Genomic DNA, 144,179 nt, shown 5'->3' on the forward strand with positions numbered 1-144,179 from the left:
TGGAATAAGAAAGGGAGCAAGGAAGGATGCCAGAAGGTCAGCATAGAGAGCGGCAGTCCAGCCAAGACCGAGACGGGGAGAGAAGTACTGTCTCTCCTGGTGGCGGGACCATGATGCAGCTGTGATGGGTCTGGGCCCATAAAATGACGCAGAAACCAGGGTCACATGGAGGAACAGATCCTCTGCTCTGAATACAAGTTAGGAGACTGCCAAGATATACAGAGTCCAAAGAGCACAAGCTGGCATACTGGAGAAGCCGGAGAGGAGGACAAATGAAAATCACCACCCTGAGACCCTATCCCTCAGGAGCAGACATGACGATATTGGAGGAACCAGGGTTGCCCAGGGCACAGGGCTGCAAAGTGGAAAAAGAGAGCAGGATGCCCGAACAGTTTACGGGAGCCTTAGAAATCTGAGTCCTGAACATTGGCCATGGCCAAGGCGATCACCCAAGCTAGAGAATCAGAAGGGTCAGGAGAACCCTATTGAAACAGGTGACATTGTACATTATCCGAGGAGAAGCGAACCTAGAGGGTTTAAACTAGAAAAACAAAAGCCAAGAGGGGAACAACCAAACTGGGGAAAAAGGGACAAAGGAAACATCCCTCTGGCAAAAGGATATTAGAGTTTGGATTCATATCAATACTTGCACCTTATCCTAAGGAAGTTAAAGGGGGAGTTGAAGAGTCTTCTTTGGTGAGCTGACTTTGTACATTTTATTTGGAACTGAGAATAATATCCAGAGAGATATAGCCGAAACCTGGGATGGACAAAGCCTGAGCCAGAAGCATAGTGCACTGGTTAAATGTATGTTGTTTTTCCACAGTGTTAGGGCCAGATAGCTATTAGGTTTTCATAGAGGGCGGTATACCAGGCCTCATTTTGTTGGACCTGTCAGCCGCTTTTGACATGATTGATCATGACATTCTGATAGTGAGGTTAGAGGAGGCCGGGTTCTCCGGCGCAGTACTGGACTGGTTCTGTGCCTTTCTGGTTTCACGTTCCCATAAAGTCTCTCTTTACCCGTATCATGATCATTGCCGGTGGTGGTTAGCTGCAGGGTTCCACAGGTCTCAGCTTTTTCCCCTTTGCTTTTTAACTTGCATATTCACCCTTTGATGGCTCTTATTCACTTGTATGGTTTTAGGGTCTTCTCCTATATGGACGACACCCAAATTCTGTTTCGACTGGATCTGAGGCAGGTAGAGGTGAGCGGAAGATCAGAGAAGTGTTTGGAATCTGACCGGGCCTGGATGGAGGCAAATTGGCTCAAGTTGAATGGCGGGAAGACGGCGGTCCTGATCACTGGCCTGCCAGTAGCAGCCAGGGGATGGACTGATGACTTCTGGCAAACGTCACTTGGTCCCTTGCCAGAACCAGCCAAAACAGTCCGAAATGTGGGCATCAAGATACCGGAATCTGTCTATGGAGACCCAGGTGAACACAGTAGGTGGATAAGGGTTTGTAAAACTTAAACAGCTGAAGAAAGTTCTCCCTTTTGTCCCTGATAAATTCCATCCCCAGATAGTGGCAGCATGTGTAAATGGAAGCCTTGATTACTGCAACACCATATATCTGGCACAACCATCCTTCCTTATCCAGCACTTGTAGGTGCTGCAAAATGCAGCAGTGCCTCTGGTTACACATATCTCGGCAGGAGCCGGAGTAACGAGGGCTCGACAATCCCTCCATCGGCTGCCGATCGAAGACAGGGTCAAATTTAAAGCTTTGTGCATTATGCACTGAGCCCTGAATGGCAAAGGTTGTTTGGCCATTCAGGAAACACTTCACAGATATACTCCAACTCGGTCCCTGAGATCCTCGAACGCAGCACTTTTGCAGATACCTAAATACAGGTGGGAGCGTCTAGGCGGGTGTTATGTAGTCAGTCTCTGACATTATAACAACAGAATGTGTACATGTAGAATGTGTAGAATGTAAGCACGTACTAGATTCCAATGATGTAGTTGTGGAATATTGAGAAGAGTATCTCCCGCCGGTGTTGTGCTTCGGGGGCCTATGAATAAAGCTCTTCTACAAAGCTTTATAGAGTCCAGCAGTTTACTACAAATTGGCGACAAGAGTAACTAAAGGTTAACGTAGGCCCCCGGAGCTCCCTTGACAATTGCAGGACAAAGGAAGCCTCACGTTACAAGCTCCACAGCGGTCATCTTTACAAAGAAATATTGGGCTGTCTGCTACTGATTTCGAGCCCGGCGTCACTAAAAGAGACTTTGCCATGGGCGTTTCAAGTTATACGAGGTAGGACAGAGGAACATTTTTCGGTGAAAACGCTTATCGTTGTGAGCGCCTCATTTGAACTGCAGAGTAACGGCAGTCACTGCATGTTCGAGGAAGGATCCTTAGGACATAACGTTGCGTGCGGCCATTTTGTGAAAGTGCATTCAGTTACTATAGCGACTATACTACGCTGATCGCTTGAGATGCAACAGTACTGAACACAACGTTACGCTGCCTGTGGCCATCGCATGAAGCTGCATCCTATTACCTTGGCAACTAGTCCATGCTAATCATACAGGCCGGGATATATATATAAACTGTGATGCTGTGTTAGTATCGAACTGGAAATTTACTTCAAAGTGACAGCCAATAAAGTGTGTGACCGTTGAAGTGGGGAAACCTATGTCGCATACAGTATAAATCCAAACCGGGTCAATACATAGCAGGCAGTAGAGAGTGGAGCAGGAATAGAATCTGTATCAGGGCAATGTACGGAGAAGCCACATGATACAGCCCAAATAAAATATATTGACAATACAGACCACAAAATTACAAGTGAAAACATCCCTTATACTACAGATTGAAGGAAAAGAAACATCTAAATAGGAACACAAAAAAAAATGTTTTTTTTGTATGTTTTAAAAGAGAAAAATAAACTGGAAGTACATCAGCATGTCACACCTCCATTACAATTTCTTCTGTGTCCTGGGAACCCCACGTGTCCTTGGGAACAATGGATTGATGGCTTCCAGGTGTATTTAAGGGCTATTAGTGGGAACAAATTTAATGATAATCTCAAGGAGGCTACATTACTTAACTGTGTTGGGGCAGAGGCTCTAAGAATTTTCAGATCGCTCCCTGAATTGGATGATACAGAAGGTTGTTCTGGTGATGGTAACCGCAAGTTTGAGAAGGCGCTGGGGAAACTTGCCAAACACTTTGGCAACAAGCCTAATGTTGTACTGGAGAGGTACAGGTTCTTCTCTAGGAAACAATTGAAATCTGAATCTATTCACAACTATATGGCGTCTCTTAGAGGACTCATGTCGACATGCAATTTCACTGGTGTTGGGGATGAATATTTAAGAGATCAGCTAGTGTTGAATGTAGCTGATTCGCGGATACAACAGAGATTGTGGCAAACTAAGAACCCATCATTGGAAAAGGCTATGGAGATAGAGAGGAGCATGGAACTGGGAGATTGCTGGAAAGGTTTGACAGAATCCTTGGTGGCAATGATGAGGAGAATGTCAGCCAACAGTGGTAGAGCCAGCTCTAGGAGAGGTAGAGTTACTGGGTATGGTAATCAAAACCAGGGACGCTGCCAAAAATGTGGCTGGTACAAACATAATGGCACTGACAAAGAATGCCCCGCGGCAGCTATCGAGTGTTACAGATGTGGTCATGTAGGACATTTTGCAAAAGTATGTAGGAATGTACGTGGCAGAATGGGCAGATTCAACAAACAGACCTACAACAGAATGCTGGGAGGCACCATAAGAAGTGTTGAAGAAAACCAAGGTCATGAGGTTATGATGACTGTCAACCAAAGGAATGCACAAATACAAATACTTATGGTCTCATCATTACAGCAATCTAAGGGACCATGGGTTGACATGCAAATAAATGACATATCTTTGCCCATCGTGGTGGACACTGGATCCCCATACACCATGGTGGATGTCAAGACTTTCATTGGAGAATTGTCTGGCAAAATGCAGGACATACAGAGTACTGGAGTGAGAGCAACAGGATATGGGAAGACCCCCATAGATATCATTGGATGTGTTTGGGTGAAACTTAGATTCCGTGATAGAGAGACATACTGTAAACTCTACATAGCAAGGAATGGCTCATCTGTAGTAGGTTGGGAGGAACAAGCCATTCTCTGGGTCAGAATTCACCCGGGAGAAGAAATTCCCATACTGAGCGTAATCAAGGATAACAGTGATATTAAAGCTGCGCTGGCGAAACAATTCCCCAAAGTGTTTAGTGAAAAGATTGGACTTTTGGAGGGTTTTCAACATAGGATCGTTTTGAAGAAAGGTGCCGTACCCATAGCGCACAGAGTTTGAGGAATTCCAATTGGTACAAAAGAGGCATTGAGGAAAGAGTTTACGCGCCTATGTGAACAAGACATCATAGAGCCCATAGAATGCTTGGAGTGGCTTGCCCCAATAGTGCTGGTAAAGACACCTGACAACTCTATAAGAATGTGTGTAGACTTAAGGGACCTCAATAAGAACATTTGGGTTGACAGGCATCCCCTTCTGAACATAAGTGAATTGTTAACAACTATGAAGCCGGCAAAGTTCTTCAGTACCTTAGATTTATCCTCGGCTTATCATCAAATTCCCTTAGAAGAAAGTTCGAGAAATCTCACATCTTTTGTCACTCCCTTGGGTGCATTTATGTTCAAAAGAATGCCGTTTGGACTTGCATTGGCTGCTGCAGTGTTTCAAAGGTTGATGTCACACTTGTTTGGGGGTTTGGATGGCGTACACTGCTTCCAAGACGACGTCCTGATTTCTGCTGTCACAGAAGAAGAGCATGATGCAAAGTTGATGGGGGTTTTGCAGTGTTTCATAAGAGTGGTCTTACTCTAAAATTGGACAAATGCAAGATCAAATGTGACGGAGTATCATACCTTGCTCACTCAATAGATGATAAGAGGATTAGTCCAAAGAAAGAGTTAATGGACACTATATTGAGTATAGCTGAGCCAGAAAATAAGGATCAATTGAGGAGTTTCCTTGGTATGACCGAATGTTACTCTATGTTTATTGATGACTATGCTAATAGAACCAAGAACATGAGAAGTCTCATGAAAAAAGCAGTTAAATATGTATGGTCTAAAGAATGCCATCAACCAAGCGCCACATTGGGAAGGTTTGACTGCAAAGCCAGAACAATTATTTCAGTGGATGCCAGTAAAACTGGTTTGGGAGGAGTACTAGAACAACTACAGAACAAAAGCTTGGTGACAATTGCTTTCGCGTCAAGAGTCTTGAAAGGAGCAGAATTAAAATACTCCACTATAGAAAGGGAAGCTTTAGGAGTGAAGTGGATCCTAGAACATTTTAGAAACCTGATATGGGGTTTACCTGTCCTGCTTAAAACAGACCACCAACCGCTGCTGCATGTTCTCCAGTCTAAAATCCCTCATCTCATTTCGCCAAGGATCAGACGGTGGATGCTAGACATTATGCAGTATGATCTTCATGTGAGTTATACGCCAGGTGCGCAGAATCAAGGGGCTGATTGTTTTTCCAGGTTATCAACCAGCCAAGGTACCGAGATTGAATCCATGGAGGGAGACATCATTGCCACTGTGAACACGGCCATTGCTAAAGATCAATGGAAAAATATGACGGATTCTGACCCAGAACAGCAGGGTATTAGAAAAGCTGTGGCTAGTGACTGGAAGGAATGTGGACAGGACCTTGCAGATTTTTTTCAAATCAAGGAAGAAATATCCATGGATCAGGAACATATTTATAGAGGTGATCGTGTAATTCCTCCAGTGCAAGTTAGGAAGAAATTACTCAACTTGGCGCATGAGGTACGCCTTGGAAGGAGTTTAACGAAAAACAGAATAAGAAGTAATTATTGGTGGCCAAACATGTGGAGGGAGGCAGAAAAAATTGTCAAGAATTGCACCGCTTGTGCCGCTAGTGACAAATCCAAAGTTTTGAGGAAAACACCATTGCCACCAATAGAACCTCCAAAGAATGTGTGTTCCAAGTTGGCGATTGATGTCATGGGACCATTTAAGAATCTTGAAATGGTCAGGATATACATTATAGTACTTGTGGACTACACTTCGAAATGGGCGGAGTGGGGAGTATCAGAAGCTAATATCACCACTGAAAAAATTACAAACTTTTTAACAGAAGTTGTCAATAGAGAAGGTGACCCCAAGGAGTTAGTGTCAGATAATGGGTCTCAATTCACATCACTAGAATTCCAAAGATTCCTTAGAGATAGAGCAATTGAACATGTAACAACTTCGGTGTACCATCCTATTTCAAACAGACTTGTAGAGAGAATGAATAGGTTTGTGAAGAGTGTGATTCAATTGGCTACTGTCAAGGCCCTTCCATGGAGAGAGACACTTAAGGAAGCGCTCTGTGCATATAGGTCAACTCCACACTCCACCACCAATGTTGAACCTTTCACCATGATGCGTGGCAGAGTTGTATCCAATCGATTGAGACCTGCATGGATTTTCATGGACAAGGGTGAAGCAAAATTGGATGTGGATCAGATATTAAGAAATGTAAAAGAGAAACAAGTCAGATACAAAGATTTTTTTTGACTCCAGGAATGAAGTGAAGGAAATGATGATCAAGGAAGGAGAGTGGGTGTGCATTACAGAACCAAAAAAGACACTCAGAGGTGAATCCAGGTTCAGATCGCCACAAAGGGTCAAGAGCTGTCATGGCAAGTCTGTAGTATTGGAAGATGGGAGAAGAGAAGATGGGTGATGATCTTGTGAGAATAAAGAAAGACTGCAATAGTCCAAGCATGAGTAAGGACAAGGACATTAATCCAAGTATACCTAGAGAGGTGTACAAAGACAATTTAATGAATATGGGTACCAGAGTGGATGATGATCCAGGAGTGGCAGGAGTACCTGACCAGATGAACAAAGAGTCTGACAACAGTCCCTGTAATGCTAGTGGTGGAGTTTTAAGTGGGGGACTATCCAAGAGGAACCAGAGGATTATTTGGAATTTCAATAATGACTACTTTTATTGTTAGCAGTTTGAACCAACACATGTATCCTTTTCAGTTATTCACTGCTCAATAGAAATGCCTGTTTTCACATATTAGTTGAGATGTTGATGCATCATTTTATCACCTTTCTTTCTTCCTTTTCCTCTATATTTCCCTTTCCTTTTCCCTTTCCTATTCTGTTTTCCCACTTTCCTATTGTTATGTAGTCAGTCTCTGACATTATAACACCAGAATGTATACATGTAGAATGTGTAGAATGTAAGCACGTACTACATTCCAATGATGTAGTTGTGTAATATTGAGAACAGTATCTCCCGGCTGTGTTGTGCTTCGGGGGCCTATGAATAAAGCTCTTCTACAAAGCTTTATAGAGTCTAGCAGTTTACTACAGCGGGCAAGCCTTCTCAGTGGCAGGGCCTAAACTTTGGAATTCTTTGCCTGTCCATTTAAGAACTGCTGTGGACTTTCTCCCTTTTAAACAAAACCTCAAAACGTTTCTCTTCCGGTAAGGATTGGTGTTTCACTTTCGGTCATCCTTTCTCGCCTTTCGGGGTTGTCCTGCCATGATGCCTTTGGTGAAAGTGCGCTATATAAGTAGGTGATTGATTGATTGATTGATTGATTGACTCAGGACTACGTTTTATTTTGACAATAGACAAGCACCCTTAACTTAGTTTTCTAGGGAGGGAAATCCCTCTTATTAGTAAGGATAGTTAGGCATTTTTCTTTTTAGTTTAATAAGCACACTTGAAATGTCCTCCTTGAGTATGACTCCTGCTTCTGGATTCCCACAATAGGTTCAATAAAACATGATTAAGTAATTGGTAAAATGACAGTAAATATATATATATAGCGCAGTCAAATTGTAATCAATGTTGTCCCATTTGAGCCGCCGCCTGCTGTTAATGTTCAGGACATCTACTAATCTCGACACATTCCTTGTGGTTTTTCTGAATGGGTTCTGTCCCTTAAGTGCTAAACAGACATGATCACTCTTAATCCTGTTAAAAACTGAGAGGGATTCAAAAATATTCCAACTCTCAATCCCACCCAGAATGTAATCAATTTGACTTGAGGACTTATCCCTTTTGTATGTAGGGGTGGCAGGCCTATCACTTGCTAAGCATCCATTGCTTCCTCTAACACCCAAGCTATGCAGCAGTGCTGCCAATTTGTGAAACACAGAGGAAGATCTCTTAGGCTTTGGACAGACGAGGTCTCGGATGCCCCAGTGGCAACCCTCTTTTAACAGGGGATCAAACTCTACCAGCGACTCAAATTGGTTATTTAAATCCCTCACCACCAACAGAAGAGGATGCTTCAAGTTACTAGAGGAATCTGTAAGTGAACCAATCATCAAGGGTGAATAAAATTGAAGACTCTTCCTTAATTAAAGAGATCCTTAGTTAGATATTAAATGGTAAAGTATTTAGACCAGTAAGTAATAAAATATACAAGCACATAAGATCAAGATGATTAGTCGGTATCATTCTGATAGATGCATTGAGGTTAACACTTAGTAAAATCAATAAACCCCCACTTGAGCAACCCTTATGACTGCAAACTGCAGGGATGGAGAAATGCTTATACCCAGCTATATGCGGGCCAAATTTCGTGTAAGCACATAATCTCAAAACCTTCTATGAAGGAATGCCAGTTTTGGCCATCTAGCCTGCTCCCAAGACTGGCAATGTTCCAACACAGAATTTTCAGGTGTGTGTCTGGTCACGCGGAAGGAATGCTTTGCTTTGTAAGGGTCTAATGGATATTGCCGGGGGGGGGGAAGTCATGTCAGTCAGCATCAGATGTTTTCCCAGAGGAGTTATAAGCCTGTTAGTGACATAAGTTATACGTCTGTGGGTAACACAAGGCTGAATCACGCATACAAACTCGGGGGGTTGGAATGGTATCCTTGGATATCTTTAATGGGAATTGAGGGTCATAAACTGGATCAAGGTATTTTCTGACAGCTATATTAGAACCAACAGGGTGATATGCCTAGAACATATGACAAGGAGACCTTCCACTTGGTGGGCGTTTTTAAGCCTGGCATGGATCACGTCACAAGTTGGGTCACGAGTTGGGTCAGAATAATCATATTGGGTTGCATCCACAACATTGTCATGGATTATAGACAGGCAGCCGATAGTATGCTGAATGTAGCGTATAACCTTATTTACCAGTGAATTTCACTCTTCATGCTGCTTAAAGCCTAATTTTGGGACTCTTGTGAGCAGACAAGAGGTAGGAGAGATGTGTAAAGGTAGCTGTAAAATAGGTCCGTCGTGAGCTTAGGAGGGACCTCAGTATTGTTCTCCTTAGGCAGTTGTTTGTTATGGTCCGGCCTAATCATAGGAATAACCTGGGTACAACTCCTGGTGTTAGGCAAATTACTCTTGATAAAGGCGCAAAAGTCACCTCTGAATTCATATTTTGGTTTGAAAGGGGCACATTTGAGATAGTCACAATCCTTGCTAGAGAATGGGTGGGTCGGTTAACCAGGGGAAAGCTCTCTGGTTAGGCTATATCAATCATATTTCTGTGTTTAAGAGATGTATCAGATTTGCTTTAACAAAGTCCTAAGGTCTACACCTGAGAAACTGTCAGGTCAATAATTGCAGAGTCAGAATAAGGCCTCGGGATAAAACAAAACTGAAACAGATTACTTGGTTTACAGGGCATATGGATCTTTTTATGTGTATCATTTATACCTGCCATTAAAAGATGAATCACATCAAAAACCTCTAGGCATCTGTAGGGGAAACTAGTCTTATTGATGAACAATGGACTCACACTGAAACCCCAAGTCAACGCAACAGTCAAAAGGTGCTTGTACAATCTCTGCTCTATCCAACGAAATGCGTCCTACCTCTCCCTAAAACACAGAGTGCTGGCCAACATCTCCCTGATTCTGTCAAAAATCGACTATGCAGATAGCGTTTACCTAGGTTTGCAGGACTACCTTACAAAAAAACTTACACTGATCCAAAACACAGAAGCCAGACTCTTACCCAGATTCAAAAGTAGGGAACATATAATGTTGACTCTCAGACAATCCACGCACTACCAGTCAAAAAAGTGGTCCAGTTTAAGGCCCTCTGCATAGCCCACAGAGCACTTGAAAGTCAAGGAGCAGAATCCCCCCCAACATAAAATCTCACTCTTCCAACCAACCAGGGACCTTAGATCGAGAAGCGACATACTTTTAGAAACCAGAAGATTTTGCAGAGAAGATTTGGCGGCCCCACCTTTTCCAGTATTTATTTATTTATTTATTTATTTATTTAAATGTATATAGCGCGCAAGTAACCCATGGACATTGAGGTGCTGTTACTTGCAAGAGCTTAGTTACAGGCATAGAGTCATTCAGTGGTACATTATGCATTCGACAAAGCATAGAGCTGACATTTTGGTTGGTACAGTTGGTCATTACAGTACAGTTTTTGCATTAGGAACAAATGAGATGTATTGGACTGGTGCGAGGCATGTTATGGTGGCCAAACACTGGAATGTGCTACCAAGATAAACATGCAACATGCACAGGACCACTTGAAATTCAAGTAAAGTCTAAAAACCTATCTCTTTAAACCTGTTTTAACTTCCAACCTTCAAGCAGCGAAAAACAACACTTCTCAATAGTTTGAATTTCATGCTCAGACACAACTTCAGGGAATGTTATACAGGCCCCTGACCTTCTGCCTAGAACACATTTCACGGCACTCAGGAAGTGAAAACGATTGCAAGACATCACATCCAGGGACTTTAGAAATCCTAAGCGAATGCCTTCCCTGTCTCCCAGCATATCTAAACAGGGACATGGGACAACTGCATGCAAGAACTACTATCGCCAAATACCTGTGATAATAGAACAACCAAGAGCACATCCAATATTTCAAAGTTCTATGTGAACACAAAGTACACTCCCCACCTTTTGAATGACCCTCAAGTTCACTCCATTTTACTCACCACACACAAACGCAAAGCAGCCACTTGCACGCAGATATATATATATATATATATTTAATCTCTATCGTCAGACTTCTAACATTACATGCTTACACCTCTAACTACAACTAACATTCTCAGGCTTTGGTCAAGAAATGCCCACAGTATGGCCACGAGGCTGCCCCCTCTTGACACAAAGGGGGTCATTATAAGTTTCCTGGTGCAGTAAAAATGCCAGGAAAAGTGCTGGTAAATCCGTCACTACCTGTTTGCTGGTGGGGGATACCTGATTTCCCCCCAGCCAAGGTCTGGAGGTAAATCAGGTCCCCACTGGCAAAATACTGCTGTAATATGGGTACTTCCTCCCATGGAATGGGGAACTATCGGCATTCGCGCCGCCTGTAATAACCGGGCGGGACATACCGGGGTATCAGGTGGTTGGAATGCTAATTCCATTTGGTGATATTCCATCTGTATTATCGGCGGGATGCCACCAAACTTGTAATGACCCCCAAAGCCTTACATGCCTCACACACTTCACACCTAGAAAGCCTGCAAGCACTTAGAACTCAAGGTAGTTTCGGTCACTGCAATCTTGCCTTTCTCACTCCTCCCAACTAACCAAACCCTCCCACTCTCTTCCAAAACTAACAAAGAGCTTGGAGTCCATGCAAGCAGCAGAGGTGTGCAGTGCACATCCTAATAACATAACATACTATTTCTCAAAGGGGTTTTGTAAGATTTTACAGTATTCTTTTAAGATCCTAGTCGGAATGTCAATTGGAAATATTTGAATAAGTGGTGTCCATAATTTGTTGCTCCTGCATTTGAACTCTAGTATCGGTTATCACCTATGACCTTGTTGTGCCACAAAACGCATTGTTTAATCGAACATGAATTCATTTGTTTTATGTTTCCTAAAGAACTTTGCAGAAATATGTTATTGAACAAAGAATGGTGCTCGCCGTCTATTTGCAAACAGCTCAATAACAAAAATAGGCAATACAACTAGATGATTACCCAACATATAGATTCTACTGAAAAGTATCTAATTCTGCGTTTGTCAGGGAATCCCCGAACAGCATCGGTCACATCTGTGCTGGCTGTTAAAGCACGACATGCATCATTCCCTACCAAACAGCAGACTCTGTATAGATCTACTCACTGCAACATTGTATTTACTTTGGTGTCTTGTAACAAGAAATATTAATATTTCATTGATCTTTTCTTTCGTATTAGTGCCACAGAGTAAATATCGGAATCACTTCAACATATCACTTCTTACATATGTACATATCAAGCAGTCAATTGTCTGCTGGTAGGGGCTGAACTTCCGGCAGGTCAGGCCTGCCGGAAGTTCCCAGCCCCTACCAGAAATTGCTAGTACTGACCCCCCTTGCCTAGTAAAGTGATATGCCCATCTATTGGAAATGCAAGGAAAACATGCATTACTAGTTGTTGAAATATGCAATTCTGCTATATTCGGACTCATCTCAATTCACATTAGCATTAGTCTGTGCTCAGTGATTATTTCCAAGATGAACAGCTCGTGGGTGATTTGTTGTCCATGTAATGAACTGATGTACCCAACCTAACAACATTAGTGGAGTTCCTTTCTCTCATTTCCGAGATGAATACAGATGCATTTAAAAGGTTCTCTTGCACAACATTTGACGCGCTCTATCACACCCACAGTTGAACTACATTAGTTATTGCCTTAGTAATAAACGTGGTTACCTATGGCAGAAATCCCTACCATAATGCGTGCCTGCATCTTTAACAGGTGCTACTAGGATGAGAAGGTTCCCCTCCTCTGTATTTACTTGGGAATCAAGTGGTTAATCGAATATTTAGTCTTCCTTCCTATGAAAGATCTTTGTTTGGACGGATAGATCTGCCATCATTGAGTGCAACTCAGCAGTAATCATGCAAGCCTACATCGCTGACCCATTCCATGGATTTCCACCTGGCTCTGACCTATCCTCCAGCTCATCAACACCTTGCCCATGAGACTTGATGGGACAATCCAGCTCACTGTCTTAATATCTAGCCCCAATGAATCTACTTGTAAGCCGCAGGTGACAATATGCTATCCCGCCCGTGTAATGCAACTTCAATTATCACAAATAGGCACATCTTCTCCTCCCCTGTTTTCCCGCTGGGCCCTATGAAGCATTCTTGCCAGCTGCGTCTTGCAAAACTACAGTAAAGAAAAAAAAACGTTTATAAAATCTCACTTTGCCCACTTCTCTCATCTAGCGCAGACTCTGGGGGCACTGCTGACACACGTGGCTTTTTTTAAGTCTGACTCAGGGTTTATGGTCATTCCATCAAATTTTTACCATCGAGGCACTATTCTATCGAAACAAATGCATCGAAAAAATTACCATCAAATGTTTATTTTTTCTTTTTTTTTTAAATGGTGGTCTACCCCAAACCCCTGTATTTTATCCTTTAAAACCCATTAAAATTAAACTAAACCCTTTACCTTGAAAAAACACGCATTCGATGCATATTTTTTCAATGCATTTTTGTCGATGGAACGGAATTCGATGGTAAGGGTTTAGATGAAATGACCAGATACCCTGCCTCAGTTATGCCGCAAGTGATGGAAACTCAGGACTTCCGCTCATTACTTTCTTCAGAGGTTCCTTGTCATGTTATGTTGTCTTTGTAATTTTGGCGTGTTTTAGTGTTCATGGCCTGGGCATCCACTAATGTGGAAGGGTGAGAGCATGTCATGATTCCTGCCCCTCATGTCCCTAGCCCTCCAAGATGTCAGGCTGGAGCCAGGCCATGGTCACCTACATAGCCCTCAAGAGCCTCTCCATCCCTCCAAAGACCGACTTGGAGTCAGACTTGGCGCTTGTGGCACCAGACTCACTCACTCCCATAGGATAACATAGGGGATTGAACTTGTAGTGCATTGATGGGGACAAGATGGATGCCCCCACATATTTCGGTTCCCAGAACTACATGTGTAGTCTAGTCTTTTGGGTGTGGTTCAGCCCAGAGACACCTGGGATACCCAGAGACTATTTAAGCCACGCCCAGGCTGAGAAACATGCTTTGAGTTTTCTGCACTTGCAGCGTGACACTCACCGTGTTCGGATCGGTCTCCAGTAGGCCTGCATCTTTCTTCTGCGCTCAGCTCCTGCAAGAACAAGAACAATAGCCTTACCTTGCGGCACTCCAGCCCATCATTCATCGCTTCTTCTGTTCTGCGTGCATCTTCGGCGGTGTCATTCCCATCCTGGCACGCCGCTTCCTAAGGAAAAGGGAAAAGAACAGAAAAAAGGCATTAGTAAGCATTCAGCAAATCTTCGCTTATTTTTAAAGACTGTACGAGCTTCAAACGCTTACCTGAATCCCAGCCGCTCTGGTGGAACTCTGTCTCCGGAACTTCTCATCCATCTGCAAGAGGGAAAAGACACTCCAGGTTAGCATGGAAACATCTAGAGGCGCCGCATACCGCGCTTACTCACCGCATTTCTTCTTCATAACCGGCATCCACGCTGAAAATGTCACGGCACCTAAAAGACACTGGGCCTCATTACGACCCTGGCGGAAATCGAAAAACGATGGCGGAAATGCAATACCGCCATCGAATAGCGCTCCGTGCGATCATGACCCGTCACCGCAAAGTACGATGCCATTAGCGACACCGTAGTGAACGCCAACGCTAACTGCACCAAGTACGCGCGCGCGCGCCATGCCAAACCGTAATTAGCACCATGGCGCAACGGTACGCGAATTCCGACCCTAGCGGACATGCACCTAACGCCATCAAGCACGGCGGAAAGTACCATTCCGCCATGGTGAGAAGTACGGCATCGCGAACCAACCGTAAACGGCCCTACTGAGTGCTTGTACACCGCTCCCTGGCCACATTGTACAACCCCCCGTAGGTGCAATGAAGTCACACAATGCAACCAGTGAAATGTACTAGTCATCCATGCCTGGCAACGAACAAATGAATCTCAAGAGGGCCCAATGGGAGCTGCAGGGCACAGATGGCACGAATACAGAAGCCATACAAATGGACATGACCTCAGTCTCCCACCAAGAAACGCACGCAAACACAGGCACCTGTGACCAGCAATATTCCGATAATCACATCATTCCACCTATCCAACTGGCTGACCGGCATCTGTTACACAAAAGCTAATCCCCCGCCCCTGAGCATGACATCATCAAAACAGTCATAATGGCAGCCCTCATCCCTGACCTCACTGGGCTTCGTAGGCAAACGCGCCCAGCACAGTACCACGCAACTATACCCCGAAGCTGGAACCCAATGCAGATCTCCTCACAATACATCGCTCCCCAAATAGTAATATGCCACATCACTTGCAAAGAAGAACGCTACACGGTTCATATCAGAATAGAAATTTAATGCACAACAAATTCAGCAAGCCCATACAGCCATTAGGCCATGAACTCCAAAATATATTTCATTATTGTGGGCTGCAACCGCAATAAATGACCAGCTACTTCTAGTGTGACGCCCTGTTCCTTCATGGTACACAGGGGCTACATTCCCGTACGAAAAGGCGACATGGAAGCGCCTAGAACCGCAGGGCCGTCCCAATAGGGAGGCACTAGTCCAGCTGAAAGGCCGAAATGTTGCTCCTAGCCACTAGTACTGCGTAAGGGCATGTGGCCCATTGGCGATCGTCCCATAAGATCGTAATGCTGCTCCACTGATTAACACGAAGCAGCAGGTGTCGGGAGTAAAATCCATCTGCAGGAGTGGCATACAGATGGCAGTGGCAAAAGGGGAGGAGATACCTGTCAACCAAATGAAATGAAAAAGAATAGTATGGCCATCAGAACTACATTTGAATTACTCACTTCAATGATCACACCAAATCCACAGCCATATGCATGCTAGCCCACTCCAAAGGATCATCACCACCCAAAAACCACTTGCGAATCATAACTATCTATATCGAGGTGAAAACACTATCACAAACGAGTGTACCTGTGCATGCGTCTGTTAAAACAGAATCCATCTGATGGGATTGGTAACGTGCATAGACACAAGTGTCTGAAGGCGCGTCGAGACAGGGAGGGCTCAACAAGGCCAGATAGACGATGGTCCCACTATGGCAGCCCTGCATCACATAGCGCAGGGGAGGCGGATAGATTCCAAGAAGCCCTGTACATGGCAAACTCTGTATCAAATCATCTGTCCATGCATCCATACATCATTCCCTCATCCCGTAATGAAAACGCCTGTTTCCATACTCACATAACATGTGAAATTTCCATTGAGTCTGTGCGTTATGCAGCCTGCAAAATCCACTGTGCCCCAGCCCGTAATTCCAGTGTTGTGAAGTAACATGTATTTGGGAACGTCCGGCCTCATCGCCCACGTCGCTATTGCGCATCCCAAACTATTCATATCAATCATTGCATCCTCGCCATGGCCCCTGTCCCAAGGACATTGAACAATAGAACGTTATATTTGCAGTCAGACCTGTGGGCATCTCCTCGCCGCTAGCTGAAACCCGAAAGCGCCGCCCTTCGAATTCCTCATTTGCAACATCACGTCGAAAAGGCATCTGTGGCCGCTTGAAATCACAAATTAATCCATCTAGTGCGGCTGTGTGTGAAAATGGCAACTGCCTTCACTCACAAATGGGACGCCCCGCCCGTCGGTGAAGCTCGGTACAGTGTTGCATGAGGGTCCACCGTTACTCGAGTACTACGTTCCACTGACCCTTCACAAGTCTGTTCGCGACTGCAAAGATAGTATGTGAAACAATGGGACCATAGCCGAATGAACATATCAACCAATGTTACACTGCCATCGGGTACAAATACATGATTGCAATAGCAAGATGCCATTCGTCGAATTGCAGCGTTGTGTGCGGGACGTGCTCGCCCAAAGGGGAGTGCAGCTTGCACAGGTGGAATGAATCACCACAGGTGGACGCCATACAGCCTGAAAACACATAAATTGCACACCCAGTCTCCTCCCACAACCACACCCACTCCGAAATGCTACCGGCAGGACTAGCTATGTTGGCCCTGGGGGACCTGATAGCACTGCAAGTACTCCAACTTCAAGAAGAAGACAAACACCAACTACAACCGGCCGCACGGCGGAGACGCAGGAGGAGGAGGAGGGCAAGGCAGGGCCAGCAAGGGCCGCCAGCACAGCCACTACCACCACGCAGGCAGCCCACAATCCCACGCCTCCGAGCACATCCGTTCAACCTCACTGATGAGCAGATCCACACCCTCTACCGTTTGGACCGGGACACCATAACCGCCATTGTGGACATGACACAGGCTGACCTTGTCAGCATGATAGATAGCCCAACCGACATCCCACCCCTACTGAAGGTGGTGTCTGTACTCCACTTCCTGGCCACAGGCACCTACCAGCACACAGTCGGACAGTTGCATGGCATATCACAGCCACTGTTCTCACGGACACTATTGCAAGTGCTCGATGCCCTCCTGAAGCACGCAGACGACTACATCTCTCTACCACGCTCGGAGCAGGAAATTACCAACACTAAAGTGGGATTCCATGCACTTGCCGGCATACCGGGTTGCATTGGTGCCATCGACTGCACCCATGTGGAATTGGTCGTCCCACATGCCATGGAGGCCCAGTACCGCAACCGAAAACAATTTCATTCTCTGAATGTACAAATGGTGTGTGACTCCAACAGGATCATTACACATTGTTGTGCCCGATTTCCTGGATCAACCCATGATTCTATGGTCTTGAGGAACTCTACTATACCACGCTACATGGAGCGACACGCAGGGAACAGATCCTGGCTACTCGGTGAGTCTCATTTCATGCATGATGATGTGGGGTATGTGATGCGGCAATGACCTGGCAGGAAGGGGGGGGGGTGCGTACGTAGCAATGGCATTCCTCAAAATTCCTTACTTGTCCACATACAGGTGATGCCGGGTATCCACTGAAGAGATGGCTCCTCACACCAGTCCGGAACCCACGGGACCAGCATGAGGAGGACTACAACCATGCCCACTCACGTGCCCGTGTAGTCATAGAACAGGCATTCGGCCTACTGAAGACTCGTTTCCGCTGCCTCAGCAGGTCTGGCGGGGCACTCCTGTACCGCCATGTGAAGGTTGCAAAGATGGTCATGGCATGTGTCATGCTCCACAACATGTGCGTACGTAGAAATGTGCCCATGCCCCCTGACGCAGAACTGCAAGCACCTGATGATGGTCATGATGAGGGTGGGGATGTGGCAGCACCTCAAGGAGTCTGCGAGGCACAGGAGGGCCGTGACATTCGTCAGCATCTCATAGATGCATGCTTCTAGCACTCACGCCTGGTGGCTGATACATGGACACGGGACTCGTGGCACTGTGTGTGTCTGGAACATGCACAATATGGACTGTACGCCTATAATGGCCTCGTACACAGAGATCAATGTCCACACATCTCATTGCATGATCGTTCATTGTTTATGGCATATGTGATATCATGTTAAACACCCTATCGACCCGCCACCCAAGTGAGCCCAACACACCCCCTCCACCCTCCTACCTCCCCCCCGAACACCAGTGTCCAAAGATGCTCATTGTCAGTGGGCTGTCGCTATTGCAAGCCCCCTCTGCGGGTATCAGGGGCACCCCTGCCTGTGGAGCGCAGGTTCCTCCCAGATCTACGTTGGGGGCTGCCCTGGACGGAACTTGCAACGGATGATGTCTCTGCCTGCTCACGTCCATGCATGTCCCTAAGGGTTTGTGAGAGCTCAGTGAGCACACGGCGCACTGCGGCAAGTTCGGCACATACGTCTTTGGACGTCGCATGCAGTTCCCCCCTCAAGCTCTCGGTGCTTCTCTCCATTTGTACTCTCAGGCTCTCGGTGCTTCACTCCATTTGTACTCTCAGGCTCTCGGTGCTACTCTCCATTTGTGCCCTAAATGTCTCAGTTGATGTTTCTATGTCTGCCTTAGTGCCCCCACATTCATCGGCATGGTCCTTGAGGAGCGTGGCCAGTTGCTGCTGTTGCACGATTACCTGGTCGAGGGACTGTTGCCTCTGCTGGGCCATGGCCATTTGCGGTGGTGTCACAGAGGGGCTGATCACCTCATGTTGCCTTGCCACAGGGCTTGTGGGGGATGGCCAGTCGTCGTCTTGTGGGTGCCCCTGCGTGGTATCCTCATGGTGTACGGGATGGAACAGACAGGGGGATTGAGACAGGTCATGGATGGATCTAACTTCGACATCCCCGTTTTCTGTGTCGGAGCATGCTGCCATTAATGCAGTATCACCTATGGTGCTGCTGCCACCAGAAGCAGTGCCTACTGTGGCATCCATTGGGGGGACCTGTGGTGGTGGTGTTGTGGGCATGCTGGCTGCTGGGGTGCCTGTTGGAGTTCCCTCCTGTGTGCTGTCACTTGATTTGTGCTGCTGCCGTGTCTTGATGCGTGCAGCTGAGGTGGAGGGTCTTTGGCCGTTGGTCTTGGCCCTCTTTGCAGGTGTGCTGGTAGGGGTGTCCTGGAGCTCGTCGTTTGGATCGGACCCTGTGGTGGAGTAAAGGAGGGCGAGCGTTATTAATGGGTCTGTGGGAATTGGAATGGCAATGTATCACATGCATTGGGGTGGTACCTGAGGGTGATTTGGGTCGGGGCCTTGGAGGTGGTTTCATTTGTGTGTGGAGTGAGGGTGCAGTTGTTTGGCAGCCTGCAGTTAGGGTGTGCCTGCTGCACGTGTAGAGGGTGTTTTTAGGATTTTTAATTATTTATGTATTTGATGTGAGTTTTAAAGTGTGCTATCAGGCCTATGTATGTGGACGTTCTCCTGGACATGTGTTCCTGTTGCACTATGTGGGCACGTGGTACTTCACATGATTGGACGTTGTGGTTTTGGCATTGTTTTATTTGGGACACCTACCTGAATCTTCGGATGTCTGCACTCCTTTCTCCATCCCTCCGACTCCCTCTATGCTCTCCATTCCAATGGTGGAGGCACAGATTTCTTCCCAGGGGGTCAACTTGATGGGTGATTCCGATCCTCCCCCGGTAGCTGTGGCAATGTTGCGGTTGGCAGAAAGTATGCTACGGACGCGTATCCGCAGGTCGTCCCATCGCTTTCTGCATTGCTGTGGGTTGCGGGGTGCGGTTCCCACCGCACTTACCCGCTGTGCCACCAGGGCCCATATGGCCTTCTTGTTCGCAAGTGCCGTCCTGGTCATTTGCGTGGAGAAGACGGCGGCAGCATTCTCCTGGAGGGTCTCCGTGAGCACGGTGAGTTCCTCACGGGAGAAGTGGACCTGCCGCTTGCGGTCGCACGCTTTCTTCGCTACTTTTCCCATTTTTCTTGGTTTCACTAGGGTGGATGACGGGTTGGGATGTGTCTCAGGGTAGTATTTTTAATGGTTGTGTGGAATTTGTGGTTTTATAGGTGTACGGCGGGATGTTTCCCGTTCCGGGACCATGCTTTTACTTCCGTTTCCGTATATTTACGGTCACCGTACTTTCCGGTTGGCGCTCACTGCGGTGTCCGCTGAGATGGGTGGCGGTATTGCACCTAGGGCGCCGTACGGCGGCGGTGTGGGCCGTTTTGGGGTCATTTCCGCCATCGCGGACTTTGCACTTCCGCCATGGCGTGGTGCTCGTGCCCGATGGGTCGGAATGAGCCGCACTTTGCTCTATCGTACAATGGCGGAAACGCTATTTACGCTATGGCGGTCCGGTCGGTTGATTTCCGCCAGGGTCGTAATGAGGGCCACTGAAAAATAACTCAGTTCAATACAAATACGAAAGGGTCGCATCGCGCATCACGCTCTCACTCACCTTCAGCGCTACTCATCTCAGCAGCACGTCGCCATCTCCGGACGCCAGCCATCATCTAAGGAAGGAAGGGGAACGAAGTTAGAGAACTGTTTAAAAGACTCATTATACTTAACTGTCGGACTCTTGCCAGTGAAGTAACTAGGCAGCAACGAGCCCGCATCAATCAACGCGCCCATGCGCTGAAAGCAGGACGGAGAGCACACTTTCCAAGAAAACAAGGCCCAGTCTCCAGTCGAGTAGACTCCAGGGAAGGGTTCAAGATCCTAAGGTCAGAACAGGCTGAGTGAAGTCCCCGTGGATACCAGGTGAGCGTTACAGAGCACTACAGCTTTTGGAATTTCTGCAAACTAACAGACCAGAATCCACATGTTCCAGGTGCTCCAAATTGCAGATGCTTCTTTGGGAATGGGGCTAGCCGGCTCCTTTACTCTGGGATCCCTGAGTAAGCACACTGCAGGTTTCAGCTTTTGAAGCCCCCTCTATTTTCACTTGGGATATGAGATGGTGGATACCTATGCCCTAGCTTTATTTAGCAGAGCTCCATAGAAGTTGTCCACCAGATACCATTCTTACGCTGGCTTCCCCCATACAACTGCCTATTAACTAATGAGTGATTGGTCAATTCACCTTCCTTATTGCCACAAAGGGATACCATTTTGATGTCAAGAGTAACCCAATGAGTCAATTTAAAGAGCGAACTACCCTGTGCATGGAAGTCCAAATTCCTACAACGCAATCTCTTTCCTTTCTCTTCTCTGCTTTTCAATCTCTGTCACCCTCCTCTGCCCTCACTCTTTCCTTCTCCCTGCCTACCTCTCTCCGTGTGATGCATGTATGGTGTTAAATTCCACTGACGTGCCACTTTTCTCTGGCAGCTGCCAGCTGCAGCCAGACCTTGCAGCTTGTCTAACGAGTTGGGGACTTGTGCACTGCCTTAAATTGGCTTCGTATTTGTTTTTTAACTTCTACTAATTGGATTATGCAGTAAGACTGGAAGTGAAACTGCTGCCAAGCATCAGAGGAGGACATGCCAGAAAGCACAATAAAAGGTGCATTTGACATTAATGTGTTGACCGTGGAATATATTGTGCAATTGAAAGGACTGCATTAGAGCACAAGTCCAGCTTTATCTGCAGGCCATTCTGTTATCTTGGTGTGGGAGGTTTGGCATTCCAAAGGGATATTTATGCTGTGATATCAGAGGTTGCACTGATCACTCCCATTCAAACTAGACACCGGCTTTGGTGATGTGCTCCTTTTTCGCCACATGGTCCATGTGATACCTTCTGCCAGTAACAGTTTTGCACTTTGCCAAGATTGGAATTAAGATTTGATGAGCAGGAGCTAAAAGCAGCTCCTCTGTATCAGTCATCACAGAGTGCGAAGGAGCTACCTCTGGGAAGCTGGTAGATAGTACCTAGCATGCCATAAAAATAACTTCCACATAAGATACAAAGCAGAATTGTGTCCATTTTTATATAGTCCATAATGCTCTAAATGTCGTCAACATATGCCTCAATGCTCCATTATGTACATTCCCAAATACAGACTTAATGTCACATAAGTAGGTTTGTATGGTACCAGATGACTTAGCTGTTGGGGTCGAACCAACCAGGCACTTCTACGTTCTAACGAGGAGCTAAATAGCTCTCATCACCTAGCATTTTCGAACGCTGCATTGCATTGTGGAACTTGTAGTATCATTTTCCCATTGGAAATATGAATCAACAAGCGCCAGAATGATATGTGTATCAACATGCTGGGGGAAATTCCACTCTAGGAGTTCTAGCAAATTGTTTCTTTACCATCAGAATGGGTTTCCTTGACTATTATTCCAAATGTTTTGATGCATGTATTTACGAAGAGATTACCACAAAGCTGGCAACAAAAGTCTTCTAACAGGAAATAAATAGCATACAGTTGAACCAGTACAATGTATCATGGGATAATATTACAGGATAAAACAAGTTATTACATCCGGAAACAGAGGGCATGGAGTCTTGAGTTCCTGCTTACCCAGGGACAGCGCCTTTGGTTGGCCTTCCCCTTGCTTGATGGCTCCTGCTTTCAAGAGTTGCTTATCTGGCCATGGGTGTATGTTTTCTTTTCTGTGGTCCATTGTGGAGTCTGTGCTGCCTTGTGAGCTGTGCTTGCCTGTTTGAATGCAAACTCATAACATGCACATGCTAAGTGGGCACAACATGGGGGAACAAACAGCAAGCAACAGGGAGAAGGAATGCATGGCCGGTATATCTTGCCCCAAGCAGAGTCTTCACACATTGGACTTGCAAGGTGAACCCCCAATTCTGAACACATTTTGTTTTTAGATTCCTCATAACTTGGGAGGCTATCTGTGTGAAAACCCTAGATTTTTATTAATAAAATGGTGCAGGTAATTCATCTTACAAAAGGTGGCCTGCTAAACAGACCCCTGTTTCATTAAATTCCATGCCAAAAGCACAGTGTACACCTGTGCCCTACTGCATCAGTCTCCTGAGCTGTAGTTCTTGCTCTCCAGCGTCACAGAACAGGTGCAAAGGTCAGTGGTGTACTATTTGACAGCTGCTGTGACAGCAGAGTCACTGCAGACATAAAATGCATTTAAAGCTGCACCTCTGGCCCAAAACCATAATAAGTATGATAAACTATCACCTGGTGTCAGGATAATCTGGAAATATAAGCCCTACATGAGGTTGGGTATGGCGGCTGGTATTTCACATAATTATTAAAAGCCAGATCTGATTTGTAACATACATTTGTCAACACTGTAAGACCAGGCCAGTCAGAGAAAGGTTCTGTGTATTCTAGTCAGAATGCCTGGCTCCGCTCACCAGCAGAACAGTAAAAAGGAAGGCTGTGCCTCTGTTTTGATCCTTTGTGAGCTTGGGTAACACCTCTCTCCAGCAGAGCAGCTCCCAGCAGGAACGCCACTGGGAACAGGATTCAAAGGGCACACCCGAAATAGAAGGGCCAGGCTTACACCAGGGTGTTGCATACCAAAAGACCTTTGAAGTGCAGACATAGTTAAGGAGGTGGGTTTAGGTAGACAAGCAGGGCAAAAAAAAGGAGACAAATTCTTCCATCTTTGTTTTCTGTGGGCTTGTCTTTCTCTCCTGTTTCCCACGCTTCCTTCACAAGCAAAGCACTTTAGGTATGTGCCACCTTGCACCAGAAGTCATAGAACTTTGTTTTAAAATTGTAAACACTGGAAACAGTAAGACATATAAATCACTACCGAATAAGAAACATAGTAGTGCCCCTCTACGTATAACTAGGTTGCTCCTTTCTCAATCTCTGCTCCCAACCCATCCTCAGGCCACATTGGTGATGAACTGCTGCTGGGGCAAGACCTGCTTCTCTCTGCCAGTTGCAGAAGTCTTCAAACCGCCACGCCTCGGAAAGTGCCTCTAACAACCAGTATCTTTGCCATCGATCTAAGCTCAAATGTCGAACCAACCCCGATGGCCTCATTGACCCCTATCCTTGGAACACTGCAGCGAACCGCATCAAAACGTCAGCTCGATCCCGACTAGATGCCAGCTCCCTGTCTGGATCACCACCACTTACTGCATTGGAACCTGGTTCGACCCACTCGCACAACATTAAGAAGCCTGGTTTGATGCTGTTGAACCACCAAGAACTGGGAACAGTACTAATGCATGGCCCATCCCCTTTGGTTCGCTTTTGGGACCTTAGAGACTGATAAGCCACCCATTTGAACCTTTTCTCAACCAAGACATATCCATTTACTGTCAATGTTGGGATTTATTTGCCTTTAAACCCTGCTAAATCACCCAGAGTGCGTGCATCTACGTACTGCATTTTCTGTGCTATTTCTACATTGTGTTGATTTAAAATCGTTTTTATAGACTAAAGAAACTATTTTATAACAACACGAAAATGAAAAGAGCACAGAAAATAGTACACTTATTTCGTATGGTATGTTTAATTAAAGTATATATATTTGTATAGAACCTTCTTTGGATATTCCTTTATTTTAGACTGCCGTACTGTTGCTGTTTGTGGGATGTTTTTACCCATGCATACAAGCCCTACCATAAAACTGTGCAGTACTGGCATGGAAAACATCACGATGGCCAGAACTCCCCAGAGAGTGCACAGGGAAAACATGAAGAATAGGCTGCCACCCATTTTTGCCTATGTTGTGAGCACAGGAGGGCACTGCCTAAAACCACCATTGGGCTACACACACAGGAGCCTGAAACCATTGGGAATGGCAATGCTGATTGCCAAAAGCAACCCAGAACTGTGGGGAATTCATTTTCTTAATCCCAAAAATGGTTGCATTACCAGTACTCACCACTATCAGAAAGCCGGCATTTTAAAACCACCAGACATTTGTGTAAAACTGAACAAATGAAACAAAACCAGACCAAGGAAAGACTTGCTAAGAGGTGGATACAATGTAAAACTATGTTCTGAAATGACTTGAAGGGAGTAATTATTTAATGTATAGGTAAAAATTGTCAGTTTGATTTGAATGTAGAAAACTGGGAACAAAATGTGACATTTAGCTGAAACCTGGCTTAGTGAAACTGGATTCTGCCTGACAACTACCCCCGACAGGAGAAACCTGTTCAGCCACTCTTCCCAGGCCTAGCTGCATCCTGCTGCCCCTTGCCAAAAGGAGTTGTCACCTCTCTGATTAGATTAGGGGTGGAGCACCTGGGAACTGGAAGGAACAGAACAATGCAACTCCCTTGACTCAGGCAAATGTTATATTGGGGGCGTCGTAAAGTGGCTTCCTCTTAGGGGAAACTGGGAGGGGCAGTGCCTCTGCTAGCAGCTGAGCTTGGGGGAAGTGGATAAACCAGTTATTCCACCCTGTGATGTGGGAAGCCACACCCCCTTTTGACCAGGGCATCATTTTAAAAAGATAGATAACCCATAGTGCGGACTTGTCAGAATTTTATAAGTAATATCATTATTTTTGTGATTTTTCTGTGAACATTTTGAGAGGCGTTAGGACCCTGTGGTGTATTCTGGGGGGTTGCTAGTGGAAAATAGGGTCTCACTCCAAATGTCTGCATGTTAAAAATCTGACACTTCATCAATTAATGTCCATACTCCTTGTGCACATGTGTGTAATTTTGGGTAAATGTCCGATATTGCAAAACCAGTTTAAAAGCGCAAAATGTTGTCCTTTTTTAATGCAAGCCCCCAGGAAGATCAGAGGCGGACAAGCATGGACCATAAGGAATATATAATGTGCACATGTAATTTCAACAAATTGTATATCTGGGAAAGATGTATTTGAATCAAATATAGATTTGTGGGCAAACTGACCAGGGGAGGATCCTCTGACCCATAAACAGACCTCATCATGATGACAATCCATTTCCTTCCCCCAATCATGGGAGAGGGGAGAATTGGGCCAATGATAAGTAAAGAGGGGCAGGCTTAGCTAGGCCCAGGCACACACCCATTTTCAAAACACATAAAAAGAGACTGCTGGGACAGGTAGAGACATTCAATTCCATTTGCTGCGGAGCATGCTGACCGACGACTTCACATCCAGAGATCCAGACTTCAAATCCATCAATCTCCAAAGACCAGAACTTTACTTCAGAATTTAAAGCAAGGGCCTAAACCCACCAGCTGAGAACTCTTCTCAGCAGGCCTCAGCATCCTTAAAATCATTTGCAAACTATTCCACAGCCGGGTGAGCTGTTTGAATTCTTTTGCCAAGAACAATTGCCAGAGACCAGACCAGAGATCCAGAGTGACCCAGACCGCTGTGAGCAGAACCAAAGAGCTGACCCAGATCACTGTGAAGTGCCGAGACCAGAACCGGAGTCCAGTCCAAAACCTGACCAGATCCGTGGCAAGGCCTATTTCAAATTTATATTGTGAGTACCGAGCAGAACTGTGAAGAACCAATCTCTTAGTTAAAATAATCTAATCCAAACTATTTTAACCTAAGTAGAACTGCCTCCTAGAAATCGTGTCATCTGTCATTTGTAAAGCTGCACAACTGTCACCTGTCAATTCTGAAGCTGCAAGCTGTCACCTGTCATTTTGAGTTTTACTTTAAATCCGAAAATCTACCTTTATTAAATCGTCCGTATCTCTGGAACCTAGTCCTTATACTTTTACAGCAATCGCGAGACACGCACTCGCAAAATTGACCGCGATTTGCGATTTTGGCTCAATTTCTCCACTTGTCAAAATAGCAGCTCCATTCTTTCTTTTGTTAAAATCCGTTTGCAACCTGGTAATAACTCATAGAGCATTGATAAAGTGAGCCTGAACTAATACCAACACGCATCTCCCACTCACCCTGAATCTCTAGAGGGAATTAAAATCAGTTGTCACGTTCTCCCATCCATTGCCATCACATTTAAAAAGCATTTTGGGCCTGTGTTTCAAACTCCTACCTGTTTCCTCTAAGCTTGCTGGGGGGGAACTGAATTTCGTATTGTATTTGATTGCAATCCGGAGAACTGTGTGCTCCTCTTTCCATCTCCTTCCATTTATTACATTGCATAGGGCAGGGGGGTGAATTGCCAGAGAAAAAGTGATTATTTTATCTTTTGCTAAAATCATATCAAGTATTTCTGTACTGCATTTTATTCCTCATTGCTTTTCCCTTGAAATCATAAAAGTATTTTTGCTACTTTATCCATCCTATACTAACTCCTCATTGATTGTCAAGAAGTGTGCTAGTGCCAGATTACCCATTGTTGATCAACATCATATGTCTAAGTGTACTATCAGATATTAATTTATTATAAAGTGTGATATATATATATATTGTTTAAATTCTCAAATAAACCTTTTCATTTGCAAAACAAACCTACTTCTTGGCTCAGTGGGGTCAGGGGGATTCTAAGAGGGGGGTGTTATACAAGGGTGGTCATCCAGAGTACTGAACTAGACATAAAAATACATTAATAAGGGTTTTCCTCAGCATCCCAGACTAGGCATTGACTTGGCTGTAGTGTTGATTGAATATCGCTTACATGTTTGAACTGCTACTTTTGTCACATTTATACTTCTTGTACCAGTATTGCCTGCCCTCAGCTCACGTTACCACAAAAGGCGAAGGAGGTATATTTTTTATCGGCGGCAAAAGGCGCAGGAGGTATGTTTTTTATTGGCGGCTGTTTCACCTTCATGATTGGGATCACTGTTGGTTTGTAGTAGTGTGAGAGTTGAGGTTAGCCACTACTCATCCTTTTACTCCTGCAGGGCATTAGTCATTTCGTAACACTTCCGGAGACTAATACACAGCCACATGAAAAAGGGGACTCTCACACCTTGCCTAATACGCTCTTAAAGAAGAAGTGGATTCCCAGGTGAGTCACCGTCTCATGCAGATACGTAGGCATCCGGCCGGGCTAATGAGGTAAGACTTGGCAGCAACCCCGACATGTGTTCTTTTGGTTTTCCAGCAGTGACCTTGGCTGTAGTGTTGATTGAATATCGCTTACAAAAGTGGGGGCTCGTCCGGGATACTCTGGGTTAGATTTATCACTTGTGCAGATTAATACAGCGTGCTAACTGACAGGAGACATACATCCGGTCGGATCACCATGCTGTGTTACACTGTAAAGCACTCCTCAAAGGAACGCTCTAAGGAAACAGTCTGTTTTGCAAAAATAAAATACAAACTTCTGTAAGTCAGGAAGGAACTCAAATTCCAGAATGACGACACTGGTAGACATCAAAATAGCCAGAGAGCACTTCTTACATAAGCTATTTGTGAGAGGTGAGTGGACTCATCAGGACCAAACGGTCTTCGCGCAACAGGTCACTGAATCAGGGTCAGATACATGGAGAGATCAGGGTCCATTACATGTGGCCCTGAGTGAATTATACATGGCTCCCAAAGTTAAAGATGAACACGACAAGATGGTTAGGATAGCGGCATATTTGTATCAATATATGGGAGCCATGCAGGACAAATGTGCTGAAAGCCAAGATCTGGCAAGTAGGCAACAGCTGGCGTTAGAAAAGGCCCAATCTGACCTGGTCTCTTCTGAGCAGAGGCTGCAGAGGAGCCAGGAGTCAGAAAATGATAGTAGGCAGTATATCATTAAAATAAAAGAGGACATGGATAGACTGCAACAGGAGAAGGCTGACCAGGATACCAGATTTCTGGCCTTGCAGAAGGAGTACCAAGAAGGTTTGGACTCCCTTCTGCAGAGACAGAAAAAGCTGGAGCAACAACTGGACTTCAACAGGGCATGCACAGAGCAGGTAGCCACCCTGCAAATTCGATTAGACAGAGAGAAAGAGGAAAGCAATAAATTGATTCTGAAAGACCTGGATACCCAGGCAGAGTTTGATCAGGAGCGCCAGAAAGCTGGTGCCTTCAAAAGGCAAAGGGACGAACTGGCGGCACAGATGCAGGCTCTTAGTCAGGAAAGGGATACCTTAGGCCAGGAAGTCTGCCACTTAAAAAGGAAAATGGAAGAAAATCACCTGGCCCTGCAGGGACTGGGTGACCTCCAAAAAGAACACCAGAACTTGTTAGAGCACACCAGGAGGGTGGAGGATGCTCTGGCAAGAAAGGAGCAGGCCAATAGGGACACAGCTCAGGAGGTAACCCTCCTGCAGCAGAGCCTGGCCCAGTACTCCAGGACCAATCAGGAGGCACAGAGAGAAAATGAGGCTCTCTGTCAGCACAATGATAGGCTCCAGCAACAGGTAGTGATGCAGGAGAGACTGATAGAGTCTAGTAAGGCCTTAACTGAGGAACTGAAAGCGCAGGCTCTTGCATTGCAGCAGGAAGCCGGGGCGGATAGAGATGAGGTTCGCTGGGAAAGAGAAACTCCTGAGCATAACCTCAGGAGCCCTAGTACCAGAGGCCTTCCCCTCTCCCAGTCCCTGGACTCTGCCACCCCCATGTCCCCTCGCGCACATGAGCCCAGGGCCAAGGGGATGGCAGATTACTATCCAGCTAGAAGTATGGGGCTCATAGGCCAGTACCTCCCAGGAATGGATGGGCGAGTATCCGGGTATGGGCACCCAAGCACAGTGCAATTTAGTGGGGAACCCCAGGAGAGTAGGCCCATTAAGGGCATCCTGAAAACCTCTGCCCAGTTAGGTCAGTGGGGGGATACCCAGCAAATCCTGGTAGCAAGGAGGGATCTGAAGACTCCTCTGAGTGTCACAGGACACAGGAGACCAGGTCCCCACATTCTGCCAGCCATTCCCAGGCCCGCAGAATCCGGGAAAACCTGGAAGATCAGACGGGCACCTCTGGGAGCAGCGCTTCTGAGTCGGAGGATGAATGGACCAGGGTTACCCGAACCAAAAAGGCCAATAAGGCAAAAAGGGCCTTGCTTAAGGACCCATTGAAACAAATAAAGGCAATAAGGAGTGTCATCATGCCTTATCATAAGAACGCCAAGTATTCTGTTTGGGAACACTTGGAGCTCTATGTGCAAATGATGGAGACTTTCCATTTGAAGGACAGCCAAAGCTGTATTCAATATGTAAAGTGGACCTTCTCACCAGAATACTCCAGTTTCTTTGCGGGGCTGGAGGATCAAAACCATTCAAGGTGGTCCACATACAGGGCGGCCATCTTGAAACATTTTCCTGTGCACAGAAATCCTCAAGAGACTCGCAAGGCAGCCTACAATTTGCAATGTGGGGAGGATCAGGCCCCACAAGAGTTTGTGCAAGAATTAAAGCGTGCTTTTGCGCAGACCACCAGAAGGTGCGCACGGATAGCAGAGAATTTATCAATACGTTTTTCCATGCCTTACCCAAATACATAATGACCCAGCTCGTGAGAGATTTTCATGAGAAAAGATCTTTAGACTGGGTCATTGAACAGGCTACCCGGATTTATGAGGTGCAGAAGCCCATCGAAAATAAAAATAATGCGCCAAAAAACCCCAAAACCAACAGCACCCCTGCTGCTGCCAAGGTGGCAGAGGTAAAGGTTGCCCCCGTTTTAGATTTGGAGATGGGGGGGCCTAAAAACCTGCCTGCACCAAATAATTCACAGCCCAGAAGGCCCTCGGGCCAGTCACAGACAGGGAGTCGAGGAGGTAGTCCCACAAATGGGGTCCCCCGCTCGCCTGACTATGTAAGTCCGCGCTACAAGGGAAACCGACCAATCCTGGGTTATGTGGGTTATGTGTGGACTCCTCCAGCCCAAGGGGGGATCCAGCCAAGCACCTGACCCGGGGAACTTCCCTCCTAACTTCCCCCAGGAGGGCAGAAATTCTCCAAATCCTGGGCAGAACTTTTTCCCCAGGTATCTGCCCAATTTCCAGCCCCAAAATCATCCATCCTTCTTTCCCCAATTCCCTGAGCCCAGACAACCTAATCCGGGAGAGGGGAGGCCAAGGGTGGAGGGGTACCAAAATCTTCCCAACCAGGGGTACTACCAGAGAAGGGATAGCTACCCTTCCCGGGATCATCCCAGGGGAGAAAATAGAGCCCCGTATCAGCCTGAGCGGGTTTCACAACTTGAGTGCCAGGTCCAAAATATGGCACGGGATCTGGGACACATACTTAGGGCTCAACAGAACCCTCAGATGAGCATGCCACCGCAGAATGCCCCAAACTCTGGACCTGGTGCTCCAGAACAATGACGGGGGCAGCACCCCGATAACCCACCGGTTCCCAGGGAGGAGGCACAAGGGGAAGGGGGGTGTAAAGCCTTGGAGGAAGCTTCCTTCCCAACTTGTAAACAGCCCCTGGAAAACCATGAACCGGAAACAAAATCTCCTGCCCCTGAAAGCCTGCCTCCCAAGGAGCAGAGGGTGGGGTAGGAGAAACAAAGGACCCAAACAGACCCACATTGTGGAGGAGGTACAGGTCTTCCAATTTGAGGGAGAGGGATCCTCAGAAGATCCTGGGAAAAGGATCTTCTCCTTCAGAGATGGGGGAACTCCTCCCAAGGAAAAATGGGTCCCAAGAGATGTCAATTCAGACTGGGGAGATGTGGAGACTGAGCTACCGCCTCCAAATAGGGGGGGGTGGCCCAGAACCGGAACCAGGGGAACCCACAATGGCTCTGATCTCCAGTTGCCAACTTTTTCTTTCAGATTCCCAAGGCTCTCCACAGAATTCTGCCCAAATCTCTTCGCTAGCAATGTCCAAAACCAGAAAGTTAGCCCACCAGTTGTCCAAAAATGTGCATTATCTGTGCCCCCTTGTGGAGAAGGAGGGAAGATACTATGCCCCGGTACAAGTACAGGGGCAGGGTACAATTTTGGCACTGGTGGACACTGGATCCCAAGCTACCCTTCTGTCCAAAAGGGCCTTTGAGGAACTAAATGCAGGAAGGGGGGAGAATTACCGAATTCCTCTCACCTCTCTTCCTGGACAACTGCAGAACTTTGACGGGAAGGAAATTCCCGTTGAGGGGACTGCAGACATGGACATTAAAATTGGGCGACACAAGGTGAAACACCCGGTCATAGTAGTGACTCCAGAGGGCACCCCTTGTTTACTAGGGAATGACCTCCTGAGAAGGTTGTCACCCCTAATAGATTGCGTAAACAAGGTCCTCTGGACCCAGACTAGCCGACCAATAAAATTAAAACAGAGTGTCAACCATGTTAGTTTAAACGGCACCTGCCACATGGTTGAACAAAAATCTGACCAAGTAGAATTTCACTTCCAGAACAACCAAACTCCAGACGTGACAGTAACAGCAGTAGGACAACAGACTGGTGATGGGGGGTCCTCTCTATTTCTGAAAATCAACCTTCCTTCCAGTTTAAGGTGGTATTCCACACTGGAAGGAAACACTGTGAAATTCTTCACCAATCCACAATCAGACACTCCCACTCTTATAGTCCAGAAAGATGTGAAATCAGCTCAGAGCCTGGCTGATATTCAGCAAATTGGAGAGCAGTTGTTCATCCCTGTTCAGTTAAATAATGGGAAGGACTCTGTTCTCGCTCGAGTGTGTGTGAACAACGGTAAGAGCTTCATCAGCGAAGCCATGTTCCGCCAACTCTCAAAAGATCCAGCCATTCCCACATTCAAACTGATAGACAAATGGGAAATGGACCTGGAAGCACCCAATTCCAAACATCTCCTGCCAAGCAGGTGTATGCTCAAAATCTCCATTGGCAACAAGAGCATAGTCCATAATTGTTGGGTCATGCGAGACATCACTGCCGCCTTTTACTTAGGCAGTGACATTCTCAATCGCTTTGCCATTAGTTTGGACCTAATAAACTTCAAAGCTTGGTCCCGATTAGCGGATAATCCCATGGGATTTGATGATCCCGAAAAAGCATTTAGGTCAGCTCAATTGCTACCTTATGCAGTTGAAATTCAGCTCAAAGAGGAAGTCACCATCCCAGAAAGGACCCGACAATTCTCCCTGGAAGTGAAAGTTAAAAGAGGACAAAAACTGCAAAACCCTGATGCTTATATTCATCTAAATGCTTCTCTCCAACAGCAAGGGTTAGGGGTAAACCCAACACCATTAGTCAACATAGAACTTGACACCATTCCAATAGAGGTGGATAACAGTGACTTAAAGAGTATTACTCTAGCCGCAGGCACCATTATTGGAATGGCGGTTGATGACCGACATTTCTCCATTGATTTAGGAAATGAACTGTTAGGACCAATCCCCAAGGACTGTTTTGACAGTGACAGTGATGACGACACACCAGACAGGATTTTCACCCGGCATGGGGGGAACTTCCTGGTGTACACTTCTTGCCCTTATGGTAAGGAAGATGTGACTTGTGACTTCAGGAGGGATGAGGGGATTTTCCAGGTCCATGAGGGCTGCCTTTCCCACCTCAAGCCTCCAGTCCAAATCAGCACTCTGACCAGGAACTTCTCCACCCAGCTGGAGGAGGCCGCTGAGATAGCCAAACCAGAAGTCTTTCCAGGCTTCAGGCAGATGGTGGAAGAGAGAGTCAACCTAGCTGATGCCTGTGTGACTCTGGAACAGAAGCAAAAGTTGAAACAAGTTTTCTTGGATTTCCAAGATCTCTTTGCGGTAGACTCATATGACTGTGGTCGCACCGACATCCACACAACAACAATTCCCACGGACCCTGGAATGACTCCAGTGTTTGTGAAGCAATATCGTTTGCCTCTCGCATCCATGGAGTCCCTTACTGAAATAATCAAGAACCTTGAGTCCTGGGGAATAATCCGTCCAGTCCACAGCACTTTCAATAATCCGGTATTGGGAATATTGAAGCCAAACGTCCAGTGGAGACTCTGTGCCGACTTTAGGGAGCTCAACAAACGGGTCCATACTTCCCTATGGCCTCTGCCCTACATTGACCAAGGGCTGGCCCAGATCCAGGGGTCACAGGTATTCACAGCAATAGACATGACCAATGGATACTGGACCGTGCCTGTCAGTAGGGAGGACCAATAAAAACTGGCTTTTACCTTTGGGGGCCAGCATTACACATGGACCCGGACTCCCTTCGGATACCTCAACTCCAACAATGAATTCAACATTTTCTTACATAAGGCCATGCCCAACCTGGGTGCGAGGGGTAACCTGGCTTATGTAGATGATGTCCTCATCAAAAGTTCATCTGTGGAGGAACACATAGCAGAGATCCGTTATGTTCTGACACAGTTGAGGGCCGCCGGAGCAAAACCTTCCTTTCAGAAAGCACAGTGGTGTAGAACCCGTGTTAATTTCTTGGGGCATGAGATTACTCCTCAGGGTCTCTGTCCCCAAGAAAAGAAAGTGGAAGCACTCCAGAAACTGAAAGACCCCACAACTCTGCGGGAACTAAGGAGCCTCCTTGGACTGACTAATTACAGCAGAAAGTTCATTGAAGGCTACGCAGAGATCACTAGACCCCTGATTCATCTCTTGAAGGGGGGGGTCAAGTGGGAATGGGGTCCAGAACAATCCGAGGCGGTAAGACAACTCAAAAGAAGCCTCTCACAAGCGCCTTGCCTAGCTTACCCTGTCAGAAACAAGGAGTTCTTCCTGGAGATGGGGTTCTCTAATACGTGCTTGACGGCAGTATTATACCAAAAGCATGACAAGGTCAATAAAGTAATCTCCTATGCGAGCAAAACTTTATCCTCTGTGGAGGAAAAATTCAACGATTGTGAGAAGGCACTCCTGGCAACGGTGTGGGCATTGAAGAATTACTGCCCGTTTATCCAGGGGGAACACATCATAGTGGAGACTCCACACCAGCCTCTGCAATATCTCCAAAGTGAAAGAATCCGGGCCGGAAATGTGAGTAATTCCCGAATTACTTCCTGGATTCTGTCAATGCAAGGCTTTCCTGTGGTGGTCAGATATGGCCAAAACAAGAAGAGTCCCCTCGCGCAAGGTCTGGCTGACTTGCATGATTGTGCCAGAGAAAACTGTCTCGAGGACGAAAGTCTAAAAATCAAGGACAACATGGAGGCATACCTTAATTCCCCACACAAAGTCTTTGAAGAAGACAAGTGTGAGGGAATGCCCACTGTCTATGTGGATGGATGCTCTTACCATGTTAACAACGACGGGGAGAAAGAACTGGTGGCCGGCGTAGGGAATGCATGGGTGAAGGAGTTTTCAGAACCCTCCGCTGCATACAAAATTGGTCCCCGAAGTAGTCAGGTGGCAGAATTGATGGCTGTGCATCAGGCCATCCTCACTGCTGTCCAGCATCAACTCCACGAACTGGTCATAATCACAGATTCGGATTATGTACGGAACGGGTTCGTGGAGCACCTGGTCAACTGGAAAACCAGAGGCATGTTATGCGCTAATAACAAACCCCTGAAACATGGGAAGTTAATCCAAAATATTGATGATCTGGTCACCTCGAATGGGATGACCATCTATTGGAAAAAGATCAAGGGTCATTCCAAAGTAGAGGCATCAGACAAAACTGGAAATGACTTAGCTGATCAGCTGGCCAAAACCGGGGCCATCCAAGGGGATCTAATAGAAATAGAGTCCCTATTGGGGGAAATCCAGGTCACTGCTATCACTAGGTCCCAGACAAATGCTCACAATGATCTTTCAACTGCACAATGGAGTAAGGAGACCCCTGATGCTGATTTAATTACAGCTCAGAAGGGGGATCCAATTATTGGTAAGTTTTACCAACACCTTGAGGACCCTGAGAACTTTCCCCTGACGGATACCGATTACATTGGGAAAGAGGACCGAAGAGTGTTGATGAAATGTCCAAAAATGTTCCGAATCCAAGACGGTTTGCTGGTAAGGAAATCCAAAGCTGGCCACGATCAGTGGGTGGTTCCTACCTCATTCCGAAGCCTGATGTTAAGTCACGCCCATGATGCAGCCACTGCCGGTCATAGGGGGTTTCACACAACACTGGAAATCTTAAGAGAGGTTGCATACTGGCCACACATGGGGCAGGACCTCAACCAATACTTGAAGGGGTGTCTTGTGTGTGCACAATTTCAGCCATCATCCCTCACACACCGTGCGCCTCTCCAAAAGAGGGGGATGACACTGCCATGGTCAGATTTGCAAATCGACTTTGTAGGCCCTGTGATTCGCTCGTCTAGAGGAAACAAGTACATGTTGACCGTTACATGCTTGTTTACCAAGTGGGTGGAATGTCTCCCAGCCCCAAACTGCAAGGCAGAAACAGCAGCTGCCCTGATGATTAACCACATCTTTTCCCGTTTTGGTCTACCTCAAAGGATTGAGTCAGACAGGGGTAGCCACTTCACCAGTGAAGTAATGACAAAAATGTGGGAGATACTGGGGGTTAAAAGGAAGCTACACATTTCTTACAGGCCAGCTTCTTCTGGAGCAGTGGAGAGATATAACCGAACCATTGTGAGCATCTTAAAAAAGTTTGTGGCAGATTCTGGGCCAAGTTGGGATATCCGATTACCTCTGGTCCTAATGGCCATCAGATCTACCCCTTCATCTGCAACCAAAATGTCACCATTTGAGTTGATGACTGGACGCAAGATGGTGCTTCCCCAGCATTTGCTCTACAGAACCCAAGAGCAAACGTTGATAAATGCCTCCACAACTCATGAGTATGTGGAGAATTTAAGGAAACACCTTCAGCATGCTTTTGCCTATGCTCAGCGGAATCTAGAAAGATCAGCCGAGAGCATGAAGACCCACTATGATTTAAAAACTACCCGAAAGGAATATAAGGTGGGTGATCGGGTCTATCTATACAATTTCCAAAGGAACCAGGCCAAACAGCGAAAATTCTTGCCTACACGGAAGGGGCCGTTTGAAATTATAGACAAGATCTCCCCTGTGGCCTACAAGATCTGCATCCCCAAAGGCAATTTGGCGGAAGGGGAAGACAAGTGGGTACATATAAATCAACTAAAGTGTTGCCATCCCAGGCACACTCTGCAACAACTGGAGGAATCCACTGGAATCCCAGAGGGGGCCGCTCCAGAGTAATTCAGTTCCAACCCTAAAATATTCCACATATAGCATATAAAATTCTGTGATCCTTGTGTATATATATATGTTCCTTTCACCTAATTTAAAAAAGAAAATGTATATGTTCATATCTTCTGATTCATAAAATGTATATGTTCGCCACACCATTAATAGTGGTGAAGAAATGTCTACAAATAGGTATTGCCGCTTTGCTTTATCATCCTAGGAGAGATGAAACCATGGAGACTGACCAAGGAGGAAGACCGGGGACCGGGAGCAGAGACCCGAGGGGCCCGGGGTACCGCCCAATCCTCCCATCAGGACCAGCAAGGAGAACTGAGTGATCGACTGGAGGGAGGAAAAGATGCTGAACTGTGCCATCTACCGGAAGAAGATGAGGAGAACATCCCAGATCTTGCGAGTTCCATCTGAGAAAGGACAGAATGGCCATTGCAAGAGGGGGGGCTTGTGGGATGTTTTTACCCATGCATACAAGCCCTACCATAAAACTGTGCAGTACTGGCATGGAAAACATCATGATGGCCAGTACTCCCCAGAGAGTGCACAGGGAAAACATGAAGAATAGGCTGCCACCCATTTTTGCCTATGTTGTGAGCACAGGAGGGCACTCCCTAAAACCACCATTGGGCTACACACACAGTAGCCTGATACCATTGGGAATGGCAATGCTGATTGCCAAAAGCAACCCAGAACTGTGGGGAATTCATTTTCTTAATCCCAAAAATGGTTGCATTACCAGTACTCACCACTATCAGAAAGCCGGCGTTTTAAAACCACCAGACTTTTGTGTAAAACTGAACAAATGAAACAAAACCAGACCAAGGAAAGACTTGCTAAGAGGTGGATACAATGTAAAACTATATTCTGAAATGACGTGAAGGGAGTAATTATTTAATGTATAGGTAAAAATTGTCAGTTTGATTGGAATGTAGAAAACTGGGAACAAAAAGTGACATTTAGCTGAAACCTGGCTTAGTGAAACTGGATTCTGCCTGACAACTACCCCCGACAGGAGAAACCTGTTCAGCCACTCTTCCCAGGCCTAGCTGCATCCTGCTGCCCCTTGCCAAAAGGAGTTGTCACCTCTCTGATTAGATTAGGGGTGGAGCACCTGGGAACTGGAAGGAACAGAACAATACAACTCCCTTGACTCAGGCAAATGTTATATTGGGGGCGTCGTAAAGTGGCTTCCTCTTAGGGGAAACTGGGAGGGGCAGTGCCTCTGCTAGCAGCTGAGCTTGGGGGAAGTGGATAAACCAGTTATTCCACCCTGTGATGCGGGAAGCCACACCCCTTTTTGACCAGGGCATAATTTTAAAAATATAGATAACTCATAGTGCGGACTTGTCAGAATTATATAAGTAATATCATTATTTTTCTGTGAACATTTTGAGAGGCGTTAGGACCCTGTGGTGTATTCTGGGGGGTTGCTAGCGGAAAATAGGGTCTCACTCCAAATGTCTGCATGTTAAAAATCTGACACTTCATCAATTAATGTCCATACTCCTTGCGCACATGTGTGTAATTTTGGGTAAATGTCCGATATTGCAAAACCAGTTAAAAAGCGCAAAATGTTGTCCTTTTTTAATGCAAGCCCCCAGGAAGATCAGAGGTGGACAAGCATGGACCATAAGGAATATATAATGTGCACATGTAATTTCAACAAATTGTATATCTGGGAAAGATGTATTTGAATCAAATATAGATTTGTGGGCAAACTGACCAGGGGAGGATCCTCTGACCCATAAACAGACCTCATCATGATGACAATCCATTGCCTTCCCCCAATCATGGGAGAGGGGAGAATTGTGCCAATGACAAGTAGAGAGGGGCAGGCTTAGCTAGGCCCAGGCACACACGCATTTTCAAAACACATAAAAAGAGACTGCTGGGACAGGTAGAGACATTCAATTCCATTTGCTGCGGAGCATGCTGACCGACGACTTCACATCCAGAGTTCCAGACTTCAAATCCATCAATCTCCAAAGACCAGAACTTTACTTCAGAACTTAAAGCAAGGGCCTAAACCCACAAACTGAGAACTCTTCTCAGCAGGCCTCAGCAACCTTAAAATCATTTGCAAACTATTCCACAGCCGGGTGAGCTGTTTGAATTCTTTTGCCAAGAACAATTGCCAGAGACCAGACCAGAGATCCAGAGTGACCCAGACCGCTGTGAGCAGAACCAAAGAGCTGACCCAGATCACTGTGAAGTGCCGAGACCAGAACCGGAGTCCAGTCCAAAACCTGACCAGATCCGTGGCAAGGCCTATTTCAAATTTATATTGTGAGTACCTAGCAGAACTGTGAAGAACCAATCTCTTAGTTAAAATAATCTAATCCAAACTATTTTAACCTAAGTAGAACTGCCTCCTAGAAATCGTGTCATCTGTCATTTGTAAAGCTGCACAACTGTCACCTGTCAATTCTGAAGCTGCAAGCTGTCACCTGTCATTTTGAGTTTTACTTTAAATCCGAAAATCTACCTTTATTAAATCATCCGTATCTCTGGAACCGTTTGTGCTAGGAACGTGGTTTAACTTTCCTTATACTTTTACCGCAATCGCGAGACACGCACTCGCAAAATTGACCGCGATTTGCGATTTTGGCTCAATTTCTCCACTTGTCAAAATAGCAGCTCCATTCTTTCTTTTGTTAAAATCCGTTTGCAACCTGGTAATAACTCATAGAGCATTGCTAAAGTGAGCCTGAACTAATACCAACACGCATCTCCCACTCACCCTGAATCTCTAAAGGGAATTAAAATCAGTTGGCACGTTCTCCCATCCATTGCCATCACATTTAAAAAGCATTTTGGGCCTGTGTTTCAAACTCCTACCTGTTTCCTCTAAGCTTGCTGGGGGGGAACTGAATTTCGTATTGTATTTGATTGCTTTCCTGAGAACTGTGTGCTCCTCTTTCCATCTCCTTCCATTTCTTACATTGCATAGGTGAGGGGGGTGAATTGCCAGAGAAAAAGTGATTATCTTATCTTTTGCTAAAATCATATCAAGTATTTATGTACTGCGTTTTATTCCTCATTGATTGTCAAGAAGTGTGCTAGTGCCAGATTACCCATTGTTGATCAACATCATATGTCTAAGTGTACTATCAGATATTAATTTATTATAAAGTGTGATATATATATATTGTTTAAATTCTCAAATAAACCTTTTAATTTGCAAAACAAACCTACTTCTTGGCTCAGTGGGGTCAGGGGGATTCTAAGAGGGGGGTGTTATACAAGGGTGGTCATCCAGAGTACTGAACTAGACATAAAAATACATTAATAAGGGTTTTCCTCAGCATCCCAGACTAGGCATTGACTTGGCTGTAGTGTTGATTGAATATCGCTTACATGTTTGAACTGCTACTTTTGTCACATTTATACTTCTTGTACCAGTATTGCCTGCCCTCAGCTCACGTTACCACAAAAGGCGAAGGAGGTATATTTTTTATCGGCGGCAAAAGGCGCAGGAGGTATGTTTTTTATTGGCGGCTGTTTCACCTTCATGATTGGGATCACTGTTGGTTTGTAGTAGTGTGAGAGTTGAGGTTAGCCACTACTCATCCTTTTACTCCTGCAGGGCATTAGTCATTTCGTAACACTTCCGGAGACTAATACACAGCCACATGAAAAAGGGGACTCTCACACCTTGCCTAATACGCTCTTAAAGAAGAAGTGGATTCCCAGGTGAGTCACCGTCTCATGCAGATACGTAGGCATCCGGCCGGGCTAATGAGGTAAGACTTGGCAGCAACCCCGACATGTGTTCTTTTGGTTTTCCAGCAGTGACCTCACCCCAGCCATGTTACTCACTTGTTCTGCCTGGAAGATTCTCCCCAACAATGCAAAGCGAGGGAGAGGCAGGCACTGCGGCTGCCAAAGAGAAATGTACTTTTAGCTCAGGCGTGGGCAGAGGGTGCTTCCATTCACCACCTCCGCCCGCCTGCCTTCAGTACCTGGAACCGCCTGGAAGGCTTCCCAGTTCCCACGGAAGTGTCGATGTAACAAGGATAATGACAATACAATGTAAACACAGTTAAGAGGCTAAGCAGTGTTTTCAGGTGACTGAACCCAAAGCCCATTTTCAAAGTCTGCAATGAAAATGTCACTTCCAAATATATTTGAAGGGGAGGTTCTACATTTTTTCGATAACAAGAAGGGACCTAGATCCATCTTGCCTCAACGACTAGTTCGAACTGTGGCCCACAAACGTGATTTACACAGAAATCCGATGTGGAGAAGAGCATGTGTTTCAGAAACATTGGCACACTCCGGATGTAGTATTTGTGAAATGTTACCTTGTAACCTTACACCAGAGAACTATTAGTATGTACGCGGACAAGTAGACACAGTGGATTCTGCGCTTGGATATGTCTTTTCTTACCCTTAGGTGGGACGCCATAAGCATAATTATAGTGGCTGTGCCCAAAACCACATTCAAGTTACGGTTATACATGTATGCACATGCCCTCCCTAGTCTTTTTTTCACACTATTAGATTCTTGTTTCATAGAAAATAGATTAGTGGCTCTATGTTTCTTTTGAGTCAGATTCTGGTTTTATTGTATAGGTTATCACATAACTCTCTGCTGAGTAAGCCGACATGTGTTTCAACCCGTGCAGTCTTTTTCAGGGCAAAAAAAACCTCATCACGAGTTGGGCGGTATATTTGCGTTACTGCCCACCTGTCTGGCACTATTACCGCCGGATCATGGGTTGGGCGGTAAATGTTATTTCCCATTGAGTTGATTGGACCCAATGGGGAATTGTTGGTGCAGTTACCACCGGCGGTATTACTGCACAGTAATTGCGCAGAAAATCAGCATTTTTGCCCACAGCTCTGAGCTGGGGGTAAACACACCAACTCATGATTGGGAGGGCCCTTAAATGCAGCAGTAACCCTGTTACCACCACATTTAACGGCTACCATCTAACTCGTGATGAGGCCCTATTATCAGCCTTGTGGGCCCTCCAATAAGTTCTGACTTGTCTATGGCAGGTGCCCCGTTGCTTTTCCCCAATTCGTAGCTTTTACATGTGTTGATCTTGTATGCGGAAAGGATACATCATAGATGGTGCATCATTTGTGGTTCATGGATCTGCTGATTCCCCTGTAATTATTGCCTGTTTCGGCAGCAGCGTTCTGTGTGTAGTTCCCGGCACGCCGCTGCCGGAACCAGCAAATATTACACATGCACATAATTTCTAACAGAACAGTTACTCCAGAGAAAACCCACAACTCTTCATACAGGAAAAAATATAACTACCAAAACCTTTTTTCTTTCATACATACACATGTTTACATCACATTTAGCACCTTCTCAATTCACACCTCCTACACATTGCACACATTTTCATTCACTTCCACACCTGATACGCAACACTTGTATCTAGAATGTGCGGGTGAAACTTAGACATGTTCACAAACGTTTCTAAGACCAACTTCTAACATTTGTGAATATATGACAGCTTACCATTTTGTGGTCGTTTACCTGTTGCCCCTTTGTGCTTCGCCAGGACACATCCACACTTCCCACATGCTCTTGGTGGCGCCCGCCTTTGCCTTGCTACTGCGGGTTCACAAATGTATTGCAAGGTCCCACATCCTCAGCAAGTGTTGATACATGGCTGTGCTCTGTTCCCGACTAGAATAGTGTCTTGGTGCTTTTACAAAGAGGCCAGCAGGACTGTGACTTTAGGAATAATGTGCACCTGCTCCAGAGACAAGCTCTTCCACGCATTGTGAGTAAACACTTCAGAAAATTAATAGTACATTCCTCACACTTACTTCTGGAAAAAGCTTTGTGAATTGGCTACTAACAATTCTAACAGTGGCCCAAAATCCTGACTCATATGCCCAGTAAAAACGTTCACATACTCAAGAGTCATTTAGTTGGCAAGTTCAGAGATATTAAAGTGGCATAAATAAATAGGTTACATTTTGATCTTAGCATAATCAGAAAAAGGATCAATATGAAAACGGAATGTCAGTCTGAAAAATGGTGCCCTTTTAGAAAAACACATCATAAATAACCTATAATCATTGAGTGGACCTCTCGCAGAGGCATGGGTAATTGAGGGCCGGAGATCCTCGCCAGCTTTGTCATGCGCTACTTGCAGGAGATGTGTGGGCTATCCCTCAGGCTTCACCGCCACTGTGCAACATCTTGTGCCTCGGGGGAACCCTGGTAGGGGTCAGACACTCTGTGGAAGACCTACAGGAAGCTAGAGCAAGGACATGCTGTCAGACCTGTCCAGCTGATCATGTCTAAGGGAGTGCCAGATTGCCAAGTAATCATACATGTGCCCTAACTGGGTCCCTCCTGTCCCAACCTCAGGCCAGCCTCCAACCTTGCCCTCCATTACCATGCAGGCACAGAGAATGGTAACTCAGAAGGTCCTCCAGCCTGTACAGGTTTGCCGCTTGTTGGGTTTTACCTTTTCTGGTTATTTCCTTATGTGTTTGTCTGAGTCTGGAATGTTGAGTATGGAGTGTTGGCTGGGTAGAATGCTATGATGTAAGTCCTGTGTTCCAGAAAAGTCATTTGGGAACTTATGCTTGGCACAATTTGTGGAGCAAGAGTTGCTCAGGTCTTGTGCCAATTGTGGTGCGAGTTTGGATGCCTTGTGGGCAAGTGAATGTGCACATGGGTTGCTCAATTGTGAGCATGTGGTTGCTCAGTGCTGGTGTCACTAGGTGGAGCATATGGTTGCTCAGGTCTGGTGCCAATTGAGGTGCGGGTTTGGTTACCTGGGTTTTTGTTGAGACAATTGGTGTGTGGGATTCAGATGCCTGCATTTGTGGATGCCGACTAGTGGTTGGTGCCATGCTGTGGAAATTGATTGGTTGCTTTAGGCGGTCAGTGGGGTTAGAACCCTGTTTTTGTGTTTAGCACAACTGTAGTTGGCGGATGATGATATAGGGTTAGGTGTGATGCTAGTTGGTGTTTGTTGTGTGTTGGATGGTGGGCTGGTTCCCTTGAGCGAGTTCCGTAATAAGGCCTGTTATGGTACTGGTGATTGTTCTGGAAATGGTACAGCTATATGGTAGCTACTCTAAGGATCTATAGGGGAATAGCTTTATGCTTGGAGCGGTTTGCTGGATGGGTATTCAGAAGGATTGTCTTTGTGGTCTATAAATTGTTGAGTAGTGACTGTTCCTTCCGTCTCTTCCTTATACTGACTATTATGTAAGGGGGGAGATGTGTTGGGTTTTACCTATTCTGGTTATTTCCTTATGTGTGTGTCTGAGCCTGGAATGTTGAGTATGGAGTGTTGGCTGGGTAGAATGCTATGATGTAAGTGCTGTGTTCCAGAAAAGTCAGTTGGGAACTTATGCTTGGCACAGGGGGACCGGTGGATGTTTCTCTCTCATGAACTTGTCTTATTCCTACCCTGTTGTACTTACCTGTGTACTACAAACCCAGTAAAGAGTACCTACGTCATCTAAGGCTCCTGAGTAATCTGTCCAACCCTAAACTCACATTTTAACACCGCTCCGCCAGTGAGATAATTCTCCTGCTTTTTGCATCAGCCAGTACTTGCCCTGGGGTTCGTCAACAACCTTTCCCCACTCACACTGGTCAGTGAAACACATCACATAAGCAGAACCCTGCAACCAAGGTCACCTTCGCTGCACATGGCAACACGTCACAATCACTTCTGCCATCAGCAACAGACCGCACAAAATCGTGCCATTGGTGGGTTAGGTTGAACGAGGTAAGGTATGTTCTTCCAGGAAGCCACCTTGCTGGGAGCCAATTACAACAACCAGTGAGTAATTGGTATCCGGGAAGGGCGGCAACAATTGGAGGAAAAAAGCAATGCCTGTAAACAAATCTCCTGGTGCACAAACTGGGACTTTCACAGAAGTTTCCTGGAATTAAGCTTGTTACACATGGGCTTCAAAACAGCCTGAAGCTTGATGGAGTAGAAAAAGGTGAAGACTCAAAGAAGTCCTGAGACAGATGATGGCAGGTAAGGCAGATGATGGCAGGTAAGGCAGTGCACTAAGGACTATGAAGGGCTAGAAACAGACACGGGTGAGGAAACTGTAAGAGGGAACACAGGACTAAAACAGGTAATAAACAAAGGGAGACTCATTGAAGATAGGAGCAAGTTCCCCTCAGAGAAGCAAGGAATGTTGAGCAACGTGGGTGCTCATGTTGTGCCATCCATTATACTTACGAGAATGGTGTCTGGGTCACCTGATGAATTTGCCTATGTGTCAGCCATATTGGTATGGGATGCGTTCATTCCACTGATGGTACAGCGTCCAGTGTATATGCATGGCAGTGGCACTGACTTCAAAATGGTTGACAGGGTATTTAAGTCCCGGTACAACAAGAAGAGGAAGTCAGACAGTCATTCATAAAGGAGAGAAGAATGGTTGACACCTGGGGAACTGAGTGGGGAAAAATAAACTGTGAAGGGAAACCCGGGCAGGGTCCATTCCTGGAGCAGCAGCAAATGAAGCTAAAGAGACCAATAAGGGGAATCACTATCAAATGGGGATGATCAGAAGCCCTGGTGTACGGCAGGGAACACACTGTTAGGATGGTGATCCTAGATGACAAGACTTCTCAGACAGTGTGTGTTAGATTTGAGGAATCCTGACATGGATCGGGAGTCCTTACATACTCTCGTACACACTTTTAAATAGCCATCCGGACACTATTTTAGAATAATTGAGACCCCTGCAACCTTCAGGCCTTTATGCCGCCCCTACCGAACAGAAGAGGGCACCAAGGGAAATCTCTAGAACTCTATTGAATTTAGGGCCTTGACACTTTGCAATTATAATCCTATCTGATGCACTGTTTTAACAGTTACAGCCCACAAAGGCTATGCAGTTTCGATGAAGAAATTCACCATCCGTATAGGCGTTCACCCCACCAGCCTATTGTGTTTTGTTAATAACTGTGCTAAATTTGACTTTGGCTTACACCTGTTCATCCTCTCTTCGTCACAGCAGACAGGTAAATAGGCATTGGCACAACCAATAATTATGGTGTTTGCATTTTCTATTGCATCTTATATTTATAGGCAGGAAGGCAGGAGGCATGACAGCGTGGGGCAGAATGACAGCAGAAGGGAGTCATGGCAGCACAGGGGAAAGTAATGACAGCATGGGGGAATAGCAGCAGGGGGAGGAATGCCACTGCAGGGTAAATGACATCACAGGTGAGGAATGGCAGTGCAGGGGGTATGAATGGCAGTGCATGGGGTAGGAATGACAGTGCAGGGGAGGAATGATAGAGCAGTTGAAGGAATGACATTGCGGGGGCAAGACATTGCAGGGTGGAGGAATAACGGCAGTGCAATGGCAGTGTAGGGGGTCGAAAAGACAATTTAGAAGGAAGATTGATGGGGCAGGGGGAAGAATGACAATGCAGTATAAGTAATGACAGTACAGGTTGGAGGAATGTGATCGTGGGTGAACTGAAATGAGAGTGTGGGGAATAATAAACCTGGTAGATGGGTACCAGGTCAGCAACAGAAAACAGGAGCATTGTACAACATTTTCATTATCCCTGTGCACAAAATATATGCCAGCACTGCCACTGTAAAGCACTTGTTTATTATGTCTAGACAACAACGTAGGCCTAGGTTTTTTTAATGCACCCTGTGCTCAGTCTTATGCCAGCATTGCCACTGTAAAACACTTTCATAATAGAAGCCACACAATATACCACATCTACTAGTGTGAAGCACATGTTCATGATGTTTCAGTCCACAGATTATGCCAGAATGGCCCAGTAAAATAAGTTTGCATGTTGCCTGTGTCCAAATATATGCCAGCTTTATCAGACTAAATACTGTAAAACCCTTTCATGATGACACTCAGTGCCCAAAATATATGGGGCCGCTGTAAACAACCGTCATGATATTGCCTACAATATACTCCATCACTGCCACTGTAAGGCACATGTGCATGGTGCCTCGGAGGGCAATGTATTTTGTATTATTTTTATTTAATGGGTGGTTCCTATGGCGCTTAATACCAGACTCCTCCAGCTTCTAATAGCCCTACAGGGGATCAAATCCATGTTGCGCTGCCTTGCCTTGTTCCCAAGATGAGCACATTACCCCTGAACCATCCCAAGCATGGATCTGTAAAACACGTTTTTATGATGTCTTCGACCAAGTGTATGCTAGCATCACCACTGTAAAACACTTTCTTGATGGTGCCCACAAGACATGTCAGCATGGGCACTTTAATTTGAAGGTTTATGAGACCTGTGGCTTTAAAATACACTCCATTAGCCAACAGAACATGTTTTTAATGTGCCAACAAATATTGCAGTACTTTCACTTTAATATAGTTTTGTGATGGTGTCCACAGTTTATATATTAGTAAGCTACTTCATAGCACAATCATGATGCTGTAATGCCCCCTACCAAATACAATCATGCATCTCATACACATGCAACATGGTCGCAAACAAACACCCTCTCTCTCCCTCTCTCTCTCTCTCACACAAACACTACGCAAACAGACTCACTCTCACAAACGTACGCAAACAGACTCGCTCACATACATATACAGTTATGGAACCACTTACACACACACCGACTCAGACACATACACATTTTATTCACAACATACACACTTAAAAACTTCACACATAGGCAAACAAAATCTCACGCATGCACACAGACACACACACGTCTCATTCTGAACACGCACGCCCTCAAACACACAATTATTTATTTTTTTCCATCTTATTATGTCGGCTGCTCCCCCCTTCAGTAAGGACAGATTTAGCATGAGGGGTTCGACCAGACCAGGAGGAGCCGCAGTATCTCCTTTTGTGTGAGGACACCTCGAGACCATGGGGCGTAGGGAGGGATTGACCACTCTGTGGAGGGAAAAGGAAGCTTCAAGAATATCGTGGGTCGCTTTACCACACAGCGGGTGAGACACAAAGAAAACCCCCAGAAAAACATGAGCACTTGACCCATCGAATCCCAGATGGAGATGGGCCAATGAGTATTGTGCCTGTTGGGTGCTCACAAATAAGAGGGTGGCCTATTTCTGAACTGAGCTTAGCGTAAGGGCTTAGAAAGTGGTTCACTGTGTAACTCCTCCGCAACTTTGAACCAGAAAGGCCAGAATGCATATCCCTTCACTCATGACTATCCCAAACCTGGTAAGGCACGACGTCATCTATTGTTTTTGGGGCGGAGGGGGTCATAAAGAAAGAAACAATCTGTGCTTCTCCAAATTCTTGTCACAAACGTTTCTACTTGCCATGTGAATCTGCTATTCTGCGTCTGGCACTCCTTCTCTGCCTCTCTCTCTGCCCCCACCCTCTCTCTCTCTCTATCTCTCTCTCTCCCTCTCTCTGTGTAGAAATGGTGTTGACACACATGGTGGGGCTTTGCACCACCAAAATGACCACAACAAAAAAAGCAATTAGAGTTTAAACTGCAAATAGGAGTGAGAGCTCAGACAGATAAAATGTCATGGAGCAGTTTTTGGAACAGAAGCAAGGACTGGCGAAGTCAATAGTTCAAGCTGTGTACATGTAGAGGGTGCACTGGTATGACACGCAGGGCTTTGCAAGCAGAAACCCGTGTCGCTTCATTTACATGGCTAGACTTACCGGCTACTGCCATGACAATGCTTATAGCATAGAGTGCATAGGCGGTGGCAAAATAAAATCCATTGTCTGGAACATACACTGCTACTTTAAAGCGCACCAGTTGGACTAGAAAGCCAAGTGGCCACCATCCACCAGCTGGTAGATCCCCCACGATGATGGTCATGTCATCTCAGGTGGCCCAGGGGAGCTAAAGGCAACAGCAGAGAAACAGGGCTCTAAATGGTACACTTACCACTTCTCATATCGCTGACATCACATATCTGATAAGGGACATGAATAGGCAGGGAACGGAAACTGCTAAGCATATTGTAAGCATCATGTTATACCCAGCCAACTATAAGAAATGTAATGGGTGTGCATTCCACTGGCCCATCTCCATTTAAATGTGGGTGGAATGTCCTGCTAAGAGATATGCATGAACGTCAGGGGCAATGTTCTGCATCTAAGTCATTCTGCAAGTGATCTGGATGCCACTATCATACATGAGAGAGCCGCACCGCATTCGGCATTCATGTTTGCATGTGACCACCCCTTATTACCCACACTGCCCGCTGTGGTGGGTTCTCTGATCTACCCAAGCTGTTAGGTGTGGATAGCAGGCTGCTAGGCACATGGTTGGTCCTGTTGCGTGCTGATGTACCTTACCCAAGCTGGAAGGAGGTGGGATCCTTCTGGCCGGCTACTGGGCTGGAGATGCGGATCCCCTCTCCTAAGGTTCTCCGGAGGGGGGGGGCGGAGTTTTGTAGCTTACGGTGCCTACAAGGCAATAGAATAGGCTGAAGACTAAGATCTGGTGTGATTGGGTGAAGAAGCCCCTGGTTGGTGATCGGGCAACAGTCGCAAGCGATGCATCACATGCAAGGAGTCAACCAAGAAGCACCCTGGGCATCCCTCGCTTTGCGACCCCCAGTGCAGCACAAGCATCCCTACACAGATGGAGAGAGATGAAGCACAGCTACTCAGGGCAAGTGCATTTCCAAGAGGGTGCTGGATGTTTCCTGTTCTTGGAACTACTCTCCAGCTCTTCAGAAAAGCAATCAGAACAATTATATAAGCAGCTAATACCGGTGAGGTAATTAGTGTAATTAAGAAATGGTTAGGGAATGGGTAAGGGAATTCTGGAGGGATATTCGAACCACAATGACACCAATCAATGGGGAATACTGGCAGAGACCAGGCCTTTTTCTAAAGTAGGATCAAATGGCCCAACACTCATTTTATCTCCTCTCGGCCCAGTTTTAAACTGTGGGTGGTACCCAGCCCCCATGCCCAATCCTGACCTTACCCTTAGGCGAAGGTAGTGGACCTAATCGCTTTGGATAGACATGCCCAGCAACCAAGAGGGTCCAGGAAAAGACAGCCCCCATAAGCATGCATAATCCATTCCCAAACCACCGACTTTCATCCACTCTGCAGCCCCCGGGCCCTTACTACTCCAATGAGCGTGCAGTCTCATTCATCCTGAAGATACCCACAGCACCCAAAGGGGAGCTGTGTGAATATCCCCTCCTTCCTCACAAATCCTCCCTGTGCAATCCTGTCTGTACTCCATGCCCTATTAATCAACCCCAAACTCCATGCGGGCACAGTCCGCTTGCAGACATCCTAAGCACCCAAGTGTTCCTAACGCCTAGTGTTTTTCCACAAACAAGGTAGCCGTTTTGTCTGGGTAGATACCCAACATGACGCTGCTGTGCGGAGATGGCCAAGCATCATGGGCAGGTCTAGAGTGTACATGCAGGTGGCAAATGCCAAGATTTTGTTGAGATCGCTTATTAAACGGTTTCACTCATTTTACTTTTTCAGTGTAAAACATGGACACTCTTGCAAAACTTTCGTTAAAACGTGCATACATAAATTAATAATATTAACAGTTTAACAGTGGGGCCAACCCTCGCCGGTGCCCATTAAGTGTATGGAACTCTTAAAGATATGAATACATCAAGACTAGATAATCAGTTCTAATTCATTGAAATTAATTGCACTGTTGTTTGCAGGAGCTCGCCCATGAAACCTTCTCTTTCCCATGTTCGTATACAAGTTGGGTACATATCTGAATACAACTCCACGCCATTACGAAGCGTTATGGTTTTTTCACTCAGAAGATAAAATGCAAAAATTCCAAATGATGGGGCTTACTCTGAGAAACTCACACAAGTACAAAATATGACACATGTTGTGCCAGCTAGCCTACTTGCATCCCTTACTCTCAGAGTGCAATTCATGCAGAAAAAAACTGGAAGTATTTCTGCGCTTGTTTGGGAGCTAGAAATGAAAGTGGAAGAGCAGTTGTTCATACAGCTGCTCTCCCACTGACAAAGAAATGCATGAACTGGTCAGACATGGCCCTCAGTTGCACATCGCCTCCAACCTGTTGCAAATAGCTCCTGTTTTCCTTGCATTTTAAAGCACATCCCATTTGTGAATTCAGGATGGCGTAGAAAGGCCCACTGATTTGTGAAGTTGACAAAAGAGGGTGGTAAAGAATCCCTGAATGTGTGTATACATAACACACACATTCAGAGGCCCAACTTCTTTGCGCTCAAGTGAAAGGGGTGCTCTACTGCATCCCATCACTTCCACCAAAAATGTTTTGAGTATTGGGCCTTCAGCCTTTTTACCCATATGCCACTTTGTTTACATTACTTTGAAGTGCAAATGCATGTCCATTTCGGATTTCTGATGCCCACAGCACCAGTATCCTCAAGATGCACACACCATTTACACAATGAAGCTCCCTCTTTTGGAGCTGGCCTTCACCAAGAGGGCACACTCGGTGTATCAGAAAGGCAATTCTTCAAGTTCACTAGCAACCTATATCTTTTCAAACTATGCATACATTTTGCAAAATGTATAGTGTTTGTGCCACACTATATCCACATCCTTGCACCCAGTTAAGGCACATGGCAAGGTGCCTATATTGTGTCAGCTGTTAGGGATTTGTTCCTGAATGCAAAAAGAAAACCCTTAAAATATCTTAGATTGCACAAACTCTGCAATTGTACATGAGCAACAACACCCCACGCTGACACTTTAAATATGTCCTCGCCATATAGACCACCTCATCCCATTTTTTGAGGGGGCTACACACGAACGTTGGAGCACATGCAGGTGGGTGCAGAGCTCATGAGTAAAGTGCTTGTCTGTGACATGGGGGGAGCCCACACTTCGGAAGTTCGAATCCCTGCAGTGCTGATTTAGCCCTCTAGAGGTCTATAAATCAGGGCCATTAATATGGGGTAATAATAACACCTGATGCCAGCATGGAGAATTCCAACACGAAGCTGAACAGCTATATAAGCACAGAAAGTATGAATATCTCTTATCATTTACAAACGTCAACATGCATTTTAGATTTATTGAGCTCCTTGAAAGACATCTAAAATGTTGAAGACCCCTTTTATCTTACCACTCTTGCTTACAAGACACTTTTCTGCACGGGCCTTTGCTAAAGGAAATTCCACATGTAATATATGCACCACCTCTTTGACATCCACATAATACATCATAGAATAGAGTAGAATCCGGAACATTGGAATACCGGGATGTGTAAAAACTAAAATGCCCATCATATATATATAGTTATTTTAAGATGTCTGCGCATTGGGAACTGAGCGTGCCCAGAGCCATCCTTCCCGGAGTCTAGCTAAACATCTACACAGGCAAAGGTACCGTTATTCCAGATATCCTTTGGCCCTAATCGAATAACTGATTGCCACCATTCTATCCTCACGCACAAATTCTCTGCCCGAATCTGTATGTATGTTGCAATGTTAAGAAACATTTGAATGTTATGGTCCCCGCTGTAAAAGCTGAAATGGGCACAAAGCCCAGTGTAATTTATGAACTTAGTGATTCGAGCATACAGCGCTTTTAGCAGAGATGTATTTGTGAAGTATAACAATCTGTGTTTATCCTAATGCTACCAAAATGCTCTTTGATTGTATGCAAGGCAGAATGGAGCCCTCATTGGGGCTATTTGTTCCATTCACATTTCTAGTAGCGGTATTTTGAAGGAGTACAGTAGGAGTGTACCAGAATGATAACATAATGTGTATGTTTATTCTATGTTTTGGTAATGTATGTACCTGAACAGTATGTATATTGAATGTAAATACTCTGTAACAGTAACTCCTTTTTCCTCCTTTCACGAAAAACTATGCTGCAATGTAATATAATATATGATGTACATTTACTCTGGTAACATAAGTATTGTATAATAACTATGTACTTGTAACCAAAAAAGAATTTGGCAAGCGCCCAGTTGCTTAACGGCCCTGTGCGCTCTACAAATAAATAAACAATGTGCTTTGTGTAGTAAGACCAGTGTAACATTCGTATTATGACTGTAATACATGCCGGTAGTGATAATTAGAAATGAACATTGGAAAACTGTAAAAAGAGACAGTGGATAATGTCGGCACAATTAAATAATTTCTTTATTTTTTTTAATAGTTTATTTTGCAAACGAATCCCCTCCAGATGTCTGTTTCTTTGCTCAGATCGTGCAACTGCCAGCAAAGGCTTTGGCGGCGCAACGCACACCTGGCATCACGACTGTCACCCACAGAGAAAGAGACAGAGAGAGCTAGAGAGAGAAACCGATCGCACCGAGAGAGTGATAAAGGGAGAGATGGAGAGGAAGTGCCAGGTCAGAGTGTGATACGCCGGGTACACCGAGAAATAGTGGCCTCGAGGAGTATTGATGACGAAAGCGAAGCCATCATGTTTCCAGGCTTCTCAGGTGACAGTACCACGTGTCTAAGAGTGTGCCCAGTGTGGGTGGAAGTTGTTTAGAAAGGGATCTCAATAGAGATTAACACATTTTGGGATGATGGACCCATTTAAATCAATACAGATGTGCATGTTTGTGGGGAGTGATCACATTGACGTCTGCGTATGATGTCTGAATGTGTCTTGGGCGGGTGGAGGGTGTGAAAAATCGGGTTCAATGAGTGTAACATCTCCCAAATAATGGTCTCTTGTGGGGTGCACAATAATGCAATGGCTACACTAGCAATCATTGAGAAAGCCAGTAGCTTCGGCTGTTTTGTGTGGACAATGTTTTCCGAGTTCACGACGTGCACAGGCAGAGTCAGGCAGAGTCAGGCAGATGGGGAAAGCAGACAGATAGTGGACAGTGTGTACAGGATGGGTAGATGAATGAATATGAGTGTGAGGATTGGTGAATGCGAGTGAGGGGGAATGTGGGGAGGAATGATTATGAGACTAACTGAATGGCTGTGGTATGCTGCTGAAGGGAGGAGTCACATGTTTTGTAGCTGAATCAATGAATGGAAGTTTAAGGGCACGTGATGCTGTGGGGATGTTTGGAGGGAGTGATAATAATAATGGTAAAGATTGTTTTCTTATATATCGCTTCATGCCAGACATCGCCCGCTTCTAAGCACTGTGTGCTATTTATACCCCATTTTGAATTGTACTTCATCCACCTCCGAAGGATAAAAGGCTAAATCGGTCATGCAGTGGGATTCAAATTGGTGCGGTGCAGGCAGACAACCCTTTTACTTGTGTGGCCGTATAGGTGTGATATGGATGAACGCCATATTGCATAGGGATGGATAATTGAGTATGGAGGCGGGTGAAGTAATGTGAATGTGAAGATGGGTGAATGAGTGGCCATGAGGGCAGCAGTGTGAGTCCCATAATCATTGCATGCCCAAACTGTTACACCCGCAGTGGGCAGAAAGTTTGAGTATGGGAAACACAGCATGCGAGGGTATGAGAGTGACGAGCATGTGCTGATCTCATGAAAACCCGGAAGACGACATGCTTGAAGGATTTTCAGCAGCAGCCCAGCTTTTCATGGCTTCGCAGTTAGGATGCGTGACATGAGTGATGGGCAAGCTTGGATTGTTCCTCCTAGTAGCAGCCCTGTCCTAGGATGTGTGCAGTTGACACTGTGGTGTCCTACCAGCAGAATGGCGTAGGCAGCTTTTAGTACCAAGTGGACAGGTCGGCCCTGAGGAGGCACCAGCATTCTACAGGATTCAGGGTCATTGGTGGCCGCGTCAGAGGCGCAGAAAGGGTTGCCTTACAAGTGGGGCCTGAAGCTAATGTAGTTGAACCCACCCCAGTGACATCATCTGTAAATGCCCAGACAGTGCTGCTGAGTGGGCCTCTACAGATTTTGGGTACGCCTTGCCTGCTCAAGCCCTACCCTGTCGACGCCTCTGGACCGCGTGGACGCACTTAGTGGAGGGCATTATTCTTGCCCCTGAATTAGAGTGCAAAACATAGTGTAGCAAGGGACGCCTAAGTAATCCCAGGAAGTTCTGGGGGTTTCGCCCCAAGAAATAGTTTTAAATAATGGGTTAAAATGGTGCATTCCGCAGAACAATTCATTAGCAAAATAGGCTAAAAAGCCATACAATTTATGTGCAACAAGCTAACCTTTAATACTGAATGTTGTCCTAAAAGTCTCTAACTTGAGTGCAAGAGACATTGTTTCTATTAGCAAGGCCTCCACTTAGGGATACCTTTTCTGTTTCCATTATTCTTCTTTACCCAATCAATGCCCGCCCTCAACTGCTCACTTCCAACATCTTTTAACTTCTGATGTCAGTGCTGGAAAGACATGAAGCCAAAGCTCCCCACAGTGCTCTAGGACCATCACGGGGAACAAGGCTGTGACAAGTGATGGCTAGAGCAGTTAAGAATCCCCCCCAAGCCCGAAGGCAGTTTCTGCTATTGCTTGTGGGATATCTGGGTTCTGCTTAATTGGCAGACCCAGGCCCAACAGCCAGCCTGCAAGAAGACAGGTCTGGGGTCTGTGACAGCTCTTTCCTTTGGGGACTTCTTTATGGCACACATACATCACTGGAGCCAGGGCCTGCCTTAGGATTATGGCAAATGAAGTGCGGGCCCCATAATTTGCATTCGTTAACATCACAGGAAGTGACCATAAAAGGTAATGACCACCACGTATGCAGGCAGCAGCGAGAACATGGTAACAAACAATCAGAGAGGTGAATTTCCAAGAACTACACTACCAAAGTATAAAAGGTGCCCAGCTTTTAAGCCAAACAATGTATAATGAAATATTCCAAAGACAACAAATCCCAAACATGAGACGTGCGCTTTAATGGCACATTTATGTGTTCTTGTGGGTAAGCGTCTGCATTGGAAACATGACAACCTGGTGTGAAATCCTAGTAGCTGAACACTTGAGCAAGCAAACTTTTTTTTAATGCTGGCCTCAAAAACACAGAACTAGGGTTACGTCTACCCGTTGAAAGAAAGTGAGCGGACGCTGTCACATGTATTGACGTGTGCCCTGAAAATCAGTACAGGGCCAGAACCAGAGAAAATATCCCCTCCATTCTCCAGGACGACAACCTCTCGTCACATCCTTGGTAAATATTCATGGCTCACTTGCCGGCTTCATATATAATGTGAGGAACATGTTATATTCTACTTAAACGCTTTTTGGCTTGGTAAATATAAACATGTGAAAATAAGGCAAATAGCTACAACAGTTTTGTGCAATATGTTTAATTGTGCTGGAAGAAGGCACATATTTTAGGCAGCTAAGTACAGCTCTGCATGTACTTTCAAAATAAAAATGCCCCTTTGCAGTTCTTAACACAACAATGGTCTCTCTAATAGACCATCAATAGTAAATTGCACCCACTTTAAATGCTCTGCCTTAATGCCAGTAAGACTGAGATCCTCCCCATTGGGACACCCACTCCTTCCTTTCTCCCTCTCTCTCTCTGGCACCCCACCCTGGGCCCTCTTCCTGCTCCTTCCTGTGAGGCTAAGAACCTTGGTGTCATCTTCGACTCCACCCTCTCCTTCTCTCCTCTCATCTCCGATGTCTCTAAGAAGTCAAACTATCAGCTGCACCTCCTCAGAGGTATTCTTCCTTTTTCTCACTTCCCCCAGAAGCTCACTGTCTCCAGAGCTCTTGTCCTCTCTAGGCTGGACTATTGCAACAGCCTCTTTCTAAATCTCCCTGCCTCTACTCTTCGACCTTTACAACTTATCCAGAACAGGACTGCGAGACCTGTCCTTGGCCTCAAGCCCAGTGATTGTATCTCTTCAGCTGTGAAATCTCTTCACTGGCTCTCCGTGGCTGCAAGGATCAACTTCAAGACCCTCTGCATCATCCACAAGGCTTTCTGGGGCCTGGGACCGCTCTACCTTCAACTTTCTCTTCAAAAACATCTTCCTTCTCGAGCTCTCCGCTCATCCACCTCCAACTTTCTGAGAGTCTGATGCTTCTCCAAGCAGAGAGTTGGGGGCAGATCTATCTCCTCGGCTGGGGCATCCCTCTGGAATAGCCTCCCTGCCTCTCTCAAACTTGAGTTGAACCACCTCCGGTTTGGAAGCAACTCAAGACCTTCCTTTTCGCTGCACCTGAATGCTCCACGAACTGGTAACCTGGTCACCCTCTTAACTCAGGCCCAGGCTCCTGCATGTCCAGTTGACCTTGCACTGCCTCCGGGCTCTCCAGCACTTAAAGGTCTGTATCTGCAACCCTACAGTCTCTTCTCTCTGCACTTATAAGCCACCCTCTGGTTGTACTGGTGAGTTAACTACAATTCCCCCTTCCCCTCCCCCCTGGCACTTCACCCCTTCCCTCTTCCCCGCACTTGCACAATCTGAATGACACAAGGCCTAGTAAGATTGCTATTTTGTCCTCCCTTTGTTTCCTCCTCCTTGTCTTGTTGCGCCTAGAAACACTTGTGTACAGGCACATTATAAATGCCACATCATATCATATCACATGGTGTCCAGTTACAGTTTCGAATCCTTTTGGTCGAATGCCAAAAGGATCGAATCAATAGGCCCGAAAACAAAAGGGTCGACATTTTTTTTTTTTACAAGTATATATTTTTTTGGCTTTCATATACATAAAAAGGTGGTTTTTAATAAGAACAGAGGTTTGGGGGCGGACCCCCCCAAAAATAAATAAATAAATACATTTCAACCCTTTTTTCGGTTCTATTGACTCAATCCTTTTAGCATTCGACCAAAAGGATTCGAAACTATGACCTATAACCATATCACATCACATCATATCATAAGAAATAAAGTGATCGGCAGTGCTTATGAGGCCTGCAGCACCTATTGGGCCACTGGAAGGGGGGAGGGATGTTTGTCTCTCCAGACAGAGTCACAGTAGGAGGTTGACAGGTGACAAGTTGCCTCACCAGAAGAAACAAAAGGGAGCCAAACCTCGAGGGACAACAGCCGCTTTTGAAAAAGATATTCCTGCAAGCTTCCCCGTCATCATGCATGCTTCAGCGTGTGCAGCACTGTAGCAAGTTTAGGTACTCTGAGCACATGGCCCATGCTGCAGCCTGCAGGAGGAGGGAGTCAATGGCACCCTCAGTGTGGGCCCTAGCAGGTGCGGGGCCAAGTGCAGCCGCACATGCTGCACACGCCTAGTGCCAGCCCCAACTGGGGCAATGACCGACTTTGAACATATCGTAGTGCTTCAGAAGTTGGCGGATACATGCTGTTTGTTGTGCCAATTATTAGATATGGGTTGGTGTCATTGTCAGGATTTGCACATTTGGAAACACTTGCACAATTGCATCCAAAATAATTTAAGGCATCTAATGAATTCCATTATATAGCTCTCTCATCTGTTCTTTGGGCCTCATTACAACCCTGGCGTTAAGGGGTTAACGGTGCCGTAAAAGGCTGCGGCGCCGTTAAACCCTTAACGCCCGATTCACACTTTAACGCCTGATTTTTGCAGGCGTTAAAGTCCAACCCGCTAATGGACCTTGGTGCTAATTGCGGCACTGTAATTTACGGTGCCGTAATTAGCGCCTTCCCCATTCCCATTGAGCCCTATGAGCCAAAAATGGGAATGGGGAAGGGGCCATGGTGAATGGGGATTTACCGCCCCGCCAACCTTGGAATGGGGCGGTAAATCTGCCATCCACCATGGCAGAATCCGGCATGGACCATGGTGCTAGTACCACCATTGTCCAACGCCAGGATTGTAATGAGGCCCTTTGTCTTACTTGACGACATGATGGACTAACTGAAAGTTTTCAGCCAATAGGTGTAAAGGATGCAAATGAGGTGGCCCACTTACAGAATTTGAAAGACCTTAAGAACTATTCCTCTCTCTGTTGTTCAGCTGCATTAAAGGATCCGGAAGGGAATATGAGGAAGCTTGAAAACTAATGGCACTCATAGAAAGATCCCTGTCTTGAAAGGCTCTTGAAGGACCTAACAGTGAAATACAATGTAATAAATATGTGGCTGCATCCTGGAAGGGTTGTTCCCCTTCCCTTTGGGTCATTCACATTTTGCCAACATTGGCCCTTCCAGGTTGATCCCTGTTCCTATTACATGTTGGGTGCCTCAATATTGTTAACATATACATTGAGGCACTGGGAGATCTGATTGAGGAGAACGCAAATGATACACACAGTTGCATCTAAAAATGTCATATTTGGAAGACATCCACCACATGAGGCATTACTTAGGTGCCATGGATGACTGGTTACCCAATCAATTCTAAAATTAAACGCCACCATATCTGAGTTTATGGTGATTTCTTCTCTTTCATCGTCTACTTCTCTTGTTGTATCTTGCTAATTGTTATCCTCTCAGGGGATGACATTGACACATGTTGCTCATTTCACTTAATTCCTTTCACCTTGGATTCATTCGTAAATCTCATCACATTATACCTATTTTATTTCATCTTTACGGGCATCCTTTCCATTTTCAAGTCCAGTTTAAGAGGTGTGGCCTTCAAGGTTCTAGTTCCGGGCAAGCTTTATTATCTTGCAGCTAATCTACATTGTGTCGGTGGGAGCAGGGTCACTCGGAGAAGGTTGGATATTGCTAAATCTTTCAGTCTAAGTAGTCCATCCAGGCCATCTCGGCTGCAGCACCTAGACTTTGGAATTTCTTGCCAGTGGAGATCCGTTTACTCTCTTCATTATTAGCCCTTATTAAGGCTTTAAAAGACATTTGTATTTTTGGGGACTAAATTATTTTTGGCATTTTATCATAACCTCTGGCATATTTTTCTCTTCTTTTCTGGTTCATTTTTGTTGTAATGTTTCTTTTACACCTATTTTCGATGTTGCAATTTTCTAACTTTATATATTTTTATATTGCTGTATGTTGGCCCGTCGCCATTTTAGTTATGGTGTGCTTTAAAAACAATATACATAAATAAATAAAAAATATCTGTCTTTGCACCAGGACTAAAACAGCACACATTTGGTCATTGGATTTGCACTGATAATTGTAGCCCAAGTAAAATGACTTAATATGCGCTAACATCAGCGCAAATGCTGTCATTGCACCAGTCCACGTATTCTTTCAAATCGTTTAATTGCGTTATTGGTATGAAATTGTACATTTGGTCATTGTGCTGGTTCTACAACAAGCCCTTCAGGCCTGTCATAAAATCCCCCAAGTGAACGTTCTGTTAACCCTGGCATATTCCCAGTCTGTGGAAAGTATTACCAACACATAACGTCCTATAGCATGCACTCTTTTCCTGCAACATATGTGTAAGCACAGCGTTTTCATTATTAGGTGACTATTGTGCACTTTGTGCTGTTTTCTTGGCAAGTGTTTTTGTTAATTTGCTGACTTTCCCAATGTTTGTCAACATATTAGCATGCTTTAATTATCCCCACTCATATTTATTGAGCTACAAAGTGTTGTGCTGTGTGCTCTTCTTCAGGTGGCAAGCGGTGCTCTGTCTCATCAGCAATATCCCATCTGCCTACTTGACTTCTCAGCAGTAATATCCCATCTGCCTACTCGTCTTCTCAGCAATAATATCCCATCTGCCTACTCGTCTTCTCAGCAATAATATCATATCTGCCTACTCGTCTTCTCAGCAGTAATATCCCATCTGCCTACTCGTCTTCTCAGCAATAATATCCCATCTGCCTACTCGTCTTCTCAGCAATAATATCCCATCTGCCTACTCGTCTTCTCAGCAATAATATCCCATCTGCCTACTCGTCTTCTCAGCAATAATATCCCATCTGCCTACTCGTCTTCTCAGCAATAATATCCCATCTGCCAACTCGGCAGGAAATGTTACTTAAAAGATTCCCTGCAGAATGTGGCTCCACCGCCCTCATGCCCCAGCACATTGCTGACAACCTTACACACCTCTTCCAAGGTTGGTGCTAGCTCCAATCGCATTGCTTCTCAGCCCAAATTTGGCAGATGTCCCGGCACCATGATGATCTGCATCATCACTTTCCCGATATTTTTTTTTTTTTTAAATTTCAATTTTATTGGTTTTGCAAAAGGTTGACAATCAAATATATGCAAGTTACATCTCGTGATTCAAAAAGGCAAGCCTTTACATTGCGTTCCATTCTCATTTATCGTATGTAGAGTCTTTTTAGAAATCCGATAGATAACAGGTAAGAACAACAAAACCCATCCCTTGTTTCTCATTATATCCCACTCCCCACCCCCCTCACATACACTCAGACCTGGGAACGAAGAGAGCATTAAAGAATACTTGTGAACCGACATTGTACTCGTGACTTCGGGCAAAGAAGACGCACAATGATTCAAAATCCCAGTACCACAGACTCGTCATGCGATAAACCAAATTGACACGAAACTCAACAGTGTTTTGCACACAGTTCCTTCACGCAGCATATGTGGATCGAAACTCAGACCAGGCGTTTTCAACAATATCACGATTTCCGTGTAAGGCTGCAGTCATACATTCCATTCTATAAATGCTCAATGCGACCGCCAGCCATTCAGTTTTGCTGGGGAGTGCGGGCCTCTTCCATGTCATGGTAAGACATGCCCGTGCAGCCATCAGGAGACCCTGCACCATCTTGCCTGCCTTCACAATCTTGTCATCTGATTCAGTTAGGGCAAACAAAATAAGCAGTGGCTGCTTCTCTCTGTCTTCCTCATCCAGGTCCCTGATCCAGCTGAGGACCTCTGACCAATAAGTTTGAACCGATGCACATCCCCACCACATATGCCAGTAATCGGCTCGCTTCCCACACCCCCTCCAACAATATGGGCTTATTCCCTGATACATTTTGGCAAGCCGGGTTGGGTCGTATTGCCATCTATATAATAACTTAATGGCGTGTAATTTATACTGGCATGATAAGGAAGACTTCGCCGTTCGTCTGCATATTTGCAACCATAGCTTTGATGAAATTTGCCTACCCATGTCTGATTCCCATCTGCCTTTGAGTGCCAGGGAGGGTTTGATATCAATTTCAATCAGTGCAAGTTACATAGCACTTATCAGACCTCTGGAGCCCGTGCATGAATCGAGAATTTTCTCAAACGGGGTAAGATCTCTCTGTAACTGCTCTTTCCATATTGGTCTAGTCATTACCCCCTTGAGTCTCAGATACAGAAAGACCGAGAGTGTACCTATGCCAAGGGCCTCTTGTAATTCCTGAATGGTTATGAACGAGCCGTTCCGGCGCAATTGGCCTGCCCTCTCCAGCCCCGCCTGGTACCAGGTTTCAAAGCTTCCCGGTTCAGGAATTGCGTCGCGAATCCCGGGTGACCAAAGATGTCCCAGGGGAGAGGGTCATGTCGTGACACCCACCATTTTTTTGCCCGGCTTCCATATTGACCAGATTGTGCCTATGATCGGGTGAGATTTAACGCTATTGCGTAATTGAGGCCCAGGCACCCATAGCCATTCACATAAGATAAAGGAGCGGAGATGGTAGTTGTCGAGCGCTATCCATTGTGTCTCAGACCGCTGTCTGAAGTGTGGGACAAGGACCCTGAGTTGAGTCGCTCTATAATATGTTTCAATGTCTGGGAGACCCACCCCTGCGTTGTCCTTTCGAAGTTGGAGGAGGGATCTCGGGATTCTCGGCTTTTGACTTTGCCATAGGAAGGTTAGTAACAGCCTCCTCGTATCCGTGAAATATTCTGGGGGCATTTTGATGGGGAGCATTTGGAATAAGTATAATATCTTGGGGAGAAGGACCATTTTTATAGCATTTAGACGGCCTAGCCACGAGATGGTAAGCTTGGACCACCTCTGGACATCTTTTTGAAGAGCTAATGACAATGGAGGGAAGTTGGCCCTGTATGGGGATCCCAGATCACGGGTAACGTTGATGCCCAGGTATCGGAGTGTGGTGAAGCTGACTGTTACTCCCAAGGGGGCGAAGCATTCGGCCTCAGAGTCTCTACTTCTGTCAATCGGGAGAAGGACACATTTCCCTGTGTTAATTTTCAGACCCGCCAGCTCGCCGTATTCTTCAATTATGCGGAGCGCAGCCGGGACCGATTCTAGGGGGTCGATCACATGTAATAAGATATCATCAGCGTATAGACCCAGTTTGTATTCTAGATCGCCCACTGTGATATCCTTTACCCTATTATCACTTCTCAGCTTTTGCGCCAGTGGCTCAAGTGACATTACAAATAGGATCGCTGACAGTGGACAGCCCTGCCTTGTCCCCCTTTCCAGAGGAAACCAATGAGAATAGCCTCCGTTCACCGTCACCGATGTTGTGGGGGAACTATACAGTGCTTTAATGGCATGGCAAAGTTTTGGTCCCAGCCCATATGACACCAGTAGCCTTTCTAGAAAGTCCCATGAGACCCGGTCAAAAGCCTTCTCGGCATCTAAGGACAGAAGGGGCGGGTCCCCCTCCATTTCCTGTGCTTCATGGATTAAGTGCAGCGTTTTCCGCATAGTGTCCGCGCCCTGTCTTCCAAGGACAAATCCGACCTGGTCGGAGTGTATCAGCCTAGGGAGGTGAGTTTCAAGCCGAGCCGCAATCACTCTAGCGTATATCTTAGCATCGATGTTGAGGAGGGAGATGGGACGATAGGAGCTACAGAACCTGGGATCTCGACCCTCTTTCGGAATAACGGCAAGAAGGGCTTGTGAGAAGGACGGAGGTGTTTGGCCTGTGTCAAAGATGTGATTAAACATGGATGCAAGAAAGGGGGCGATGAGGGGGGAGAACGTCTTGTAGAACCCGGGCGTGAATCCATCGTCGCCTGGAGCCTTTCCCGCCGTCAATCTTTTGATAGCGTATGTAACTTCCGTGGGTGTGAGTGTGGGAAGCCGTGTTTCCTTCAAGTATGTGTCTATACTTCCTATATGTGGGGGGGGGGTCGCACATGTATAAGTCTTTGTAAAAATAGGCAAATGCTTCCTGTATGTCTTCGGGGGATGTGACTATCGTGTCCGTGAGGGTACCATCCGTTCTTTCAATTAAGTCAACCCATCTCTCCGCCTTTTGTGCACGAAGACGGGCTGCCAACAGGGCGTCAGCCTTGTCGCCCTTCTCATAATATTTTTGTTTAAGGTACTGTAAGGTCTGGGCTGTTTTGCCTGCAATAAATATTTTCAATTCTTCCCTGAAACGCCTGACCTCAGCGATATACTTGGGTCTCTCAGATGGAGAGGACTGTGCCATTTCTTGAGCCTTCCCAAGCCTCTCCCTGATACCTTTCTCTATCAGAGCACGTTCTCTTTTTTTATCGGCTCCTTCCTTGATAAGTACTCCCCTCAGGGTTGCCTTAGCGGCCTCCCACACGTTTGTCTTCCCAACTTCCCCAGTGTCATTGGTAATAAAGAATTGCTTGATCTCGGTTTCGAGGGTTTCCCTGAAGACCGAATCAGCCCAAAGGGAGTTGTTACATCTCCACTTGGTGTTACGGGGGGCCAGATCATTCCAAGATATATCCACCATCACCATATTGTGATCCATCCATGTGGAGGGGTGTATAGTGGCCGCCTGCAACGTGTGCAAGAGGTGCTCTGAGAGGAAGACGTAATCAATGCGCGTGAGTGTGTCATGGGGGAATGAGTGGAAGGTGAAGCCTCTTTCCATCGGGTGCAAATGGCGCCAGCAATCAGTGAGGCCAAAGAGATCAAGAGTTATTTTAATATCTGCCTCATTTCTGGTATCGGGCGGGTCTGCTGCATCGGTTCTAGTTTGTCTGTCCAATGAGCTGTCCATCCATGTGTTGAAGTCCCCACCAAGAACCGTGTGTCCCCTAGCCATCCCAAAGACTTTCTCAGTGATTTTATGAAGGAATCTGTTTTGCCCCTGATTAGGTGCATAAAGCGTGGCAAGGGTGACTATTGTGCCTCGTATGTTACCGGTGACTATGAGGGCTCTCCCTTCCCTATCTGTCCATGTCTCCAGAATTGAGATCCGGAGGCTTTTGCGTATCAGAATCCCCACTCCAGCTTTCTTTAAAACACCAGAGCTCCAAAAGGTGGTCCCGACCTCCCGCAACGGGATCCCTCTCTCTTCGCCCTTTCGATATCGCGTTTCCTGAAGAAAAAGAATATCTATTTTCGATTTCCTGAATTCTCTAGCCACCATGGATCTCTTTGTGGGGGAGTTCAAACCTTTGACATTAAGTGTGCAAATACGTATCGTGTCTGTACAGAGCGTGGGAGCCATCTTAAGTTGTGGACAAGTGTGTGCGCGTCCAGTACGTCTGCCTCAAGGCCCTTGTCATGTTTCTTGTTAGAGTATGTGGTTCGTTTTCTTTGCATTGAGTCCCGATTCTTCCCGTAGGGGTAAAAAACTGACCCGTCCAGTCCCTACAAAGCCCCTTTATATTCCCATATTTTGTTTTCCGGCTCCTCCGGTCTGAACTGTGACAAAATATGTGTTCCCCTGCCATCCCTCCCTCCCCTCCCCCCCTGTCCCATCTCTGTTCGGCGCCCGACCCGTCTGGGTTAACATCACCCAGTCGATCCCAGACCACCAATGGGGACCGCAGAAACAAGCGGTCCTATCGTAATGTAATCATATGTAACAGTGAGCCCCCAAACAACAGCTCTTATACCAACATCAACATTTCAAAAATCAAAATCTTAATATCGGCCCCCACAGAGGCGTCATCACAGCGTGGATATTATCTCATATCCTTCTCTGGGCGCCTCGTGCCTGCGTGACCAAGTGCACCGTGCATATAAGAGGATTAACATATTATAAACTAGGGATGTGTCGCGGGAGTCAGGAGCAACAATGGTGTGTCGTGCAGGCATCATCCCAGCCGACATATCCGCCAGGCTGCGTTCCACTCTGGGCTATGCCCAGGTGGCCTGATCAAGCATTAACACTCAATATAAGGGTCCATTGCCTCAAGCATTTCAGGATGCCAGTCTGGTGTCCAGGCTAGTGTACCATATCCTGTGAGTTATTCATTCTTCGAAACTTCCTGGATCCCTGAATCCGCCTACGGCGGGGACCCTTAGTATGCCATTCACCTTCCTCCTTTTTCGACTCTCCATGGGAGGGGCCTTCTGCCTGGTCGCCCAAAAGATCAACTGTACAATCTGCAATTTCCTTTTCCGAGGCCAACTTTATTGTCGAGCCCTGCCATTCAAAGTTCAGTGAGAACGGGTAGCCCCACCGGTATCTGGTTCCTGTATCCTTCAGCATCTTCGTAATCGGTGAGCATTTCCTCCTCATCGCAAGCGTGAGTGATGATAAGTCCTGATAAAGAGAGACGGTCGCATCACCCATGGAGAGTAACGGGGCTTGTCTGGCTTTTTCCAGGATCCGTGCTCTGTCCGCATAGTTATGAAATCTGGCTAGGACTGAGCGCGGGCCCCCTGCTCTGCCACCCGCTCTGTGGATGCGGTCGATTTTAGGCTCATCTATCAGATCGTCCTGGAAGAGGAGCTTTAAGATGTTATGGAGAGTCTGTTTCAGATCCGTATCAGTTTCGCCTTCCTTTTCGGGGATGCTGTGGACGCGTATATTGTTACGGCGTTCTCTGTTTTCAAGATCGTCCACCTTTAATCGTATTTCCTCTTCCCTATGTTCAATTTCCGCAATGCGGTGATCCATTTGGGCTTCCAGCGTATGTAAGGAGGTTTGGTTGTGCTCGACCTGCTCTACTCTGTCCTCTATTTTGGTCATCCTTTGAGTGATTTTGTCAATCCTGCCTCCTATGTCTGCCCTCATGCTCCTCATCTCCGTTAGTAAATCAGCGACATCTCCTTTGGTTGCAGCGGCGTCTGAGCCCTGGGACAACATCGCTTGCTCGATGCGGGGCTTAGGGTCTTCCTGAGGTGGGGCGAACTTATACTTTGCGAGTTTGCCCTTAGGGTCCATGGGGAGCGGGATCCCAATGACGCGGTGGACTGAGCCCTGTTTGATGATCGCGTGGGCGTCCAAAGGTTGTCTTTTCTCGTGTTACCCTTGTCGTCAGCAGTGGAGAGATATGGCCAGGGCAAGATGTTGTGAGGGGATCCAACCGCCAGGAAACCCTTTAACATGCTCCAAAGTACTAGAATTAGGGCTTCATGGTGGTTTCCTGGGGTGCCCAATACTGGGGAGCAGAAGAGAGGTTGGGGATGGCAGCCCCCGCGCTTGAACCCCTTCCACTGGGTGCTCGCGGCCTCCTCAGGAATTCCTTGTGCTCAAGGTCCGGGTCAGGCAGGGTGTAGAGGCGATAGGCCTTAAGATCGTAGTGGAGGGCGAGGAGGGCACACGCCCTGCGTACCAGGGGCCCAACCCTCAGCCCACAATGGCCTGGGAGAGATTCGAGATGAGGGGCTCCGCCCCGGTGTCCTGGGGCGAGGATGCAGCTGTCCCCACCAAGTTCAGGCACCTCTCTCTCACATGGGCTCGCCGAGGGAGAGCTATCCGGGCCGAGCGGGCAGAAAGACAACGAGGCATCGTGGTGGATCCCAATCGTTCCCTTCCACCACCACCTGGGTGCAAGTGTCAGCAAGCAGCCGCCGGCCCTTGATTCGTGCTGTTCGATGCGGCAGCTACGCCGTGGTCCGTGGATGGGCCCGCTCTGGGCGCGTGTGGACTGCCGGAATTGCCGCGTAGTCTGGGAGGGATCATACGCGGGGGCCGGAGACTGGGCCGCTCACTTCCGAGCCTCGCGGGTGAGAGCTCGTCCTCGGGGACCGCGCCTCCGAGAGGTATGGGTTATGGGGCCATGTGTGCACATACCGTATAGCGGTCCCCAGGAAGAGCCAGAGTGCACATTACGACGCGCTCCACGAAGCCGCGCGTATCTTGTCACAGCGTGCGATGGCAGCTTGTAGGCCCCGTCTGCGCTCACTCGGCGTAGGTCACAGGTGAGGATATCTCTGCGAAGCGGGCCCCGATTTTCGGCGGGTTTGCTCCTGGTGACGCCCGGACCCTTCCGGTGCCAGGTTCCGTCGATGTTTTACGGGCGGGGGGGGTCTCGTGGTGGGGGCTCAACCCACTTTTCGGGATGCTTGCGCGGAGCCTACACAGAGATCGCGTCCATCCGTGCGCCCCCTGGTCCTTTCCCGATATTTTAAACCCATTTTACAGAAGGACTGTTAACAAAGATTCCCATTTATGTGAAGTTTTCCCTCCATTTGTGTACCCCTCCAACCTTTTGCTGCTGTTTAAAACACCATAGTGTGACTTTGCCTGTGGAGCACAGCCTTCAGCTACACTCCCCTGGGCTTTTCACTCACTTTGTTATCAGGAAACTGGCATGCCCTTACAGACAGTCAGTACTGGGAGATTTTGTTTCCCTTAGTCCTTTCCAATGTTGCAACTTTTCTGCAACATGTTGCAAGTGCACAATGTACCTTATAGTACAGTGCACTTGGGTCTTCCTTTCATTTCTAAAGGCCCAATACACCCTCGAAGGATTTTTTAGGAGAAGTGCGGCTGTGCCTTCAACAGGGCAGGTGGCAGCTTATCTTTTGATATATTTGTAACCCTTTCCTGCCATGCAAACCGCGTTTACCGTGTTTGGTACAGAAAGGTGGCCTGGCTCCAAAATGGCCATGCCACGAGGTTCTTTGTCCTGTCCTTTGGCCATCTTGCCCCTTCATCTTCCCCAGGTCGAGCCGACCCGGGTTAGTTCATCTGATCGAACTAAAAGGTCTGCAAAGACGATTCGACCCATTGGAATAGTGGAACCAACTATTCTCGGCACCTTCATCAAACCCTGCAAGTAAGCCTTCTCGAAGTATCCCTGTGCCAACCAGTGGGCTGACCAGCGTGCACAGGACCTTTGCTCTGACACCGCCGCCGTTTCGGGGAGTCCCTTGAAACTTGTGACATTGCAAGCTCTGTGTTCACGGCACTCTCATACCGAATTTCGTACCCATGGCATTCCCAGGTCTGAAGTAAAGAGAGAGCACCCAAACCGGAGTGTATGCGATTACCGTGTCGCCCAGCAGTGGTGACGAACCTCACAGTTGGCTTGCTGCTGTGCCCCCTGTAAAGACCGGAAGGGGGTGTCTGTACTCCTGCTCTCTATATGGTAGAGGAGAGGCACAGAGGTCCCCAGCCAAGATTCTCTATTACGGTAGCTATGGTCGAGCAATCAAGACCTAGCTTCTCAGGAGGTGATGAAGGCTGGTTCTTAAGTACAGTGTAGTCCCCAAGCACCCACAAAGGAATGTCCACACACTATGTTAGTGAAACAACAGCTCTTTATATAAATAATAAGGTTCACGATATATACGCAATCTCAATAATACACTTTGTGATCCGACAATTCTAAAATGGTAAATATATACAGTTCTAGGTGGTACCACTATTACTCTGATTCCATTAAAATGCATCAACTGTACTCAGTTCAAATAGCATACGAATAACACAGTAAAACGATATCAACCATAGACTTAGGAGGAAGACAAGTTGATTAGACAATTGGCAGAATACTGGCCCCGATACCTAGACACAGTTCTGTATGAAGAGCCCCCCACCTGGGCAACCTGTAAATGAAGATGCACTACAAGCCCAGTCTATATATTGTCTATTAGAGTCTTACCTCCTTCTATAAAAGTTCTACTGCCCCAAAGTACCTGGTTTCATAGAGTTCTTCGGTGAGCCGTTGACAGGCCCTTCTTGAGCGCACCCCCTTTCAGGCAGTAGCCGCGGGTCGTCGAGATTCGGTGAAAAAAGATGTGAGCGGTGGTCATTGAGGGAGCAGCTTCGATCTTCACGTGCTCATTGACGAAAGCTTGTGAACGTCCTGTGAACTTCAAAGTTAAGTATCAGTTTCAACTTCAGCTTCAGAAAGGCGTCAGTTTCGATTTCAGTTTCTACTTCAGCTTCTGAACAATTTCTAGCAGGGAGAGGCCCCCAGATATACTGTTGATCTCCCATTCACTCTACTGGGTCACACTCAGGCAACCAATCACTCAGAAGGGCATTCAGGCAGCCAATCATGCGCACGGTGCATTCAGGCCATTCTTCTCCATCCAGACACTCACAACACAGAATGTGGATTCGGAGAAGCACTCTGCCATTCAGCACTAGACACTGCATTCATAGCAGTTTCGGGTAGGGCTGTCTCATTCATTGTTTCAAACACCAGTTACTAGAAACGCATAACACAGAATACGTATTTGTCACACACTCCATTCACCCAGGTGCCACCCCACAGGCGTACCCTCAACATACAGCCATTGGGAAGGCTCCAGCCAGTCTGGCCTGGACTTCCCCACAACACCATATATGGAACTTCCACCCAACAGCCAGTCAGGGGGAAGGGACAGAGTTAAGGTAAAACCAGCCGTTAAGGTCGGGTCCTGCAAAGGGACCTCGTAATCAGGCGTTAAGGGTTTAACGGCGCCGACACCTTTTACAGCGCCGTTAAACCCTTAACGCCAGGGTTGTAATGACCCCCCTAGTCTTTTCTGCTGCCAATGCTACCTTGATTGGTCTGGCTTGTCCGGAAGGTTACCCTAAATAAACCAATAAACCCAATAAACTAGGCTGGCCTTCTGAACCTCTGCCAACCAGGTCAGAGTTCAGAAATCCATTTTAACAGGGACCTTGTCAATATTGTAACTACGATGAATTTCGCCATGCCCCCATCATCGGGATCACCACCAATGGGTCTAGTAACCGCAGCTCTGATCAACATTCCCTTTGGCTTCTGCCACTTTGCTTAAAGGTTTGAAATCTGCCACCATCTCGCCGCTGCTCAAGCAATGTCAGCGAATCCTAGCACATTAGCCAAGTATCTCCGCATCACAAACAACCCTTTCATGGGGAAAATACTGGCGAAAGTAGCGACTCACCATCTCTTTGAACTGAAGGAGTCACTTCAGCCCTTTAAGACAAGGTAGCAATACAGTGAGATGAATGGGGATGCAGAAGATACTCAAACATCAATAACCGAAACGACTCAGGTAGTTTGCAAAAAGTGAACTGTTTTAATATCAATTATGTAAAACGGAGTACAACAGATATCAACAGACGACTCATAGCATGGTCTCTCAATTTGCTTCAGAAAAAAACAAGCATTATATAGCATAAACTTGTCATGGGTGACATGAATCTACGTATTTACTTACGTCATTCTACGTGGAAAACTACTAAAACCTAGTGGCACATGTGATAGGCTTAAGGGGAACATCTAGGTAAAATGATAGACTTCTCAACATCAGGTGGGGCAACTAAGCCTTACCCTTAAACAATCACTATGAACGTCACTAAATATACAAGGTCTCATTGGTTATACAAACTATAGGGCTACTAATCATGCGGCCCCCTACAATTGGTTGGCACTCTTGCATTCGTCAGTACTTTTCCACCTACGTTAGCAGCACGCAGGCTAGACTTCCAGGTGATGGTGAACTGGTCACAACCATAGCTTCCCACCAATTAGCATATCATCTGGAGAATTCAGGGGAGTGAAGGCATGCTCTGCCCTCATGTGTAGGTGTGGTCCGTTATGTTTGTCCAATTTCATCCTTCCATGTGACCGTAGACCACAAATTCGAGCTCTGGTCTATTTAAAATACTTTTTTTAATCAACCTCTGTCTGCCTTGTTTTGTCCAGGCCTTCTGAACAGGAGTTTTGTTCTTTCACACAATTTGTAACTACTTTCTGCTCATCCAAGTCTGATAAGACCTCGGCTTCTTGGTATCCACCCAACCTCGCCTTTCTGAGCTCTGCTTCTGTGATTCAATTGCTTTTTCAACTGCGACACACTGGAAAAGAGGCCTTCCTTCTTTTGGTCTAGATCTGCTATAACACAGCGTGGAAAACATCCATTCTTCGTTTATTCCTATATGTATACATTGGCACTTCCCTCAATCTATTCACTACATAGCTAGCCCCAAGAATATTTGTCTGCTTGCGTTTCATTGCGTATTTAAATGTCTAAAATGACTTGACATTTTCATCGTTTCTGTAGCATAAGTTTCTACACGTTGAGCCCAAGATGTCACTTTTCTTTAATACTTTCCTGATGCCTTATAGAATATTTTCATTCTCTTGTCTCTCTATCTCTTTTATGTATGTCAGTTCAGCTACATGTATGAAGTCACCAATCTGTTCTTTCATTCATTGGTCCTGCTTCTTCTGGGATTTCATTCAAATGGCCATCATACTGTCTTGTATGTAGGTATGGCTTTCTCAATTGGAACCTTGCCTCCAAGATTCCCCTTGGTATTGGCATTTTCACTGGTACTGCACGTGTCTCACACTCTGGCTCCCAACATATAGGTAATGGGGCGAGATGGTTGAGGTGGTGGTACTTGGCTCCTCCTCTACATCTTTGATTACAATGAATTGAATAATCTTCTAAATAGTAACCGGTCAGCCTTCTGACTCTTTCACGGCATTGAAACAGCCCAGTGAAACTGAAAAGGGAGAGAGAAGAGCAAGGTTAGTACATTCTATTTTACCCGACAAGAGGATTTCAGACAATAACTAAGGAGCAGTTTGAAATGCCCACTTCAAGATTAAAGAGACATATCTAACAAAACAAGAAGACCACTGGGAGTTGTAATTCAACCACCACAGTGTTAGCCATATTTCCAGACAGGGATGTTGTCAGTCTTTGCTGAATGGGACTGAGGTGGTGTGGATCAGCACCCCCTGGCTAACTCTCCTGGTCATATAGAAACAGCTAGCGAAGGAGCAAGGACAAACTCATTTCCCATATGGTTTATTCCCCCACACCATACTTCAGAGACTAAAAAAAAACTTTAACCTGCATTGGATACCTGCTTGGCTGTTACCACTGCTAGGTGACAGGGGTTTCAGAGATGGTACACTGGCGCAGGCATCCGTGAAGACACCAGGTACAGGTTCTACAACGCCCCTGGAAGCCGGAGTCCAGGCAGGACGTTGCACTATCTGGCAGCACCTCTTAAGATTGTATACTATCATCTTAGGCCAACAGGCAATAGGTCAAGTTAAAAAATATTATCATGCAACAGTTACAGTAGGAAAGTCGGTGTGGGTCTCAAAGAGGCACCTCCAAAGGAGGGTAAATGCATCCTACATTAGGACCTTAATGGGGGTTTTAACAAGAGAATGGATCCACAAAGAGGTTGTTCACATGTCCATCCCTGTAAGCCTCTCTATGGGCACCACCTTTCTTGCGAGATATTGTAGGCCCGGAGAAATTTCAACTGTGGTCAGGTTTGGAGGGAAGGGAAGTTCTTAGAAATTGTTTTGCTGGAAAGCTAGCTTGGAATTGGTAAATTGTCAATATCCCAATGCTTACAATTGAAAGGGAGCTTATCGCAAAATAAATGGAAAGGGAAAATCTTGTGGACCTTGACAGGATTTGACTGGGTCTTTGACACATTCCAGGGCTATATGGGGTAGATATCAGCAATGTGCATTATACATGGAGGATCTAAAAGGAAAATGGAAAACAAATCTGGAGCTCCATCTGACCAACGAGTTATGATCACAGATGTGTAGTAGGGCACACTAGACATCTCTCTCAACAGCATCTTAACAAGGACTTTGTCAATACTATAACTACGATGAATTTCGCCATGCTCCGTCATCGAGATCACCACCACTGGGTCCAGCTACCGCAGCTCTGATCAACATTCCCTTTGGCTTCTGCCGTTTTCCTTAAAGGTTTGAAATTTGCCACCATCTCGCCACTGCTCAAACAACGTCAGCTGATCCTAGCACATTGGCCAAGTATCTTCCCATCACAAACCACCCTTTCATGGGGAAATTACTGGCGAAAGTAGCGACTCACCCTCTCTTGGATTACAGTGAATTACATAATATGCTAAATCGTAACCAGTCAGCCTTTTGACTCTCTCACAGCATTGAAACAGCCCAACTACACATGGAAGCATCACTATTTACTACTCTGGATGAAGGAAACCCTGTAGTTCCATGTAGTTTAAGTTGCATGAGATAAAATCGCCACATAAGTGAGAAACCCCATGCACCTCCCCCAGGCAACTTGGCATGGGTGTGCTCTGGTTGCTCTAATGTTTGTTGAAATGGTTGTGGGGAAATAAAAGCGTTCCTTATATGTGGTGGACCTGTAAAGTGATACAGAACTTCTGGGCAGAGATTCCTTCTTGGTCTGAGGAGATGGGGGCCGGTTGATCATGCTTACTACACGTTTGATGCTGTTTGATATTCCACCGGCGAAGAGCGATATGATGGATGTCTCACACATGATGCATCACCTACTTCTTGTTGCAAGTGCCTGTGTTGCATGAGCCTGGAACAGGGCTAGACCCCCCAGGAAGCAAGAATGGATCAGAAAAGCCAAGCAACTATACCAGAATGGTTCAATGACTCAGATAACATTTCGGAAATGGGGTGGTCAGGGCCAGCCGTAGGGGTAGGCAGCCCAGGCTGTCGCCCGGAGTGTCCTGCCATTAGCACCCCACCACGCGAGCTTGGGGGAGTCTTTCAAGGTCTCCCCCGAGCTGGCGTAGTGGGAGATTACGCGGCAGGCACCCTATTGAAATGAAATGTGCTTCGCTCTCGGGAGCGGAGCGCATTTAATAACAAAAGGGAGCTGATGCAAAGCATCAGCGCCTATTGAAAAATGTGGCACCCCCCCACCCAAGAGGGGTGCTCTTGAGGGAGGGGGGGATGTTTGTTTTGCCGCCCAGGACGCTAGGGCCACTAAGGCCAGTCCTGTGTGTGGTTCCCTTCTTGGTCTAATTATTGAGACCAGATGACTTGTGTGCAACTGGAGGTGAGAGGTATTTAGGGGAAGATATCGAGCAGGCCCACATATGTCTTGTAAGAACAAGTCAAGGTGCCTTTATGGGAAGGTCGAGTCAAGAGGTTCTGTAGGAGGGTTGTATTTCAAACTAAGCCCTGTCTAATTGGGACGGTGGGAGGGTGAAGAAGGGGGTAAGAAAATGTGGTTTCATATCGTAACAGGTAGGTTAATAGAACGGGGAGTATTGGGGGTTATTGGGCAAAAATAATGAGTCATGTTTTTGTATTTCCACCCGTATAACACATATTGAAAAACAATACAGTTTTATTGGAGAAACAAAAATAGTTTCAAGCTAGCAGGCCCCAAGAATCTTTGTCCGATCTTGGCGCTCCTGTTTTAGGATGTCACTGAATCTGCTTCCTCTTATTGCCCCTCCTCCATATTGCAATGCTTTTGTTGACTAGCTCTGGAACTTGTTTGGTTGCTTAGCCTTCTAGTTAGCTTTCTGCTGTTACCCCTTTTTATCTCCCCTAGCTCTTACACCAGTCTGAAAACTCCAAGAACTGTAATTTATGTTTTAATTGCCCCCCCCCATCCACCTTATCGTTGTTAAACCCCCCTCCCTACCTCGCTTGTGGCATCATGAAGCAATCTGCGCATTACAGTTGGCACCTTATAAATCAGTGATGAATCAATAAACTCAACATTGTGGTAGACCTTTTGAAATGTGATGAGAGATGTCCTGAAAAATCTTTACACATGCCATGAAATGGTGTCTTAAGATGTGTTGTGTGGTGACACATGTGAGATATGTTGCAGTATGTCATGAAATACTGTATATCCTGCCATATGATGGGTCATATATCATGTCATATGTTGTGACATACTTTGTGTTAGGTCATATGTTGTAACATGTGCTATGTTATGTTATTTGTCTCTTACATGACCACTCCCTAGTGGTCTGAAAACACAATGCCTTTTCTGGGCAGGGACGAATTGTGACCCCACCCAGGGTGGCATCCAGTGGTCTGTCAGGAGAAAAGGGGTGGGAGCAAAATAGTTCAGAAAAGGGGCACAGTGGGACATGCCAAGGAGACAAAAACATATTTAACTCACAACATGCAGGGCAATGAAAACAGAAGGGTGAGTGATAGTGATAGATGGAATGAATGAAAAGTAGTGGAGTGTCCTCCCCTCACTGGCTGGCAGAACTTTCATGAAGGCCAATACTAGCATGGTGATGCTATTATGTTGTGGAGGTGTGATGGTCTTGAGATGTGCTCAAGAGGTACGATGAGTTTTTGGGTATATTAACCATATAATCCTACTGGATCCCCTCTTGCTGATGGGTGGAGGGGATTCTGGTAAAGCCCGGCCTACTGACAAAGGTATCAAAGCCAGGATTTGGCTGTGTTCAGAATGAGCGCTGGGGGACACAAAAGGAGAGTTGGGTAAAAATTGATTTCCTTCACCTCAAGCCATGCCAGGTTGGCCTGAGGTGGAGAAGAGAGAGCAAGTGTTGCCGTTGTATGTAGTGAATTTGAAAATAAGCCACTGAAGTGTGGATGACATCATTTAATTAAATGTAAGGTGGGGCAACATTGCATAGCAGGCTAGCTTTGTCAAATGAGACTTTCACATTAAGAACAACACTCTTAGAGGGCAAATATCCATTTTAATGTCTGAATGCAGACGATTTCTGGCACCTTAAGCACAGACTTGAGGTCTTCTTACATTACCTTGGTGTATTCAGGTGTTGCTCAGAGGGGCGGGAGAGCACACACCCTTTCATTTGCTCCCTTGGCCCCAGAACAACCAGTTGCTATAGACAGGAAAGCTCGGAGGAACCACAGGCACTCTTAAGTGAGGTTGGCTTTTAGTCTCTGGCACCACTGGGAGCAAAGCTTAAAACACGGCTGCCTGGAAGCTCTTGAGACCTACTAGGAGCCTTATGGCGATGATAATGGTAGTGGTGGGAAGCGGGGCTCTTCTGATAGTCACTCTGCATAATCCAGACTTGAATCACTTTCTCAAACTAGACTGCAGTTACATCAACCTCTTACTAGAGGGCAGCAGTGAATTCTTAGCATCAGAAGGGTTGCAATATCGATTTTTGCAAGTATACATTGGTTGATGTGGCCCTTTATTGGAACTGAGAGCTGCTAATGTGCATTATTTTACTATTTGTGCATGTGTGTGCGTGCCTGTGTGAGTGCTACATGTCACCTTCCCACTGCTTTGCAGCCCTTGTCAGCCTTTTACAAAGCAACATCACATTGCAAATAAGACATAACTAAACATGACATAATGTGGCATGACAAAACACAATGTATCATAACATGTTTGTAAAACAAAACTGCTGTTATGCCCGAAAAATTGAAAGGGGAGGAAGGAGTACATTAAAAGAAATAGGGGTCAAAACCCAGATGGGATTACATTGGTAAAATTAGGTAGAAGGGGACATGACTGTTTAGACACTGTTACTAGTGAGGAGCCGTGGTCTAATTGCAGACGTGGATGCCCAAGAAAGAGGGAATGAATCTCATAAGTGAAGTCTACGAGAGATTTCACTGCTCCGTCCAGTTATATGTGTGAATACTTACATGAATTACACGAGGATGAATGGCGCGTAGTCCCCACGCTGTGAAGAGAGAAATGTGTGTACCGTGATGACTGGTAGAGAACAAGTATTTTCTACATTAAGAACGACATCCCTGACTTTGCAAATCAATAAGTAGGAAGCAGAGAGGTGGATTGAGACCCTACATGCACAACTATTGATAGAGTACCACAAATCAATTGAGAGCAAGTCACATCACCCTCTAAAACTGGTGGCTACACAGAATTTGATTGAAAAAACCCTGAAGAATTTCCCTCAGTTGTATGTAATATTGGCTGAATGGGAATGAAACATGTTGGGTGACTAGGAGCAATATTAGGTATGCTCCATGAATTTGATCATTTTAGCTTTTTGAATTAGGATTTATATGTGTCATTGTCCTTATTGGATTCTGGTGACGGTATTGCATGATTTATTGGTAACTGTATGTTTTATCTTTTGTTAACATTTGTGCTGTTATTGCACATGAATGTGAAGTATTAATTGAATGCTTTTACTTATGTATGTTCTGGGGTGTTTTTTGACAATATGTATTTCAAATAAAATGTATGATATTTTCATATGAACAAGCGTAAATGTAATTATTTTCCCTTACAATCAATCTGTTTCATGTTTCTCTGCAATAGTAGTGAACCTCAGCATCCGGTCTTTGTGTTAAGTTTCTTTGGGATTACATTAAAACCTTTTGAAGCCCACATTCATTTGCACCAACACTCACCCCTAGAAAAGGCCTTTTTGAACAGCAGACTTCTGTGTTTGGTGGAGGGAGAATGTAGAAAGATATTTAAATATCCTGTCCACTCACACACACCCCCACACCATCAAATACCACATTTGCCTCCCTCCGGTCTGGCAGCGGAAGCTGACTTTTTCCTTTCAAGGTACAATGCCATGTCCTTAATTTGAACAATTGTGAAGTCAATTTGTACTGCTAAGGTGAGGTTGTATAACAGTTTAATTGCCCTAAAGCCGGCCAGTTCAACATGCTGGGGGAAGGCTAAGAAGGCATTCACAGAAACAGGCAATTGAAGCACATACTGTTATGTTGCTTACTTGTATATGACCTTAAGACTCTGAGGCTGTCTCATAGCATTGACGGCGACTGAACTGTATGGTAAGAGTAAAAAAGCTTCTGGTCAGAGGTATCTGTACACTAATTTATGTTGAGGTATTTTTGACATATTTTTTAATTTAAAAGAAAGGTATTTTACACTGCGCCAGTCACCACCATAGTCTATCAGCGCTGAGGCTTGTCCAGAGTGTGGCTTCCGAGGTATCCAAACATTTTACATTCTTCCATGGGGTAAATTCCCAAGACTATGTGGAGTAGGTGGGCACTAACATATGCTAGTAAAAAATAACTTCACTACTATCAATAATTCTTTCTGGCATACATTTCATCAATTCGAAGGAGCTACTCGGCATAAGAAAATCCTATGGCACAAGGATCAAGATATGCAAACAAAAAGACTGGGCTTTTCCACTCAGTGGGCCGAGTGCTCACAATATGCTCTTATACAAAAAGCTGCAATTTTTGATGTACATCACTTAATAATTAATTAAGAAGTCATTATAATGTGCACACATTAATACATTGACACGTTAGCAAAAGTGCCCACATTCTTGTTTAATTTTCCTTAAAGGCAATAGCAGTCTTGACAGTGTTAGCTCATAAGCGAATGCATTTCGAAATACAGTTCCATCTTCAGGGCTGAACACTATTAGAATCACAGTGAGTAGTATCAAAAGAAAAGTGGAATTCGGAAAATGTACATCATAGCGGATAGTATTGATAGGAAAATGAAATTCAAAAGATCTTCATACCCAGACATCAGACATTATGAAATGCATTAAAGATAAAAGAAGCTCTTAATAAGCTGGATTTTTCCAGGAAGCTTCATGTTTGACATTCCCAATAAACTCCCAGATTTAAACTGACAGTAAGCTTGATATTACAAGTAAGCTCTTGGTTGACCATTCCCGGTAAGCACATAGTTTGACATTCTCAGTAAGCTCTGAGTTTACTACATTCCATCATCCCCAGATATCTTGGAAAGTTATCTGTTGTTGGAGAAACCTTCCTTGTCAGTCTGAAAGTGACATATGCGACGCAATTCCCGGTGCCCATCTTTATATATAAAGCAGAATGTATATATGTGTGTGTATGTTTGTCCGGCTATACAAATCTACAGCTTTGAACCCACGTGTCCAGAATTTTGCATGGATTCCTGTTTTTGGCTGGGGCAAGATCGTAGTCTATGTTTGGATGCAAAAATCTTATATGCCAAAGAAATGTTGGATGTGTGTCTGCATGTTAGTCCGGCTATACAAATCCACACCGTTGAATACACTGCTACCAAATTTTGCATTTATTCCTCATTTGTCTGGGGCAAGATTGTAGTCTATGTTTGGATGCAAAACATTCACTCCGTAGACACCCTCATTTACTGATGCTCACCCCGATCAAGTTTCTGAATCAAAATGTTCAATATGACGGTTATTGCTTTGGAATTTATTACTACTGTATACAGTTCGAAAGTGTTTAATAAAGCATTTTTTGAAAGGGAATAAAAATAAAAAATAAAACTTTTATCATGCCACTCCATGAATAGGAAATGGCAAGGTTACAGTTTACTTAAGTTCATTCACGAGAAGAGAGCACAATCAATGGACATTTTCTCAAATGTGCTGAAGCCATTGAGTGACTGAAACATGCTGCACAAAAAAATGAACATCCCTTGGAAAAGCTCCAACTGATGCAAAACGAACATCAAGGTCAAGAGCTTCTGAAACACAACAACAAACAGCAGCACGACTTGCCGACCAGAGGACAACTTTCTCCAGAGCAAATGAGATTCCAGAACAAACCGAAGCAAGACTTGCTGACAAGACGACAAGAGCAACCTCCTCCAGGGCACATGAGACACCACTTGATCAGGACATGGGCAACGCTGGGTCCCCAGCTAGTAGAACATAATGGCCATCATGCTGAGGCAGGGCTTTCAAAATCCTTTGGACAAAAGGATAAGCCTCATCAACTATGTTTACACCTGTCAAGAGATCATTGCCTCCTCTCCATTGAGCAACTATTACATCTGGAGCACGTAGAGCAGCTAGGTGATCAAAACTGAGCGAGGAACGTACAAATGTGAGTAGGGGCTGGGCATAGCCATAGAACATGTACAAAGCTGTACATATAGTGACGAAGGTGGGGTTTCTGGATCCTAAAAGCAGGGTAACTGAGAATCTCGCTGGATAGCCTGAAAACAATACCCAATAAAGAATCGCCATACTTCTGCAACAGATTCCAAATGAGCATATGCCACAGAGTACACAAGGGATTTCAGGAGAAGGACTGAACCAATGATGGCAATACTTTCGATGTCAGACAGAGCACTCTTATGGACACCTGATGACTGTGACTTAGGCGATGATTGTTAGGAGGAATATCACAGCCCTATGTTCAGGTTGTCGGGGTATCTACCCAAAATAATCAACTAGGCATTCCTTAAGCTTTCATTGTTTTACACAGTGGTACTGTGGTTAAGCAATCATGGGAGTGGGATAGACAAGAATATAGAAAGATAAATTAATCATTTGAATAAATGAATGTATGCAGAGAGGTAGTAAGAATATATACTTCATAGCTAATAGAAAGTGTTGGTGATGGTTAAGTATATCCGGTTCAGGTAGTCTGTAGTTGCATTCTTAGGCTATGGTCCCACTTCTAAGTGTCAACTGCAAAGTCAAGGTTCAACCAGGACGCTAAAGTACCAAGTTTGATTGTGCATAGTTCAGGGGTAATTTAGCAGTTCAATTTGCTCAACTGAGAGGCAGTCTCTCATAGAAAATAGCGGAAGCGTTGGACAAGCTTCTGAGGGTGTCATGACCCTTGCCCCTGGCCCTCACTGGCAAGTCAGCCTTCTATTTAGGGCCAGGTCAAAGGCCTTAAAACCTCATCCAAGACTCTCTTGGAGTCAGTCCTGGCACCTTTGGCGCAAGGCTCTTAACCATCATGAAGACCAACATTAGAATGGGACTATTTACTTGGGACTATTTAACTTGGGGGGGGGGGTTCAGCCAACATGGAGGCACACACATAGCTCAGTTACAAGGAACTGAGCTATGCGGTCTAGTCTTTTGGGTGTGGCAGGCCTGGGACTACTTTACCTGGACTACTTTGGGTATGGCAGGCCTGGGACTATTTTACCTGGACTACTTTACCTGAGACTATTTAAACCACACCCAAACAGCAGAACATGCTTTGCGTTATTCTGCTGTGGGCAGCGTAACGCTCACTGTGTCCAGTTCTTTGATGCCAGTTTACCTGAAACCAAGGACCTGCAGAGAGAGAAAGAACACTACGTAACTTACCTGGAACAGTATCCTGTCTTCAATCCATCGCCAACTTAAGTTCCACTCACCTGAAGGTACAAACTCCATCATCCGGCAACACACGCATCCTGGAATACCATAACCTGGAAAGAGGAGAAAGAAAGACAGCATTAGTAAGCGTTTACTCACGTTTCCTTCCGAATGAAGAAAGCCACACAATTCTTACCTGGGTAGTCATCTCCTGGTCAGTATCATTGCTGGAACATTACGGCGCTCGGCGAGGAACATCGCAACCTGCAAGGAGAGAAAAGACACAGGTTAGCAATATAAAAGGCGAAACAGCACTGCGTATCGCGCATTACTCACCGGACAGCATCGCGCACACCGCGCTTTCACCTACTGGCCCATGCTCCTCTTCAAACTGCATGACAACTCCAAAATACCTTACCATACCTAAAAGGAAAGAAGAAAGACATTATTATTCGAACTAAGAGGAACATAAGAACTGCATATAAAGACTGTAAAGCAGTAAACCTACGGAGTCACAGCAGGCCTGGATTCCCACAGGGGGGGCTTGCACCAGTGAAGTAACTTGGTCGCTGCTCGCCCCCCACATCTACGCGCCCATGCCAGGAGGAGCAGGACAGAGAATCCACCTTCTACAATATTAAGGTGAGGAAAGGGCCCAAGGGGGAGGAAGGAGTTGAGGCCAAGGGAGGTGGGAAAACATGAAGACAATCTGGTATTGAATCCAGCTCTCCTATATTGCAGACCCATCTTTAACCAGAGACCTTACCAAGGGACCGGGAGAGGGTTCGAGAGTGCAAATCATCCAACCAGGGCTGGGTGGAGTCCCCGTGGATACCAGGTGAGCGTAACAGAGGGGCTGAGCGGGATACTGGCTCTGAAGCTGCAGTCTCCAATGGTAACTATAGAACCCACAGTGAGATCTATGACCTTACTTCAGGTGTGTTTGGAGTGTCTTTGCAGCAGTTTCTGGCCACTAGCTGCCCGTGCTCAGGTCCTCGCAAGGTTAGATGTCAACATCGCTGGTTCATGTGCCCCATTGGCACAGTTGCAGTTCCGACTGCTGCGCCAGTGCTGGTGTCCTGAAGAGAAGAAGAACTGCTGGAGCCATGGTATAGTAGCTGGTTCCTTGAAGGTACAGCTCTGGTGCTGAGAGGTGCAGACTGTAGGTAGGGGATGGACTCCTCGGAGGACCAATATTAGTCTTGCACACTTTTATATAACTTTCCTGCAAGAAATCTGGGCATCTGGAAATCAATCTGAGTTTGGTGTATCAAACACTTACCAAAGATGCTGTTAAATCACAGGGGTAGGAGGCTGGAAGGTTAATTGATTGGGTGTTGTCAGGATTTAGCAGGATGACACCTGGGTGGCCTATCTCTGTCCCCAAGCAGCAGTCAGAGAGAGAATACAAACTCCCTAAACAGTTATTGAGGCCACAGGTGGGAACGGGAGCTGCAGCAGTGGATCGCCAGCAGCTAGAGAAGAACAAAAATATAAGGTTAACCCCACTCTTGGCACTGGGTAGCATAAGCAAAGGGACCTACCTAGTGGGAACTCCAACTGTGGACAGGACAATGATGTGCCCTCTTTAGGAAGAAAGAAAGTGTTGAGAGTAATAGTTCCTTGATGGACGCAGCTCCAGGAGATGGGCTTCTGAAAAAGTCCAGAGTCAATGTTCCAAGCAGGGTGACAGATCCAAGGGCAAAATCCAGGAATACAAAATAGCCAAAAACACAAAAAGGAAGTTCAAATTGTTTAAAGGGTCCAGGAGAAATTCCAATACCCCGCAGCAGAAGAGTGATCCAGGCGAAAATCTAAAAAGCAAAACTGAGGTCAAAAGGCCAGTAAAACGTAAAGTCAAAGCACAAAGTCTTCACATCAAAAGGGTAATCCAAAGAAAAGTCCGATAGAACACAGCCAAAGGGTCAAAATTACAGGAGCAGAAAAACAGGGTAACAAGGTAGCAAGCCACTCACAGGAAACGTTGAGAAGCAACATCCTGCATTACAGCAGGGCTTTTATACTGCCCTTCCTGGTTGGATCACGATGATGCGAACAGCGTGACATTCCCCAAGTTCTGATGTCGTGGAGGCGCCATGGCAGCCTCCAAGAACTCTGAGAATGCCATGCTGGGAGGGTGAAAGAAGACTTGTTGCTGTATGAGGAGTGAGGATCCCGCTGCAACCCTGTGAGGATTGCGGTTCCCGTGAAAAGGAGGAGGAGGAACCCCCGGCCCGGAGCGAGCATATGGCAGGAGTACGACTCAGGTCCCAGGGGGCTGGTAAGATCGTGACAGGTTCATGGTTGCGGTGTCAGAATGTCTCAACATCAGTATTTTGTTTATTAACATATATACCCCCCACCCACTTTCCTTGATAATGTCTGTGTTTCACCCTGGAAAAAAACGACAAGAGCTGATTGCAAACCATCATAGTAGCCCAGTTCTAACAGCACAGTGGGGTAGTGGAGGCGGAGCTGGAACTTAAAATAATTTCCTACGTAAGGTAGGACAAATATAGACACCATTCACAGTTATGGGGTGCTACTATCTTATGTAATCATTAAATCCAAAAGAGGAAGGGAAACTCGCCAAGCAATCATGATTGTTTTGTGAGTTCTGCATGTGAATCTTGACCAGTGAATGCCGTTGGCAATTGACACTGGCAGCAGTGTTCCCTTTGTTATTTTTTTTATACGGGTGTAGATCGGTACACGTTTTAACCCACTCTCTCCCCAACATACACCCCTGCCCCTTACTCGTGTGTAGTGTGATGAAATGGAATTCTGCAGCCAGAATTGTATTCACACAGCGTCAGAGTGACCGGATCCGGAAGATGTGTGAGTCTACTTATAAATGCTGTCAGAGTTTGGAACTGCATAAAGATGATTATGAAAAAATAAATTGCTTAATAAGATGAAAGAACGTGCAATGATGGAATCGGATTGTATGTATGAGGTGGTACAAAGGATTCTAAGTGATCCCACCGCAGATGATTTGGCCGCGGCCGGAATGTTCGCATGAGAAAGGTGCAAACTCCCAAAAGTTTGCACCTTTCTCATGCGAACACACTTACATACTACAGGGGCTGCAGGGGTTTCGCCCGCAGCCCCTGTTTTTTTTGCGGGTGTGCTGCAGGGGTGTTTCCCGCAACACTCCGCTCACTATGCCACACAGTATAGGGCTTCTGGGCTATCGAAATAAAAACATATAGTCTGTGTGCGTGTGTAGCCAATTTATGAATTTCCGGGGGTGCCCGGATTTTTGGGAAGTGACATCACTGAAAGTGACAATGGCAGGCACTTACAGCACACATTTTGTTCTTACTGCTATATAGAGCTCGCTGAAAGAGATCCAAGGATCATTTGTTTTGGGTGGGGAGGAGCATGTAGTCAGCGGGAAGGGCCATGAAAAATGTGGAGGAAAAAAATGAATAATAAAGCATATACTGTTATGTACCCCAAATCCCCCCAGCTATAAGGGCACTATGCACAAGCATATTCTGTTCGCCTCACGGCATTTCTGCACCACTGTCTTTAGGCTGCAATGAAGCAAGATGGTACACTGCACTGAGCATGTCACCGCTTGAAAAGTGCTTTGCACACCTTTTAAGAATGCTCGCCTTTCATATTCACGCTTCTAAAGTGTATCCTTTTGGCATAGCTAACCGTGTTTTCCGCTCTCGCCTTCTCCCATAAGGTGGCTTTAGATGGCGGATGTCGTCATATTACTAGACCTCCCACCTGCCTCGAGGTGAGGGTGAAGCATTAGGGACTATAATCACCTTGAAGAAATGCCTTGCACTGTGCTGCTTTTACTGATAACACTAACAAGCCCTGCCAAGTGCAGCTGGCATCAAAAGAATGTACAACGAGGGTGCGTCTCTGTCAGCAATTAAAGTTGCAAAGTGTGACTTCTCATGCATTCCTTTGAATATAAGAGATCAGGAGCCAGGACGGAGGGGTGCTCACGTGCGCCGAAGTCTCGTGTTGCTGTTGGCCATCTGTCTGCTTATTGCTTAACTAATAAAGTGTTCATCATTGCACCAGAATCGTGAGCGGTCGTTATTTTCTACTTCAGAAATAACATGGACATGGGCAGTCAAGGGCTGGGTAAATAACCAAACAACACCCACAGGTTATGAGTTCCTCCTTACATCCCAGCTTCCTCTTTGCTGTACTACAGTTCAAATCAAATGCAAAATGCTGTTACAGCTAAATACCTCTGCGGGGTATCTCATCTGAAAAGTAACTTTTACATTCGGTTTAAAGGCAAAGGCTGAAAGATTTCTCCTATAAAATGTTCTGTGTAAGAAGTCCCATATTAAAGGTGTCTGATATGTTCTACTAGGTGAATTGTCTCATAGGAGCTTTGTGAGAGGTCTCAAAACAAAGCTGTTGTATTACTTGTCTACTGTAAAATGTGCGCAATGAGCTGTCTCTCATACAAGGCCTCAAATCAAAGATGAAGTGTGGTATGTCATCTATAAGAGGTGTTGTGTGTTATAGCTCATAAAAGGTGCATTGGGCCTTATTAAGGGTTTGGCGGTAGCCGTTCCTGTAACAAAGGCACGGCTGCCGCCGAACCCGTGATTTTACCGGCACCCGCAAATGGGCAATTACAGGGTCATGCCGAGTTCGGCGGACCCGGTAATTGCCCATTCGCGGGTGCCGGCAATAAGGGACTCCCCATTCGGCCCCATAGGGCTGAATGGGAATGGGGAGCTTAGATGCACCGGCACCGCTCAAAGCGGTGCCGGTGTATCTACAAGATGTGCTTGCGGGTGCTGCACTGCCCGCGAGGTCGGACCTGGCGGGCAGAGCGAGACCCGCAAGCTCAACTCGTAGCATGGCGGTACGGTAGCAACGGTGCCGGTAGCGATACCAGCGCCATTGTTGCCTTACCGCCATACTTATAATGAGGCCAATTGTGAAATGTCTCTCTCACAATGTGCTGTACGTGTGTACACATAGTAGACATTCAGTGAGATGTCGGGTATGTAAGATTCTATTAATGATGCGACATAGAACAAGTGTGGTTACTTTGGTGTGGTTTGTCGGCTTCTGGTGACAGCTCTTCAATTCATTACAGGCCAGATGCCTCTGCTTTAGTGACAGTCTGAGGACACTATAGGCAGACAATCCTTATAAAAGCAGGGAAAACTGTCTCTGAGACAGAAGGGCACACTTTACACAGAGTAAGGTTGGCCACTCGGATGAGGATGAAGTAAGCTTGCGCTTTACGCATGCAGAAAGATGCCCTGGCAACATAATCTGGCAACAGGTACAAATAAAGGGGCAAATAAGAGGAAAGCTGAGAGCCAGGATGGGTTTGTTCAATTAGAGTAGTTGGTAAATGGGCTCATGGGATGATCTAATTCAAGCACTCGTAGTTGTGTGTATTTCTGATCCAACCTTTCTCTTCTGGAGCAACTGAATATAAAAGTCCATTCTTAGTTATTACGCCCGCAGCAGACTTGCTCTGAGCTTCAATAGTTGCCCAAACGTTTTACTGATTTTACATATTTTCTAGATACATTTGGAAGGCATTTGGCATATAACTAGCACCTTATCAGCCTATGACTGGTAGGTTGAGAGCCGAGGAAATCACATCTGGACAGAGTAAGAATCACAGAGTACCAAAGAACACATGGGCAGTGCTGGAGCCAGAGTAAGAATGACCGAGCGGGGACGAAAGAACCACAGAGAACTGATGAACCCTTGGGCAGTGTTAGTGGCAGATAAAGATTCACTGGGGTACATTTTCCTCATTAAATGTTGGGAAGCAAATGCACCTTTCCCACCCCTTAGGCGCTTTAGAATGAGGCGAGTCCCATAGATGTGCGATGCACCTGGGGGGAGAGGGCCGTGCTAAAGAAACCCTGCACGAACACAATAGTGCATGAAATACAGAAGTATAGACTTAGTGCGCGCATATGAGGAGGTGCCTTTTTTGTAGTTATGGTAGATACAGTCGGTCGTGTATGGCTGCGTGGTAAACACAGGCCTGGCGAAGAAACCTGAACAGGCCCAAGCGCTGATGGTAGAAGGACCCGCGCTGCTAATTCCCACCAAAACTTCTCTTTGTTCCTTAACTGTTGCAATTACTTGTTACCCCGAAAAGGAATGCACCCTGCAAGGCCACGAGACAGCACCAAGCTCCTCAGTATGCACATTCATCATGGCCCGGCCACCAGCAGACCTCCAACACCTATCCAACCCACCAGGAGTTATGACACCCACAACTGACCCAGTCCAAGACCCCTGAATTCCGCGATAGTTGGTGACCTCAGACCACCAACCATAAAACCAGTGGTCATAAAAGATCTGAAAGAACACAAACATTTCACCTTATCCCATAATAACACACTTTGTAATACAAGGTACAGAGTGGAATAAATGATAGTCCAAAGTGAGGGTGGAAACCTTGGGTGCATAGAGCGCGATGTGAACTGAGCAAAGAATGTGTGGGTCAGCATGATCATTATGCTCCTCATGTGCCACTCCCAGAGTTTCCCAGGCGCATGCCATAATGATAGAGCATTATTGTCTTGCAATAGTAACTCAAGAGGAACACAACCTTCAATCCCTGGAGAAATGAGCCCAGCTGACCCCACGTGATGAAAGACGGAGCGACAGGGCTGGGACCAATCGCAGCCCGGCATCTCCTATGGAGCAGACCCATGTATAGGGTCTCACCAACCAGCCATGTGGGTTTTTACTATATGTGATGACAATGTGCTACCTTTTAACCTTCTGCTTGTACACATTTTTCGGCAGAACGTTCTAGAGCAGCAGAGTTCTTTGCTTGCATCCTTACTTTTTGTGCTATTAAAACATGTTATCCTTGCAAGATATCTCTTTGCCTTTTTCCCTAGCAGTGTTTCTCGCATGAGTGTTGAGAGCGTGCCTTCACTGTGTTATACAGGAAATCCACTGATCAGTAAAGAAATTTGAACTGATTCAGCTTTCACCCCCCAAATGTTCTCGAGGTCTACCACATAGTATACTTTTGCGAGTGAAACATGTAGTCCAGGAATGCTGCAAAAACTAGATGAGATGGGCAACAGATTCTTGGATTGTGGTTATCTACTGGATGAGATTGCGTCAGTAAGGGAAAAGGTGGACATACAATTAGGAAATTACCTTTTACACAAGGTGAAAAACAAAATTGCCCCAGATATGGTGCATGTATCAATGTTTTCGCTACACATTTCTCAAATCAAAAAAATCATTAAAAAACATAGGACAATTCTTACAGAGGATGAGCAATAGGGACATCTATGCAGACTTAACCCTACATTTGTGTATAGCAGGAGCGAACATTTCAAGAATCTATTGGTTCATAATTATATAGTTAGCTTGAAGAAACAATTGAAAGAGCAGATATATTTCCATGCTTAAATTGTGCCAATTGTGGTTTTCTAACCAAGGGCAATAAATGATATCATCTGAACACAGGCTACCCTATTACATGATGATGTTATGGTACATATGAATCACAAGATATTATATATTGCATATGTTCCCCCTGTGTCAAGTGCTATGCAGGCTAATCATCTAGAAAGGTGAAGGTTCACTGGAACGAACACAGGCCTAATTTACGTACTGGGGATAAGAAGTCACCATTGGTACGACATTTATTGGAATTGGGTCACCAAATCTCACACATGAGATTCCAAATATTGGAGGTGATACAAAAGAAAAGTCGAGGCAGAAATGCAGCACTTTTACTAGATCCAAGAGAATGCTTTTGGATTGATAAACTGAAGTCAGTAATGCCCGGAGGCATAAACAAGGAATGCAATTTAAATAGCTTTTTAGGTTGATTTAATGACCCATCATCAATCATCTAAATGTACATCTTTGGTTCCTCCTTAATACCTAGGTCCACACACCCTGCACTCCCCACCATACCTGAGACTCAGTGATCTGCTCCCCACTGTCTGCACCCCATACTGCGAATTGCCCACTGTAAGGAAGGCATGGTATCAAACAGTGAAGACAGACACAACTGATCACTGTTCAAGGGTGTTTACTGGACTTCAATGGGTTGGTTGAACGTCTATCTAACCAAAATCTAAGGATGGGAGCAAGCTACGACCATCAAATAATAATAACGCAGTCCTAGTCGAGTCTCTGCCAAAATAAAAGAGCCTATACTAATAAACCTATTGCCAATCCTTACTTCTAAATACAAAAGGGTGTGAGACAATACTGTATGCAAAAAGAAAAGTGGTCAAGAAATAATATGTCAGGACGGTTGAGCAGTTGGCTTCCCTTCCCCACGTTTTCAGCACGGGACAAGGCAGCACATTCGAACTCCTCACACACACTCTGGCTTCTCTGCCACGAGGATACAATTCAAAGCATAAATATCAGGACCTTCTGCCAAAGTCTCTTTTCCAATAACAGTGTCTTACTGCAGAGGGCCTGTCGTAACAGACAGGTATCAAAGTTCCATTCCTATCAAGATCTTCACATGCACAAGGTCTCGCTTTCAGTGTTTATCATGGATCTCCCTCCTTCAGGCTTTGGACCCCCTTTTTACCACAATGTTTACACTTGCTCTCCCTCATCCGGGTTTAGACCATGCATCTCCCTCAAAATGTGTGATGGGTTTTGCTTGAACCATCACAGGACCACTTTGATTCACTTCACACAATGTTCTCATCTATCTTCTACTTTGATTTCTCTTGGCGGGATACCTTACAGAGACCTTTGATTGAGCTCATTCACGGTGCCGGACCACTCTGTCAACGGTATCATATCTTTCCTTCTCAAGTTCAAACATTCAGCAGCAGTTTATCTTTCCTCGCGTCTTTCATTACAAAAACTTAACAGTGTTCGTTCCAGCGCTTGTTAAACAATGTTGCTGCTTGCAACCTTTACTTCAACACAGACCGGTCTTGCATCGGTCTCCCCAACTCACCGGCTGTGTTGATCTCTCTGGTGCTTCTTTGTTCTTGGAGCCAAGGACGATACCCCGGCGGCTGCTGCTCCTCCCCACCTTGGACGGTTATGCAGGAGGGCCTTAGGTATCTCCGACACACAATGCAGGATTCTTCAGTCTGGTTTCCTGGCCTTACGCTTTCTGACTCGAAGGTTGCTTGAAAATAATGGTTTCTTTCCGAAAAGGTCAAGGGTATTTACTTCCTTGCGAACCCTTCTTGGTTTGCTGTCTTTTTCCCCTCGTTCAGCTGGCGGCTTGAAACTGCTGTTCCTTCATGTGCTTTGCCTCGCTCAGAGTGTGCTCTCTTGCCCTCCCTTTTATCCAGGTAGGGAAGTTTAATGGAAGTCAGTTGTGAGTGATTGTCAGTAATTGCCTGACTTCGCCTGACCATAGTAGAGGGACATGTCAGGTACACTGCTTGGGTGTTTTCTCCCAGAGCAGGCTGTCCATGTGAAAGTATTTGAGAAGGGAAAGGGGGGGCAAAGTTCCCACGTATCCTACCTGGTAGGATGGGGTAAAGGTGTTACAGGGGGAGGGATATAGCATCTCGCCATCCGGTTTCCCACTCCCCGAAGACCCCTCCCCCAGATGATCCTCCCGCACTGGTCCACCCCCAGGGTCTGGATCCAAAGGCGATGGCCGTGCCCTGGCCATCTGAGAGAGAGATCCACGGGGACTAAAGGGTGAGACCCCTTCTGGTTTCTCACACCACCCTCCCCTGCTAGCTCCCCGCTCCTTTCTTCTCTGCTTCCCTCATTGTGTTCTTCCCCCAATGATTTTAAAGTTATCCCTCCGTTGCTTCCTGAAGCTAGGTCCGCACTCAATAATACCCTAATAATCTTTGTGATAACTATGAAAAATATGACTCTGTTATTGCAACTGTTTTGTTATAGCCATTATGTCAATATGAACCGCAGGTTTGACTAATGTTAGCACACAGAGCATGTGACTATTTTCCAACATTGTAATCAACCATGTTTTGTATATACCATTTGTATCTATGCACCCTACTGGCGATCAAATTATTGTTTACATTTAAATTGACATAATACGGAACATCGCAAAAACATTACGTGAATGCTATGGCATCAAAGGTATGACGTCAATGCTGGCATTATGTCCGCGTTTTCCTCAGCGCACGTACTAAACAGGCAAAACAGAAAGTATTATTGTTTACATTGAAATCTGCATAATACGTAATGTTGCAATTACATTACTTGAACGCGATGGAGTTGAAGGTATGACATCAGCGGCTGACATTATGCATGCGCTTTCCGCCGTGCGTGTACCAGACAGTTAAAAACAGAATGGCTGCCAACAGCAGGTAATGCCGCTTTCCCTTCTCAGTTGAATCAACTAGGTCGTCTTGCACGATAAGCTAAGGCCACACACGAGCTTCAGGAGAGTATTACAGTATAATAATTAAATCATCTCTTTTGGATCGATGCAAGCTAAGGACAATACAGCAGGGAGGGCTTTACTGCACAAGAGAATAATGTTTTATTCAATAAGTTGTACCATATACGTGTTAACATTGGCAATAATGAGAGAATATTGTTTGATTTTGGTATTTTACAGATGAATGTTAAGGATTTTAGCAGGCAGATTGTTGCACCAGTTACAACACAGGCAGGTATGTAGGTCTCTATATATTACAAGGATATTTCTAATATCATATGTGCACACTGTAATAAGCAACACCCATTTTTGTTTGATTTTCACATTCAATGCAGATCCTTGATGAAGGACTGAACCCGAAATGCATTGGCTCTTCAAGCACAATTAAAGCCTGTGAATTTATGAAAAGAAGTGTTGCAGTCTTCATCACAAGAAGAGACTGATCATGATATCTTTAATGCTTTACTAGGACACAATTCGAAGGAACAGACAAATCGATAAATGGGTTTTCCATTTCCGAGATCACCCCGACACTGACTACAGTTAGCCAGTACATACCAGGTGATTTATCTACATATCCCTAGTGCATAGGGATAACTGGTGTGGACTAAATATTGATATCAGAAACTGTGATTACTTGAGAAGGAACAATAGAGTGGTGCCCTCTCTCCAAGGACTTTTCCTTAGATTCCATTGGAATACATTATACACAATTTGCAGGTGGGTTTTAATTTCTTACAAAGCAGAGAGTAAATGTGAAGAGTTAAGGCAATGGGCCTCATTACGAGTATGACGGTAAAGCAACAATGGAGCTGGTATCGCTACAGGCACCGTTGCTACCATACCGTCATACTAGGGGTTCTGCTTGCGGGTGCCCTTGCAGCCACCAGGTCTGACGTGGTGGCTGTACCGGCACCCGCGGGCAAAACTTGATGGTAGCAACGGTACCGTTATTGACAGTACCGTTGCTACCACCCTCCCCATTCCCATTGAGCCCTATAGGGGCTCAAATGGGAATGGGGATGTACCAAACCCGGCACCCACGCAAGGGGAATTACCGAGTCCGCCGAGGTTGGAATGACCCGGTAATTCCCCTTTCGTGGGTGCCAGACCCAGATGCGAGTTTGGAGGTAGCCTTGCCGGTATCCTAGAGTACGCTTTGAAGCATCCAGCTTCTTGTTTAACATTATCGTATTGAAAGTTGCTTCCAACTTTCACGCATCAACCTCTTCTTATGGCATCCAACTTGTGGTTTTATTTCCAACTTCCTAATGCGATTCCTACTACAATGCATGTTGTCTATTTAGATGTACTCAGCTGTTCATGGCAAATATTAGTGTGCCACATTTAGCCTACTACGTTGTTCCTAGCACCTTACTGCAAATAAAAGTGTGCCTCATTTAGCTCACTGTGTTGTTCCTAGCACCTTACTGCAAATATTAGTGTACCTCATTTAGCTTGCTGTGTTGTTAATAGCACCTTACTGAAAGTATTAGTGTACCTCATTTGTCCTACTGTGATGTTCCTATCACCTTACTGCAAATATAGTTGTACCTCATTTAGCCTACTGTGATGTTCCTAGCACCTTACTGCTAATATTAGTGTGCCTCATTTAGCTCACTGTGTTGTTCCCATTACCTTACTGCAAATATTAGTGTGCCTCATTTAGCCTACTGTGATGATCCTAGTACCTTACTGCAAATATTATTCTGCCTCATTTAGCCTACTGTGATGTTCCTAGCACACTACTGCAAATATTAGTGTGCCACATTTAGCCCACGGTGTTGTTCCTAGCACCTTTATTGCAAATACTAGTCTGCCACACGTAGCATATTGTGCTACATCCAACCTTTGATTTTGTACCCAATATCTGCGAGTTACCACTTTATCCGGCATTGCACATGGCTACCTTAAGGAGAGTAACGCTTACTATGGCTATCCTCTTACCACTGTTTCACACTATAGCACCAACCAGATTCCTACCCTCCCTTCTACCACTCTTACCTCAGCCCGCCTTGATCTGAGCATCAGCCAACAAGGACAACTGTCCTTTCACACCTGCTGAATGGATCCATCTTTTTACATCCCCTCCCCCACCATTGGTCCCATGTCCACTTAGCCTGAGGAATGCCAGATTGGGCTCCTGCCTCATCTGTTATAAGATGACAGCTAGGTCTCATGCCCTACCGGCTTCCATCACTCCGGTCACTAGCCGGCCTACAACTCCTCTCACTGGGTCTACCAATTCCAACAATAGCGCCTGTTCACCATTATCCATAACTCCAGCTATGGGTTCACCAGTCACAGACGCACCAACTATCAAAAGAGCTCTTATTACTGCACGATCCTTGTTTGACATTGCTGACTTCATCTCTACGAACCAGTTAGGTTTCCTGGCAATAATAGAGACTTGGTTACACCCCGCGGCAGCACCAACTCTATCCTTCGCTATACCAGATAATTACATGGTCATCAGGGCAGATAGAAACACGGGCAAAGGTGGAGGAGTGGCTTTCATAGCCAAATCCCAGAATTCTCTAAAGCGAGGCTCCTTTCAGCGGAACTTCTATGGGATAAACTCCCCCTCAGCCACCCACACCCTTTCACTCCATCGTATTTATAGGCCCCCGGCTCAATTTCCTCCTTCGAGGAAGACATCACCCTCCTCCTGACTCAAAATACCAAACTTGGCTCTCAAATCCTATAATTGGGAGTTCTCAACTTTGCCCTTCATGATCCAAATGACCCCAATGCCACAAACAAAGTACCTCTATAACACAACTTGGTTTCAGGAAACCTACTTACAACAAGGGTCGAACACTGGATTGGCTGGCAGACTTAAATTGCACCACCACAATCCTCAACAATGCGCCCTGTGCCTGGTCAAACCATCATTGCATCACATTTACCATACAGTAGAGCGTTTGATACTAACACTGCCATCGCCCCACAAACCTTGTCTAGAAATAATCGCAACTTAACTTTAGACAACTTATTACCCCTAATACAGCCCATCACCAATCTTTAAAACAACTTCGATAAGGACCCTTCTTCACTGGTTGACCTGTACAATTATACCTTAGACCAAGCCCTAAATAAAATTGCCCCACTCAAACCAAGAAAGGCTAAACCCTCAGCCCACCTAAAGATATGGTTTATGGCTGACCTGAAAACCCTTCATAACACCAAAAGATCCTCCGAAGCCAATTGGAGAAAATCACCTTCAATGCCTAACAAGGAAAAATTCACCACTGCTGCTTCCACATATAAAGCAGCTACTCTCAATACCAAAAGAGAGAACTACAATGTCAGAATTCAAAACACAAAATCTGTCTCGAAAGAGCTCTTTTCTATACTAAGGGAACTGGTATCTCCTACACCATCCACAGAAGCCTGCATCAAAGATGCGGACTGGTGCCCTAAAATCCAAAAGGCCTTATCTGACAAAATAGCCTTAGTACAAGCCAAATTTGAGAACAAAAAGAACAGCCTGGCCTCATGCCCCAACTCACGCAAGTTGCCTGAACTCCAATCTCCACCGTATCACCCCTTCTACTTCTCCCCAGTCACTACAAAAGAAGTCGAAAACATCATTGCTGGCATAAAACCTTCAAGATGTCAGGGAGATACTTGCCCAGCTTCAGTTATCAAGGAAGGAGCAAAAGATCTAGCTCTGTTCCTTACTGCTCTGATTAGCTCAACTTTCAAAAGCTGCTCTGTCCCCAACAACCATAAAGGGGCGTGGGTTATGCCTCTCATCAAAAAACATAATCTAGATCCAAATATACCTACTAATTACAGACCTATAACAACAGTCCCATTCCTTCTAAAAATGCTAGATAGAGCGGCCTATCTTCAAATACAAAAGTATTTAGAGGACAACAACCTTCTTGGCCTGCGTCAATCCGGATTCAGACCCAGGCATGGCACTGAACTGCCCTCCTGGATCTAAAAATCCAAATGGATGAAGTGAAAAACAAAGGCAATCTGGCTATCTTCTTACTGCTGGACCTCTCAGCAGCGTTTGTTCTCGTTGACCATCAGATCCTCACCAAACATTTGACCACAGCTGCCATATTCTCACCAAATGCCACTAGCTGGATACAATCCTTTCTTTCGAACTGAACTACTAGGGTCTTTGCACCTACAGCTCCTGCTGATCCAGCACCCATCTATTGCAGAGTCCCACAGAATTCTTGTGTTTCACCCACCCTCTACAACATTTTCACTAAGCCCCTCTTTGATTGTTTTGACAAATTGGGTGTCACCTACAAGAATTATGCAGATGACACCCAAGGCCTCATTACGCTCCCTGGTTGCTATGACACAGACTCCAAATTGTTAAATGAAATTTACCTCGAAATTCAGGCATGGATGGCCGCCCAGAGTCTTTGTCTAAATGACGACAAGACCGAGCTTCTGATCATTGGTTCTCAAGTTCGCTTAAACAAACTTGACACACGCTACAAGACATTCAACATTGATGGAAACATCATTAAAGTCGCCAATGAGATCAAAACCTTAGGCGTCTACTTAGACTCCACTCTCTCTTTCAAAAAACACGTCAATACTACAGCCTCAACTACAGTTTATACTAACAAACTGATCAATGCCTGCAAACCGTACTTATCTACCAACAGTTGCCTTACGCTCGCCAGAGCATTGATTTTCCTTGGCTCTTCCAAACGCAATCTGAATAAACTACAGGTTCTTCAGAATAATGCTCTTAGATCTGCCCTAAATATCCCATGATCTAACCATATCTCTGCCATTAGACGGGATACACACTGGCTCCCTGTGCGGGACAGTATTGCTCTGCGCACACTAGTCATCACGCATAAAAGCCTGCAAACTCAGCTCCCAAATACCTGGCTTACAAATTCTCCAGGAACCAACCCTCTAGACCCACAAGATCCTTTTACTCACACTGTCTCAACATTCCGAAGTATAAACTTAAAACAGCAGGCGATTCCAGCTTCCCTGTGCTAGCTGCAAAGTGCTGGAACTCCCTCCCTACAGCTATCAGGGCTGAACCTTCTTTTTGGACCTTTAGATCTAAAGTGAAAACCTGGCACTTTGCCCAGCAACATTAATTCTAACTCCTGCTGCCTCCACCACGTATACTGCGTACTGTATTTATTCTTGATGTCGGCACGTTGACCAATTCTGTAACCTAGGTCAACAAGCCTCTTGTTAACTGTCTCCTTGCATATGCACTTGTAACATTTACCAATGCTCAAGCGCCCAAATACCTAAGGGTCATGGACGTCATTTGGGGGTCGCCAGGGGTCGCAGTTGCGACCCCTGAGCTCTCCCTTGCTACCGCTGTGGTCTCCCTTGCTACCCCTAGGAAAAAAAAGATTTTTTGTTAACTTTTTTTTTAGTTTAACTTTTTTTTTTTATGTAAATTCCTGGGTTGTGGCCAGTGTCATTGAGTGGCAGAATTTCTTGTTCAGGGCTCTAAAAAAAAAACGGGGTTCCACAGGTGTATCACTTTGAGCAGTGACGCTAAATAAAGAATAAATAAAGAAAGAATAGGAATAACACATAATTTGTCTTTCTGGAATTCTATCCAATAATTGCCAGACTCATAAAGGTTTATTTGCAGGCATACTTCAGGGGGTGAGTCACTGATGTAGCCTGTTCGTAAACACCTCAACTCAGCCTTTCACCCTTCTGGGGTCGATAAATGAGAACCAACACAGGTTGGGTGATATTGTATGCATAAGCGCTTAAGCGTAAGTGCTATTTATTACCATATCATTATCATTTGGCCTTGGGTCTCTGCTAGCATTCACAGTAATTTGGTAATATGGTCCTATACACACTGATATTAACGATACATATGGTGATCCATTCCTCTATGAAATGTATATAACATTATAGTGATATTGCAACCATATTTCTCGTAGTGTACTTAGGAACAATATGTGATGTCCCTTCCTGTTTTGTCAAGGGGTGAAAGGTCGTGTTCCATCATTTCTCGTGATGTCACTTCGAGGTAGGGGGTCAAAATGACATCACTGCCTGTGATGTCATCAGAGATCAAAGGTCATGTGGTGTCACTTCCGCTACCCCTGGCATTTTGGTGAAATGACGTCCCTGCTAAGGGTTTGGTGCCCTCTACACATAATAAACTAAACTAAACTAAACTAAGCCCTTTTCTACACATTCCCATTTCTGTCACAGCTATTTTTAGTTTTGGCTATTAGGTGGTGCGCCGAAACTATTGCTGAAACTATTGCATTAGAGTACAGCTAGGGAGAAATTGCATATGAGGAGGGACACAAAGCTTGTAGGCGTTGTTTGGTTATTTACCCACACATTGACTGCCCTTAGCCATTCTAAGCCCTGTTGCCAATCCCACCCACTTCCTACTGCTCCCCACCCAAAATACATCTTCCTGGAATCTCTTTGAGAAAGTTTTCTCAAGCCTTACCATTAAACTTTGTGCTCGAAGTGTCTGCCAGTGTTTTTTTCAAAGCAGGCTTCTGAGAGTTAATGGGTTAGTTGGAGCTATAAACGTGTTATTGGTGTGATAAAAATGTCTCCATATGAATAGAAAGTGACCCAAGTCTCATGGAAACATTGAAGGAGGCTCCTCTGCTGCACATTATACACATAATGACTCGGGTTTGCGTTGTTGCAAAGCCACCGCCTAGGGAGACTGTCTCTAACTCCTGGAGGAAACAATAGGTATTTGTGCAGGCATGGGAAAGGCATTTGCCTGGCACTGCCATATTGGTACTAATAAGACGCAACAGAATATTGTTAAGACCTGTTCATATAATAGTAGTGCCTGGCAAATTTCCATCAAATATCCTTGCAAAAGCCAAAGCTGTTGGCGCTTCCTTTTAACAGGACCTCAAATCAGATGACACGCATTGCTTTTAAATCAAGTGGCTGAAGGCAGCTGGAATTCAGCCATACGCTCTGGGAAGACTGCTTTGAAATACCACTGGCTAGCCCTTCATAGAACAAAGTGTGATATTACTACTTGATAGATATGATATGATATGGCATTTATAACGTGCCTATACACAAGTGTTTCAAAGTGCGATGAGGCAAGGGAGGGGGAGAGAGGGACGACAGAGACAACAATCTTACTAGGCCAGGTGACATTGAGATTGCGCAAGTGCAGGGGAGGGGGAAAAGGGAAAGTGTGGGTAGAGGGAGAGGGCAGTGCAATACATAGGATCAACAGTAAAAAATAAATAGAATAAATAAAAACAGTAGGTAAAAGTGCGGCCAGCTACTGGCAAGTGCAGGGGTAAGTGCACACATCAAGTGTCAAGAGCTGGTGGGCACTGTAGGGATACAGAAACAGCCACCAAGTGCAGGGGTTGCCTGGGAGGCAGTGCAGGTGTGCAGCTGGCGGGAGCGGGGGAAGGGACCTGGGCCCGAGATCAGAGGGTAACCAGGTGACCAGTGCAGTTTCAGTCAGGAGTTCAGCAGGGGAGAGGAGGAGAGAAAGCAGAAGCAAAGAGGAAGGTTTTGAGGTGCTTCCGGAACCGGAGATGGTTCTCCTCAAGTTTCAGGGAGACTGTTCCAGGGGGAGGCCCCAGCCGAAGAAAAAGATCTACCACCAACTTGTTGCTTGAAGAAGTGCCTGACTCTGAGGGAGTTGGAGGCGGATGAGCCAAGAGCTCGAGAAGATATTTAGGAAGAGAGAGTTGAAGAAATTGAGGCCCCAATCCCCAGAAGGCCTTGTGGACAATGCAGAGGGTTTTGAACGTATTCCTCGCAGTCACTGGGAGCCAGTGCAGAGAGTTCAATCCTGGAGAGATACGATCCCTGGGCTTGAGGCCAAGGACCAGTCTTGCAGTCCTGTTCTGGATGAGTTGCAGAGGGCGGAGAGTAGAAGCAGGCAGATTTAGAAAGAGGCTGTTGCAGTAGTCCAGCCTACAGAGAACCAGAGTTCTGGAGACAGTGAGCTTCTGGGGGAAGGAGAGGAAAGGAAGAATACCTCTGATACGTGTGGAAAATATTTACACCCCTCCAATAAAAAAAATCATCAGCCATCACTTTTGAAGGAACATACCTGCATATAATATGTGTGGTGTTCAACTCCCCAATCGGCCAGTTAACCTGTGGTATCTTTAATGCCCTGTTACCTCTCCTTGGTTCTTTATTGTGAATTTCAGTCCTTTAGGAAAAGTGACTACGACATACAGAACCACATTTTCAGATGTATATGATTCTTCTGGATAAGCACAGCAGTCCTATGCACAACCACTTTTCATAAAAGGAGATGCTCTTGGTGGACATTGGTGTAAGGGAGATCTGTCATGGAAAGGAAAAGTGGTTAGATGTCCTTTTTTTTGTTTTTGGCGGGCCTGTCTCATGAGGGACAAATCTATTCGAGCAAAAGGTATGTGAGATACAGGCTACCACTCCCTTTGACACTGTTAGTTATTTGTAGTGAACATCAGAAGTACAGACGTGTTAATTAGTCTGTCTTCATATAGCAGGTAATTATCTCAAAGTGGTCAAAGAAAAGTTTATTCATCATATAGTGCAAATTAAAACAAGTAGAACCAAGTCTACCAACAGTTTCGATGTTTTCAACTCATGTAAACACTTTTAGGTTGATCAAAACATCAGTTTTGTGAGGTTAGTACAAAGTGACTTAGGGCCTCATTACACGGATGGCGGTGAAACATGGCGCTATTAGCGCCATGGTTCATGCCGGTAAAATACCGGCACCACCTTGGTGGAAAGGGGAATTACCGCCCTATTCCAAGGTTGGCGGGGCGGTAATTCCCCCTTCCACCATTGCCCTTCCCCATTCCCATTTTTGCCCCATAGGGCTCTATGGGAATGGGGAAGGCGCTAATTACGGTACCGCAAATTGCGGTACCGTAATTAGCTCCCTGGTCCCTTTGTGGGTTGGTTTTTAACGCCTGCAGAAAGCAGGCGTTAAATTCCCCAACCCGCAAAGGGACCTCGTAGTAAGGCGGTAAGGATTTACCGGTACCGGTAAACCCTTACCGCCATCTGTGTAATGAGGCCCTTAGTGTGTTAATACAACACAAAGTGACTTAGTATGTTAATACAACACACTAAGTCACTTTGTACTAACCTCACAAAACTGATGTTTTTAGATGAACCTAAAATAGTTTACATGAGTTGAATACATCAAAACTGTTGGTAGACTTGGTTCCGATTTTGGCGAGTGGGGGGTTGCACAATCCCCCTACGCACCTGCCAAAATCAGCTCTCCTTCTGAGATGATGGCCCAGGGGACAGGGATGGTATTTTGTTACTGGACATCTATCATAGAAGGGCAGTAAAAAATACCATGCTTTCCCGCTCGGCCCGCCAGCACCTTCATACACACACAATCACTTTGATTGTCTGCGTGTGTTAGGTGCTGTGAGGCCCAGGGGACAGGGATGATCTTTTTTTTTACTGGACATCTGTTATAGATGTCCAGTAAAAAATACCATGTCTGCCCCGTATGCCCCCCACTGCCAATTTCAAACTGTTTGGCTTTTTATCCAATGTTTTGTTTAAAGTATGCTCTAAAATGCAACATTTTAACCCATTATTTAAAAAAAAATCCCCGGGAGAGAACCCCCCCCGAGCCCATGTTGCTCGGTTGCTGTGGCATACCTGGCAGAAATAAATATGCCCCTCCACTTAAAGAAATCACGAGCCGCCACTGGCCCTGGGACTGCGCTGGGAGCGGGATGGGGCGAGCCCAGGGACTGTGATGGGAGCAGGATGAGGGAAGCCATGGCATAGTAGTGGGAGCATGTTGTTGAGAGCCAGGGGACATTGGTGGGAGCAGGGTGGGGAGAGCCAGGGTCTGTGGTAGGGTGGGGAGAGCCCAAGAACTGGGTTAAGATGAGGGAGCCCAGAGACTGATGTTAGGAGCAGGTGGGGAGCCCAGGCATTATACTGGGAGTAGGGTGCAGTGACGACACGCAATAGTTCATAGCAATTTGGACTTACTATTAATTTGGCATTTTGGGGGGGGTCTGGCCTGCCCACATTTTGCTCAGGGGCGGGCCCAGCCCAACATTTTTTGAAGACCACTGGTCTAAGGTGTGCATGTGTTTGCATTGTTCTACACTACAGATGCATGTGCTTACTGTTATGGTGATGTCTTAGCATAGTCTTATATTATTGCGCTGAGTGGAACTCTGGTGAGAGATGCTATGACATGATGCTATGACATGTAAATTCTGGAGCATTGCTCGTAGAATGTTATTGCTTGACTAACCAGTCAGTTGATGATACACTGAGGAGATGGTTGGGGGTCTCTACTACCCAGTCTTCCTTGTAAGCAATAAACCATCAGTCTAACTTATATTGCGTGGTTCTTTGTTTCTTCATATGGCGCCGAGGATGGGATTGCTGTAATACTGACTAGCAACGGAGCGACGACTGCAGAGGATTTGAGACCCCCAACCGCGAGGCCTGCTGAGGAGAAGCTGCCCCACTCCTTGCAACCCCGTATGAGAAGAGACGCTCCTGCACTCATCTGAGTCTACCAGGAGGTATCCAGAGTGTAGATTCGGGCTGGCGTCTCCCTTTTTCTGACGGCAGCTTGGCGAGAGCCACATGATCGCTCCGAATTTCGTTCGTTGCAGCGTCCCCACATCCGTGTGTGAGTGTGCTGAGCGCCAGTTCCTCTGCTTGATCGGAGTCATTTTTGGGAAGAAGGTGTGCGGCGTGCACGATGGAAAGACACCGTTGTTGAGTCCGTAAGGAGTCACGTGCCCCGTCACGTGTGCGGAAGGAAGGTCAGGAAGCAAATCACATTGTTTAGATCCGCCCAGGGCCACTTGTGAAAGGCGGCAACATGGGATAGCCGTCGTGTATCATAATATTGCTATCCAAAAGAATTCTGGACTTGCCTATGGAGTTATAACTGAGGTGAGCATCAAGTAAGCAGTCTTCTTTGCTCTGTGGATTTGTGAGTGCCATTAGGAAGTTTTGCAGACAGCATGGCTTTGTCAGGAATTCCGGGACCCCAAATGTTCCTACCTTCTCCTGGCCCTCCAAGAATCAAATGGGGGCCCTGGAAGAGAGGCTTACTACATTATGTCAAGGCCACCTGTGGCAATGGTATGTCAGTAGAAAGAAAGGTATCTATGCTCATGCATCTCCTGGGTTATGAGGGGCATCACATTTTTGAAACCTTGCCTAATTTGAGTGAATTGGATGTTTAAGAGGGTATGAATGAATTTGATGCAGCATTGGCAAAACTAGACAAACATTTCGAGGCAAAAATAAGTACTGTGTTAGAACGCTATCATTTCGGTATGAGAACACAGCATGAGGGTGAGAAGGTAGAAGAATACATTACTGCCCTGAGACATTTATCGTTGAACTGCAAATTTGGTGAAAGCTTAGATGAACATATTAGAGATCAATTCATGCTGCACTGTTCTAATGACAAGATTCGGGAAGAAGTGTGGCTAAAAGATGACCCTTGCCTTGATGAAGTTGTCGCTATTGCAAAAAGAATTGAACATACTTTGCTATGTGTGGCGAAGTTAGCCACAAAAGAATCCAAAGTTGTTCAACAGGTTGAAGTTCTAAAAGTGGGAGACAAAAAGAGGGATGCTGTCAAAGACCAAAGAAAACAGAAACGCAAAACGTCCAAACGTGGTGACTTGTACCAAGGGAAGAGCGGAAATGCAGCCCAGAAAGCAAATAAGTTTACCCAAAAAGAAAATATTCCAGGGGGAAAAAGGAGAGAGGAACGACTGTGTTTTCGCTGTGGGAGTGCCCGGCACCTATCTACCTCTCCGATATGTCCTGCGAGAAGGACGAACTGCAACATTTGTTGGGGGGCATTTTGAGAATTGCTGTACTAATTACAATACTGGCGCTGGTAGGAGTATTATGTTTGTCGAGGAGGCTGATGATCCATCGTCAGAGGATTGTGAGGGTTCAGAAAATGAAATCGTTACTGTGAACATGGTTAAATGTTCTGAAGTTGATTAGTGTGATCACCCGTCTGCCTGGATTGAAGTGAATGGATGCCAGGTCAAAATGCTTGCAGACTCTTGCTCCAAAATCACTTCGATGTCAAGGCTGTTTTTGAAAATGTTCTGGGTGGCAGGATGGATGATTTAAGCACGTCGGACAAGACGCCTGGGGGCTATAATGGTGGGAAAATCGATGTATTAGGATGTTGTTTGGCAACATTCAAATTTAAGGATAGAGTTACGTATGGCAAATTGTATATCAACAAGAAGGGTGAGACATTGTTAGGATGGAAAGAGCAAAGGGGATTATGTATTAAGCTAGATCCCAATAGCAAGGAACAGGTGTTAAATGTGAAGAAAGTGTCGGTGAGTAGAGGTTTGGATGACAGTGCCATGGGTTTAATTGCCAAATATCCTGATGTTTTCAACAAGGGTGTTGGTTGCCTCAAAGGGATGGTCCATAAAATTGTCTTAAAGGATGGATGCACGCCCGTGGAGGCAAAACTCAGACCGTTGCCAGTGTCAATGCATAATGCTGTGAGAATGCAGTTGGAGAAATTGGAGAAAGCTGGCATTATTGAACCAGCCAAGGCTGTTGAATGGATTTCTCCTGTCGTTGTGGTTAAAAAGCCTAGTGGGGATTCGAGGGTATGCATTGACTTGAGAGAATTGAACCGTTGTGTGGTTGCCGAACGTCATCCACTTCCCAACATGGGAGAACTTTTAAGCAGAATCGGTAATGCCAAATACTTTGCCAAGTTAGAAATGGCCATTGCCTATCATCAAATTAACTTAGATGTAAGAATAAAGGCTGTCAGCTTTCGTGACTCAACGAAAGCTGACAGCCTTTATTACATATGAAGGTATCTATCAATTTAGGCACATGCCATTCGATTTAATATCGGCTTCTTCTGTTTTCCAAAAAGTTATGGATGGATTATTCAGGGGTGTCACAAATGTCTGGTGTTTTCAAGATGACGTATTAATTTGTGGAAGAACTGAAGAGGAATTGAGAAGGAAAGTGGAGATGGTTTTAGAAATTTTCAGAGTGCGTGGTATTACTTTGCGAAGTGAGAAATGTGTTTTTTCCACTCAGGTGGTGGAGTATTTAGGGCATGAAATATCTGAGGAAGGTCTAAAGCCGAAGAGAGAGCTGGTAGATGGAATAAAGAAAATGAGGTCTCCAAAGAATAAGGCAGAACTTCGATCATTCTTGGGGACAATAGAATTTTACCATCGTTTCATAGAAAATTATGCTGGCAGTGTTACCGCACTGAGGGCATGGTTGAGAAAAGGTGTAGAATTCGTTTGGGACAGCGAGTGTGAAAGAGAATTTAATGAGATCAAGTCCAAAATCGACATGGCCAAACCCCTACCATGTACAATACTAGAAAAAAGACAATATTGTCAGTGGATGCGAGTGAAACCGGCATTGGAGTGGTGATGTCGCAAGTGGGAATTGATGGAGCAGAATCGGTAGTGTTGCATGCTCCCCGAATGTTGAGGGGTCCCGAACTAAACTACTCCGTTTTAGAAAAAGAGGCATTGGCATGTCATTGGGGAATTGAAAAACTAAAAAACTTTGTTTGGGGTCAGGATTTTGTATTGAGAACAGATCATAAGCCGTTGAAAGCCATTTTTGAAAGTAAAGGTCTGGACAAAGTTTCTAGAAGAGTGGCTTGTTGGGTGACCAGATTACAATGCCACAAGTTCAGTATTGAGGTTGTGGCAGGTAAAAACAATGTACAGGCAGATCATGCGTCGAGAATAAGAGTGGAAGATGAGGATGATGGAAGGCCGTCTGCAGAAATCGAGAATATGGTGTTTGCCACCGTGGAAGGTGTAATTCACAAAGAAGAGTGGGTTAGAGCGTTGCCATCAGATGAAATGTGGAGGCGCATAATACATTTCATTAGAGAGGGGTGGCCCGAGGAGAGGTTACTATCCGGTGAAGAAAGGGCTTTGTGGGAGGTGAGATTCAAACTGTCGGTGAAGGACGGTTTGATATATCGGTGGGACAGGTTTGTGGTCCCTACTTGTCTGAGGAGAAGTCTTATTGCCATTGTGCATCAAGGTCATATTAGGACATATAAAACAAAAGAAGTAATTAAGGCTGATTATTGGTGGCCGACTTTAGACCGTGAGATTGAGAAGACAGTTGGTGGATGTGTAGATTGTGTAAAGTCTGGGAAGAACATATCTGCAGTTGTGCAGCCGATGAGAAGAGTTGAAAGTCCAAAGGGTGTCTGGCAGGATCTGGCCATGGATGTCTTTGGCCCAGTAGATATGGGTAGTGGTCGGGGTAGATTTGTGCTGGCTTTGGTGGATATGTTCTCACGATGGACGGAGTTCAAAATAATGAGGGATGTCACAGGACAATCTATAGTGGCATTCTTGGAAGAAATATTTGAGAGAGAAGGGTTACCTAGGAGCATGTTGACATATAATGGTCCACATTTCACTGGGGGCATCTTTCAGGAGTACATGTACAAGTGTGGTATTAAACATAAAAAGACGGCACTATATTACCCTCAAGCCAATGGTATGATTGAGAGGGTTAACAGCTGTATAATGGAGGGTATTAGGGGGGCAAGTGCATGTGGTATGGACAGGAAGGTTGCGGTCAAGGACCAATGTATGCCTTGCGGATGGCTCCTAATACTGAAACAGAGGTTAGCCCATTTGAGTTAATGAGAGGCCGGAGGGGCAACACTTTATTGTCTCCAGCTTGGTTAGGTCGGCCGAGAGAAACTGATCAGGTGGTAGATGAAGTAAAAAGAAGAATGGATGAGCGAAAGAAAAAAAGGGTCAAGAAAATTAACGAGAAGTTTCCAAGAAGGAGGACGGTTGTTGAAGTTGGTGATCTGGTCAGAATCAGAAAAGCTGTTATCGCAAAGAAAGGTGATCCTCTGTATTCGGATCCAGTTAGGGTTTCTCAAGTTTTTGAGGGTGCTGTTAAATTGGAAAGTGGTCAGGTGTGGAATTTATCAAGAGTAGCCAAGGTGAGGAGATGAAATGTATATATATTTTCTCTCAGGTTATTAAAAATGCAATGCATATATATTATCTTTCAATCTTTATAACATTTTTCCTTTTGTGGGTATTTGTTAAAATATATCTGTATGTAGTTTTTTTTATTTCGATAAGGGGGGGTGTTATGGTGATGTCTTAGCATAGTTTTTATTATTGTGCTGAGTGGAACTCTGGTGAGAGATGCTATGACATGATGCTATGACATGTAAGTTCTGGAGCATTGCTCGTAGAATGTTATTGCTTGACTAACCAGTCAGTTGATGATACACTGAGGAGATGGTTGGGGGTCTCTACTACCCAGTCTTCCTTGTAAGCAATAAACCATCAGTCTAACTTATATTGCATGGTTCTTTGTTTCTACACTTACCTTGTGAATAAACAGTGCGTATAAGTAGACCTACTGTCAGTAATTAATCTTTACAAAAACAAGTAGATGGCATGTAGGCTTTGAGTCTGTTGTGTCTAGGCTATTTCCGTAAATGTACTCGGCTCCATCACACATCTAAGTAAGGCGCGTTCACCAGCTCTGCTCTAGTTTAGAAGCCAGTGCCACAGACTCCTCTGCCACTGCCAGCAGACTGTCACCTGCGGCCACAGTGTTGGCTGTAAAAGCATCACGTCTGATGTCATTTGAAAATAGGATGGTATAAAATGACACTCTAGTGGAGGCGCATACTTGTATTTTATTTACACTGCTGAATGTGCTATACAAGCCACCCTCGAGCTAGCATTCTGATGTATCGCTGCTGCTCTCTTCAGTCTTAGCAATAGTCGCCCCATAGTCAGTGCTTTAAGTGGGACTGGAAATCGAGGGGGGGCCTAGTTAGGGGGTGTGGCCTAAGGACACGCCCCCTAACAAGAGCCCCCCATCGATTAAGGGCAGGGGGCCGCTGGTAAAAGTTGGAGCTGGGGCACACTGGCATTATTACTTTTGATGCGCCCAGCCCCTTCTTTTTAAACAAAAGAAGGGGCTGGGCGCACCAAAGGGTGTGACACCAGTGTGCCCCAGCTCCCACGCAGCAGGCAGTCCATTCATTCCAGGTGCCCGCTTTAACCACAGGCTCCTTGACTGAAAGGTCTGTACTTGAAACAGGAGGAGGGCTGGCGGGCCCAGTCTCTCCTTTTGTTTTCGAGTAACTAGTCATCACCCAGCATTATTCTGGGTGATGACTAGTTAGTTACTGGAAACAAAAGGAGAGCTGGGCAGTCCAGCCCTCCTCCTGTTTCGAATACATACATCAGGCAGCCCGCACTGCACGGTTACACCTACTGGGCAATGCTGTAGGGCCTCCCAAAGCGAGGCAGGGTAAATGCTGGTACCATCCAGCAGGCCCAGAGAGGGGCAGCTCCCCCACTCCATACCTGGCCCCTCTCCTCCACTTACACAAGAGACAGCAGTCTCACATACTACAAAACAAGAGAAGGGCGAGGTGTGAATATCACCTCACCCTTCCACATAACAGCAGGGTGCTAAGCACCCAGAGGAAACTGCAGGCAGGGAAAGCAAAGGACATGCCCCTTCAGCCCGGGGGGTCCGACAGTCGGCTGCTGCCGGCCTGGGGGCTGGGTTTCAGCCCCCACAGACACAGGGTCTTATAAAAAAGAGCTGCTCAGCTCAACAGAAAACACAAAGGCCCTCATTCCGAGTATGGAGGTAGTCATGGCACTATTTGCACCATGACTACCTCCCATACTGGGTCCGGGTCTGATCTAGTTCAATGGTGACTTACCGGTCCATTCCGACCCTGGAGGGACCGGTAAGTCCCCATTGAAAAAGACAATCCCCATTCCCATTTGAGCCCCCACAGGTCTCAATGGCAATTTGAAGTACCATTATTTGCTCCCTGGTCCCTTTGCGGCTCCCGTTAAGGGCGCCTGGTAAAACCAGGCGCCCATATCGGGACCCGCAAAGTGACCTCGGAATAGGGCGCAAAAGGATAACCGGCACCGATGTCCTTAACGGTCCCTTTGCGCCCACCTCGGAATGAGGCCCAAACTGTTTGTCGACCCTGAACGGGGACCCAAACAGCCAGGAGGTTCACTGTTAACTCAGTGTCCTCCAATCTTTTTCTCCTTTTCCACAAAACCCTCCCACCCCAGAAAAGAAGGGAGAAGAACAAAGGAAGAGAAAAACAGGACACTGTACGGTGACCACAACAAGTCGTGGGACAAGAAAGGCGTCACGGGCCAGAGGGGTTTACCTCTGGACCCAGTGCCCAAAAGTATGATATCGGATGGATATGTGATTATTGTTTTCATAACCATATCTGCAAAATAAAATCCTACGGCCTTTTATTGCCAACACTTGTAACCTGTGTGGTCTAACTCTTCTTGCTACAGGGAAGGTGGGCGGACACAGAAGTTGCATGCATATGGGTCCAGCAGTTATGCTTGCAGCTGTGAGTACTTCGATTTAGAAAAAAGAAAAGGCGATGCCTTTTCTTTTTTCTAAACCGAAGTGCTGACACCTGCAGGCAGTTAGTGTAACCGTGCAGCCTCTACACAGGCTGCCTGAGGTGTCGGCTGGCTGGGGCTAGTCGAGGGGGGCCCACAGGGCCCCAGCTCGGGAGCCTTTTCAGGAGACGGTCGGGCCCGGCCCAGCAGGCCCCGGCCCACTTAAAGCCTTGCCCATAGTGAAGATGGCCAAGTAGCAGTCAGCGCTGCCAACCCCATTGCAAATTGACAGGATTATAGACCTGCTGTAACGCTCGTTCTGTGTGGCAGGCATTATTTAACCCTCAGTGCAGGGAAAGCAAAAGCAATGATATTCTATGCAAATCAAGACACGCTAAGGCTCTCAACGAGAATGTGTCTTGGGTGCAGTGATCGAAATGAGAGCGGGAACGGTCGGGAGCGTGTTCCACTACTTTTATGTTTTATCTGTTTACCAGTCCTCTGCTTTTTACAACCATACTCACCATTCTGTACTGAGGATTTGTCCATTCATGTGCCTGTGCAAGTGTAAAGTTGTAATAGGAGCCTTAGTTACTAGTCACTTAGACTACTGCAATGCCCCAATCGCGGCACCTTGTCACATGTTGCACTATGCCACCAATTACCCTCTCTCCTGCCGAGACCACAGTTCCACTACTTTGTTCAGTACACTTTTACCACTGCTTAGGTGTAGTATGCAGTGGTCGAAGGGGGCGGGAGTGGTGAGGGGTCCCCGGAGCGGTTACGAGCGGTGCTCCTCTACTTTTTAAAAAGAAATTAAGTTTGACTGTTCTTATACTTTTATTTGAAAAATAAACTGTTCCGGAATGGTTTCATTTTACAATATAAGTGCAGGAAAAAGTTGAAACGTGCCCTTCAGTGCACTGCACTGGATGTTCCCTTAAACAGCAGGCCCGTGTGTTTGTGGGTTTGTACTGTGCGTTGGAGTGGGCGTAGAGATGGGGTTTGTGGGGAGCGAGCTGGGCAGGCCAGTACGGAACATAGTTCCACTACTTCTTTTCGTACACTTCGACCACTGGTAGGATGCATCCTTTGGCCGTTTCATGGCGGAAGCGGGGCACAGGCCCCCACAATGCTGACTGGCTACGAAGGGTCAGCCGTGTCTCGCCCGCGTGCAGTGTTTTCTCGAGGCATGGCTCCATCTAGTTCAGCATTCAACCTTTGAGGACAATGCAGGCATTGTGCACTGCAGTTCCCTGGTAATGAGACACGAGCTGTCGCTAAGCTACCCTTTGGAGCGGTAGTAAATGATTCAACGCATTGCAGCTGCAGGGCCCGTTCACCGTCATTAAACTATGCGGTGCGGTACCCTTCGATGTCGTCACCAGACCGCTCGCTGCAGCCAGTCACAGGTAGACAAGAAACGTATGTGAACCCGTTCTTGCCAAGGTCATCTTATGAGGCCCTGTGGCTGCACCCATGTCTATGATTGCTGTAACCGCGAACTGCTTTCTTTGCCTGCCAAACGATGTAACCAATCTGACTGGTTATTTTATTTCTTTAAGGTGCTCTTTGACTCTTTTCTCCTGTAGTTAATCAGTGCTTCCGCCTGTTAATTATTGTTGATTAACATGCGTCAGCTTTGAGCTTTAAGTTTGGCTAAAACAAACTGCTTAGGCTTGTGGTTCTGCTGTTATGAGCGCACGAGCGGAAGAGATGGGCGTGGATGAAAAATGCAGTGATCTGTGATTTGTGGTTAATCACAGAATGAGCTTGTATTATATGGTACCGGGGACTTTTACTAAATATGACACAGTCAAGTTGGACATTATATCGCTATTTGCACTTCCCATTGTACAGAAGCATGTATTTGACATAATAGGGTCCTGTCACTCTAGCCGCTAGCTAGCCATGTCCTTTAGTAAGAACTCCACGCCTCAAACAGCAATGAATACGCGCGGACGTTCACATGTCACTTAAAGCCACTATAAACACGAAATAGTATTATGGTCTTGATTTGCAGAGCGTTTTCCAATGGGATTTTGCCATAATAAAACGCTTCTGTGGTTTAGGCCCTATATGTATTGGTACAAAAACACATGAATAGTTTTATAATTGAAGCAAAACATTAGTCACCCTTTAAAAAATATATATTTGTCTTACTCTTAAGTAAAGTACACACCCATATCTTCTGCTTGTATACAATATAAAGTGTACACCGGGACTACACTGGTGGTGATAGTGCGCGGTATAAATATCCATTAACATTAATACATTACATTAATTCCCAAAAATTTGCATTTCCCAACGGTCACAAATCTAATAGTCCATAATGCTAAGTCCCATTATAATTTGTTGCATCCTTACGTCTCCTAAACCATTGCATGTGGTAAACCAATTTGGGATGAATTAGCCTGACATGTTTAATTCCACTGGTATTGATATTGATATTGATATTTTATTTCTATTGCGCTCGTACACAAGTGTTTCAGAGCGCGACAAGGCAAGGGAGGGGAACAGGGGAGAACAAAACAGCGATCTTACTAGGTCCGGTGACATTGAGAACACGCAAGTGCATGGGAGAGGGGGAGGAGAAAAGTACATGGAAGGGGGGAGAAGTGGAAAGTGCGAAGCAGAGGAGAAACAGATAAATAATAATAAATAAATACACAATAAAGGCAACAAACAGTGGTAGTGCAGCCAATTGGCAAGTGCTAGGTTTAAGGCAGCAGACAGGGTAGGTCTGATAAGTGCAGGAAGAAAAAGGGGGGGGCTGTATGGGTACAGATACAGACCCCAGTGCAAGGGGTTGCCCCAAGGCAGTGCGGGAGGGTGGCAGGGTGAGCTGTTACCTGGGCCCAGAGGACAGAGGGTGGCCAGGTACACAGTGCCAAGAGAGAACAGAAAAGAGGAAGGTCTTGAGGTGCTTCTGGAACCGGAGATGGTTCTCCTCACGTTTTAGAGTGGCAGGGAGGTTGTTCCAGAGGGAGACCCCAGCCGAAGACAGAGATCTACCCCTAGCTCGTTTCTTTGAAAAACGACTGAGCCTGAGGGAGTTAGAGGTAGAGGAGCGAAGAGCTCAAGAGGAGAGATATTTGCGGAGGGATAGCTGAAGGTATTTTGGACTAAGGCCCCAAAAAGCCTTGTGGACAATGCAGAGGGTTTTGAATTTAATCCTTGCATCCACTGGGAGCCAATGGAGAGATTTCAGAGCTGGAGAGATACGATTCCAGGGCTTGCGGACAAGGACAAGTCTCACAGTCCTTTTTCTGGATTAGTTGCAGAGGGAGGAGAGTAGAGGCAGGTAGATTTAGAAAGAGCCTGTTACAATAGTCCAACCTAGAGAGAACCAGAGCTTAGGATACCATGAGCTTCTGGGGGAAGGAGACGAAAGGCAGAGTACCTCTGAGGAGGTGCAGTAGGAACTTTGACTTTTTAGAGACCTCAGTGATGTGGCGGAGAAGGAAAGGGTGGAGTCAAAGATGACCCGAAGGTTCTGAGCCTCGGAGGTGGGGGTAGGAGGAGGGCCAAGGGAAGCCGGCCAGAGAGTGAGGGGAAAGGATGGTGAAGGTGTGCCGATGGGGAGGATCTCAGTCTTGCTGGCATTCAGACAAAGATCATTGGCGGCACACCAATCTTGAATGCAAGTTAGGCAATCAGAGATGAGAGAGGGAGAGGAGGTGACCGAGGGCAGCCTTGAAAATGAGTTGAGTGTCATCAGCGTAGCACTGGATATTTGAGCAGAAAATGGCAATGCAGTGGGCGAGAATTGCCAGGTTTTGGTTGAAAATCCAGGGCGAGAGGTTAGCTCCCTGGGGAACGCCACAGGTAGAGAGGACGATAGATGATAGGAAGGACCCAAGTTGGACCTGGTGCCGTTTGGGAACTTCTTCATGAGGCTAATTATCAGATAGACACTCAGTATCTAAGTCTGACAAATTATTATTATATGGCTCTTTTTTTTAGCTCTGACGTAGCTTCGGGCACCTACTTTCGGGAAGCAATGTAGAGATTAACAAGTCATAGTGGGAAGTACATGGTGAGGGAAGCAGGCCGCAAGGGATCAATACAAGAGAGTTGGGAGCTCACAAGGGGACAGAGGGAAGGCAGGCAATTAGGCAGCAAGGGATCTGCAAGCGACCAGTGGAGCAACCAAAATCTGGACTTTAATGTCAACATAAGATAACAATCTCTATAAACCACTGTCCTATATCGACATAGATCCTTGGCAAAGTCATAAGTACCTCACTTTCCAGCTGTATGAGTTTAGTGTTGTACATTCTACCGCGGAAGGAAAACTAATTTTTGAGAAATTAAGTTGTTAATGTTGATTGCAACATGTACATAAGGTGCCCACACTAATCATTAGAATCCTAAAAACATTGAGGACCTCATGTTTGCTGGGGGCGTAACGTTAATGGAAGGTGTAAAAAAAAGTCTTCAGTAAGGCTTTAATGCCTTCCATTAACATCATGTCCCATTTTAAGTCATTTGAATGGCGGAGTGGAGGGTCACCTTCCTTCCTCTCCACCATGCAAATGATGGCGATCCCTATTGGGTCTGCCGGCTTTATGCATAAACAAAAGCATAAAGCCTGCAGACCCAATAGAGGTCCAGTGTAAATGCTGCCTGCCATGCTTGCATGGCAAGCACTGATCGCAATTAAAATGAAACGCTGCCCGACATGCTCGCATGTCAGGCAGCATTCAATTGTAATGGTAAACGCTGCTCACCACTCGTGCATGGTAAGCAGCAGCATTACCAATTACAAGTAAAGCACTTACACAATCACAAACACTGCACGGTGGTGTGTAAAAATGCAAGGCAAAAGGCGGCATGTGCTGCTGCCTTTTGTCCCGCAAATTTGCACTCCAAGGTGTAAATGACAACAATTTGGTGGCAGGATCTGGATATGCCTCAGTGCAAACATAACAGGTCTCCACTGTCAAATTATGAACTGGAGCAACATGAGCTGTTCTGTAACAAATTGGAGGAATATGAAGTTACAGGCTCTGTCTCTTGATATAAAATACGCAGGTACATGAAGAAATGGGCACCTTAGGATTATGTTTCATACGAAATTAGTAAAAATGCATATGGCAGTAAAGCATTAGAGGCAACAGGAGGTGGAGCTGCTGCATTCAGGGAACTAGGTGCTTCCTTCCTCAAGACTTTGCTTGTTGCACATGCCACAGTAGTCACACCTGCCATCTTGTGGCAGCGCAGAATGGTGTGTTTCGTTCCCTTGATCTCTGCGATGTGTGAATTCCAATCTCTATAAGGACATACATTAGATCCAAAGTTCCTTTTCTTGCACTCATTGGATCGTACACCCATGATACTAAGATACCTGAAGCATAAGTGCTGTGGCTTCTACCACTGAGCATGGCTTCTTTTACTTTCTTTTCATCCCAAAAATGGACTTCTTTGGCTTTCCAATCTGGGGAAAAGTATATGTTGTTTTTGCTTCAGGTTGTCTGAAAATGGGTATACATTGATTAGGAAACCTACTTCTTTAAAAGGCCTGATTCTCACCGGAAATCTTCTCAACTGACCCAACGGAAGTGGGCGAATGCTTATGGTTGCATGGACTCTATGCTGCACACCCCTCCTGTGTAGTGAATGGGGATGGGCTGACGTCAAATTATCTAGGCTGCTAGCAGGATGCGTTTCTCCAGGTGTCAAACATGTTCCAGTGGAAAACAAAATGTAAACAATGATAAGGCACAACTGCAGCAAAAAATAGAACAGCGCTGTAGTCCCTAAATCATCGCCCATCCTTTGCTTCAGAACTGGCAGCTGGTGGTATGTGAACATCTTGGGTCTTTGTCGAGTTCTGGAAAAGTCACTGTTACTGTGTCAATCAGGCAACCAATATAGACTGATTGTTCTTTATGCTCATTCATAATTAATTCCTCCCCTCCATCTCTTGCCTGCTGTTCAGGTTGTTCAAGAGAAATATTGTCAGAGGTATAGACAGGGTAGGGTCCCAGGGGGCAAGGCCCCTGCTAAATCTGTAAATGCCCACTCAGCAGCACTGCGTGGGCATTCGCAGATGTCAATGTCGTAGCTGAGCGGCTAGGGTCGCTCACCGGCCTCTCCGCACATGCCAGGAAGCGCTCCCTACATCCTGGCTCCTGTGAGCGTGAAGCCCAGGAGCCGGAGGCCTAGAGAGCAGCCGAGGAGGCGGCTTTGTGTCAAGTCTGGACTGAAAGAAGTAAGGCAAAACAATGACCTTTTGTCTGTGTGTATACGTGTGTGGGAGGATTGTCGGCATAAGTGTGCATATGTATGTATGCAGTGCGGCGTGCGCACATGAATGAATGCAGTGTTAATTTTGCGCATATGTGCGAGTGGGCCTGTGAATGAGAATGCAGTGTGAATGTACGGGGTGATCGTCCGAATGACAGAGAAGTTGTATGGATGTATGAATGTGTATGAATATGTATGTTTCTATGTGTGTGTGTTTTTGCTTGTGTGTGCGAGGTTGTGGCTCGGAAGGCATTGTAGCATTAGAATTATTTGACTGGGGCATGGCATGTTTTACTGGCATTGTTGGGTAAAGCAAAGCCAACTTGATGAATGTTATTATGAGGAGGAGGGGCTGGGGGTGTAGGGTACTACAACTGGGCTGGTAGCCTGAATCTTTTCATACTGTGGCATGGAACTTTGTACTTGCATCATGGGCAAAGCCAACGTAATGAGTGTTCTACGTGGGGGAGAGAAGAGTATGTTTCCATGCTGTGGCCTGGCATTTCTTTGTACTGCTGTCAATGGCAAAAACAACATGAAGAGTGTTCTTACATGGGGTTTTGTGCAGCCCACAAGGCAATATTTTCTTACAGTGGTTTGGCAATTTGTACTGGCGTTATGGAGCAAATACAACATGATGAGTTTTCTTTTATGGGTGCAAGAGGGGCATTTGTGTAGCCAGCAGGAAAGACATGTACTCCTACTGTGTCATGTTTCTTTTTGACTAGTTTTAAGGGAAAGCCAACAGGAGTATGCTCTTAAGTGGGAATGCTGGCATATATTGGCATGAGCATGTTTTGTTATAATATCATTACTGGCATTATGGGCAAAGGAAACATGAGTATTTTCTAATGTGGGAATACTTGCATATGACAGTGCAGCAGCCTGAGTAACCACAAAAGAGAGTTAAAAGGCAAATCCCTCCGTTAATGCCCAATTATTGTAACACTTAGAAAACAGAAGGCTAAGTCATTATAAAGATATTCCTATGGCTGAGTCCCTAGCCAAACACTTAAATGACCCTAGCTGTGAGTGATCTCGTACCAAATGGGTGTGGGCCCTAGTTGTAGCTGCTGGGCCGACTACAAATGGTGTCGAGATCCTGTCCCTATTCTCTCTAAAACACTTTCCTGGTGTCTAGTAGGTGCACACAAAAGTGGAGGTCGATGTGTTATATTTTAATTTGTCGCCTCCATGGTGTGTGTCTTATCATTAAAAACAAAATATCTATTTCTATGTACAATAGTCAATAGAAAAGATTTTAAAAAAAGATATTCTTCCACCCACCGATGGTGAGAAAGTATACTTGTGGATAACACTTTCAATTTCTTTTGTACACAAGCCCTCTATTTTCTTTACAAGGGTATTGGAGTCTGGGTTATCAACCAGAACAATTAAACAGTCAACCGGTTTCAGCGGGATTCTCAAATACCCGCTTTCTTCAGGACGAATACTATTTGTAAATTCTTGTATTCTTATGTTCTCAACAATATCTTCAACACTGTGAAGAATTAGAGGCTGTCTTCTAGGGTCCACAATTGGATAGCAAGAGGCGATTCCTGATCTTATATGGACAAAGACAAGAGAGACAATGGGGGCTGCTGTCAGTCTCAAGTACTATCATTAAAAACCTGTTAGAAACACATATTTCACTAGTGATTCTGTCTCGAAGTGATGGAAGACTCTTCTTACCTCTGTGGAAGAGTCCCAGAGATAGAGAAAGCGCTGTATGCTCAAGAGTATGGTGGTTTTCATTGCGTCTAGAGGTCTTAGTTGCGTCTTGTTTTCTCTCCTCGCTTTAAGACCCTGTAATTCAAAAACGGGACATTTTTATACCCAAGAGTGTGTGTTACCTACATGTCCACATCAAGCTGTTAGTACATATTGGGTTTTTCTCCTTCAACAAGATTTTTTATATTAACTGACCACATCTAACTGTGTGGTATGCTCATTTTGCTTGTCTATGGCATTTCCTAAGATGTCTCTCCCGAGGGGGAGAGTAATCTGTGTTCCCTTTCTAAATCCATGTAACACTGGGTATCTATGTGGGCAGTGATGTGTAGCCCCACTCCGAGCGAAACTCCTCTATGGGTAGGTCTATAACCTAAGCCATATAACATATCTCCGGGCCGAGCATGGATGTTAGCGCTTACCTCTGTGGGCTGATTCAATCCGCCTACGATCATCTGTTCCGGTACCGCGCCATCTTGTCCCCGAGGTTTGTTATATTGTGTGCGTAACAGGCACGTGATCAAAGGTGCCGTGTCACGTGATTGCTATTGCGTCTTGTGTACCGGATGCTGTCACTCTACTTCGGGCTCCCGGACTGTATAGGACCTGTGGCCATGTCTGCGCTTGTGCGACAGTGTGCCGGAAAAGAAAGCCCAAAGGACTGTGGGAAATGTAGTGCGTGAACGCCATATCACATGATTGTGCGATCGCGTCTTGAAAACAAACGGCCATGGCTCGTTCGAGTGAATCAAAGAATTACAATTCCGACGAATCCATGCCATTATAATGCAGGATGCATGAATACAAACTGCCATCATAATGGCGGCGTCTGTACATCAATGCGATTCAGAGCCGGCCAAGAGGGTGCTTGGGAGTTGTAGTTCGGTTTTCATTTCGGGGCCAGAGAGGTTCCGAGGCCATTTCTGGTTCAGAGAGTGAGACCATATATGTGCAGGGAAAAGAACATATCAAAGATGGTATGATAGCGTCGTTTACTCATATATAGATTGACAAATTAAAAAGTTACAAAGTTACAGAATAAGGCGAACACGTGTTGTTTGCCTGTTGGTACCTACGAATCCAGTGTAGATCGGAGGTCCTTGGGTCTCCAGAGACACCTGGTCAGTTATATATAAACCATGATCATCGGAACAGTGTTAGTTTGACAATAGACTGGGCGAAGGGGCTAGCCCCATATTTCGCGCTCCCAGCAGTAGTATATCTCTTGGAGTTTAACAGCTAAGGTGCAGAATGCCCATTTGTTAAAGGACTGCCAAGGTTTGCCAGCAAATCTCCTCATTGAGGCCTACCAGGTGGCTACGGGTTCTATATATCCACTGTTGTTCTCTTTTTAAAAGGAGGGCTGTGATGTTACCACCTCTTTTTGGTACTTTTACTTTCTCTATTATGGTCCATGTGAGGTCATCTTCAGTATGATGTTTGTCAATGTAGTGTACCACCATAGGGGCCGTTCTTTTTTGTGTCCTGATGTTAGAACGGTGTTCCCCTATATGTATCTTGATGGCCCTCGTTGTCATGCTGATGTATTTCTTCTTGCAGGGGCATTGTATAAGGTATACTACATTGGTAGTATTACAATTAGTTAAACTCCTCTGTTCCCAAGGATACTTCCAGCCTATATTTATGGCTGTAGTGCGTTGTGTGTATTTACATACTGTACAGGCTCCACATGGTGTATGGCCCTTGGGTCTAGGTGTATTCCAGAGAGTATTGGTACCAGCGGTGGTGGATGTTTCTTTATAAGTGTGCACGAGAGAATCTCTGAGGTTCTTCCTCCTCCTTATTGCAAAGAGAGGTTCCGGCAGTTGTTTTTCTTCAATGTTGAGTATATGCCAGGCCTTCCGAATTTCTTTTTTCAAGCGATTGATTATGGGCCAGTGACTAAATACTGCTGTAATGGTGTTGTCATCTCTCTTTCTTCTTCCGTGTTGGTTGAGGGTTAGTTCTCTAGGTATATTTCTTGCCCTTTTCTTTGCTTGTTTGATAATTTTGTGCGGGTAATTTCTCTCTAGAAGGTTGTTGGAAAGCCTTGTTGCTTGTATGTCATATTCAACTCTCGTGGTGCAGTTTCTCCTAAATCGGAGAAACTGTTCGAAGGGTAAGTTCTCCTTCAGAGACCTCTGATGGAAGCTGTTGTAATCCAAGAGGGAATTTCTGTCAGTGGGTTTTTGAAAAACCGTGGTCTCAAAAATATGGCCTGTTTTAGTGATCTTAAGATCAAGAAACGTCGCTGTAGTTTTACTTGCCTCAATTGTAAATTTGAGGAAAGGGTTGAGTCCATTGATCCACTCCATAAAGTTGTTCAAAGTGGCATTGTCTCCATCGAAAAGTAGAAGGATGTCGTCAATGTATCGATGCCAACTTACTATATTGGTTGCGAAAGGATTGGTCTCCGGGTATATGTGATTATCTTCAAAATTGGCAACGTATAGATTCACTAACATCGGTGCGAATGTTGCGCCCATAGCTGTTCCGGATATCTGTTCGTAATAGCTCTCTTCATTCATGAAGTAATTCTTTGTTAGGGCTATTTCTGCCAATTGCATAATCAGTGTCACAGGCATGTCCAGTGTCATAGTTCGTAGCACACTTTCGATAACCCTCAATGTTTCTCCTTGGGGGATTTTAGAGTATAGTGACTCTATGTCCATAGTGACTATGTAGATATCTTCGCTCTCAAGGACAAGGTTGTCTAGATATACCAAGATCGCTGTGGTATCTTTGACATAGGAGCGCATTTTGCTAACTTCTGCTCTCAAAAAGAAGTCAGTGAACTGCGAAAGGGGTTCGAGAATGGATCCAATTCCAGATACAATGGGGCGTCCAGGTGTTGGGAGAACGCCTTTATGTATTTTAGGTAGTGCATAGAAAGTGGGGCACCTAGGATGTTTTGGAGTCAAGAAAGCTGCTTCTTTAGTACTAATGTGTCCCTCTGCCTCCCCTTCTTCAATGATTGGATTGATGAGATTTCTAAGCCGCTCTGTCGGATCGCTTCCAAGTTTTCTGTATGTGGTCCGGTCATCTATAAGGGCGTTGACCATTCTATCTTAATCTATCTTGTCCATGATGACAATAGCTCCCCCTTTGTCGGCAGGTTTTATGATTATATCTGTGTTTGTTTTTAGTTCTTTCAGAGCCAGGTTTTCCACTCTGGTCAGGTTATGGAATATTCCTGAGTTGTCTTCTGCCTCAATTTCATCGAGTTTTTTAAGGATCAACTTTTCAAAAGTCTGTGATTCTACACTTATGCTCTGCGGTGGAGGGTAATATGTTGATTTATTGTGTAGTCCTGTCACATCTGTAGGTACGCTATGTGTGTCTTCAGTGAAAAATTGTTTGAGCCGGATCTTTCTCATCAATTGAGTAATTTCAATTCTTGTTTGAAATGGATCATGGAGAGATGTAGGAACAAGAGAGAGGCCTTTCTGTAATACACTTAGTTGCGTACTAGAGGGAGCAAAGGTGGATAAATTGACCACCAAGGATTTTTTCTCAGGTATTAAGGGTTGTATTGTGGGGCGGTGTTCTGTTGGTACCACCCTTTCCCTCTGTTCCTGGTAGCCATGGGTGATTGGTTCGACCACCATCCTCTGTTTGGCTAGAGACTCAGCCATAGGAGTGCAGCAGCCTGGCCATGTAAGTGCAAAATCAGTATGAAAATAGGTTTACACTGGCAGAGAATTGACATATAGTGAGCAATGGCATTATGAAAATCAGTTGTAAAATGCTCCTGCGCATTTTTGGTGACACGTCATCTAATTGATTTTTAAAAATGTTTTACCCTACAAAACCGTTTATAAACTGTGGCTTTTTACCTAATTTTTCTCAGAAAGTGTACTGTAAATGTACCATTTTTAGCAATTTTAAAAATGTTCTCGGGGGAGAATCGCCCGCACCCCTCACCCCAGGTCCATTTGTGCTTGCTCGCTCGCTCCTGCGAATTCATCCAGGGGTAGAACAAATTGCTGTCCCTCTGCGGGCTCCCATTGGGCTGTGCACAACTACATTAGCTTCATGCCCCACTTGTGAGATAATCCTGGCTATGCCCCTGGTAAGTGTTCACCTTTGGATAGGGGGGGATAACCATCTGGAGCAAGTTTCAGTTGGTCAATTGTAACCTGACATGTTCCCTTGTGCGGGTGTGATGAATCTGATGATGTCATCACTCCCTTCCTGGTGGTGACCATTCCCCATGTGGCATGGGAATGGCAGCCGCTACTTGATCCTGACCATGGGTGCGGCTATATGAGGGAGTACCACATGAGGGGAGGCGATGCTCAGAGGGGTGACACAAAATAATCAGAGACATGGTATCTCCCTTTTCCTTTTACGGATACCTCTTCCCTTCCCCATGCCTTAATGGCTTATTGTAATAGCTCCCTTCAGCCATCTCTGGTATCTAGAATACTGATAATACCTTCCAATGTTCTATACATAAATTACCAAGAACTAACTACCATTTCCATGCATGTGAAAGTACTGAATGGAGCAAAACACGCTTTAGTGGTTGCGAGCGCATGATAGGTGCTGGGACATTTAAAAATCGTAACCAGCTGGCAGGGGAGAGACGCTGCCTGGGAAAGCCAAGTCCTCTCGGCACCGACCAAAGGATTACCGTGCTGCAGAGAAGTCGTGGTGCCAGCTGGCTCAGGAAGAAGGCCAGAGGAAGACTGCAGTGGCCGGTCTGCCACATAGAGGCCATGAGAGGAAGAGGGAAGACTTCTTGGCGATCGTGGGAACCGGAGAACAGTATCCATGCAGCCCGAACACAGAGAATCACACAGCAGGCAAGCAGGAGCCGCAAAGGATGCAGAAGCCACCAACTGAGGTCGGTGAGCCCGGTAAGTGGGGATGGGACGCCGAAGCAGTGCTTTGCATTGACCACGGAAGAACCGAAGAATGCCACAGAAAGCCGGTGAGTTCTCATCAGGGAAACTGGAACACCGGAGCGCTCGTCAAACCTTACCAAGGACAAATAAGAGTAAAAACAAACCGCATTAAAGGAAATGTGAAACCCAATATTTTCAAAGGGGGAATAACAGAATGAATGCAAGATATATTCAAGTTTGCAAGTGTGTCTAGTAAAGCACATGATGAGATAGCCCTGTCAGGAGAGTATACCAGGCAAAGTCAAGTTGGCAAGTGTGTAAAGTGAATCTATTGAGAAAGTCCCGGAAGGAGAATGCACCAGGTAAAACCAAGACTGTGAGTAAAGAGTTACTTTAAAAGTGGAGAAGAAACCTGGCAGGGGAGTACACCAGGTGTCCCACGAAGTTGGGAATAAAAGCCAAGTTGTGTTATATACAAGTTGTTTTTTTTGTTCATCAGAGAATATCCAAGGAAGACTCATACCCTTAGAAGTTTAAAGTATCTTGAAGAGAAAACCTGGGGAAGGGAGCAATCCCCTGGAACTGTGAACTTTATCCATTGGGAACTTTTGTGTTGGAGTTACGCCTTTCCTTTTGAACTTGAACATTCGTACACTTTCAAGGCCAAAGACATTTCCCTTTACACCTTAGAGATCATTTTAAAAGTTTCGGCCAGAATCGTATTTCGGACTCAGGACATTATGCTTTGGACATCTTGACATCTGACAGACCTTTAGTTTTGATTGAGGTAGGGAAATACCTCTAAGAGTTGGGAAAGTAAGGTGTTTTCCAACCCCTTTTTATTTTGAATATTAGTCTATAACCAAAAACATAAGCTCTCTGTGGCCGCGTCTCATTCCTTGCTCTTCACTTATGGTGTTAGGTGTGGAATTGGGCTCAGTTGATCTAAACTGGGAAACCCTCAGATTTGAAAAAACTAGTAACAGAGCCTCTGATCCATCAGTAGCTACAGACAATTCTATTGGATTTGGCTTATTTAGTAGCAGGGGAGAATTTTCTGCAACCCTAAACAGAATGTAAATACCCACTGAGCTGGTCTTGTCCCCCCCCAGGTAGCTACATTAGGCTTTCCTCTAAATTGGGCCTAGACTGGCGACATGGCCTAGACATTTTAGCAGAAATCATAGACCGTGACTATAGAGGAGATGTAAAGATCGTGATTCAAAACAGTTCGAAAGAGGCATATCAGACAAAGGCGGGAGAGAAAATAGCCCAGGGAATCCTTGAGAGGGCTTTGTTTTCCAAAGTGGAATAAATCTGGAAAGCTGATAAAACTGAGAGAGGGAGGAAATACTTTGGGGAGGCAGATGAAGATTCCCAAACAACATCTGATTCAGTACTACCAAAAGCCCTGGGTAAGGAAACCAAAATCATTCCTGATTTAGGATTTGCCCAGATTAATGTCCCCTTGCTAGCAGAAGCTTTCCTACATGTAGTATCATCTGAAGAAGAAGGCAGGCAAAAAGGGGGACCATTCTTTTTTAAGGCATGGCTACTTTATAGAGGGGATCTTAGACCCAATGGTACTCCTAGATCTCAACTTATGGTGCCTAAATGTCACAAGAGGATGGTACTAGAGATTGCTCAGTCTCATTTAATAGGTGGTCACTTGGGAACAGCCAAAACACAGGCACAAGTAATAAGCCATTTCTATTGGCCTGAAATGTATGCCAATGTGAAAAACATTGTGCTTACTTGTGCCCTGTGTCAAAAGGCTAGCTCCCAAATACCCCTTCTAGCTCCACTTCAGCCTTTAACTATCATTGATGAGCCCTTTTCCTGCATTGGGATGGATACAGTTGGACCCCTTCAGCCATCTAAATTGGGTAATTGTTACATAGTGCTAATTGTGGAATATGCGACTTGATACCCAGAAGCCTTCCCATTACGCAATAATAAATCCCAACAAATTTTGAAGCACCTTATCCCATTTTTTTCATTCCTAACGGATCTAGAGACTACCTTCATGAGTCAGTTAACGGCAGAGGTGAAGGATATCCTACACATAAAAACTCTCAGGACCTCTGTTCATCATCCGCAAACCAATGGATTGGTGGAACATTTTAATAAAACTCTTAAAATGTAATTCAGAACTTGGTTGAAGCTGACAATAAAACTTGGGATATTAGGATGCACTGGGCCCTTTTTGCTGTCCATAAAACACCACAATCCTCAACAGAATTTTCACCATTTGAGTTAATATACGGTAGGGAGCCACGGGATGACCTTGACATGTTAAGGAAATCCTGGGAGGAGAAGGCGCAAGCCCTCTTGCCTCTCTCACAAACAGGGCAGCGCTTAAAAGAACACATGGCTACTGTCAGAGCGATAGTTCACGCCCAGATGATTAATACAAAAGAAAATCAAAAGACCTCTCATGACAAGAAGGCTTTACCTAGATTTTTTTCTATGGGGCAGAAGTTTCTTGTTCTCCTGCCAACATCTGAGAACAAGATGTTGTTCAAATGACATGGTCGCTAGGAGGGGATTGAACAAACACAGCCATAGAACTATCGAGTCTCCCACCAGATAGGCAAATTAAGACCCATATTTATCACATAAACCTCTGTAAGGAGACGAGAGATGATCCTGTAGAAGCCACAACAGTGGTAGTAACTAGCCTCTTAAGAGAAGAATCAGACAAAAATACCTTGATTTCTTCCCACCTACCACAGACTCAGAAACAAGATCTTTTAGACTTTTTGGAACAGTTTAGAGATGACTTTACAAATTAACCAGAATGGATAAAAGGGGGTTTTCACTACATCCGTATACCCCATGGCAGGTGGTCCATTTAAAACCATACCAGATCCCTGAAGCAAGAAAAGGAATAGTCATAGAGGAACAGCATACAATAATTGCTAGACTCATTAAAGGTTTATTTCAGGCAGACTTCAGGGGGTGAGTCACTGATTTAATCTGTTCTTAAAGGCCTCAACTCAGCCTTTCATCCTTCTTAGGTTGATAAATGAGTACCGACACAGGTTGGGTGTATATTTTTTCTATATAAAGGGCTTAAGCGTAAGTGCTATATAATAACACATCATTATCATTTGGTCATGGACGTCTGCTTGCATTCACAGTAATTTGGTAATATGGGCCTATACACACTGATCTTAACGATACATATGGCGATCCATTCTTGTATGAAATGTACATCACATTATAGTGATATCGTAACCATATTTTTCGTAGTGTACAATGCTATGTGATGCCACTTCCTGTTTTGTTAACAGGTGATATCACTTCGGGGTAGGGCCAAATGACAGCACTTCCTGTGATGTAATCAGGGGTCAAGGGCCATGTGATGTCACTTCCGCTACCCCTGGCATTTTGGTTAAATGACATCCCTGCTTGCAGCTAGCTTGATTTCTCACCGCCCTGGGCTGGTGGTGCAGATAGACAAGAGGAGCAGAAAAAGAAAGTGTAGTGAACTGAATCAGGGAGCTTTGGGATCCTACCACGGGTGGACTGGCCTATAGGGTGCTCCAGAGATTTCCCAGTAGGCCTCTTTTGTGTAGTATTTCCCAATTTTCTCATAGGAAAAGGGTTGGGCGTTCTGAAAATGTGTAATATGAGGTCACTTTGAACATTATTTCCAGGGCCTCATTTGGTGCCCAGTCCACCCCTGAATGGTACTACATGTGCCGATCTTGGAACTATGAACTCAGCAGGGGCCCATCTCGGGTGGTTTAAACAACATTGCTGGGTGCCAGACCCAGCAGGGCATGCCCACTTCAAGCCTGCTTGTGGGTTAAGTGCTCCCCTCTGACATGGGGCAAGCCTTCAGTTCGCAAGTTTGAATACCATCAGGGACAACTCACTCTGTCATGCTTCGGAGGGCGATAAGTTTGCTTGAGAATCTTTAAAATGGGTAATAGCCATGTGCAGCTTACACCAGTGTATACGAGTGGGCTTGCCAGCGAAATACTTTTGCCATTACATAGCTCCAAAGTAATGCACTGATGATCACTATTGTGAATAAAGTGACCTGCGCATGCCAAGAGCATCTGAAAGAGCTCATCTTCTGAACTCTTCTCGGATGCTTGATTTCTTGGGTATGGTACTCACACTATGACAAAACAGGACAGGGCGTGCTGTATTCCACCTGGGGTGTGCCACCTGACTAATTGAGCAGCTGACTGTGGCTCCACCTAATCCTAATAATATCAGATGTGATAAAACCCTAATATGGCAATTGCACTGTGATGGTTTGCCACCAATGACCATGTCAATAGTCAGGTGAAGGTAAAGAGTACTTTATTTTTCAGGTTACATTAAAAGAAAGACGTTTCCTCCATTAAGTCTCATTTTGATATCTTTGTCTAATACTCATTCCCTATGGTGGCCCTCACTGGGCTAGCAATTCCTACTCTTTCTTCTTGGTTTGGGCTATTAGGTGGCGCTTGCCGCCACCAAATAGCCGAAACTATTGCATTAGAGTACAGATTGGGAGAAATGGCACATGAGGAGGGGCACACAACGTGTGGGTGTTGTTTGGTGATTTGCCCACTCATTGACTGCCCATGGCCATGATACTCCCTATGACCATTCCCACCCAATTCCTGCCCCTCCCCACCCAAACCACCTCCTTTTGGGAACTTTTTGAGCTTGATTTAATCAAACCTTGCCATCAAACTTTTGTACTCAAAGTACCTGCCAGTGTATTTTCAAAGCAGAAATTTGAAAGTTAATGACTTAATTGGAGCTGTAAACATGATAGTGGTGTAATACAAATGTCTTAACTAGATCTGCCTTCAGCCACTCGATTTATAAGCACTAGGCATGCCCTTCACTTAAGTCCTGTTAGAAACAAGCACTGGCAATGCCAATTATTTTGGTGTGTGTATAACTATTAAGCATTTGCCAGGCACTGCTATTAGATGCCCAGCTGCTCACACCATTGGTATCCATTCATAAGGTCGCCTGGGAAAAGGTTGCGCATGGGGGTGACATTTCCCCAAATTTACACTCCCATGAAAGAAGTCAAGAAGTTTCCATAAATATTCTAGGACTGGAGTTAGAATATAACATTGTACCCATCCTACAATATATGAGGGGAGGGCTTTTAGGGGTGCAGGGAAAAAAGTCACCTACCTGGCGATTTGTTCCCAGGAGAAATGTTCACAAAGAACCGCACCATTTTGCACCTGCTACCATCAATGACCACTTAATGCCACTACCGCAGTGCCTGGCAAATGCCATGCCTACACAAAAGCCTAAACTGTTGGCAGTACCAATGCTTGTTATTACTCTTTCTCTCAGCTGGGCCTCACCACGGCTAAAGATTATTATGCCTCACAGCTCATGCTGTTCTTCATTCTTTGATTACTTATCTCGAAATGGCTAATCTAGCCTGTCGCCTGCTGCGGGACAATGTATCTCTTTCTCATTGCCTCATTGGGGAATGGCAAAGCATAAACATGTGTTTGATGCCATTGTGAGCTTGGGAAAGAACAGCCCCCAATCTGACATGTGAAGCATCCGTTTGTAAGAGGAACTCTTTGTTAAAATCAGCCAATTTTAACACTGGCTCACTACACAGAATATTCTTGAGTTTATCAAAACAGTTCTGGGCTTCAATACTCCACTTTATCTTTTGGGGCTCAGTGTCCTTAAGCTTATCAGTGAGGCAAGAGATGATAGAAGAATAACTGAGGATGAATCGTCTATAATACCTCACTAGTCCTAAAAAGGCTCTGAGATCTTTCTTGGTTTTGGGCACTTGGGTTTCCTGAACAGCTTTTACTTTTTCATTTTGGGGTTGAACAAGCTGATTTCCCACAAAAGATCTGAAATACTTGTCTGGCTGTGCCAAGCGAAATTTTGGGGGGGTTGCTCTGAGGCAGCCCTTCTCAAGGCTCTGAGGACTATTGGGCCCGTGAAGTGAAGTCCAAAAGGAAATACCTCGAACAGGAATAGTCCAATAGGGGTGGAGAATACCTTTTTCTCCATGTCCTCTGGATGAATGGGCACTTGCCTGTATCTTTTTGTCATATCAATCGTGGAGAGGAAAACAGCGATTCCCAATAGATCAATAAGATTATCCGTCCTTGATATCTGTCAAATTGGGATACCAGGTTTACCTTTCTGAAGTCAATACAGAACCTCCATGATTGATCTGGCTTGGTAACAAATACTCTTGGGAACAACCAAGACTCTGGGATGGCTCAATAATATCAAAGTTCAGCATCTTCTCCACTTCCTCTATGACTATTCCTTTTCTTGCTTCAGGGATCTGGTATGGTTTTAAATGGACCACCTGCCATGTGGTTTACGGATGTAGTGAAAACCCCCTTTTTTGTTCTTTCTGGTTAATTTGTAAAGACATCTCTAAAATGTTCCAAAAAGTCTAAACGATCTTGTTTCTGAGTCTGTGCTAGGTGGTAAGAAATCAAGGTATTTTTGTCTGATTCTTCTCTTAAGAGGCTAGTTACTACCACTGTTTTGGCTTCTACAGGATCTTCTCTCATCTCCTTACAGAGATATATGTGATAAATATGGGTCTTAATTTGCCTATCTGGTGGGAGACTCGATAGTTCTATGGCCGTGTTTGTTCAATCCCCTCCTAGGGACCATGCCATTTGAACAACATCTTGTTCTCAGATGTTGGCAGGAGAACAAGAACCTTCTGCCCCATAGAAAGAAATCGAGGTAAAGCCTTCTTGTCATGAGAGGTCTTTTGATTTTCTTGTGTTTTAATCATAGAATTTCAGAAAGACACATTATTTGGAATTCCTATTCTTTCTTATTTAGGGTCAATGCTGAAAGTGTTAGACTTGAGGCACTCCAGTTCTTATTTTTAGTAAAGAGCCACATGGTGCTGGCTACAGCCCAGGAGCTTGCATTACAAAAAAAAAAAAAAAAAAGATTGTTTTTTTCCTATTTTTGTATTTTTTTAGAGGTCGCAAGGTGACCCCAGAGGTCGCAAGGGAGACCTCAGAGGTGGCATTTGCGACGTCTGGCAACCCCTAAATGATGTCCCTGGCTGCAAGCATCCTCGCAAAATGGCTTCACTGAGTGTTCGTTGTCAGATTAACACTGAAATCAGCCATTTATCACATTAATTGTTCTAATTTTCCAGAGCAACTGAAAGGCAGGCTGCGGGAGCTGCAGGCGGAGTCCTCTTGCAGTCTGTGGGACTTCGTCTTGCAAGATCACAGAGCTATGATCTCGTGAGATATGCAGAGCACAAAGCCCGCGAAATGTGGATGAGACAAAGAACCCGCTGGAGGCTGCAGGAGTCAGTCAGCCCCGGCGCTCCTCCTGCCGGAGGACTACAGATGGGGCAAAGCCTGCTTACCAAGGCCCCAAGACAGTCAGAGCATAATACCAAGGCTGAGGGCAGTCTCCTGGGCACTCTGGCTGTCCTGAGTGTGTGAATGCTAGCACACACATATGTAGTGAAGACAACTACATGACTGGACTGCTCCACAGTGAGTAAATACCTCAGCCCGGCCCAGAACTCTAAATACCTTAGATTTTATCTAATGAGAAGTGTCTCAATAAATACCAGTGAACGCAATCTGTGTCCTGTCATATGTCTAGGTCTCTAAACAGTCCCTCTCACCATTTCCTCTCTGACTCAGGAACTGTTGTGATCATGGGGAAATTATCTTATCGCTCTAACCACAAGTGCTATGTACAAACTCGAAAACGGGCCTTCTATTCTGCCTGAAATCATTTTGGAATGTCTCATCTTGTGATGTAATAAAAAATGCGTGTCACATTGTGAGGGGTTCCAAACTCTGAAAAGGCTGCAAAAATAAGTCGATGATAGAATGAAGCTCAACAAAATATTGATTAACAATACATATGCCACACCTTTCACTGTTGATGGACAGAATCCATTTCTGGCACTATTTTCAGCTTCCTTAAATGTTGCAGAGGAATTAAGGACAGTCCCTCTTTAACAGGAGGCGACCTTAAGAGAAGTAGGGAAGGACTGGACGCGGGGTGAGGGAGGAAGAGGAGGGGTTACCAGAGCCCGGGAAAGGCAGAAATGGAGAGGGAGAATAAAGAGAAGTTGTACCTACCAGTGGCTCCGCGTTTCTGTTAAAGTGCAGCTGGGAGGGAAAGAGGAGCCAGAGGGAACAGGGCCCCGACCCCCGACCAGGTGTAACAACTGGCGATGAGGAGAAACAAATCTAGGCGAGTGGAACTAACACGGACGGCAATCCGGCACCCAGCACCTCATTATTGTGATGCTGGAAATGCATCGGAGGGACAGGGCCTCCGTATCCTTGTCCTTTACTGCTTTTTATCGTGTGTTCTGTCGTGTTTTCTGCGCAGGAGTTCATGTGGGACTCCTGACGGTGCAGCTCTCTCTTTTGGTTTGGTGAACGGACCTGTGGGATACCCTTATGGCACCCATGGGTGGAGGTACAGCCCTGTGCCCCTAGCGTATGTTTTTGGGCACCTGTGGGTGGCCCGCAGAGCAGGGTATGGGCTGGTGGCAGCTCCATGCTGAATTTGACAGGTGCGCGGCGTATCCTCCATTTTGGGATACCGCGGCACTGCCATTGGGATCAGTTGATTCCTGATGGAAAATAAGATGGCCCCTGTGGCCTCTTGCTTTCTATTACCCATTACCTTGTTTTCCCAAAGTCCTGGGAAGCCCTGACTCTGTCCCTTCCCCCTGACTGGCCGTTAGGTGGAAATGCCATATATGGTATTGTTGTGAAGGCCCGGCCAGACTAGCTGGAGCCTTCCCGGTGATGTATGTTGTGGGTACCTCCTGTGGGTGGGACCTGGGTGAATAGAGTGTGTGACGAATGTGCATTCTGTGTTGTGGATGTCTGGTATCTTGTGTTTGACACAATGGTTGAGACAGCCCTGCCCGAAACCGGAATGAATGCAGCTTGGAGTGTTGAATGGCTCGGTACTTGTCCCAATATACATAACTTGTTGTGAGTGTCTGGAGAGAAGTGAATGGCCTGAATACCTTGTGTGCCTGATTGGCTGCCTGCCTGCCTGAATGCCCATAGTCGTGATTGGATGCTTGAGTGTGACCCAGCAGAATGAATGGGAGATCAACAGTGTATCTGGGGACCTATCACTGCTAGGAATCGTGTTCAGAAGCTGAAGTCCACTACGACGAGTACCTGGAGTAACTGAAGCTTGACCTTGAAGCCCTGCTGGACAAGAAGAATTGCTGTTGCTTTCCTTCGCAATCTGAAAGCTGCTGTGCTTCCAAGGACTGACCCAGAGAGGACCTGGTAAGGTGCCCTCATCCCGAGCTACGAGGGACCATCGTGCACAGCTGATCTTTGCCAACGCTCCCTGGTAGACAGACCTTCGACAGGCTGCCGACCCGATACGGGGACTGCTGCGGAACTCCAAGGAGAAGCGCCGGACTGTTGTCCGCCACTTTCGACGACCGCCATCGCCGACCAGAGCCGCCGTGCTCCGGTTTGCCTAAGAACTTCAATTGATCATCGGACGCTCTTATCTGCATCGTCACCCGCTTGTCTCCCGCTGGAGAAGGCCCGACCGTCGACGCGCCTAGGAGCATCCACCGGTGGGTTTCCCGCCACCTAAGCACCACAGAGACGCCAACGACTCGACGCCATTGCTGGGCCACAGTTCTTCATCATCTCTTTGCGGTCCAGAACTATCGTCACCGAGGTGCCCCGCACGCCTCTTCCTTGTAGGACGCCAACGCTCTGTCGTCGACGAGCACCGCTAGGAATGAAGCTGCCGCTTCCCTGCCGTAGTTCAACCTGTTCACCGTCGGACGTTCGACGACCCGTGACTCCTGCCTTAAAGGGAGGGCACTCAAGAAGGGCCATCGATTCCCCGACACCGAACGCCGAGTTCCTCGACACCTCTCGACGATCCGTGGCTCCTGCCTTAAAGGGAATCACTCAAGAAGGATCGGTCAACGCATCGTCTGAGAACTCTACTCCACCAGGTACATTGGGGGGTAGAACCTTAATAGGAGGAAGTGAGACTATTGAACATATGGACTGGGCTTGTGCTATACATCTTTATTTACAGGTTGCCCAGGTGGGGGGATCTCCACACAGAACTGTGCCTAGTGGTAGGGGTCAGCATTCTGCCTACTGTTTCAACCATCTTGCGTTCCTTCCTATCTCTATTGCTGGTTTCCTCGTTATTGATCTGTGTGACATTTTAACCGTACAGTTGATGCACTTTAATGAGATTTGATAACATTGGCGGTACCACTTTAGAATTGTATATTTATCATTATTGACTTACGAGTACAAAGTGTGTTATTGTGATCGTGTACATACCTTTGAATATTAATTATATAAAGACTGTGTTTTCAGTGTGTGGACATTCCTTTGTTGGGGTTCGGGGACTACACTGTACTTAAGAACCAGCCTGCATCACCTCCTGAGAAGCTGGGCCTTGATTGCTCGACCACGTACCAATAATAGAGAATCTTGGCTGGGGTCCTCTGTGCCTCTCCTCTACCATATAGAGAGCGGAAGTACAGACACCCCCTACCAGTCTTTACAATTATGTCCGCTGATCTAGGCCCGGGACACATGGATTCGAGACTCTGCACGTGTCAAAGATAGGCAGTCCACCTCCATAGTCACCCCGCGCCCAGTCCTTCCCTCCTTCTCTTAAGGTTGCCTCCTGTTTAAGGGCGACTGTCCTTAATTCCTCTGCAATATTTAAGTGAGCTGAAAATAGCGTCAGAAATGGATTCTGTCCTTCAACAGTGAAAGGTGTGGCATATGTGTTGTTAATCAATATTTTGTTGAGCTTCATTCTATCATTGACCCAATTTTAGCGAGAGGGAGTAGGGCAGTCCGGCCCAGTGTGGAACAGTCAAGGGAGCCTTTTGCCCAACCCAGTGGCCGATCCTGCAAGGCACATGAAGGCGATCCCAGGCGGCTCGCGCCTGCCAGTGGGGAACACCTGCTCGGCCAGCACCGGCAGATGGAGAAAGTGAAGGTCAAAGTGTGCTGGCGCAGCCATGAACAAAGACTGACTGCTGAGGGGAACGCTTCGGGAAGGCAGCGGGTGAAGAGAGCGGTGGGGAAAACTCCAGCACGGCTGGACAGCACGGTAAGGAATCCGCTGGATTGGTGGGGATCCTGTCAGTGCTGCGGGGGGACACACAAGTGGGAGATAAACACTCTGCTCGCACACACAAAAAAAATGAAAAGAGGACAAGCTACACCAGTGCCAACCAGGAGCATAACAACAGTTACAGGGCCGTAAGTGCAGGTCACAAAAAAGGGGAGGGGGTAAAAAAAAAGAAAAAACAAGCATAAAAACAAGGAATAAGTAATGATGATACAGGCGAATGATAGAGCTAGAAGGTGGATAAGCATATAGCCCCCACAAGTGAAGGCTCAGGACACACACTAAAGGCCACAGGAAAGACCAAAGACCCACAATCGAAGTACACCCAGAAAGCAGGGCCACAGGAATGATCAGGAAGGGTCAGGAGACCCACACTAGAAGGAAGGGCAGTCCGCCTGCAGTGTAAAGGGGGCAGCCGCCCGCAGTGTAAAGGGGGCAGTCCACCCACAGTGTAAAGGCGGCAGTCTGCCCACAGTGTAAAGGGGGCAGTCCGCCCGCAGTGGAAAAGGGGACAGTCCACCCGCAGTGGAAAAGGGGGCAGTCCGCCCGCAGTGGAAAAGGGGGCAGTCCGCCCGCAGTGGAAAAGGCGGCAGTCCGCCCGCAGTGAAGAGGGGCAGTCCGTCTGCAGCAGAAAGAGGGCAATCCGCCCAGACAAACAGCTAATCTTGGCCTGGGTAAAGGAATGGGTCAAACCGACCAACCACACAGCCGACCTCAGCTCCATGGGAAGGAGGGCGATCCGCCCGACCGAGAAGATTGCCACACAGACGGAGAAAGGGGCAACATGCCCCTAAGACTATCAGAGGCCAAAGGGACAATCCATCCCGAGGGGGGGTAGTAGATCCCCCACTACATGCGGCGCAGAAGACAGGAGCCTCATCGAGGAGGAGGAAAAGAGGGTGGGGGAAGCCCGCAGGTACACCTAACAACACGTCAAACAAAAGAGGGGGAAAGGAACAAAAGGACACTCCTGCTCCAAAGGTGTGAGGGAAACGAATAAAACATACACAGGCCAGAAACCTGAGTCAGACCAAGCGTCGTCCCCAAAGAGTCAACCCAAGATACCGGAACGCAAAGGAACACCCCAGGGAGACAGCCATGGGGGACGAACAAGAAACCCAAAGAATGGCCCAGGCAACCGCCAGATCCAGAGCGCTATTCCTAAGAAGACCAAAACCCTTCCAACTACAGCCACAACAGGACAGGGGCCCGCGGTGGGAGGAATGGGTAGAGGAATTCTCCAAGTTCATGAAAGCCGTAGGGGACGACAACTCTATAGCCCTCCTTGACATCTTAACCAACCTGGCGGGGAAAGAGATAAAGGAAATTCTCAAGACGATTCCACCGCGGGAGAAAACAACGTATGATCTGGCCAAAGCCGCTTTGAACAAAAGGCTGGTTGCACAGCCAAACAAGGATTTCGAACAATATGAATTTAACTGATGCCAGCAACTGCCGGGTGAAACGATAGGAGACTTCGTCATCAGGCTATTAAAGATAACAGCCCATTGCGACTTTGCCACCTTCTCTGTTGAGGAAGCAATACCGCTGAGAATGATAGAAGGCTGTAAGACACCGATATTCGAAAGCGCCTCCTCAGGAAACCCCTCCCGCTGGAGGAAATATTAGAGTTGGCCCGCATCTATTAAAGGGTGGACCTACAGGCTGCAGAGATTGAAAATCCAAAGCAGGCTGGCACCATCGCTGCCATACGCACAGACTGCACTACACTGCTTCGTCACCAACGCAGCACAGACGGAATACCTCGTCAATTGACAGCCCAGCAGAGTCGAGAATACCCGATGTGCTACAGTGTGGCCTGTCGTTCCCCCACCAAGGCCCGTGCCAGGCCATGGGCCACCAATGCACCGGATGTGGAAGAGAGAGCCACTTCGAGGAAGTGTGCAGGGGTGGTGTGCCCTTCCCGCCAAGAGATGCCCCGCCCTTGCAAAGAAGAATGACAAGACCGCTGGACGAAAGGCGCCGGTGGGAACCAGCAAAGCAAGCCGAGCCACTGGACAGATACTCAAGGATGGACACACGACCATATGGAGAACGAAAGGGAAATACTTGGGAGTGGAACTAGAAGAGCCCAAACAGTCAGAAGATGAAAGGGCCCTGATCCAGTGGACTGACCTATAAGAGAGGGAAGTTCAATGTTAAGTGGGGGGGAGATGTTGCAGAGGAATTAAGGACAGTCCCCCTTAAACAGGAGGCGACCATAAGAGAAGGAGGGAAGGACTGGGTGCGGGGCGAGGGAGGGAGAGGAGAGGCTACCAGAGCCCGGGAAGGGCAGAACTGGAGAGGGAGAATAAAGAGAAGTTTTACCTGCCTGCGTTTCTGTTAAAGTGCAGCTGGGACGGAAAGAGGAGCCAAAGGGAACAGGGACCCCATCCCCGACCAGGTGTAACATTAAAGAACTGCATATGAGCTGGCCACCCAGTGATGTTGCACAGAAGGCTCCTCTCAAGGGGCTTTATTTCCAGGGTTTTCTACCGTGCCACAGGCAGAAACATTCTACTTCAGAGTGCCAGTAGTTGGAAATGTTATGTTTAAAATTAAGCATGTATGTTTGGGGTTTATACAGCACGCGCCTAGCTGGGAAGCAACAGAGCACTGTGTAGATTAATAGGGCGCGCATTGTGAAGTCTGCTTCAGAAGTCTGCTGTTACGCTGTGCTGCACGGATCCCTGTTGCTACTGTGGTTTACTTGGATTGGAGTTTGTCTCACTAATGCTGCCTCCATTTCCCACCATTACTACAACAACGCGGAACCTCGCGCTTCATGCATGCACGCTTTGTGGAGTCCACTTCAGAAGTCTACTGTTACACTGTGCTGCACGGATTCCTGTTGCTACTGTAGTTTACTTGGATTGGAGTTTGTCTCACTAATCCCGCCTCCATTACCCACAGTTACTATAACAAGGCGGAACTCGTGCTTCATGTGCGCGCGCTTTGTGAAGTCCACTTCAGAAGTCTGCTGTTACGCTCTGCTGCACAGATCCCTGTTGCTACTGTGGTTTACTTGGATTGGTACAAAGTTGGACCTTTATTGCAGCTTTGTCTACAACGACTCTTCTATTGACTAATGGACCTAACGAGGACCCAAATACGCTTTACAATCGCCTAACCTTCTTTTGTTTGTTCTATTCCCCTAGGATGTGTGTCTCACTAATCCCGCCTCAATTACCCACAATTACTATAACAAGGCAGAACTCGCACTTCATGCACGCGCGCTTCGTGAAGTCCGCTTCAGACGTCTGCTGTTACGCTGTTAAACTGTGACAGCGGTGTGGTGGCATGTTTGGAAGCAACCCCTACTCCTAACCTACAATACTGAAGCTCTTGGCTGACCTGAGGTATTTGTAATCTGAGAGGTTGATGGAGAGTATTTTAGTGGGTCGGTTTACCTGTACTATTATAGTGAGATTGGGTTCCCATTCTCTTTTTATTCTATTTTAGTTACATTTCTTTTGTTACTCAGCTTCCCATGTGGTACTGCCGTATTGTGAATGAAAGGAACTCTATATACTCTTAAATCGGATATGCTGGTTAATTTAGTAGTAACCTGTGCTTCAGTTCTGCTGAAAGCAGTGGGTCAGAAATCCTCGCCTACAATTGCTTTGAAAAAGAAACTACGTGGACAGCCGCTTATGACTCCTGATATAAGAAGTCTAACGGGAGAGATTCACAGTTTCTGCTTTCCTAGATGTGAGTCAAACGTATTACCTGTTGTGAATACTTTAAATGACTAAACTATATCTAATGATGTAATCACTGGTAATGACTGCAATGAACCTGATTCTGTTGGTAAAAATGTGTCGATATATGACACAATTTTAATTAGTGAAGTGTGTACTATGCAGAGTGAAGCTCATACAGTGCTGATTGATTTAATTTCTGAACGAACCATTGCTGTAACTGATTCTGTATGTTTAACGGTTCCGCTTTTGTCTCTAGAGAATGCACAAGTTGGTAACCACGGTGTAGAAACACCTAAACTGTGCCTGCTTGTATATCCATCCCAAATGAGATGATCGGTTTTGATGTTGCAGATTATTCATTATGCCCGTCTCCTATAACTGTTGATAGAACGAGCCAACATAATAGTGGTTTATACTGCTCGCCGAGTTTATTTGAAAATCACTCACCCTCATCAGAAATTGTAACTTCTTTTGTGCACCTAACACCTCGTAGGCCCTTGACATCCCCTGTTCTTAAAAGACCTTCTGGAACTTCTAATAAATCAAAGCCTTACAATCCTTTGCTGGAAATTACTCTAACGGCAATGAATAATTCAATCACTTCTCTGTTCAAGCTATTTGAGTCTTTGGATCTCAGACTTGCCCGGCAAGCAGATCAAATTGATCAAATGGCTAAACAACTAAGTGATCTTAACAAGAAAGCGAATAGTAATACATCACAAACTAAACTCCCGCAGGTTCCTAATCACATGCCCGTTGTGACAAATCTATGTCAGTGTGATTCTAATTTGAATGCGCAAAAAAAAAGGTGAATTTCAACCAGTACTTCCTTTATTCCCGGCTATCATTTGCACCAATGAAGATATAATAGGAAATATTCCTTCTTTGACTGATAATGTAGATCTATGCAAGCTGTTGGTATCAATTGTTCAGACCATACAGGGAAAATGTCCAGAGGTATATAACATCTTTCATGCAAAGCTAAACACTGTGAAGCAGGTCATGCCTAAATCTCCTGGTGAGGAATATAGGAACCAAAAAGATATTTCACCTAGACTAAGCTTAAATTCAAAATGATCTGCTAAACGCACCACAATATCTCAGAAACGCAGTGCAAACGTAAGGGAATCATTATGTTTTAAATATAACAATATGAGGCGACAAAGATGCCCACAGTCCAGTATGATCACTCTATCTGAGGTACTTCTAGAATAACCCCTTTGAATGAACTTGTTTCATTAATTGGAGCCGCCCAGGAGCGGGTAAAAGAAAATCCCTCTCTCCTATCACAGCCCCTTGTTATATCGAGCTCTAACGCAGAAACTGATAAGACAACTACTAGAGATATTAATCTCTCTAAACCCTTGGTTGGGGCTGTGGTAAATCCATCAGTGACTCGTGATTCTCATCCAACTACTCAACTGAATTTACCATCTGATGAGATCCATTCCAAAGACATACTTTTGGATATTAGGGCGGAGATTCTGAGATCTGTTGATGAGTTTTAAAACTCAAGCAACAAACCATAGCTGCGGACATAACATCCGTGGACCCGAATGCTGAAGTCTATAAAAGGGCTGTGGTCGCTGACCTTAGGACTGTGGATAAATCTGCCAAACTAACCACTTCTCATGAGAGAAATGATAAAATGCCAACATTAGCTCATCAGGGCATGCGAGATTTAATATCCCTAAAGTCCAAACATGCATTGTCCCTTAATAACTACTATTGTTTCATATTGAAATGTCGCCATGCTCCCCATCTAAACTATGACCTTAATAGGACAAGTGTGATGGCAATCTTCAATGACATTGAAAGTCTGAGAGATATTTCATCTACAGACATCCATCAAGTTGAATTCTTAAATGAGGAAGACTTGGGAGTTGTTAGACTGTGGATATCCTCAAACCTCGTGCGTAATACCACCTGGCAAGCTAAGCTAGAATGGAACCTTTTACAATGGGCTTTCTTCTTGCCGTTGACCCTACAACACTGAGCCCCAAAGACGATAATAAGAGTGTGCATTTCCAAGAGAGTACTAGTATAATAAGGACACCAAAAATATACAATGCACAGAATGCAAGATTTCAGTCCAACCATCCCCAAGGCCATAAAACCAATGACCTTAGGACCCCAAATATGCCTTCATAACAACGCAAGATGAAGCAGCAAGGTACTATGACTCTGGCTTGCTGGAATACTTGTGGGAACATGCATCTAACTGGCCCAAGTGCTGATACTCTGAGTAAATTTGATGTAGTGGCCCTCCAGGAGGAAACATGGCTGGTCGAACAGCCTGTTTGGGATGGCCACGACATTGCTTTCCAACCAGCTAAAAACAATCTGAGAGGTTGGCCTTCTGCGGGTTTGATGGTTGCTATTAAACTGGGGCAAGGACTTTCTATCTATCCGTGGGTTGTGCCGAACATCTCCTTGCAAATGGTTAAAATTAAATACATGGCTGGTATGGTAGCCTTGATCAATATCTATTGTAACCCGCTTGCTATCACAGATAAGGTGTTTTTCTATGAGCTGAATCAATTATTTAACATAATCTCTCAGTCACCTGAAATAACCAATACCATCCTCGTGGCAGATTTGAATTTGCAATGTCTGGATCAAAAATAAAGCAGCAAAAAAATCCAACCTGTGAAAAATGGAATTTGCTGATGGGTCATCGTACCATGATCATGCTCAATGGAGCTATAGCAGGTGATGTTCCCCCTCGTGATACCTGGAATAGAGGTACAAGTCGATCAATTATCGACTGTATCTATACTGACAGGTACACATTTCATACTGTATCCCAATTTGGTATTATAAAACAGCCCTTTAGTGACCATGAGTTGCTGTCAGTGGAGTGGAGCTATGTTACTGCCTTGTCCCAAGTCAAACATAAAAAATATACATCGCACCTCACTGTTAATAACGCTAGATCATGTTTTCGTTGGTCAGAGAAGTCTTTAAGTCTTTTAAATGATAACATTTTGGACAGCCAGTGCTATCCACAATGGCCAGAAGAAACTTATTATGTTGCTCTTCAGGCTTTTAAAGTGCATTCGAATCCAGGGTTCCGTCAGTCTTTCACCCCAAAACATAACTTTAATGTTGAGATCCAAAAATGTAGGGCTCTGATGCGATGGCAGAGAAAAGCAGCCTTGCGCCTGCCTCTGAGCATCAGAACCTCTACACTGCAGCTGATCCAGCGCACTTACAAAAATTGGATCAAATCACAAAAGAGTCTGCTATACCAAGCTGATGGAGAGGAAATGCTAAAGATGAATGTGCTTAAAAACACTACTGAAATTTGGTCACTCCTTAATGTAGCGTCTAATACGAAACACGCTCCTGTACAGATCAATGGAGTATTGGAGAGGATGTGGGTGTCCTACTACATGGATTTGTATGCTGCTTCTGATGCTTGGCCTGGCAGTCGACCGACTGGAGAGGCGAATAGTCAGTATATGCATATCCAAGAGGTCGAAATCCTAGAATACATACTTAAGTCAACTAATTCTAGGGCGACGGGCCCTGATGGCCTCACTAATGTCATGATGAAGCAGCATCCCCAATCCTGGGCATGGATCTTGCTCAATATTTTCTCACATGTCCTAAAGACTAATAGTATTCCACCATCTTGGCAATCCTCAATAATTGAAGCTACCTTTAAGAAAGACGATCGGTCCTGTCCTGCCAACTACAGGCCGATCACCCTCTTGGATATCCCTGGTAAGCTTTTCGAACGGTTCATTTTAGGTATTCTAACAAGTGGGTTACAGTAGCCTCGAAACAAGATCCTCACCAAACAGGGTTTATTCCTGGTATAGGGACTGCAATAAACCTATTCACACTCACAGCGTTCATCCAACACCATTATCTTCTGAAACAACCCCTATATTATGGTTTTATTGATTTTATGGCTGCTTTTGATTCTGTTTCCCAGGCCTAGTTAATCGCTAAATTGACTAAAGAAGGGTGCCCCTCTTATCTGATTAAGCTAATTGAAGTCTTACACACTGATACCAACTTGCAAGTAAGGCTTGATTTTAAAGGAACCCTATCCTCAGTCATCAAGACCTTCTGTGGGCTGAGACAGGGGTGTATATTGGCGGCTTCTTTGTTTAACTTTTTTATATCAGATATTGGTGGGCTGTTTGAAGGAGTGGTTTTGCCCCAAAATTGGCAGGTAAGGCTGTACCCGCTCTGTTATATGAAGATGACCTAGTGTTGGTCTCTAAGACACCACAAGGGTTGCAGAACCTCTTAGACACTCTTGCTATATATGTAGAAAAAAATCTGTTAACAATCAATCTAAATAAAACCAAGGTGATGATGTGTAACCCGAACGGAGGAGCCACAAATGGCTTAATCAAACACCCTTTGAAATGGCATGTCCAGGGGAAGGTCCTTGAAGTCGTGCCACAATATATATATTTAGGTGTAGTTATTTCCAGAGTGAATAACACTAACTGTTTATTGAGTCTAAATAACAAACTAAATGCAATGATATCTCAAGCGATAATCATCTAGGCTAAATAGGAGAAATTTTCCATCATGCCTGTAATGATTTATTTTACCCAAAAGGCTACTCCAGTCCTATTATATGGGTCTGAAACAAAACCTGTTATTTCCAGCAATATATGGGCAAGATTCAAAAGTAAGTATTGGAAACGAATCTTGTGCATGCCCATTGCTTGGATCAAAGCAGCAATAGGGTAAATATCATTGCACGCAAGATATTTGTGGCAGGTAATTGCCCTTTTTAGGAAATGTATTCTCGTCTAAAACTCAAAAAAACTGATAAATGTCCAAGCTAATTTCATCTTTAAGTCCCACGATCTGTTCATATGTAAATGGCATGGATTTGTTAGAAATGCTCTTGCTGACACTGATGTGTCTCTGGATGATCTTCTTACAAACCCGAATAGGGTTAAAACTAAACTGTTTCAATACGATTGGCAGAATACAAGAGACAAATGTCTGACATACCGAGATTTTCAGAAAAATCCGTTTTTGCATAAGAAGGTCAGCCATGTAGAATTGTGTTTATATAAATGACCTTCTCCAGCGCATAGAGTAACATTTATGTGTGTAAGATTTAATCTTTGGCAAACTAAAGATCTGCTAGCAAAACGTGGAATTATATTACCAAAAGATAATTTCTGTCAGTTTTGTAAGATTGTGGACCAACCAGAGACCATTCTCCACCTGGTATTCCAGAATTTTGTCAATCTGACAACAGAAACTATGTGGTGGATGATTTATGGCGGACAAATTACCGCTTTAAGAATTGCAATAATTTTCTTTTTAAATGATTTAAACTTACCCGGAGAATGAAGTTTAGATTACATGGATCGTCCCTTCTGTAACCTAGAAGCTTGAAGGATTTTATTTTGTTCTCCACTTTTCTTTCTTCTTTTTCCTTTTGTGCTTTTCTGATGATTTGCTTGTTGGTATCTGTGTTTTGTGTTTTGATTTTAATACTCTTTTTGTAAACTTTTAAGTGGTGTTAATATGAAATTGATTTTATCGAAATATTTTCTTACTTTCTTTTTCCTAAAATATTGTAAAGCTGATTTAGTTTAGTTGAATCAATAAAAAATAAATAGGGCACACCCAGGGGTTAGGAGTAGGTTGCAGGGGAGCTGGCAGAAGGGAAGTGGGATGCACCAGAGGGGGGAAGTACGGTTGAGTGGACAGCCATTGCTGAGATGTTCTTGTGGGGTGGAGGGGCAGAGTCCTCTGGTCCTTCGCAAAGTGTAGGATGGAGAGGGTCCTTTTATCTGCCTTGATAACTTCTTCCACAGACAGGATGTGTAACACAGTAACCTGAGGCAAATGTGTAGCCAGTGGCTCAGCTCGTAAGCCATTTACGTGTGTTTGAGAAGGTCAAAGACGATTCGCCAGGTAGGTAGCAGATGTTTTGTTGTGGGAGGGTGGACGCTGAGGTCTGCGTTTTGCAAAGGGTTCAAAATGCAGCAGTTAGACTTCTGTTGTAGTTCTGCATGTTCAAACATTTAACCCCTGCATTGACGACCTTGAACCTGCTGCCCAGCACAAGCTGGGTTTCTTTCAAATCTATGTACCTCTTCCATAAGGCCTTAAACTCTGACAAAGCAACAGCGCTTTCACATAGACTACAATGATGCCTCCTCTTCAAGATGACTGAGATCTCTTCACAGCCTCTCCTTGGTCCTGGCTAGATACAGGAAAGATCAAATGGAGCAGGAACACAGAATGGTGATGGCAGTTAGGAGAAGGAATGAGTTGCCCGCTTCACTTAGAGATGGGGAGCGGCCTGTAACCAGAGGGGAGGATGTACAACAGGTTTGGTTAGAGCAGAAAAATCGCATTCTCCATGGCCGGACAGTGAAGAATTTCAAGAAATTTAAATTAAAATGTGCAAGAGCCTGGTTTAAAAATATGAATCTCTTCATTGACCGGGACTGGACTATTGAGGAAGTTCTATGTACACTTCATCGGGAATTTGGGAGTTCCCCACCAATTTCAGAACTAGTTGTGAAATTCCAAGCCAGACCAACGAGTCCAAGAGAGCATTCATCAGATTTTGTGAACAGCTTTTTTAATTATTTTTATTTGTTATCTTTATTTGGTGTTTAGCAGGTATTCAGATAAAGCCCATCCTACATAAAATAAAGTCAGGAAAACTTCAATGAGTACTACAAGACGTCCAGCATAAGTCTAAATATGCAAACACTGGGCCTTTACAACAGGTAATTTACTTTCAACACAGGACTGTACCCCACCCGCCTGCCCTGCACACCCCCACTCAAATGTCACTCCATCAATTATTGTCCACTAACAGTTTGACCCCTCCCATCTAACAGGTCCTCTTTTTACATTTATAGATCATCCACCCATTCAGTTCAGACCTATCAGTGTCAGAATGAACGTACGTCTCCCAAGGGATTTAATCCTGGGCAAAAGCTCAACCTTTGCTCACCCTCTTGCATCAGCACATCCACCCAAAAAACCAAACCTTTGACATGGTTAGAGATACCGAGACAGAGGAAACTTGAAACTCCCTATTCTATCCTGTATAATTAGTTTCACCGTTATGCATACAGCTCCAAGAACCTTTCCCACATCTCCTTAAATAGATCGGACCGAGCGTTGGCCTGCAAAGTCACCCCTTCTAGCCTTGCTAGCTTGGTCATCAGCACCAACCAATCTTTAATTTTCTTCAAATGAAGTAGGATCAATCTCTTACCCGCCAGCATTGCTCTCATTATT

This window comes from Ambystoma mexicanum, chromosome 2p, assembly GCF_040938575.1.
Source record: "Ambystoma mexicanum isolate Mex_15411 chromosome 2p, UKY_AmexF1_1, whole genome shotgun sequence".
In the NCBI taxonomy this organism is placed as follows: domain Eukaryota; kingdom Metazoa; phylum Chordata; class Amphibia; order Caudata; family Ambystomatidae; genus Ambystoma; species Ambystoma mexicanum.